Consider the following 144179-nt stretch of genomic DNA (forward strand, 5'->3'; position numbering starts at 1 on the left):
CATCGCAATGAACACATCTCTCCTCTGAAAGCAATTATTTCAAGTAAGATTTGCATAAATTCTACTTTCTTATAATGTTGCAAACTTTGGGTTGCACGGTGTCAACTTTTGCCTTCGGCATGCAGCTGCGCCGCTTGACATTTTACTGTTGAGCGGTAGCGTATCCAAGAAAGTCTCTCTGTCGTAAGCAGTGTACGTAGACAAAAATCCTGGTGGTAAACACTGAATCAGATGCTTTGGGATTCGATGTAATATACGACGTTTATAGAATACTAGCTGATGTACTCGTGCTTCACTACGGAATTCTACATTGTACAAAGAATTCTAGGTTAGGTAGTGTACACGTTGTGAGCACGGTTGTGTTAAATTGCATAGCTCTTAACGTAACCCTAGAAACGCGACGGGAGAGTCGCCAAACGTCTTTTCTCATTTAAAGACTGGGTCAGGGAATTTCCATTGTAATGGTAGGCCCGCTTGTCTGTCATCAGTCACAATCAGGTTGGTGAGTTTTCATTATGTTGGCAGACACTCACTCTCCACCTGCATTTTTACATCCTCAGAAAGACTGTCTTAGTAGTTTTCCCAACTGAAATGGACATAGGTCATTACAATGACGTCAGTAGAAATGGCGCGATTAAAAGCAATGCTTTCATATGAAACACTCGATCAAATAAAAAACCACACATTTTCTCACTTTTAACGAACAGTACTACGCTGCCGATCTAACGGTCCAAAGTTCCAGAGCTGAAATGACCGAGCCGCAGACAGTCGCGATCCGTGAACACTCGTCGTCGTTTTCCGGCGGGGGGAGGAGGTCGAATAGTGGAGAGTCCCAGAGTAAAAACTATGCCCTTTTACTAATCCGTTTACCAGGAGTACGCGATGAGTCAGAAAATCTCAATTCACTACACTATCTGAACTATCTGACTTGGAGGCAAGTTTTTCCTCAAAGCCAGAGGGGAAACACCCTCTTCAGTGCTAATTTGGAATAATATGAAAGTAGATTTTCATAAAAGTGAAGAGGAAGAAGCTTTTCTTAATAAACGAATCTTTTCAGGGTTGAATTTTGAGTTATTTAGTGAATTGTGGTGCTATAATTTGTAATAGGCCTAAATTGTAATTCTAGACCAGATGATACTACTACTACTACTACTACTACTACTGTACTACTAAGTGAGCCTCTGTCTTAAGTGTGCACACTGCTCATTCAAAATAGAGCGTCAGAGTAGGAATCGAATAGCTGGAATAATATGATGAACCAGTGTCTTACGTACCAGCAGTATCAGGAAATGTATGAGCCGGAGGAGTGGCATGCTAAAGAAGAAAGTTTTGTAACTCCCCAGCTATTTCCCGCTAATATTCCGTCAGGCTGTTATACTTGGTACGCAGCAGTAATTCCATCTATCGGAGTTGAGTGGCAGCATAAGAGACAAAGAACATCACAACAAACAATGATCAATGTAATGTAATTGGTGATCACTGTTATGCGCTTTCGATATTGTAGGCCTTCACAATGAGTTTTCTTCCGACTCTGAAATACCACTCTTATCGTAGTTGATACGCTAAACATGATAAAACATAAATGATCAAAAAGTGTATACTCTATAACTTTTGTTATGTAGTTATGTTTTCGATAGGACCAATAACATAGATAGGCCTGTTTAAAAATTAAATTTTCGGTGCCTTCCCCTGAACTATAATTTCATTCAGGGTGAATATAATTGTTTTGTAGCTGAGACCGTAGTTTCTTATTCCTCGAATCTATATACGAATTTTCATTAAATTCTGTTCAAACGTTTCTCGTGGCTCGGGGTTGACATGGATTTAGCAACAAAAATACATATTAATGAATATCCGTGTTATCATACCCGGTTTGGAAAAAATATATATAAGACATTTGGTAAAAATGTATATAAGACATTAATGATCGGCAATTTAGTTCTATACAACTTTAGTTAAGTAGTATTTATCGATGGGACCACTAATAATATACATATTTGAAAATTGAAAACTAAATTTCAGAACTTCCCCTAAACTTCCATTTCACTCAGCGTGAATAAAATGATTTACAGCCTAGATTGTAGTGGCTCATCCACCGAAATTACATATCGATTTTCATTAAATTCTTTTCAGACGTTTTCTCGTAATGCGTGTACAGACAGACAGACAGACAGACAGACAGACAGACAGACAGACAGACAGACAGACAGACAGACAGACAGACAGACAGACAGACAGACAGACATTAAGGAAAAGTAGAAAGTGCATTTCTTTGTTACTGTGGACATGACCGATACAGAAATACCACTCTTTTTGAATTCTGAGCACAATATACAGACAAAACTCTTATTTTATATGTCTAGATCTTACTAGCTTCACTTACTTGTGTAGTGTATTATTTTCATTGCTAGGCGAACAGGTTGCACATTTAGAGGTTTGTTTGTTATCAAGGCGATTGTCTGTAACTGTAGAGTCTTTGTGCTCTATAATGCTTGCACACACTGATGATAATGATGTAAACCTCTCCTTAAAGTTTTGTAACGATATTCGATAGAGGACGGTAAGTGGCATCAGTTACATGGACAATAAGCAGTAGTATTAGCAGGAATATTTTTATATGTTTCAACTTCTAAATGTATATTGACAGGAGATTCTCTAAACACCCCTTAAGTTAAAAATTCAATATCTCTCGACCGTTAGTTGCAGTGAACTGATTTTTAACTTAAAATTTATCAAACATTATCTTATCACATTAAGCTCACAAACAGCTTTCTACAACAACCATTTGAAGAGATAATACATTTTTAATTGACAGTTTTTTTACGCGCAACCTATCGTTTTACTCTAAGCGTCATTTAAAGTATCATCCCACACATTTTTAACGTTGAACGTCCTTTTTCACCCCAAAACTTTTAAAAGAAACAGTTTGGGGTAAGTTGACTTAGAGAGGACAATTGTTGGTAAATTTTAAGCTAAACGTCAATTTTCTACAACTAACGGTTGAAGGGATATTGAATTTTTAAGTGAAGGGTTGTTTTCACCGGCAACCTACTTTTTTTACTCTAAACGTCATTTAAAGTATCTTCCATCACTTTTTATACTTTAAAATTCATTTTACCGTAAAACGTTAGAATTATCTATATCTATCTTACTGGTTAGAGGGTGATTTTGATCACTTTTAAGTTAAAAATCAATTTTCTAGGACCATCAGTTTAGGAGTAATAACATTTTCAAGTAAAATATTTTCACACCCGACCTATTTTTACAGGGAAGGGCAACCGGTTAGATTAACTTATGGTCAGCGTAAGGTTAAGCCTACACTCTAGTTCAGCTCTAAAGCCCTGAAGTCACCCAGACTTGTGCCAAGAAGGGCAGCCTCTTGTAAGGAAGAGCAGACGGTTAGTTTAGCGTGAGGTTAAGCCCACGCTTTTACCTAGCATAAGGTTAAGTCTACACTCTAGCTCAGCTCCTCCAGACTTTTGCCGGGAAGAGCATTCTGGTGGAAGGAATGGAAGTCAGGTGTATGGAAGAGCAGCCGAATATAAGGTAGGGCAGCCAGTTAGGTAAGCGTGATGTTACGCACACACTTTTAGCTCAGCTCTATGGCTACTCGGACTTATGCCCTATCTGGTGCGGGGAAGCGTAGCCTACTGTAAGGAAGGACGACCGGTAAGGTTATCGTTAGGTTAAGCTCACACTATTAGCTGGCGTTAGGTTACGTTTTGTTAGGTTAGGTTTATTTGGCTAACTCTTCGAATCGCCTGACTCTTACGTCATAGCCACGTCCCCTGTGATGTCATAGCAAAGCCCACATTGAGGATCAAGACCGATTTCAGTATGAGGCTCGAGGCTTACGCTGGATTGTCAAATTTAAACAACTGTAAAATCATGTAGACTTTAATAGTTCCAAGCTCCTTAAACACTTTGTCATTTTCTAACACTTCGTAACAGCATTTACTAAACGACTTATATTAGTTCAGTGCCTAATGACACTTTGACGTTCTCCGCATGCACAAAGAACTTTGCATTCTACAATGTTTAAACTTTTTTATGAACAGTGAGCCTGTGTCGAATGGTCTCCAGTGTTACGGAACACATAAAGTAGTGACTTATAAATGTTAGGGCTTTATTTGTGAAATGTGCGTAACTTCGAACTTAGCCGGTGAGCTATTGATTTACTTATTTTCAGTGACAAATGTTATGTCATTTATCACAAAGTACAATGTTTGTTTCTCATTAGCTGACGGTGCTTATTTTAACGAAACGTTCCCGTATCCTTTGAGTGGATAATTTTATTATGACGTAGCAGTATTACGTCGCAGTTTGAAAAGGACTTTGTTTTATTCAAATCTTGTGAAAGCCAGTGACATTATTTACGCTCTTATAATACTGCACACTGTGAGAGATACTTCTCAAAATAAAGTCGGCCTTCCTAGCTGGACTGTGGTTCAATGGGCCCATGGTGAAGTCAGCAAAGCATGTCTTCAAGATTCAACAGGCTGTAGTAAGGTAATATAAACTCAGTGTTAACTTTAATCATCAAGTGATTTGTTTTTGCAAGTCTACAATTAACTTTCTTTAACGTTGAACTTTTAAAATCAGTAAATCCAGTGTAATGCTAAGACTGGGAGACAAACAGCTTTAAATCAGTGTAACTGCTCACTTGTGAGAACAGAATAAAGGAAGAAGAAATTTTGTGTTAGTTACTTTGCTTTAAAGAAAATATTTTTAATTGCTAATAGTCACTTTTTGCGCTATTTTTGCCCCAAGAGGGTCTTTATAATTCAATAAGTTTAATTTTCAAAGTCGTAAAATAAATGCACTTTAAATTATTACGCAAAGAAAAGACAATTCTTCAAGAAATTAATGCATAAGACTCATATTCATGTTTTTACGAAAATTATTATCTTTCCATATCCTCGGCAGAATCGAGAAAAGGGAGTTTTATTGTTTCTTTATGAATAAAACTAGCCTTTAAAGCTGTTCTATAATAAATACTGGAAGGATAATCTCTCCCAGTACCCACTCCAATCAAGTACAGCACACACCCTGTGTCGTTCTCATGCTCGTCTTCATGTGGGTCCTTTACAAGTACGTACAATACGAATAAAGAGCATAATGTAAAACAAAACATTTTAAACTCAAAAACGACTTTCTACAACAACAGGTTGAAGAGTTAATGAATTTTTAATTCAAGGAATATTTTAACCTCAACATATTCTTTACTCTAAACGTCATTTAAAGTATCATCCTATACATCTTTAAAGTTAAACGTCTTTTTTACCCTAGAACTTTGAAAATATACAGTTGGGGCTAGTTGATCTATATTACCAGTTAGAGGATAATTTTATATATATTTTAAACTAAAAATGTTTTCTATCCATCGGTCCAGGAGCTGTTAAATTTTTAAGTTAAGGGTTGTTTCCACCCCAGACTATGTTTTACTCTAAACGTCAATTAAAGTACCCTCCAATGTCTTTTAAACGTCAAAATTAATTTTACCCAAAAACGTTAGAATGAAACAGCTGGGGGTAAGTTGATCTATATCACTGGTTTGTCGTGTCTCTGAGATTCGAACTCAGGACAGCTAGTATCTCCGAGGATCGAACCTATGGCTTTTGGAAAGTAGGAGAATTAGTGTCCATGAATTGGTAGTATTATTTAATACGAGGTAAATGGCATTAAATTATGGTAAGATATTCAGTCATAAATGAATGTGAGAAGGCTGAATTAAGGTACTAGCTTTAGGGAAGCAGACGAAACATATATAGTGGAAGGTGGGGCAAGACGGGGCAGGGGGGGAGAACGGGGTATAGCTCTCATCTCCTCGGTAAGTGGTGCATTCTGTCGTAATCTTTCAGAACATCGACATCACATGGCTATCTGCTACCACACAGCAGTTCACCGATATTCCTTGCGTACGCCTGTGTTATTTTGGCCACTGTATAGTATTCTGCCATTGCTTTGCAACTGGTCAGCATTCTTTCATCTCGAATATGTAGAAATTATATAATTCAGATAGCATGTTATATTATTATTTGGAAGTGTGCCTTATGAACTTCTTATTCCATTATATTACTTAAAATATTTGAATTACTTTTGCTGTCTAGATCTCATAACTAAAAATGTGCTTGTGGGGCAAAACAGGGTTGGACATAATGGGGTAGTACCCCGTTCTGCCCCACTTCGTCTTTGATCACATTTTATTTAGTCTTATGGATTCCTCTTTCGGTTCTATGTTTTGGAATGGTAAGAATATATAAAAGGAAGACGGAAAGGAAACAGTGGTGCAGTATATCCATGGAAGAAGCCATTCAGGCTGTTGTGAATGGATTAGATGCGTGTCATGCAAGAAATGGGCCCATAATTCATTTGCAGGTGGTGATACAGACGACGAGGATGCCACACACATTCGTGCATTATGTGAATAGAACTGTGTATTCATTTTACATTTTCTTGTAAGGTGTATTTGATATTGAACTCATAAAAGATAAACGTTCCCCATTTTGGCCCACATAAGGGGCAGAACGGGGCAAAAGACACTTTTTTGATAATGTATTTATTTTAAGAGTTGAAAGGGCAGTGTACCAAATGCATATATGCAATATAAATAATACTTTTATATTATTTAATGAGAAATAACCAGGTCCAAACATTAAATACCCTGTTTTGCCCCACCTTCCCCTATCTGTATCCTGTGGTGCACAATTGCGAAATATGGCATGGTGCAACCAGACGAGGAAAGGTCATGAGATTTAGAATAACAGAGTTAAGCATAAACAAGTGCAAGGTCCCAAGGTTCCGCTGAAAAATAGGCATGACGCAGAGTCACCAGGATTGTAAGAGGTGGACTAGGCAATACGGAAATAAACGGAAAGGGAGAGTTTCAGGTTTTCTGGGGTGTGGCACACCGAGGATTTGTAATAAGGTTAACGGAGCTAATAAGGGCTCTTGTTGGCTCTTTGCTCTTCTTCAGTAGTTGGTGGTGCGTGTTCGCTCTTAGACGATTGTTCATCGTCGTCGTCGTTGTTGAATCTCCGCCAGGTCATGGGGAGATAGATTATTTACGGCATCAGTAATATGTCGAGTTGAGAACATAGAAGCAGTAACAGAGGCTTGAGTATAGCCTAGGTATACCTACAGATTCCGTCCTAACTGGTTACACCACGGCATTTATTAACCATTGTACACACTGAAAATAGTCAAACTGAATAGCTTATTAATTGGGTACAAGTCTGTTTTCTTCACATGTAGTTGCTTCATCCAGACCTAAGCAACGTTTCGAAACCACTCGGGGAACATATAATCTGTCAAGGCAAATTCTGAGGGCCGTGATACATCCCTCCTGTCTCCTCCTGTGAGTGGGGGTGGTAGCATAACACCCACGCCATCCCCTGCCTATCGTAAAAGGCGACTAAAAGGGGCCTCAGGGGCTCTGAACTTCGGAGCGTGGGTTGGCGACCACGGGACCCTCAGCTGAGTCCTGGCATTGCTTCCAGTTACTTGTTCCAGGTTCCCCACTTCTATCTATCCTGTCCGACCTCACTTGGTCAACTCTTGTTCTTTTCAGACCCCGACGGTATTACGTATGGAGGCCTAGGGAGTCTTTCATTTTCACGGCCTTTGCGGCCCTTGTCTTCCTTTGGCCGATATCTTTATTTTTCGAAGTGTCGGATCCCTTCCATTTTCCCCTCTAATTAGTGTTATGGTTGCCTAGTTGTACTTCCTCTTAAAACAATAATCCCCACCACCTCGCTCCTGTCACGAAAGGTTAGAAAATGTTTGATACAATTTTAGCTAAAGATCAGTTTTCTAGGACAATCAGTCCGGGATGTATTAAATTTTTCTCTTAAGGGGGGAAGGGCAACCGGTTAGGTTGATGCATGGTTAGCGTAAGGTTAAACCTACTGTCTTGCTCAGTTCTAAAGCCCTAAAGTTGTCCGGACTTTTGCCAAATGTAGGTAAGTGAAGCCTTGTGTAAGAAAGGGCAGCCGTTTAGGTGAACTTGAGGTTAAGGTTAGGCTTACACTCTAACTCAGCCCCTAAAGTTACTCAGACTTTTGCCAAGAAGGGCTGTGGGGTGTAAGGAAGGCCAGCTAGTTGTAAGGAAGGGTGGCCGGGCGTAAGAAAGGGCAGCCAGTGAGCTTAAGATTAAACTATTATCTTAAACCTACGCTCTAAGATCACCCTGACGTTTTCCAAAATGTAGAGAAGGGTAGCCTGCTGTAAGGAAGGACACTCTTAGCTAGCGTTAAGTTAGGTTAGCTACTTTTCAAGTCACAGCCACGTCCTCCGCCCACCATGTGACGTCGTACCCACAACCCTGTGGTGTCATGGTCACGTGACAGCCACGCCCACACTGAGGATCAGGCCCGATCCTCAGCGTGAGGATCGAGGATTGCGCCGAACTGTCAAATTAACACTAATGTTTAGGAATACAAACAAAATCATGGTGCACTAGCCCCGAAGGGCCATGGCCTACCAAGGGACCACTTCTCAGCCAGAAGGCCTGCAGATTATGAGGTGTCGTTTGGTCAGCACGACGAATCTTCTCGGCCGTTATTCTTGGCTTTCAAGACCGGGTTTAGGGATACATAGGACGTTAAAAAATGCAGAGAATTTGAACACCCATAGCCAGAATTATATTTGCAACTACAATACCCCTTTCACATTACATTACTTTCGTTGGAGGAAATTTCAGATACCAGTATTCTGCTTTATCCAGTGTCTGAAGTAAGCGACCTTTGTGAATGTAGTGCCGGGAATAAAAATTAGAAAGAAACTTCTGCAGTGCGCCAAACCAATCGAGGTAATTCCAACCACTTCGTCGTTTTTGAACAAAGGACCACCAGAGTCTCCCTGGAAAAAAGAATGAAAGTAAAATCACACAGATATTTTAACTGCATAAGAAACGTTGACACATTCAAATATACTTCGAATTTAATAATAATTAATGGCGTGTGGCTTTAGGAGAGGCCTAGTGCATGTCTTTCTAGTTGACTCCTTGTAGGACACCTGCGGATATGAGAGGATGGTGCCTTACCTATGATGAATTCTAATGCTGAAGACTGACCACACACCTAGTCCGCGAGCAGTCAGAATAATTAACCAATGAAGATTAACATTTTTGACCCGGGCGGGAACTGAATCGAACACAGCACACTGACCATTAAGCCATAGAGGGGGACACTTCGACATTAACACTTGTCACCTCATGGTACGGATGGCACAAAGCTATTGGAGGACAGAAACAATCCAACTGCTTCAGCAACTACATAATTCATCTGTGAATGACAAGAGAATGACAAGATTATTGTACATATATGTTATGGTTGTGCACACTGTTCGAGATTTTTCATTGGTTACGATGGATATTACCCTAAGTGTTCACATTCTACTTCCAAATTATGGTCATAATCAGTAATAACTTTTGCCTAGAAAATATAGATTTCTTACGCGATGAATACTGATACATGGCCGAATATGAAAGAAAACTAACATCTAGGAATCCTAAATTAATGGATTCCTTATTACAACCATCTAGATCTTCCCTCTAGTTCTTCTACCAGGACTTCATTCAGTCACCTGGGATCAGCACTTACATTTGGCTTTAGCCCATGTTTATGGTCGGGTATTTTTCCTGGCGCCAAACCTATGTGGACAGATGTATGCACCATTTCGTGCTTCTATGCTGTATGTAAGGAGTATGCGTATTAGAGGAACACAAAGTTCACCTCCCACCCCAGGGAGCTACAGGAATTAACTAGGCAAAGTTAAAATTCCCGACCCGACCGAGAATGGAACCTAGGGTCCTCCGAACTGAAGGCCAGTACGCTGACCTTCAGCCAACAAGCCGAAATTACCATATTCATGATTAATGTAGATATTTTAACATTAATTTCAACAAATCTTTTGCAACGTTGGAATATTTCCTGTTTCCATTTTGATGTAGAATCTCTCTTATCATTTTGGTCCTTTGGTACAAATCCGTGTGCCTGAGAACATTATGTATACAAAACTTCCTTCAATTATTAAAAATAATATTTAGTAAGTTGATATTACTGTTTTACGTCCCACTAACTATTTCTTGACTGTTTTCCGATACACCGAGGTGCCGGAATTTTGTGCCGCATAAGTTCGTTTACGTGCCAGTAAAGCTACCGACATGAGGATGACGTATTTGAGCACCTTCAAATACCACCGGACTGAGAAAGGATCGAACCTGCCAAGTTGGAGTCAGAAGGCCAGCGCCTCAACTGAGTCACTCAGCCCGACTATTTCTAAACTATAGAATCTAATATTAAAACTGACTTCTAATGAGGAAGGTCAAATGAGTCTGTCCAAAACTTTTAAGGTCAGAAAGCGCAGTACGGAGCGTCGTGCGCATGTTTCATTTTGTAGTGAATGATGATGACGATGATGATGATTGCTGCTTAAAGGGCCTAATATATAGGTCATCGGTCCCTGTATTTTGTACGATATCGATGCTCAGAACGTGCGTTAATGTTAGCAGAACTAGGAACCGCGACGTAATAATAATAATAATAATAATAATAATAATAATAATAATAATAATAATAATAATAATAATAATAATGGCGTGTGGCCTCCAGAGAGGCCTGGTGCGTATAATTAGAGTTGGTGCTTAGAGGCAACTTGCGCATTTGTGAGGATGGGGCTCTACACTGATGAATTCTAATGCTGAAGATGGCACACTCACACACCCTGTCTACAAGCCATCGAAATCAACCAATGAAATGTAAAATCCCCGATCCGGCCGGGAATCGGACACAGGAACCCTTGGACCAAACACCAGCACGCTAAGTATTGAGCCATGGGGGTGGATAGGGACCACGACAAGGTCTCGTTTGTTTCTTCTGCGTGAGTTCTATCGATATCTGTATAAATATTCGTGCGAAAACTTGATTAGGTACGGAAAAATTTATATCTTTTTGAGAATTTTCCAAACGGTTCAATATCGAAATCCGAAGGTGGTACAAGCCTACTGCAAACGGATACAAGGAATCAAACAATCCCAAAATATCTGAGGCTGGGTGTAAGAGCGTAGAAATGGGCGATTTCACGAACTGTGAATTTAATTTTGGAAACATATCTTACAAAACAAATTAGGGATCCCCATGGTACGAATTGTGGCGAAAGTTAAAGGGCTAAAGGGACAGGAAATATTTTATATTGTGAGCTCTAAAAATTGTTTTAAATTGTGAGCTCTAAAATCGAAAATCACTCCGGCCCTAAATACATTTCCGTAAATACAGTCTAAAATCGCTTTGTTTCTTTACTCGTATTCCTTTTTATTCAAATTCTAGCCAAAGTAACTTACATAATTCTTTCTCTAATGTGTTCCTTGATTCAGTACCCTCAGGGCTTTTTTTTATATTTTGCAAAAATGACCACACCGAATGCACGGTAGTTACTAAGGGCTTGAGTGATAGATAGATAGATAAAGAATGGGTGAACCCTGCCTTCGCAGCTCTCCACGTGTAGGTCTGTGAAGACCCTTTTTGTCCCTTAAACGGGTTTGCCTAGTCCAGCCCTAGTACTCCTACAAAGGATACCAGTGTCCGGATGTTGGCATTCCTGATGTCTTCCAGGCTCACGAAATGTGAGCCAAGGTATCGATGTCTAGTGCTTGCAAGAGCCTCGCACTGACGTAACACATGCGAGGAGATATCCTCCTCCCTACTGCATCTTCTACACATCGGATCCTGACTGATTTTCATGATGTGTAGGTGTCTCTATAAGGTATTGTGGCATGTCAACAGTCCAACTACCATTCGCATTCTGGTCCTATTCAAATTTATCAGGACCTTTGTATAACGTAGGCTAGGCCCTTTGATAAGTTCACGTGCCTTCCTTGCTATAGTTAACCTCTTCCAAATGTCTAAGTGAGACTGGTTTGCCCACCGAGATATTACCAGTTTCACGCTTCGGAGTGACACTCCCAGGAAGGGCTCTGGTCCTATGAAAGGACCTTTCGAGCCTTGTTTCGCTAGTTTGTCAGCTTCTTCATTTCCACTGATACCTGTGTGCCCAGGGACCCATAATAGGGTAACTGGGCTGAGTTCACACAGCTGGTCTAACATCCTTTGGCATTCCCATACCATTTTTGATGTTGTTTTAACTACACATAGTGCTTTTAACGCTGCCTGGCTATCACTGTAAATGGTGATGCATCTTCTGTGTCCAGGCATGTTCCATATATATATACAGCACAGGCCAGTATTACGTATACTTCGGCCTGGAAAACAGTAGCGTATTTACCCATAGGTAGGGAGAGCCTTGTTTTAGGCCCCCTGTGCCCATCTCTGTCCGCGAGCCATCTGTGTACCATGTACAGCCCCCAGACCTAAGACGGGCCCCAGCATCCGCGGCCCGCTCCTCCCTTGTGGGTATCGCCACTGTGAACTTATAATTCAAATTAAAACTAGTCTTCATCAGGTCCCCGATCATCATTGTCGTAGTCCAGGTCTGGTGAAGCCTTGTAAGAATAGAGGCATGTCCTCTATTCGGGTTTTTGAAGGACCATCCTCCGAGTGACCAGAGGCGATAGGCACTCATTCCCGCTACTTCCTTAACATATAAATGTAAGGGGGGAAGACCTAGGATGGCCTCCGTTACACATAATGGTGTAGTATCCAGTGCCCCTGTTATTCCTAGACACGCAAGTCTTTGGACACCGTTTAACTTGGTGGTCACAGTTTTACTCTCCGAACCTGGCCACCAGACTAAAGATGCATAGGTGATCGTGGGCCGTACAATAGAAATATAGAGCCACTGGACCACCTTAGGTCCTAGGCTCCAAGTCTTTCCGACGGCCCTGCGACAGGCCCACATAATCTTGCGAGCCTTTTCCACCTTGTGGTCTATGTGTTTCTTCCAACTCAGTCTTGCCTCAAGGATTACCCCTAGGTACTTAACTGAGGTTGTCTTAACTATTTTTTTCACAAATAGGAAAGGCTCTGACAGTCCGTCTAGCCTCCTCTTCCTGGTAAATACCACGAGCTCCGTCTTGTCGGGATTAACCAAGTCCGTGTCGTGGCACCATCTTTCCACCAAGGGCTTGAGTAAAACAATACATTCACTCACATTACCGCTCGTAGTGGTAGATAAAGGCGAACTGCTAACCTAATCGACCAGATGGCGATGATTAAGAAAACGATTGCAATGTTTAGGAATAAAGAATATATTGTCATACTTTATTATATCTTATTTACCTAAAATTCGTAGCTAATATTCCTAGCATGTTTTCAACATTGTGAGTTGCTTGCCTGATATTTAAATATCACGAGTAACGACTGTTACTTCCTACGCTGTCTCCGTGGTCCGTCGTGATTTCAAGGCTTCACTCCAATTAGATTATCACGCGCCCTCATAACACCATATACCGAACTGTGACTGGTGTCGTTATGGTATCCACGCCAAGCGATATGGTGGAGGAAACAACATCATCATATTGCCGTATGAACATTGGTAATTTAATTCTATTTGAGAGAGTTAAATCATTGTAAGTATAAAGAATTTATAAAAATTGAGCACTTTCCTACCGAACACAAAATTCACTTAAACCTCATCGCTAAGTAGTATCAATTTTAGGAAATTGTCATGTTGACCAGTAGTGTGGTATTTTTTAAGCGCGCGTTCAAATAACATCGCGATTCACGGAACCCGCCAGAATACTAACAATTGTGTAAATAGTAATGTTTTATTGGCATATTTAGTAGTGATTTATGTATTTTACTTGCTTTGTTTTAGATTAATTCAGTTTATTTTAGCAAGTAAGTTTTTTACTTTTGGATCATATGATGATTCTAGTATGTACTTTTTGAAGACATTTTTTTTGAAGACATTTATGATTTTGTTTCTAGATGACTAGCATGGTGGTATCCAGGAAAAGGTCCAGTGGTAACCGTAAACTTACCTTTAGGTGGCCGAGAACGGAGTTATCCATCATTATATTTTTCACTTATGCCGGACAAATGTGTTGAATTTCATCTTATAGCGCACATCAAATTAGTGAGTACCTCATAGGGAACAATGAAAGTACCCAGGTTTAATATAAGGAATGATCTTCACTGGGGTAATCAAATTAACGAAGTAGTTAAGAAAGGTTACAGATCACTTCACATGATTATGAGAGTATTTAGGGGTTGTAGTAAGGATGTAGAGGTTAGGACGTTTAAGTCTCTGGTAAGACTCCAGTGTATGGGACCCTCACCAGGACTACTTGATACGAGAACAGGAAAGCAGCACGATTTGTTCTGGGTGATTTCCGACAATGGAGTAATGTTACTAAAATTTTGCAAACTTTGGGCTGGGAAGACTTGGGAGTATGGAGACGAGATGCTCGTCTATGTGGTATGTTTCAAGCTGTCAGTGGTGAGTTAGCGTGGAATGACACAACTAGAAGAATAAACTATTTATACTAGGAAAGATCATAATATGAAGATATATTTAGAACTCAAAAGGACGGATAGGGCAAATATTCATTTATAGGACGATAATTTCCAAGTTCGTTGAAAATATTTAAGGAAAAGCTACGTAAACAGTTGATAGGGAGTCTGCCACCTGGACAACCGTCCTAAATGGTGATCGTTAATTGACTCACTGATTGATTGATTGATTGATTGATTGATTGATTGATTGATTGATTGATTGATTGATTAATTAATTGATTGATTGACCCTTCTCGGAAATCGCACAGAAGAAATCGAGCTGCTTTTCTTTGGATTGTTTCCACTTCTTGAATCAAGCCATCCTGCTGAGGGTCCCATAAAATGGAACCATACTCTAGTTAGGGTCTTACCAGAGAATTATATTCCCCCTCCTTTACAGCCTCACTACAACCCCTAAACACTTGCAATCCCATTTATGTGATTACCCCTTGTATTGACATCTAGGTATTTACAATGATCCCCAAAGGAACATTTGCCCCATAAACGCAGTAATTAAAACTCAGCGGACTTTTCCTATTTGAACTCACAACCTGTCTTTTAACCCCGTTTATCATCATACAATTGCCTACTGTCTATCTCACAACATTATCGAGGTCATTTTGGAATTTCTCACAAACCTATAACATTTTTATTACTCCACTAGCATATGTACCTGTTCCTCACACGGGAATTGGTAATGGATTTCACGATTCCCTCATGAATTTGTGCAAAGTTATATTCAAACATTTAATACGGCATGTTAAACTGATATTCTTCTATGAATGCACGTGATAGCAACGTGAAGTACGATAAAACTGAACAAAGTGGAGACGGAGTTTATTGAACGATACAGTTCCGTGGCTGGGTATACCGCTCCCAAGCGAAGCCCATTAAATAACTAAGACAAGACAAGACAACACAACGATACAGTTTCTGGTACGAAGTTGTGCGTAATTCTCCCTATTTCCCAGTTACATATTGTTCTTCATCTGAAACCGGGAGTGACACTGAGTCTGAAGACTAATGAAACCACTCGTTGACGATAACTTCTCATTATCTGTTCTATCTAAAAGAGTAGAATGGCTCTTTAGTTAAACTATTTAACCCAACTTGAAATGGTATGACAGCCTGTAAAACCTGTGTTCTACAGCTCGCCCCTTTGCTTTCCATCCCTCTGTTGCACCTACTGCAACCTGTACATTGTTCGAGGGAAGCCTACTTTCCCTCCTGTCCTCTGAAAGAATACTAATTTTCTCCCTCAAACGCTCCAACTCCTCCCTCATACTCCTCAATGCCTCGCCACATCTACAGTTCCTACACTCGCACTCCTTAGCTATTCTTTACAGAATAACGAAGAGAAAAGAAGAAAATAAAATAACTTCTCCTGTGCACAAAAGGAATGGAAGGAAAGAAATATTGTCCAGATTAGTACACAATGATCACCCGATAATAAGGTAAGTAACAATACTACACTAAAATACTACTCAGTCGTATTATATTTTTATCATACAACACCCTCATAGGATGAAAACTGCCGTTAATTACTGAATACCGAAAGCAATACACAAGAATTACACAATTCTAAGCTGCAGTTAAGCCGTGAACAGCTTTGGCGCGTTCACTAACCATCATTTTCTCCGATAAAGAAAAATGCGTATGAACATTACGATTGCTTGAATGCTTTATTGAAACTGCAGTAAAGCGTTATTTATTTTTAATGTAATTTTCTTAAGCTACCACCTGCAGCCCCGGTAGCTTTACAGTACGCCCGTGGTGGAGCTCCATTCTGTTGAAACCACATCGTTAAACGATCCCCAAGTGTCACATCCTCCAACAGGAATGGGAGATCATGACGGAACAAGTGCAGGTAGCGTGCACCTGTTATATGGACCTCAAGGAAATGCGGTCCAATAAGGTGATCATGTGGTTGTGATGTTCCTGGTGGTGCTTTAATATAAAGGTACAACTAAGCAATCATCCTCATAAGGCGATCTACCAGGATTACACATCATACACTCACTTCCCAATTGATAGGCTGTTTGTCGCACTCAGTGGGAAATGTTAGTGCTCAAGCAGTGCATGTTGTGGCGGTTGGTAGTACCATTATTGCGGAATTGCGATTTGTCCTAGAACAAGATTTTTCAACAGGAATGCTACATCATTTCTCCCGATTTCCTAACAACTCCCGAAAGAAATTATTTTAAGCTTCGAAATAAAATATAACATTATTATTATTATTATTATTATTATTATTATTATTATTGTCCTGGTTTGGCTGTAGACGGTAGGGGTCATATTCATGGGTATGCAGTACGGAGCATGGCTGACGATCCACAGTTGTGCAATTGCCCGTACACTCGTATGTGATTTGTTCAGAGCTGTGTCCAGAACAGCCTCCTCATTCCCACCAGACATTTTGGTCCTTTTTCGGACAGATGATATCGTTTGAAGCCGGGCTAGGAAGCCAAGAATAACGGGTGGAGAGGATTCGTTGTCCTGACCACACGACACCTCATAATCTGCAGGCCTTCGAGCTGAGCGGCGGTCGCGTATTTGGCTATGGCTCTTTGGGGCTCTTGTGCTTGGTTTTTTTTTTTTGTATCGTCTGAAGTATCCCTGTTGTTCGTAAACATCTTTCAAAACTACGGAAAGTCTTTGAATTTGGATGTCGCAAGTCAGGATGCCTTTCCTGAGACAGACGTAGTTCCTGAAACGAATATCAACGTATTCGTCCGTGGAATACATGGTGAATGACTGAAGAGACTTCATTCCGACCATATAGCAGTGCAGTGTGATCAATCACAAAAGCAATAATAGCGGCGTTATACTGCTTGCTTGTGGCACACACTGCGCTTCAGATGGCTTTCTGAGGTTTCCCATTTTCACACCAAGCAAATGCTGGAGCTGTACTTTGATTAAGGCCACGGCCACTTCCTTTCCGCTCTTAACTCTTGCCTGTCGTATCGTCACCATTAGAGCTGTGTGTGTGTCGGCGACGTAAAGCAAATTCAAAAAAAGAAAATAACGTATTGTGTGTTAAAATTTTGCAATCATGAGATACCGAATTAAAAGTGCGATGATCTTCACAATTTTCAGCTCCTAGGATAAGAACATCGTTTTAAAATCGGTTAGACCTTCTCTTCTAACAGATATTTCTTACACAAATCAGAATAACTTCGACATGCCTGTACCTCCCTAAGCAGTCATTAAATATGATGGTGTACCATCAGTTCTAGGTGTCTTTCTCCCGGTAAGATTCTTAGTTCTTGACCTCAGAATTGTGTCTGCCACTTTATAGTCGTAAACATCCCCTTCCTTTTCAAATGCATTATCATCGAATACATTTTCTTGATACTACAGTTGTTAAATATGTTTCCTCTATCTTCGTGGCCCCTCTTCTCTCCGTACAAGTGTCCTTCCATCTGAGATCTTAATATTAATGCACTTAGTTTTATTTATGCCGAAAGTGTTTTGACTTTCCTATATGCAGATTCTATCTTTCCTACAATCACATAACGTTCAAAATTTTAATGCTTCTTCTTCAGCCATTTTGCTTGACTCCCTTGAGCTTTCTGACTTCGTTCTTTCTCTTCACTGGCCTCACATTTTACTTTCTTATATTTCCACAATCCATCAATCAGGTTTAGTATCTCGTGAGTTATCCACTCATTCTTGCTTGATCTTGCCTTTCCTCCTAACGTTCCTTCCACAGCCCTACTACTTTCATTCTTCATGACTGTCCACTCCTCTGCTGTTGTGATTTCATGCCAGTTTAATGTCGTCCTTGTGTGACATATTGCTTGAAAAATTTCCTCAGTCTCTTTCTTTCTTTCTTTCTTCTACTCCAGAGGGCATTTAGTGACCACCATGTTTTCGTCGAAGTATATGACTATTCCTTTGAAGGTCTTGTAACCCAACACCTGCTTTCTGTATCTCATCCTAACCATGAGAAAGTCTATCTGATATTTCCAGTGACTCCCGACCTCGTCCATAATATTTATTCGAGCATCGATTGTGGTTTTTAAACCACTTATCAGCAAGGTCTAAATTGTGATCAGTTCAGAAGTTTGCCAAGCAAGTTCCTCTTTCACTCCATTGTTCCAGTCCTCATTCTCCTGCTGCATTTCATTCTCATCCTTGGCCAGTCACTGCGTTCTAGTCTCCCGGTACGATTATATATTCATCTCAGTTTTCATCATTGGCTGAACTACCTGACATATAGTGTAACCGTATCGGTAATACACATAATTAATTGGGAATTGATTGAGAGAATGGAGACCTTTATCGAGCTTCTTCGTCCATGTCGAAGGTAGGTTGCATCTGATTGCGCAACACTTCCGACTTGGTGGCGCCGAATCAAGTGTGTCATAGCTTGAAAAATGCCCAGAGGGAGAACACTAGCTGAGAAAAAGACAAGGAGAGAAGACAGTTTGATAACTCCGCCCACTAAAAATGGCAGAAACGGCAATGCCAACGTGCGAGCTTGATTTGATAAGGAGTATTTCTAGATAAGCGCACTAATTATTAAGGGAAACCTCGGCATATCATATGTTCACATAGTAGACCTCTGCCAAAATTATAATTGGTTATAGAATTTCAACGTGTGTAAAATTACGCCACAAGAGGATGAGGTAAGCGTCAGTAGCATACCCACGCATGCTGGGAACTCAGACTCCGAACGGGGAATCCCTGAAGAAGCATCATATTTGATTGTCACTATCACTATCAGCCATATTCAATCGTTTTTACGATGTGGCCTCTTTAAGTCCGAAGCAAGGTAGGTTTTCATGAGGTCTCTCCATCTGGGACGGTCTTGAGCGATGTTCTGCCAATTGATCCCAGTAGTCTTCCGGATGTCTTTATCCCATCTGTCCAGTGGTCTTCCCCTTGGTCTGAGATGATCTTTCGGACACCACTCAAGCACAAGCTTTGTCCACCTACCATCAGTTCTCCGAGCAACATGGCCTGCCCACTGCCATTTTAGGGTAAATACCCTTTCTAAAATGTCACTGATTGTAAATATTACATAAATGGCCAATCGGTTTGTTTTACGAGTATGATCAAATTACAAAGTATTCTGAGCTACACGTTTGACAGCATCGCCGATGTCGGAGGACTCGTAGAACGGGTGATATGCAAAATGTGGTGGGGATTTCCCGCCATCCGTTCTCCGAGTCGGGGTGAAATTATATAAGAGGCCGCCCTGTTGAGGAATGGGAGACTCGTCGTGAAATATTGGAGGCAGACACACGGTCTGGTGGTGTCTCAGCCTTTCCTTTGTGCGGGAGTGCAAGTTTGTATTCTGTCGGTACGCTGTAGTAAAGGCTATTTTCGAGTTTAAAGATAAGGCAAGGTTACTGAAAATATGTGAAAAGTCGACTAACAGACGATCGTATCGCTGTAAAAATGACCGCGGGACTTCATCGCGTTTATAAACTGTGTGGATGAAAAGGTAAATAGATTTCACTACGTCTTATTTATAAAATCTGTCGATGAAATTATAAGTAGAAAACACCATAATTGGAGTTTCATAAACTGTGTGATAGGAAGACGAGATTAAATTGAACGTCATTTACATTAACCCTTTTCCAGTGGATACGATCCCAGGATTATGAAGGTGTCCAGGATGACCGCAAGAGGATTTGAACCAGTGATCCGCGCCAGAGCCATGATAGCCTAAATGTCCACCAGGGGCCTCTCCGAGGCTCAGGTCATTGACATCCCAGCATGACGATAAATACACTGATTTTATATATTATGAAGTCTTGTAAATGAGGGCGTTAATTTCGTGTAAATATGTATATAACGTACGATAGGTCTGTAAGAGTGAAATGCATTGGTTTTAAAACTAGGGAGCAGCTTGACAGTGGTCTTCATGCTTTATTAACTAAAGTAAATCTAGATGGGAATGGAAATTATGGAATATGGGATAAATTTCAAGCATATAGAATTTGGATCGAAAGAAAAGCATGGGCATTAATTAAAGATGGAATATCCGAAGGTTGAGAGTGCTTCATATCAAAAGGGTAAAGTGTAGATTTGTTTTTAAGATGTCAAACGGTATATTTTTCTTTATATTGGAATATTCACTTTATATTAGTAATGCATGACGGTAGTAGGGTAATAGGTACATTCAGGGAAACGGGATGGCCTAGGGAGCGGTGATAAGGGAACAGAGAACTGGAAATCAAGTAGGGATGACATAAAATTGTTAGTGTTGAACTGTAGAAGTATTGTAAAGAAAGGAATAGAATTAAGTAATTTAATAGATATATATTTACCAGATATTGTAATAGGAGTTGAATAATGGCTGAGAAATGATATAACGGATGCAGAAATTTTCTCACGGCACTGGAGTGTGTATCGTAGAGATAGGATAGGAATGGTGGGAGGGGAGTGTTCATTCTGGTGAAAGAAGAATTTGTAAGCTACGAAAAAGTTAAAGATGAGACACATGAAATTCTAGGAGTAAGGCTCATTTCTAAAGATAATAGGCAACTTGATATATTTGGAGTGTACAGATCGGGAAAGGGTAGCACTGACGCGGATTAGGAATTATTTGATAGGATAGTCAGCTATGTGGGAAACGACATGGAAAGAAATGTGATTGTAGCGGGGATCGGAATTTGCCAGATGTCAATTGGGAAGGAAATGCGAACGAGAGGAAGCATGACCAACAAATGGCAAATAAGTTAATATGGGAAGGACAGCTGATTCAGAAAGTGATGGAACCAACCAGAGGGAAAAATATCCTGGATGTGGTGCTGATAAAACCAGATGAGCTCTATAGGGAAACTGAAGTAATAGATGGTTTTAGTGATCATGAAGCTGTTTTTGTGGTAATTAAAAATAATTGTGATAGAAAGGAAGGTCTTAAAAGTAGGACGGTTAGGCAGTACCATATGGCTGATAAAGCAGGCATGAGGCAGTTTCTGATAAGTATCTATGATCGGTGGAAAACGGTAAATAAAAATGTAAACAGACTCTGGGATGGGTTTAAAGAAATTGTTGAGGAATGCGAAAACAGGTTTGTACATTTAAGGGTGGTAGGTAATGGTAAAGACCCACCTTATTATAATAGAGAAATAAAGAGACTAAGAAGGAGGTGCAGCCTGGAAAGAAATAGAGTTAGAAATGGCTGTGGAAGTAAGGAGAAATTGAAGGAACTTACTAGAAAATTGAATCTAGCAAAGAAGGCAGCTAAGGATAACATGATGACAAGCATAATTGGCAGTCATACAAATTTTTGTGAAAAATGGAAGGGTATGTATAGGTATTTTAAGGCAGAAACAGGTTCCAAGAAGGACATTCCAGGAATAATTAATGAACAAGGGGAGTGTGTATGTGAGGATCTTCAAAAGGCAGAAGTATTCAGTCAGCAGTATGTAAAGATTGTTCGTTACAAGGATGATGTCGAGATAGAGGAGGAGACTAAGGCCAAAGAAGTAATAAAATTTACATATGATAACAATGACATTTACAATAAGATACAAAAGTTGAAAACTAGAAAAGCGGCTGGAATTGATCCGATTTCTGGGGATATACTAAAGACAATGGGTTGGGATATAGTACCATATCTGAAGTACTTATCTGATTATTGTTTGGTCGGAGGAGCTATACCAGATGAATGGAGAGTTGCTATAGTAGCCCCTGTGTATAAAGGAAAGGGTGATAGACATAAAGTTGAAAATTACAGGCGAGTAAGTTTGACATGAACTGTATGTAAGCTTTGGGAAGGCATTCTTTGTGATTATATTAGACATGTTTGTGAAATTAATAACTGGTTCGATAGAAGGCAATTCGGTTTTAGGAAAGGTTATTCCACTGAAGCTCAACTTGTAGGATTCCACCAAGATATAGCAGATATCTTGGATTCTGGAGGTCAAATGGACTGTATGGCGATTGACCTGTCTAAAGCATTTGATAGGGTGGATCATGGGAGACTAATGGCAAAAATGAGTGCAGTTGGACTAGGCAAAAGAGTGACTGAATGGGTGGCTATATTTCTAGAAAATAGATCTCAGAGAATTAGAGTAGGTGAAGCTTTATCTGACCCTGTAATAATTAAGAGGGGAATTCCTCAAGGCAGTATTATTGGACCTTTATGTTTTCTTCTATATGTAAATGATATGAGTAAAGGAGTGGAATCGGAGGTAAGGCTTTTTGCGGATGATGTTATTCTCTATAGAGTGATAAATAAGTTACAAGATTGTGAGCAACTGCAACGTGACCTCGAAAATGTTGTGAGATGGACAGCATGCAATGGTATGTTGATAAACGGGGTTAAAAGTCAGGTTGTGAGTTTCACAAATACGAAAAGTCCTCTCAGTTTTAATTACTGCATAGATGGCGTGAAAGTTCCTGTTGGGGATCATGGTAAGTATCTAGGTGTTAATATAAGGAAAGATCTTCATTGAGGTAATCACATAAATGGGATTGTAAATAAAGGGTACAGATCTCTGCACATGGTTATGAGGGTATTTAGGGGTTGTAGTAAGGATGTAAAGGTGAGTGCATATAAGTCTCCGGTAAGACCCCAACTAGAATATGATTCCAGTGTATGGGACCCTCACCAGGATTACCTGATTCAAGAACTGGAAAAAAATCCAAAGAAAAGCAGCTCGATTTGTTCTGGGTGATTTCCGACAAAAGAGTAGCGTTACAAAAATATTGCAATGTTTGGGTTGGGAAGAATTGAGAGAAAGAAGAAAAGCTGCTCGAGTAAGTGGTATGATCCGAGCTGTCAGCGGAGAGCTGGCGTGGAATGACATTAGTAGACCAATGAGTTTGAGTGGCGTTTATAAAAGTAGGAAAGATCACAATATGAAGATAAAGTTGGAATTCAAGAGGACAAACTGGGGCAAATATTCATTTATAGGAAGGGGAGTTAGGGATTGGAATAACTTACCAAGGGAGATGTTCAATAAATTTCCAATTTCTTTGAAATCATTTAGGAAAAGGCTAGGAAAGCAACAGATAGGGAATCTGCCACCTGGGCGTCTGCCCTAAATGCAGATCAGTATTGATTGATTGATTGATTGACTGATTGATTGATTGATTGATTGATTGATTGATTGATTGATTGATTGATTGATTGATTGATTGATTGATTGATTGATTGATTGTAGGGTCATCTAAGATGCCTGTATTGGTACGTGAATCGTGGGAGTAGCAATGCACTCTGATTTTAAAGTAAATTTGCATGAATATAAGACAGAGATTGCTGTATAAATTTGTGTGGTGCATGATATGCCCGAACTCGAACATACAACCTCCAAATTCATATAGGGTTTTCTTTCCAGTCTAGAAGTGTACATTTTTCTTTTATTTAGACTAAAGTTAATGACTAGGGACATATCCATTACAGATTTTTGTTTTCGTACAGATTATAGAAAACTGTAGGTTGATTTCCTGTGCGATCGGCTAGTCATGAACCCGTGTCCTCCATGAGTAAAGGATGTGTTATTAATAAGTTCTATAATGGCTTGACGTGATTTAAAGGGAAGAAAATGTGCAGAGAACGTGTGAGCAAATGAAGCTTTTGAATGTGATATAATAATTGGGGTTGAAATGAGATTTACCACGATGTTTCTCGAGGAGACTGAATACCTCGCTTTGAGAGAGCGGAAGTATTGTATTTCTTCCAATAGTGAAGAAAGAGTTTGATGAAAAACAATCGCATTTACAAAGATATTCTTGTTTTAATTTAAAATCCAAATTATTGTGTTTTTAAAGATATCGGTGCACTTATCGTCGAGTCATGAAAGAAAGGAACGATGAAATCGGTAGTAAATTTTAAATGAACGGAGTGATATCTCTAAGAGTATGTATTCAGTCCATCCGACATTATACAGTTTTGATTCCATTTTATTGCTATTCAGGATTACATTGGATAATATTGAGTGTTTTAACAAGATATATTAAATTTTGTGAAAGTTTTCTGCTTATCATTTGCCGTAGTTAAATATATCCTAGTTTTCCTCCGTTCTGTTATGCCTATAGATTAGTTTTAGTAATTTATTTGATATTATGCCGCGACGTGCCTCGGCCCTGGGAGACCGGATGTCGTATTATCGTAACGGAAGCATGTGCAATTGATCCTCGCACGGTCGGAAGAGCATTTGTTCACCCATCAGTGTGGATTATATTTTTATGGCTTTTCCATATGAGGTGGCATTTGACTCTAGACTGAAAAGGTCCCATACCATCAAGCACCTTGGCGTATGATCCGATGTGACTAAAGTTCAGTCGGTCTGTATTGACAACTGATCACTATCAAAGGGTAGACAATGGTCCACCTATTCACTACCATAAGCTTGCATGTTGTCTTGTAAAACTGGGACTAGTTTCGACCCCATATACATTGGGTCATCTTCAGCCACGCTACAATTTGAAGACATGTGCACACATATAACCAATAATAAATTAATCTCTTTGGTATGCCACAATTTAAATCTTAATTTAAAATATTTATGAAGTCCGGACATCATATCCAAACTTGAAACTAAATTATACATAAAAACTGCTGCTGTTGATGCCGATCTATGTCGTCACTCCTACAGCAGTCAAATGTTCTTGAGTTGATTTGGAAGTTGGCATCCTCTTTATGTAAACGAGCAACTTGATTTATAATTTTTGTTTAATGCAATATGGGTACTGACTTCTATGTAGACTGAAGGGGAACATCCGTAATTTTGAATAGGCATTCCTCTTCGTCAGATTTAGTGATCTATTGTTTAATTTGTTTTGAAGTGAATGTCCCTGTGCTCTTCCTAAGTTTCGTGCATCTGATACAGACACCAGTCTGACTGTTGAGAGGGAGCAGGATAAAGAAGTGTTCATCTATTCAATACCACAACCTTGTATATTGTATTATAAAACTGGGACTAGTTTCGAACCTGTATATATCGGGCCATCTTCAGCCACGCTACAATTGGAAGCCTCAGGCGCCATTTGTTGACAATCTGTTTAACTAATTTGTACGCCAGCTGCCCTTGGAGTTGTTTACAGCGTTTAAAGAATGCAGAATAAGCCGTCTGACCAGCTTCAAGGGTAAATGGTCAGCGCTGAGGCGTTCGGTTCAGAGGGTTCCGGGTTCGATTCCCGGCCGTGTCGGGGATTTTAATCACGTGAGATTAATTCTTCTGGCTGAGAGACTGGGTGTTTGCGTTTTTCCTAACACTCTTCTCTTCATATTCATACCACACATTACACTACCAACCACCACAGAAAAACGTAATAGTGATTACATCCCTCCACACAGGGTTGGCGTCAGAAAGAGCACCCGGTCGTAAAACATGGCTAAATGCACATGTGCGAGTCAGTACGCACCCGCGAACCCACAAGGTGTGGGAAAAGGGCACCATTTATTTAGAGTCTGTTTCCTGTTTTTAAATTATGTACCGTATACTTTTATTGCTCCTAACCTCAGTAACATTGATCTGCCAATTCATTCCATGATGCCAAGTAGCACAACAGGCAGACGGAGAGATATATCTCCAAGCAGAGGGCGTTCCACACAATTGGAACGTGTCACAGATCGCAGAGGAACACATTCCAGAAGTGTAAAAACCGCATTTGCGTAAGTCATATAGAAGGCACCATTTCTTAACAATTTCTTCAACCGGACCTGCAACAAGAGGGCGTTCCACGCCATTGGAACGTATCACAGATTGCAGAAGAAACTGTTGGCAATCTTTTTGACCGGACCTCCAACCACAGGGCGGCGTTTCACACCATTGGACCATGCCATAGATTGCAGAAAAAGAAACTGTTGATAATTTGTTTAACCGAACCTCCAATCAGAGGGCGTTCCACATCACCGGAACGTGTCACCGATCGCAGAAGAAGAAATTCAAGACGTGACGAACAAAAGCAACTTCGCCTTCAGAGAGAAGAGAAGCTCAACGCAATTGCAGACAAGACAGATTCAATGCTCAACGACAACAGTTAGTGCAAGATAACATCTTTCTGTCATGAACTTACCTACTTCACCTCCACCAAGAAACGTCAGTGCATGAAGACAATTACACTACCTGACAAAATAAAGATGCACCCAGAAGAAATGGTCGGATGTCAGTGCAGCTTCGCACACGTCCACACCATCGGCGGGAATGTAAATGATTAGAGTTGCAGTACTGTGAGGGGTAGAACGGCCACCAATGTGCATTAGTGTTGTTCGTGTTTAGTGTTGTTACCAGGCCCGGTAGAGTATTTAAGGGGCGTCAACTGCGTCAGATGTTGAGTGACCACTCTGAAGGACACGGAGATAACGCGTACTCATGTGAGACAGTGTTATCAACACCTGAATAAATTTGAAAGGGGCCTTACTGTGGGTCTCCATTTGACCGGCTGGTCAAATCGTGCAATATCCAGATTTGCGGGGCATTCGGATATAACAGTGGCCCGATGTTAGACTGCATGGAAACACGAGGGTAGGCATAATCGTTGTCAAGGTTCCGGTCGACCACATATGACTACCAGAAGGGAGGATCACCGTATTGTGCACCAAGGACATCGTAAATCCTTCACATGTGCGCCTGCAATCCGAGACAAGTAATGGACTTCCTGCAACATTCTGTGTTATCCTGCACCATTAGTCTGAGACTAGCAGCAGCCGGACTAGGGTATCATCGTCTCATGTGCAGGCTGCCGTTAACATCACAACACAAACGGCTGCGTTTGGAGTGGTAGCGTGACCGAGAAGCATGGACTACTAATGAATGGTGTCGCATTGTGTTCAGCGATGAATCTCGCTTTTGCACTATCCCGGATGACCATCGTCTGGGAGTATTACGGAGAACTTTCAGTGTTTTGAAGAGGCACAGCGGTGTTACTTCTGGCGTCATGATGTGGAGAGCCATCGGATATGATTTCAGGCCATGGCTGGTAGTGATTGAGAGAACTCTGACGGCACAACGGTACGTCACGGACATCCTGTGTCCTCTTGTGTTGCCCCTCATTCTACAGTATCGTGGTGCCATTCTTCAACAGGATAATGCTCGTCCACACAAGGCAATGTCTGCATGGTGTTGAGGTACTCCCGTAGCCGGCAAGATCCCCAGATCTCTACCCGATAGAACATGCGTGGTACCAGCTCGGATGTCAAGTCTGTCCCAGTGCCATTATCCAGGATATCAAAACCAGTTACAACAGTTGTGGGGCAGCTTGCCTTAAGAGGTGATAAAATGGCTTTATGAGACCTTTTCCAACCGAATCAGTGCATACATCCAGGATAGAGGGAGTGCAAAGTCATAGTGATAAGTGGGCTTGTACTGTAATCACCGAAACAAAATCACATACACTCTCAACACGTGAAGTTTCTTTCCGTTTCCTCCTCCCCTTCTGGGTGCATCAATTTTTTTTTTTTTGTCAAGCAGTGTATATACATTTTTAAAGCATATTTTTCTGCCCGTCTTTTACCTAAAGACAATCAAGTGCAAACACACAGTGTTGGTGATAATTATAAAAAGTGCATACATTGCTATGCAAGGTTTCTTGCAGGGGAGTCCCGTGACAATTCAGCTACCATGTGTTGCCACAAGGGGAAGGTTAATTTAAAGCCAATTAACGTTTGTGAAGTGCTTCAAAACCTTATAGAGCAGAATGATGACTATACTAAGAACTACCTAGAAAATATTAGACAACTTAACAATGCTCCGGCACAAATCGCCAAAGTAATTGAGACGGCTTTTCGCTATCAACTGCATATTCTGTTCTCTTACCAATATATCTGAGTTGTAGACAGTATTTCAGGACGCACTTTCAGAACATTTTCAGAGACAGCACTTGCTACCTGAAGCCTACAACCTCACACTGTAAGAACTGGAAATAATTTTTAATATCATGGACAATCTTGCCAACAATTCAAGCTAGCGAGCCCTGTTGCGACCGTCGCAAAAAAATTGATCAGAAGCCCACAGTGTAGAAGAAGAACGTATGAACGGCAAGACAGCTTATAAAAAGCTAAACCTAGAACGTAAGGTAATAGATGAGAAAGTATTACATGCAGTAAGAAATAAAACTACCAATACAAACAATCGTGTGGCTATATCTCTTTTTTTCTGCTATGGGCTTTACGTCGCACCGACACAGATAGGTCTTATGGCGACGATAGGAAAGGTCTAGGAGTTGGAAGGAAGCGGCCGTGGCCTTAATTAAGGTACAGCCCCAGCATTTGCCTGGTGTGAAAATGGGAAACCACGGAAAACCATTTTCAGGGCTGCCGATAGTGGGATTCGAACCTACTATCTCCCGGATGCAAGCTCACAGCCGCACGCCTCTACGCGCACGGCCAACTCGCCCGGTGTGGCTATTTCTAGCCGAGTGCAGTCCTTGTAAGGCAGACCCTCCGATGAGGGTGGGCGGCATCTGCTATTTGTAGGTAACTGCGTGTTATTGTGGTGGAGGATAGTGTTATGTGTGGTGTGTGAGTTGTAGGGATGTTGGAGACAGCACAAACACCCAGCCCCCGGGCCATTGGAATTAACCAATGGAGGTTAAAATCTCCGACGCGGCCGGGAATCGAACCCGGGACCCTCTGAACCGAAGGCCAGTACGCTGACCATTCAGCCAACGAGTCGGACAACTACCAATTGTTACTTCATTGACGGAGCGGGTGGCTCCGGTGAAACATTTCTTTACCAAACATTGCGCCACATTTTAAGAGGTGAAATCAAAATGGTTTTACCAGTTGCATGGACAGGTATTAATACCAATCTCCTACCAGAGGGACGCACATCACAGTTTATTTTCAAACTACCTGTACCCATCTTGAATACATCGGTTTCATCGAATCGCTCTTGTGACTCAGACCTCATCATTTGGGACGAGATTTCAATGGTTCCAAAAGAAGCGCTAAGCGCTGTCGATCGACTTTTAGAGGACGTCATCCCTTATGGAGGCAAAGTAATTCTGTTTGGTGGAGATTTCCGTCAGGTGTTACCCGTTGTTAGACATGTCAGTAGAATAGCCATCGTTGAATATACAGTTAAGCAATCGCCTTTATTGACTCATGTGAGAATTCATAAGTTGACTCGAAATATGAGGGCAAACGATCATCCCGTTTGCAATGAATGGTTACTTAAATTGGGTAACGGTGATTTTGAATTTCAAACAGATTGCTAAAATAAAGCGATCAAAATTCCGGAACATTCTTATTGTAATTCAGTGCGACAGAAATCAATGAACAAAATGTTTCGCATTTTGTTTTGCTAGTGGCTTTACGTCGTACCGACACAGATATGTCTTATGGCGACACAATTCTTTTCAACGGCGATTTTATGTTAATAACGATTATTGGTACAACAATTAAGTAATACAGTATGTCATTTCCATTTTGTTACCTGGAGAAGGAAAGGTTTACCTCAGTTCTGATTCTGCCTAACATGAAGAAATAAACGAAGTTCAACTGTACACGACGGAATTGTTGAACTCCTTAAATCCGTCCAGTTTACCACCTCATAAATTGCTATTAAAGAAAAATGCTATTATTATGTGAATTAGAAATCTTAATGCAAATCAGGGATTAATTAATGGTGCAATATTAGTGGTAATTCATTTAGGCGAGTATATCGTCACTGCTAAATTCATTCACTCCGATAAAACTGTGCTCATACATCTCATTAACCTCACACCTTCTGATCCAAATGATAAGAAAACAATTCCCAAAGAAGTAGTCTTCACTATGACCATTAATAAATCACTAGGTCAGATGCTTAAAAGGGCAGGATTGTAATTACCAGAACGGTTTTTTTTGCACTGACACATACTGCCAAAATATAAATGATGATCACATTACAACTCTTAACATTGTTTTCAAAGAAGTGTTGTAAAGTAAAGAAGTTTGAAAACTAAATTCACATCTGATAAAGACAATATTTTTAATATCTACTTTCTAAATGTTTTACAATTGTGCTATAACGACTTTTTACAATGAGACTGATACTTATTAATATTCTTCAAAATAAAATACCTTTCATTAAGAAGTACTTGCATTTTATTATTCCCACATATTATAATTCGGTGACGGATCACGATACCATGAGAAATATTTGTACGGATCAGCTAGCATCATAGAATTAATCCATTCTACTCATCACTTACAACTCACATAAAATACACTAGTTAGGCATGGAATATTCCACTATGGTAAGCGACGAATATATAAATAGATAGTAAACGAAATTTGGACGGTCATATTTGAATGCTTACCTTGCAAATTCCCTTTTCTCTCCGGGAATCCGCGACGCACAGGTTTCTTTCGTCAACCATTAACAGCGAATTTCTTTCACACTCCTGTCTGCTAACAATTTTCAAGTTAACCTTCTGCAGAACGGTGGTAAAATTGTCACCCTGTAAAAGATAAATTCCAGTATGATGATAACAGCTAAACAGCCTGATAAATGCATATTATCTATTCAGCAATTATTTCCACATATTTGCGGATTGTGATGGTGCTAGAAGCAAGATAAGTAAATGTTAATGCGTCTTTTGCATGTGTTGTTATATATCGATATGGTCATAGACCTTTAGGAAGTAAATATCGAGCACTATAACTTAGAGTTTCACAAAAGAGAATCATTAGATCGAGAACCGTGTAAGGACAGTTTTACATTAATCCGCAGAATTGACATAAATTCTATCGAAGAAATGTTAAAGGAATTAAACCATTAAAATAAAAAGTTGAGATGATGATGCTGGTTGTTTAAAGGGGCCTAACATCTAAGGTCATCGGCCAATAAAAGATTATCAGCTTTAATTTGATCAACATATCTTTAACTAGCATTTGTACCCTCTCTTTCAATGGGAATTTACAGTGGATTATGTGTTTCCTTCATGAGTTTTGCGAAGTTAACATGGCTGTATTCACACGTTGAATACGGAATGTGAAACTGATATTTTTATCCGAAAGCACGTGGCGGTAACGTGAAGTGCGATAAAGCTGAACAATTTTCGAATTTATTGTTTTTTTGGTAGACCTAATGTTGACGAAGATATTTACGAGTGCTCTTCCTATAATCCCTAACTCCATGCGATGACCATAACGTCAAATGCACCTGATGACACAATCATGAATGGGTAAATTCCAAATACGGAGTTTGGTGGAAATATTTCCAGTAGTTTTCCAGTTTTAGAGAGACGAACATATAGATAAAGTGATAGACAGACTGACACCAAAGGGAAAATTGAAATCGTAGGAATAATCTAGTTTCAGTTGAGGTTGAGCTTAGTTTTGTGGCAATTGTAAGCCCTACTCTGTCTGCTTTTAAGCGTTTGTGATCTACATCAATGGTCTCTGATCTGTGTTACTGAGCCAATTATCTTTCATAATTATACTGATCATTCTACATTTCCTTTGACGAGTTATAGCTAATTCGCCGGTTTGCTAACGCCTGCAAATATTCCTCAGCGGTTGGATTTTTTTTGTCTAAATAAAAGGAACTTTCTATCGGTTTTTCTTTAGATCTATCCAACGATATTTCTTTGAAACGGTACTATATAATCCCTTGAGAGTGAGGCTTTGCCTTACGATCCGAATCACACACTGAATATTGAGCATCGTACTCCATAATCCTGTCGGCAAGGGCCTGGCCTTCACGCCCTTTTTGCAGTCTTGCTGTGCAAAGAGCGCTGGCTAGTTGTCACCAAGGTAGTGAGTTTCTCCCCGCTTAAGTTCAGTAGTATATAAAGAGGCATTCATGTGCCAACCTCGTGTCGGTAGATATACCTATACATAAATGAACTATTGTGGCACAAAACTTCCGGCTTCTGCTGTCGGCGCATAAAGTATGTGCGATCGAGTTTAAACGCTAATAAAATTTGAATCAGTCCTCTAATCTAAAATATAATCACACCGTCGTATTATCTTATTGTGCGTTCTTTGGTGGTATTTACATATTTTTATTCTGTTTATTGTCAAAGTTATATTACGCGGAATGCAAAAAGTACCTATTTTCTTGCCCGCTTTCTGTACACAAGAAATTTGTAGTACCATTACATGAAAACGAACAGTCCGATTTTCACGAATTTTAGGTGAATTATGGAATGTGTTATTATAAATATATTTCTGAAATTTAGTTACTTTACACAATTGGACAAAAGTTATTATTGTTTTCGTAAAAGGATGTCCGTTTGATACTAGGTGGTCTTCCGAAATCGAGAATGAGTTCATCACAAAGGTCTGAAGATTCTTGTTTCAAATCATTGTATACCGAAAACGTACAATGATTTCTGTATTTTATACCGATTTTTATTTGAAAGCGAGCAAGCGATATGCACTCAGACGTGTTAAGCAGCTTGAGCAATGGGTTGTCCAATAAACGGGCAAACCCCGTTGGGTGAGCTCCCTTTCACGATAAGATGACAAGCAGGTGAATCATGGTATTTCCAGACTTATTTATGGTGTAGTTATTTGCATTCTTCTGGGCTTTCAGTATCGGGCTGTATTGTTCTGTTAGAGTTGAAAATGCCTCCGAGGTCATGCATTACGGAAGGTGGAATACGTATGATAGTAAATGCAATTTGCTTTTTCACGCTAGAGGGAGAAAGGCTACATGAAAACCAATATCCTGTGTATCAACGAGTGGCAGATTGTCTTGGTATTTCCCTCCAATCAGTGCAGAAACTTAAAGCGGAAGATGCGAAAATTTCGTGTGCCGATTTATCGACCCCGTCTAAGAGGAAGAGGGTATCGAGCGGACGGCCGAGTTTGCAAGTGGATGAGTTCACTATTGGAGTAATTCGCAGATCTATTCGCGAGTTCTTTCTGGAGAAACTGTTTCCAACTATTAAGAAATTGAAGGATAAACTTGAAAAAAAAGTGCCGGACTTCTCAATCATGCCATGTACAAAGCTTAGTCAAGTGATTAAAGGCATGGGTTTCAGGTTTAATTTTTTTAAAGCCTGTCCTAATGGAATCAGTGTCTATAGCTGTTTCACGGAATGCATTTTAAAGAAAAATACGACGACTCAGAGAAATTGGGTATAAAGTGTATTACACAAATGAGACTTGGTGCAGTCAAAATCACAGGGTTAAATATGCCTGGCAAGAAAACGTAATAGAAGGATTGAATTGTTATTCCACAAACTACGACTACTATCGTGGTCATTTACAGGAGGTTTTTCGATGGAGAGGCGGCTTTAGAATCTCATCTGGTGGCGGAAAACCTGTAATTATACTAGAGATAGGAAGGTAGCGAAGACGGCTTTTTGGAAAGGGCGGAACTGCTTCGTTAGAAAGAAAGGAGCTGAAGATTGTCGCAAGGAGATGGATTCTCGGCATTTTGAGGAATAGTTTCACAGGATTTTAATGAAACTCCCTCCGAAGTCGGCTATTGTGATTGAAACGGCACCTTACCATACGAAACAAAAATACAACGATGGCTTGGTTGAAGACTAATATTACTTCCTGGATAGAGGAAAGGAACATTTCTCTGCCTCCCGATGCCTCCAACTTCAATATATTAACAAAAGCCGCCCTGGTTTATCACACTAAGCCTTATTGTGGAATTCCGAAAAAAGAGACTACCAAATTACGAAAACGCCAAGATGTTGAGTTGGTGTGGTTGCCTGTCACTCATTGCGAGTTAAATGCCATAGAACTAATCTGGGCTTACGTGAAAAATAAAATAGCAAGTGTTTATATGGCAAATGCACAAGAAAAAAAACCGTGAAAATATAATCAGAGATCTGTTTAAGGAAACTTTACATTTTGTGACACCTGAAATTTGGAAAAAGTGTGTAATGCATGTACAGAAAACTGGAAAATTAATATTGGGAGAAGGATCATCTCTCAGAAAATACGTTAAGACACAGCGTCTAATTATTGATCTTGAGGACTCGGATTCCGAAAGTGATGATGATAATTTCCATTTCAGTGTTGATATATCAGATGTTGGTGAATAAATGACTTATGCAAATAGATGCTTACATTGTAAACAGTAACCATTATACAGTATTGTATATATATGTATTGTATATTCTTTGGCCAACTCTTGTCCCGTTTCTCTACGGAGTTGGGTATGAGGCAGGCGCGGCTCCATAATACGATCTGCAGAGCTGCAGAACCACCACAATGAAAGATATACAGTACCTAATGTAATATACAGCGATTAGCGATCCCATCCTTCATATTGAGTGTATATATCGAGCCAAAGATCGATACCCACACAGCTGCTGGTGATGTGGCAACCCTGTTTAGATCTGTGAACGAGAGAATATTAGGAGAGCACACTTAACTACAGCTTTCTTCCGGTAGGTGGCTAAGAGTCGCCCATAAGGTTCTGTATGAACTGCACGCCTTGCAGTACGTCTGGCTTATTCCCGTGACCATAGAGTTAGTAAATAGTACACCAGACAGCGCCACCGTCCGTAAGAGAATCGCTGCAGCGAGTGAGCCTGTTGAAATCTCAGCTGTTTGGGAAAAGCTCCCTCCATTGTACTCACAGTGTAAATAGAGAACTTTTGAACTTTTAAAACTGTGTGGATATTGATATGGTTTAAAATTCTTACATGTCAACATTCTCACATACTACAGTAGTGCTGTGATGCTTCTGTTCAGTAGAAAGAAAGCCCAAAAAGTTTAAATACAGGATAAATGCGTGATGAAAGAGGATTAAGTAACATAAAATCAATTTACTGTCCATATTAAGTCTTGAAACAATGTACCTTATGATTGGGGTATGCATATTTTTCTATCTTTTTTGTAAATGACCAGGACTTCAGCAAAATTCTATCGAACGACCGAAAACATTCTCTCTCGTACGAAGAGAATGAGCGAGTTCTTAGGCTATGTTTCTCCGTAATGGTAGTGAATTCTTCCGAGTTAGGTAGTCATGAAAATGAAAACAGAAACGCTAGTACCATCAGATGATGTTCCCTCTGCATTAAGAAAGCCGGCTGCCAAAGATGTATGCAGGTCTCGGAACCTTTGTAAATATGAATGTGTCGATAAGTCAACTTTTCTTTTCGATAAGCGAAGGGGGGCTTTATTTTTTTGTAAATTTTAATTGTTGTTTTTTGTACGTCAGTTATTTATATTCGGTACATTTTCGTGAACTTCGCACTGATAGGACATGGAGAAAAGCGTTTCCGCGGGATTGGAGGACGTATTCACACGAGCTCAGCTGACACTTAAAATTTAGATTTATCTATTACACTTACTGCACTGGACTGGGCGTCACAGAGCAGAACCACCAACATTATTCAGCACGAGCCGCCACTGGTATGAGGTCAGATGAATCGATCGTGGCGGGTTTATATGACCGGATGCCCTTCCTGACGTCAACCTTATGAGAGGAGTTAATGAGATGAAATGAGTGACGTGATATATGATAGTAGGGAGAGGGTGAAACCCGGTGCCGGCACATAGCCTACTCCTGCCGAATAGCACCATGGGGTCTGCTCAATCCCCATCCGACGGACGAATCACCATCAACAGCGTCATATTCTCCCACTCCATATGAGCACTTCGGAGAGGTTTGGAATTTAATCCAGGCTTTTGGCACGTAATCTAGAAATTGTATACCGCCACCTCCCCTACTCTGCCGGCCAACATTCTGATGGTGAAAATCTTTTCGACCAAGGGGACTCGAACCGGCTAACCACGGTGTCAGACCGTTTAGAATTCAGCACCTTAACGATCACGGTCACCAGGCGGGCTTATTATATATGTATATTGTGTGTAATAATCTAAAAAATCTACAAAATACGGAAAAAAACATACAAAAATAAATTAACAACATTTTTAAAGCTGCCGTTGGAGGTCCAAATCCGTCATGTGAAAAGCTGATGGTAAACTGTAAATATGCGACAAGTCGATTAGAAACTTTCGCTAATGTAACACGTGAGCGCCAGAATGTAAGTGAACACGTTCAGGCTTGCGCTAACTGGCCTTATCTGTTAGTTGTACCATCCCTGGCGAAAGAAAGTTGATTTCAGTCCGAAGCACATATCACTCACTTTCAAATAAAAATGGGTATAAAATACAGAAATCATTGTACGTTCCTGGTATACAACGATTTGAAACAAAAAACTTCAGACCTCAGACTTAAAACGCACAGCCTTTTACAAAAACAACAGCTTATTTTGCCAAAGTGTGTAAAATAATTAAATTTCATAAATATATTCGTAATAGTAGAGGAAGAGCGCCAAATATGGAATATGCTCCTAATATGGAATACCCCAATATTCGCTAAGTTAAACGTGGCAGAGCTGCAAGGACCAGGTAGAAAGATGCACAAGGAAGGGCTCTGTGGGGGTGAGTTGAGGAAAGTCACTTGAGCTGTGTTCTTTGTCCGTGACAGTCGACCGAGTGATTTTCAGCCTCCAAGAAGTTTTGGGAAGGTAAGAATTGCAGTCCTTTACAAACCAGATCTTACCTAAATTTTAAAACTCTTGTTAGCTGTGCATAGAGGGTGAATTAACTGTACAAACCACGTAGTGGTCAAATCTATTTGATGAACTGACATACGTAATTTGTAAGATGAAAATTAAATGTGGCTGTGTGCCTAATATGGAATACTGTGGTGTTCCAATTATGGAATAGTATTCCATATTTGGGACCAGATGTTTGCACTATCTATAGGCAGTTTTTCTTTCCTTCAGAACCATGGCCAGTCGGAAGGACAATTCGGAGGTGAAAGTACGGAAGAAGTGGAAGGAAGTAGACATGCAGCAAGCTATCAGTGCAGTAAGGACAGGAAAAATGGGGTACAATACCAAGTTCACTGCCAGTTTTACGGACTACAGTGCCATGAAATTTCATTTAAAATACGGTACCCACGTGTATTGATCGGGACTTAATCCAGGGTCACCGTGGTGGGAAGCCAATGACGACATCACTCATTCGTCACACTTCACCGAAGAAAATATGGATCTTTGAAATGTGGTGCTGGAGGAAAGATTATGTGATCAAATGAGTAGATACCGTAGATGAAAATATACTGAGACGAACTAGGTCCGACTCATTGGCCTCAAAGAAAGCTAGACCTAGAACTGCGGCAAGAACAGCTCAAGAACTCAGTCAACCTTCGTGCAGTGGTTTGAGCAGAGCTAAGCCTACGCGAAAGGGAAGTAAGACAACAAGAGATGACAGTTCCTCTTCGGATGAAGAACCAATCAGTATATGCGATGAATAATCTGATCTTGATATCGAGGAATATGCAAAAGTGGACCCGAGTGATGAACATGCTACATGCTTCTACTGTGACGGCAAATATTCCCGAGATAGAAGCGGTGAAAAATGGATTCAGTTTTTGGAGCGCATGTTATGGTGCCATACCGAGTGTTCAAGTGCAGAAGGTGACATATTCGTGTGTGAATATTACAAATAATGATCTTTTATTTTAAATTCTGTTCATGAGATTCTTATTTCACACATGTAGTCCATAAACATTCATTAAAACAAGGGGCTTACAAGTAGAATTATAGTATTCCATATTAGGAACACTTTTTTTAGAACAAGAAAAGTGCAGTTTCTATTATATTTTGTAATTTACAAATATATAAAGTGTTAAATCAGATTGAAAATAAGTTGCTGTAAAGTAGACATATCGTATCAATGTGACATGCATTTAGAATTTTAAAATGTCAAAAATGAGTTCGTCATTTTTGATAAAATAAAAAGGTATTCCATATATGGCACTCTTCCTCTACATTACAAATTCCACCTACTGTAAATTTCATGAAAACCGGACGGTGCGTTTTCTTATAACGGTACTACAAAGTTGTTGTTTACAAAAAATGGGCAAGAAAATAGGTATGTTTTGCATTACATCTAATATAACATTCACAAAGAAGATAACAAAAATATACAAATACCACCAAAGGACGCAAAATAAAACAAGCTTTACAGTGATGTAATTATATTTTAGATTGATGGACTGGTTGACATTTTATTAGTGCTTAAACTCGACCTCACATACTTTCTGCGCCGACAGTAGGCATCTTCGGAAACCTTTAACTTAGTGGGACGTAAAACAAAATTATTAAATCCAGTCTCTCACGCCCTAAATTTACAATGGCGTTCTGTCTGTAAGTTGACCCTGGCCTTCTGTCAGCATCGCTCTCCAAATGTCTTCCGAAATTCGTTCGCATTCAAACCGATCTGACGTTCAGAAGTGTTCTAAGACCCCTGGACGTGGAATGATGGTTTTAAGGTTTGAACGATGATTTTCCAAGGGTAGGTTAGGTTTGAGTGGCCATATTAAAATCTACTAACTCACAAAATTGTCAAAACCTATCCACTGACTTTAAATGTTCCAGTTAACGGTAATTGGAACTTGATCAATGAAAATTGTGAAGGAAAAAATGCAGGAAAGAAATAGTGCATAACATCAATCAAAGAAAGGAGAGTCCAGGTTTCGGAATTAGCGCTCCCGTACATCGAGAAATTAAGACAGATAACTGGAAAGCCGAACATGATTGATGATGGGTTAGTATTTGTGGACAGATGGATTGGAAAATATGTCAATGTTATGGAAATGTATTGGAAGAATTAAATATCCCACACAAAAATTTTGTCTATGAGTTACGGTTTTTAAAATCGGAAAGAAAGGAGAAATTTAGTCGCAGGGATTTTTAAGTATTCAGATAAGACGTCTGATTGTGTTATTACTTAAGTCTGAAAAGCCAAGGTAGAGGCAAGATAATAAAGCTGAAAACGGAAGTAGAAGAGAAATAGAGTAACAAATTTAGCAAATACTAAAAATGGTTTTCACGGCCGCAGATCTTATGATCACACGAATAAAACCTGCTTTTGGGTGGCTAGGCCGTGTGCGTTTGCAGAGTTTCGCCCAGACGTGCCATTTGGGCTCATCAATGGATTGGCACGCCCCTCCAAGGCTCTGCTTAGCAGTGGCAGACCAGCCGCGTGGTCCCGCCATTTTTAGCATTGTATATTGTATCTCCATGCGGAGAACAGATTTTTGAAAACGGAGAACACACTTCTCCTTTAGCAGGTTAGCAATCCCTATTTAAGATCTTCTCCTTTATTTCCCTACATAATTATTTTTAGTAGAACACAATACACAGGTAAAGAGCGAAATCTCACCTCAATGCGTCCCCATCCAACAGCGGTCACAGTGGTACCTTCGGTGGTGTCTTCATCCTGAAGCGGCAGTCTGGCAGCGTTTATTGTGAGGTTGTTCAAAGGGAAGGGTTTCTCAACCTGTGTATTTCAAAAAAAGCAAACTCAGAAAACAACACGACATTACGAAGTGTTACAAGCGGTGAAATATAATTTATGCGTCCTTTACTAAGGGTGACTCACGCTATTATGATCATAGATAGAGAGATAGACTTATCAAAATGTTATTTGCCCAATTATAGATGGTTGAATAAAACAATAAGTTATATACAACAAGTACACCTAAAATAAATGACACTAAACTCCTAAAATAATAACACAATTTAAACTAAACCTAGAGACGTTTATATACATATATTTTCAACATCTTAAATAAATAAATAAATAAATGAATGAATAAATAAATAAATAAATAAATAAATAAATAAATAAATAAATAAATTAATTAATTAAATAAATAAAATAAATAAAAATGAATCTCCTTCAATAAATGTCATGATTAAATTCATTTATTCTCTTATTTCGTGTATAATAAACTGCAGTATACAGAATCTTTCTATCGTTGTGCTTCACATGAATTTTCAGGTTGTCCTTCTGGTTCACAGCTACGAGGAAACTACTGAAATAAAGTTTTTTTTGCTATTTGTTTTACGTCGCACCGACACAGATATGTCTTATGGCGACGATGGGATAGAAAAGGCCTAGGAAGTGGAAGGAAGCGGCCGCGGCCTTAATTAAGGTACAGCCCCGGCATTTTTGCCTGGTGTGAAAATAGGAAACCACGGAAAACCATCTTCAGGGCTGCCGACAGTGGGGCTCGAACCCACTATCTCCCGATTACTGGATACTGGCCGCACTTAAGCGACTGCAGCTACCGAGCTCGGTGAAATAAATGGAAATAGCCGGCTTTTCAACTGAGGTATATAACCGTGGCTGTTAATATAACGATAAAGTGGACTGGGCACGAGTGTGTAAGGAATTCATCGACACTACATGCAATAACACTAAGTTTCTGACCAGTACGACGATACGTATCGCAGTACTCTTCAAGGCTCTCGACGTGATACCGTCAGGGGAGGACATAACGAGCGAGAAGCTATAGAGACAAACATGATACTTTGAGTGTCTATGATGAGGCTGCACGACGGGAAATGGCCATAACCTATCCATGGTGAGATCCGTTAGTTTGCCCCGCAACAAAAGACTAGGATCTTATTTTTTTCTTACATTGTCTTAATTTTTTGTTTTCTTTTCTTTTATTTATTTTTCAGGTTTCCTCGATTTAACTGAGGCTTCCTGGGCTTTCGTAACCTTTACAACAATTTCCTATTCTTCACTTAGGGAGGCACGAAAAACTATTTATTTTATACATCTGTGGTAAAGTACGCCACCATATGCCGTTGGAACGCCTGCACACGTGTGACCTAACCATGGGGCGAGGTGGGACGATGCCTTGGCCGTTTTCAACTACCGATACCCAAGTCTACCGCCAGGAATCCGAACAATTCGTCTCCTGCTCTTATTAATATTGTACGATAAACGTCGTCTGTAAACTAAACTTGAACCATGGTTACCTCTATCCACTGATTAACTGGAAGAAGGAATGTAGAATACTCGGATCTATGTGCCCGCATTCCGTTCAACTCGAACATCAGTGTGAAGATTAATGCACAGTCGAGGTGTGGCAATTTTTTCCCACGATTGCTTATGTGGCTGCTTTATTTTTGACGAAGTGTATTGTCTGTGTACATGATTGGTGCGCAAGGAAATGTTCATTAAATAATACACTAATCTTCCTCCCCAGTAACTCTGCTTCCTGAGTGCACTGCCAATCATGGCATGGCATTTCTGTCCAAAGACCTACGTGTTCAAAATATGTCCAGGGTTGAGTGGGTCTTCGGCAGTGTTGCAATTATGCAATCTGGATATCCACTACTTGTAAGACTGCTTCGAATACTTATAAGCGTCGCAAACTAGCAGTGTGTTTACTGCTATTTGCACGAGAGATTAAATATGGCAGTATACCCTTATCTTGGGTGTACATAATGAAATGGCGTATGGCTTTTAGAGCCGGGAGTGTTCGAGGACAAGTCCGGGTCGCCAGATGCAGGTCTTTTGATTTGTCTCCCTAGGCGACCTGCGCGTCGTGATGAGGATGAAATGATGATGAAGGCGACGCATACACCTAGCCGCCGTGTCAGCGAAATTAACCAATTAAGGTTAAATTTCCCGACCCTGTCGGGAATCGAACCCGAGACCCCTGTGACCAAAGACCAGCACGCTAACCATTTACCCATGGAGTCGGACTGATGTGCATAGAAATGCATCCATCCTGAGGTAATTCTGTATACATTGCGTTTTATTTCCAGTGAGGTATTTATTTTTGTTTGTCCTAAGAAAATCAATTTGCTGTGACTCCTCCCCAAAATCAGAAACTATTTTACTGAGATGGATGCATGCTTTAGTTGCTTTTACTTTTGGCATTCTCGACATAAAAGACATGAATAAAAAACGCTCTCTCTCCAACCTTTCATCGCGAAGACTTACCCTTTGCGTTTAACTTTCCCACTCACCAAGATTAACACCAACGTCTTATTGCTTTAGAAATATATTTTTGAAGAAAGCATTAAGGGGTGTGCTAAGATACTTTCTGGGCTTCCCGACTAAATATTGAACATTTAAACGTCTCTCAATCCAAAATTGAGATGAATCGTCCGGCTCCTTGGCTGAATAGTCAGCGTAGTGCTCTTCGATTCAGAGAGCCCCGGTCGGTTCGGAGATTTTAACCATAAAATGGTTAATTTCATTGGCCCGGGGACGGGTTGTCTGTACTGTCCCCAATATCCCTGCAACTCACACACCAGATACAACACTATCATCCACTACAATAACTACCCTCCACCCTCATCGAAGGGTCTGCCTTACAAAGTCTGCACCAGGTTAGAATTCTTTCTTTTGATAACTGGCTTTACGTCTCACCGACACAGATCGGTCTGATAGCGACGATGAGATAGCAAAGGCCTACGAGTGGGAAGGGAGCGGTCGTGGCGTTAATTACGGTACAGCCCCAGCATTTGAACCAGACTAGAAATAGTCACACGAGATTACTATTGAAGTGAATTTATCGAAAAATTACTGCATGAAACGCTAAATAAAGGAAACGTTGACCCAGAATTAACCTACCAACGATGAAATACCTGAAAAAGACTCAGAAGAGTAAATAACGGTATATAAAATAATGTGAACAACAACTTTATAATTAGGCGTATCTGTAACCTTCGTATCATGGTAAATGTTTCTGAAGAAGTTAGCAATACCAGGGTTAATGATAATACGACATGTCATCAAAACCCGGGTCTTGGTTATCAGGAAGCTGGAACGAAAGAGCGGTGTTCAGCCTACGCAGAAACACCATTGGACAGGTGTCCTTTTTCAAGTACGTGGGATGTAGGCTTATAGCAAGAACGGGAATCTGCCACCGGGGTGACTGCCCTAAATGTAGATCAGTAGTGATTGATTGATTGATTGATTGGTTTAATGATTAATTGATTGATTGATTGATTGGTTGATTGATTGATTGATTGATTGATTGATTGATTGATTGATTGATTGATTGATTGATTGATTGATTGATTGATTGATTGATTGATTGATTGATTGATTGATTGATTGGGATCCGGATGTAGGAAAACAGCATTGTAGGAGGTGTGTTTCTGAAGTGCGGTACAGCCGAGAACATTTCTCAGAATTCTACTCCTAAGAGGGTAACTTACACACATAAATCAACTTGTTGTTTGACAAAACGATCCGTAAACGTAAATGAATTTCTATTTGGCAATGTGGCTTCGTGGCATATTATGAGCCGTGCACATGTCGTCAGCTGCTCTAGAATTCTAATTACATCCGGAACCAAATTGTTATTTAAATATAAAAGGAGTCTAATTTAATGTGCTGTTTTGGTTTTTCGGGCAGCAAACCAGTGGGAATACCTACTCGTCCACACGGCTGATGTGTTATGAAATGCTAAACTGAAGCAGTTTTGAATTAAGCCACCACTCTACTCTCTGATACACTCACGCAGGAATAGAATCTCGGCATCTCCGAATTCCGTAAAAATAGTTAGTGGCACGTAACACCAGAACAATTAATTTTGCAATAGATTATGGGTGGGGATTGTGACTGATATATTTTATATTCACTAATACACTTCCTGTCATACTTCCATATGACATGAAATCAAACACAAACTGTAAAACTACATACTAAATTGTAAAATATCAACCAACATCCCAAAAAATAATTCTATAGAAATTCACTTCATACATAACTGACTGGTAATACAAATCTTTAAGGTAAACATAACAAAATACCCAGGCAACGCCGGGTACTACAGCTAGTATTTAATAAAATGGGCTAAAATTTCTCGATATATGGAGTAAAATATGGATTAAAAATACTCATGGAGTAAAATATGAGCTAAAATTCTCAAGATATGGAGTAAAATATGAACTACGTACATACCACACAACTATTTAAAGGGAAGTCACGAAACAAAAGTTGAACTTTCTTACATTTCTAATTGGGATTTTATTTTGAGCTGTAGTTACACTTTTTCTGGAGGGAGTGAATCTTAATCTTTCAATGACAATTGCCTATTTGCGAATTAGTTGGTTACGAAGCACTGTTTTTAATTATCAAATGTGGTACTACATCTATTATCTGCTAAAATTGATTTGTACTCACTGAAAGTCCGCTCAACTTCACAAGAAGTTATGAGGACCGCTCTCAACCTTGTAATATATTCAGGAAATAAATCTAGATCCAGTTCTACACTGTATTCACCACTGACTTGACTTTGCACATATTACTATATCCTGCATTCTTGGCTAGCATTATCTTTAACTTCAATTTTGCGACTTCTTCAACCTTTTAGCTCAGCAGTTGAGATGTTCAATTAATTTCTTCAAAATGGCAAAGCTTGGGCAGAGTGGTGTCTTGTTCCTGGAGAGCATTTAATGCTGTTGTAATACATGAGAAATTTACTTGAATGTAAGCTATAACATTTTTCACTGTTTTGTCACTAACAACTGATTTTGAGGATTTAACTGAAGCAGCGCTCTCAAAGTCCTAACCACTTTCCTCATTCTCGATGTCTTCAGTGCTAACCATATAGTATGCCACTGCCACTAACCATGTTTTCCATCGAGTCATGATTGGTTTGAGTGGCAGTGGCATATCAGGCGCACATGCCTTTCGGAATCTGAATTTTGCTAGGATCCTTCAAAAACACTTTCTTCATTGAAGATATTAAGAGGTCCTTTATGGGGAAGCTAGCACGAATACGCTCTGCACACCGATGAAGTGAAATGAATCATCTAGGGACATATTACTTTCAATGCTTCACAAGCTTTGACTATATACGGAGCTGCGTCACTCAGGAACATGAGCACATTTTCACACCTAATAAAATTTGGCCATAAAATTATCATGATATTGAAAAGTTTTGTTACATGTTGCGTGTATCCAAGAACTTGGATGTTAATATAACAGATTTACAAGTCACTCCATTCATTAAACCGATGACAGCGTTCCCAATCATTCTCCCTGCGCTGTCTGGTGTCTCATCACCTGATCCCCATATTGGAGCCTCTTGCATTGATTTCCTTATTCATCCCAGCATTTCTTGATAGATGAGTGGTGCATAGATCTTCCTGACTGGTGTGGTCTACTCCGCACTCTGCGCCGATAAGGACTCGACGTAGGTGCATAATAAATTCACTCTTCACATTCAGTTGTATGTTTGATGGAAATATATATTCTCCTTGATTATTAATATTTTTGCCAAAATGTGTTCTTAGACTAGAAATTGCTGAGAAATTGACACTTTAATGGCAGGAATTACGTAAATTTACTTTGATATCTGTTTATAGTCCTTCGTTTAGAAAACCACTGACATACAATCGTAATTTTATAGATGATGACTTAAGATCCGATGGCATTATAACTATTTAACGCACTGAATGAACCACATTGAAGGTGCATTCAAAGCTCACACATGACTGTTGATGGTTCTCGAAATACCTTAATAGAACAGATTAACTTAATTGGCGCTAATGCTCTGCTAATTGCCTGGGCCAGACCTGCTGTGGTCAGGAGTAGTATAATAGGGGGATTCGGCCGCCTCCTCCTCCGCCCGCGGCGCGGAAAATTTGAATTTTGGCGGGAAATTTGAATTTTGGCGGGAAATTTGAATTTTGGCGGGAGATTTGAATTTTGGCGCGAGATTTGAATTTGTAAACAAAGCCACGTGCTTTTTGACAGCTGTCATCGACAACAACGCATCGCTAACCTCACTGCTGCCATCTTGACGGGCCTAAACCTCACTAGTGCCAACTTAACCTAACTAGCATGAGGTAAACAAAGCCACGTGTTTCTTGACAGCCACGTGCTTTTTGACAGACAACAACGCATCGCTAACCTCAGTACTGCCATCTTGACGGGCCTAAACCTCAGTAGTGCCAACTTAACCTCACTAGCGTGAGGTAAACAAAGCCACGTGTTTTTTGACAGCCACGTGCTTTTTGACAGATTTGTAAACAAAGCCACGTGCTTTTTGACGGACAACAACGCATCGCTAACCTCAGTACTGCCATCTTGACGGGAATAAACCTCGGTGGTACCAACTTAACCTAACTAGCGTGTGGTAAACAAAGCCACGTGCAGCTGTCATCCGCCATCTTTGAGCACTGTGCTGCCCTCTTGCGTCACCTGTCATCGGCAGTGCTGCCATCTTGACGGGTCTAAACCTTAGTGCTACCAACTTAAGCTCACTAGCGCGAGGTAAACAAAGCCACGTGCAGCTGTCATCCGCCATCTTTGAGCACTGTGCTGCCCTCTTTAGATGCGCCATCTTTGAGCACCGTGCTGCCATTTTTAGCTACTTACCTTTGACAGTTGTCATCCGCCATCTTGCATCCGAAACCTCAGTGCTGCACTCTATGTAGTGACGGCAAATTCCACGTGCTCTTGTTTGGAAACAAAGCCACGTGCAGCTGTCATCCGCCATCTTTGAGCACCGTGCTGCCCTCTTTAGCTACTTACCTTTGAAATGTGGTACGTCATCCGCCATCTTGCATCGCAAACCTCAGTGCTGCACTCTATGTAGTGACGGCAAATTCCACGTGCTCTTGTTTGGAAACAAAGCCACGTGCAGCTGTCATCCGCCATCTTTGAGCAGAGTGCTGCCCTCTTTAGCTACTTACCTTTGAAATGTGGTACGTCATCCGCCATCTTGCATCGCAAACCTCAGTGCTGCCCGGTAGCGGCAAATTTCACGTGCTCTTGTTTGGAAACAAAGCCACGTGCAGCTGTCATCCGCCATCTTGCATCACAAACCTCAGTGCTACACTCTATGTGGTGGCGGCAAATTCTAAATGCTTTACAAACCTATGCCCTTTTTTGACAGCTGTCATCTGCCATCTTTAATCACCGTGCTGCCCGGTGGCGGCAAATTCCACGTGCTCTACAAATCAACATGCTTTTTTCTGACAGCTGTCATCCGCCATCTTTAATCACCGTGCTGCCCGGTGGCGGCAAATTCCACGTGCTCTTGTTTGGAAACAAAGCTATGTGCAGCTGTCATCCGCCATCTTTAATCACCGTGCTGCCCGGCGGCGGTAAATTCCACGTGCTTTACAAACTCACGCGCTTTTTGTCAGCTGTCATCAGCCCAGCAATTCTCTTTCTATATAATAATTTCGTGTGGCTATTTCTGGCCAAGTGCAGTCTAGAAAAAATAAATCCTAGTCTTGTTACATCAGGAAGGGTAACTAGCTAAATCCTGGTCTTTCAGCGTCAGGAAGGGCAACCGGTCGAAAACAATAGTGTATGACGTGAGAGGCTAGATACTACCAGTTTTGCGTCAGGAAGGGCAACTCAACAAATTCATGCGATTTAAAAATCTTAGTCAGGAAGGGCATCCAGCTGTAAAACAATAGTTCGCGATACAGCGATTTAAAATCTAAGAAGTATATCTAGCTGTAAATCTCCCGATTCTCGAGTTGTAAAACAGATTCTTAATCCGAGTTCTTTGACGTCAGGAAGGGCAACCGGTCGAAAACCATAGTGTATGATGTGAGAGGCTAGATACTACTAGTTTTGCATCAGGAAGGGCGACTAGTCTTAAAACAAATTCTTGCGATTTAAAATCTTAGTTTTGCGTCAGGAAGGGCATCCGGCTGTAAAACAATAGTTCATGATTTAAAATCTAAGAAGTGCATCTAGCTGTAAATCCCCGATTCCCGTGTTAGAAGTTGTAAAACAGATTCTTAATCCGAGTTGTCAGGAAGGGCAACCGGTTGAAAACTATAGTGTAAGAGGTTAGATACTGCTAGTTTTGCGTCAGGAAGGGTAACTCAACAAATTCATGCGATTTAAAATCTGTAAAACACATTTTTATTCCCAAGAGAATGGAACCCGAGACTACTGGGTGAGAGGCATGCACGCTAAACTAAACTGTAGGCTATGGGTTTGTTCTACAGTCCTTGAAGTATCGGCACAGTCATTCTGAGCGAGTTGTGGAATGCATGTGTTAGCTGAAATTGTACACGTATCTTCCGGCTTGTGTAACCTTGAACGAAGACACGGTGTGCTGATAAGCGACTTGTAACTCACGAACGTCTTCTTAGCTGAGGAGCATTCAGCCATGTAAGCTCTTAAAACACAGTACTAATTAAGGTTGTAAAATATTCTGAAATAGTCCTCCTCTGTAGTGTAGTAGTTAGTGTGATTAGCTGCTACCCCCGGAGGTCCGAGTTCGATTCCCGGCTCTGCCACGGAATGTGTAGCATTTAGCCTATGTAAGTTCCTAACGTAAACCATCATGATTGTACGGAGAGGTTAAAACACACACAGTGTCAGCATATAGCACACCCCTATCGAAAGAGCCTGCGCGGTGCCGGCATGTAGGCTTCTCCTGATGAAGGAGCCTGCACAAGGTTTAACGTCCCCATCAACAGCCCTTACTTAATGCTGGCTTTTTTGCACACCCCGCCTCTTAGATCATGCACCATAGTTTTACGACCGGTTACCCTTCCTGACTAGGATTTTAAATCGATAACTAGATATCCCGACATAGCCTACTCCCACCGAAGAAGCCTGCACAAGGCTGATTACCTCCATCCGACAGATGAATCACCATCAACGTCTTGTACTCAAAATCATTTTCGAAAGAGTCTGCATAAGGTTTAACGCCCCCATCAACAGCCCTTACTTAATGCTGGCTTTTTTGCACACCCCGCCTCTTAGATCATACACCATAGTTTTACACGACCGGTTGCCCTTCCTGACTAGGATTTCAAATCGATAACTAGATATCCCGACATAGCCTACTCCTACCGAAGAAGCCTGCACAAGGCTTATTGCCTCCATCCGACAGATGAATCACCATCAACGTCTTGTACTCAAAATCATTTTCGAAGGAGTCTGCACAAGGTTTAACGTCCCCATCAACAGCCCTTACTTAATGCAGGCTTTTTTGCACACCCCGCCTCTTAGTAGTTTTACACGACCGGTTGCCCTTCCTGACTAGGATTTTAAATCGATAACTAGATATCCCGACATAGCCTACTCCTACCGAAGAAGCCTGCACATAGCTTAACGCCTCCATCCGACAGATGAATCACCATCAACGTCTTGTACTCAAAAATCATATTCGAAGGAGTCTGCACAAGGTTTAACACCCCCTATCAACAGCCCTTACTTAATGCTGGCTTTTTTTGCACACCCCGCCTCTTAGATCATACACCATAGTTTTACACGACCGGTTGCCCTTCCTGACTAGGATTTACAATCGATAGCTAGATGTCCCGACATAGCCTACTCCTACCGAAGAAGCCTGCACACAGCTTAACACCTCCATCCAACAAATGAATCACACTCAAACACTCTTCAATCATTCTCGCTACTTCGGATGATAGCGGGTTCGAACTGGAAGCTGTAAAAAATAGCAAATGCTAGGCGAGGGACCTGCGCGATCGTCATAACATGATCTAGCTAGATGCCCTTCCCGACGGCATAAGTTGCCAGGATTTGAATCGCGTACCCTGACTAGAAGAAGCCTGCACATAGCTTAACGCCTCCATCCGACGAATGAATCACCCTCAACACTCTTCAATCATTCTCGCTACTTCGGAAGATAGCGGGTTCGAACTAGAAGCCGTGAAAAAATAGCAAATGCTAGGCGAGGGGGCCTGTGCGATCGTCATTACATGATCTAGCTAAATGTAGATTTAGCTCATTACCTACAGGTAAGGAATACCGCGGATGTAGCTTAGTACCCTCGAGAAGTCGAGGATTGCGCGCTAACTTTCCAAGGCTCGAACTCTTAAATTCTGACACCTCGGCATCAACAGGAGGTTCGATTCCGGCTTAAATACATCAGCCTGCGGGACTACAGGAAAGCTCTTGTTGCATAAACACTTCGTTCCGACTGTACTGCAGTTGTCAGCGATTTTTTCACATCCGCTTGGTAACAAGCAGCATATTTACTCGCTGCAGTCTACGCGAAGTGCTCACAGTTCTCTGTATGCGTTTATTACGTACACACATCTCCCGTCTGCTGTGAATATTATTCTTCAGCCTTTATCTTAAGGTAAGGTAGAACTGTTAGTTACTTTTTTTTTTTTTTTTGCAAAGCAACTTCTACACTAGACATCTACATTCATATATGTTTGTTCTTTTTAGGTACCGTTCGAAAGTACGCATTTTATTCATCCCAGTAACAGTCTGCAGCACGTGCATTTTTAAGGTATGTTTTCGAACTTTGAGTTGTAAATATAACTAGGTTAGATGATGTACCCTACACTACATTCATATATGTTTCTTCTTTTTAGGTACGACCAGAATATTATCATTCGAGTTTTAGGCTCGAACGCACGTATTTTATTCATCCGAGTAACAGTTTGCAGCGCGAAGATTTTAAGGTATGTCCGACCTCTATTCGTTGAAACTTGGTTTCTTCTAAAACATCGTGACATTAGTCTATTGATAAATAGTTGTTCTCTTTAATCCTCACGCTATAGACGAGGTGCGCACATAGCTATGTCTGTTCTCAACAGGCTGAAAATTGGTTTCTTCTAAAACATCGTAACTTAAAGCTATTGATAAATAGTTGTTCTCTTTAATCCTCACGCTATAGACGAGGTGCGCACATAGCTATGTCTGCCCTCAACAGGCTGAAACTTGGTTTCTTCTAAAACATCGTAACTTTAGTCTATTGATAAATAGTTGTTCTCTTTAATCCTCACGCTATAGAAGAGGTATAATTTCAAACACGCGCACATAGCTATGTCTGCCCTCAACAGGCTGAAACTTGGTTTCTTCCGAACATCGTAACTTTAAGCTATTGATAAATAGTTGTTCTCTTCAACCCGCATACTATAGACGAGGTATAATTTCAAACACGCGCACATGGCTATGTCTACCCTCAACAGGCTTAAAATTGGTTTCTTCTAAAACATCGTAACTTTAGTCTATTGATAAATAGTTGTTCTCTTTAATCCTCACGCTATAGACGAGGTATAATTTCAAACACACACACACATAGCTATGTCTGTCCTCAACGGGCTGAAACTCGGTTTCTTCTAAAACATCGTAACTTTAAGCTAATCATAAATAGTTGTTCTCTTTAATCCTCGCGCTATAGACGAGGTATAATTTCAAACACGCGCACGTAGCTATGTCTGTCCTCAACGGGCTGAAACTTGGTTTCTTCTAAAACATCGTAACTTTAGTCTATTGACAAATAGTTATTTTCTTTAATCTGCATGTCATAGAAGAAGTTAATCTTATAATTTCAAACTCACAGCTATGTCTACCCTCAACAGGCTGAAACGTGGTTTCTTCTAAAACATCGTAACTTTAAGCTAATCATAAATAGTTGTTCTCTTCAACCCGCATACTATAGACGTGGTATAATTTCAAACACGCGCACATAGCTATGTCTGCCCTCAACAGGCTGAAACTTGGTTTCTTCTAAAACATCGTAACTTTAGTCTATTGATAAATAGTTGTTCTCTTTAATCCTCATACTATAGACGAGGTATAATTTCAAACACGCACACATAGCTATGTCTATCCTCAACAGGCTGAAACTTGGTTTCTTCTAAAACATCGCAACTTTAAGCTAATCATAAATAGTTGTTCTCTTTAATCCTCGCGCTATAGACGAGGTATAATTTCAAACACGCGCACATAGCTATGTCTGTCCTCAACGGGCTGAAACTTGGTTTCTTCTAAAACATCGTAACTTTAAGCTAATCATAAATAGTTGTTCTCTTCAACCCGCATACTATAGACGTGGTATAATTTCAAACACGCGCACATAGCTATGTCTGCCCTCAACAGGCTGAAACTTGGTTTCTTCTAAAACATCGTAACTTTAGTCTATTGATAAATAGTTGTTCTCTTTAATCCTCACGCTATAGACGAGGTATAATTTCAAACACACACACATAGCTATGTCTATCCTCAACGGGCTGAAACTTGGTTTCTTCTAAAACATCGTAACTTTAAGCTATTGATAAATAGTTGCTCTCTTCAACCCGCATACTATAGACGTGGTATAATTTCAAACTCACAGCTATGTCTATCCTCAACGGGCTGAAACTTGGTTTCTTCCGAACATCGTAACTTTAGTCTATTGATAAATAGTTGTTCTCTTCAACCCGCATACTATAGACGTGGTATAATTTCAAACATGCACACATAGCTATGTCTGTCCTCAACGGGCTGAAACTTGGTTTCTTCCGAACATCGTAACTTTAGTCTATTGATAAATAGTCGTTCTCTTCAATCATCATGCTATAGGCCTAACTCACAGCCATGTCCAAACTCTATACGTTGAAACTTGGTTTCTTCCGTAACTTTCACCTAATCTCTATCGGTCGTTCTCTTTTCAGATGTTCCCCTGCTGCGAGGAATGTAATGTAACGTTTGCAAGGCGTGATAACTTCATGCGCCATATGAAATCAAAACACCCTAGCATAACATCTGCTTTATGTAAAGTTTGTAGTGTGTATTTCGCTAACGTAGTGCGATACGAGGCTCACTTAGCAGAGGTACATCAAATATCTACTTGCCCTCAGGTAGTAGTAGGGAAAAAGCGTGCAGCTACTGATGTAGCTGTAGGAAGTACTAGTAGTAAAAAACCTAGGAAAAATGAACTTCAAACTATTCACTGTGAGCACTGTAACACTGATGTACCATCTTCGCATTTTCAGGGGCACTTACGGAGTAATGCGCATGAAAATAATGCGTGTAGAAGTGGTAGTAACGCAAACATCGAGGAAATTAATACAGCATTTAAAAGTAGGATTGCTAGTTACAGAATTCGCACCAGTCAAAAGTTTCAGAGCACTTCAAACTTTTTAAATTGCATTCAACCGGATGTACAACAGCTTATTGCTAAATCTTTGTCCAATCATAATTTATTTAAAGTTAATTTTGAACTTTTCGCCTTGTACATTAAAAGCACGGATGAATCCGAAATAACGGACATTAAATCATTTAATACGAAGAATTTTGTCATAAGTCAGTCGACTAATTTTGGTGATGTACTTAGGGATGTCTCTAACATTATTTCAACTAAGAGCGAGGAATTTCAGGAAAAGGAATCAGGGTGGGCTTTAGTTGAGATAATGTATCTAGAAGTTAACATCAATAAGTACAATCCCATGCGAGGTTCATCGTACATCGAGCTGCCGACATGGATTCAGGGAAAAGGAGCTGTTGTAAACATCCAAAACAATGACGAAGCATGTTTTGCATGGGCGGTGATGTCAGCTTTAAATCCTGCTAAATCGAATGTAGCGAATAGAACATCATCGTATCCACACTATTCAACGCAGCTAAATTTCGATAGTATAGAATTTCCTGTGCTGATAAAGGATATTAAGCGCTTTGAGGAACTAAATAACATTAGTATTAATGTGTATGGTGTAGAGAAAAAGTCTGTAGTAGGTCCTCTGTATTATACATGTCATAAGAGGAGTACTCATGTTAATTTACTCTATATTGAAAACAGTGAAAATAGCCACTTTTGCTGGATTAAAAATCTGAGTAGACTTGTTGGCAGTCAGTTGTCAAAACATAAGTGTAAAAAGTGGCTATGTGATGGATGCTTGCAGTATTTTAAAACTGAAGATCAGTTAACGAAGCACTCCAAGAATGACTGCAATCATGTACGTACAGAGATACCTACTACAGGCAATAATGTTTTAAAATTTACAAATTTTCACAAGCAGATGTGGGTACCGTTCGTGATTTATGCAGACTTTGAAGCCATCCTCACGCCATGCAACACATGCTCACCTAATCCTGACAACTCTTTCACTAATACTACGCACATGCATGTCCCGTATAGCTTCGCGTATTACATCAAGTGTAGTTACGATAGTACGCTTAACAAGTTAGAGCTGTATCGAGGACATGATGCTGCTAAAGTATTTTTAGAAAGACTTGAAAGTGATGCAGTTCGTCTTGGTCGTATTCTAAATAGTAATATTCCTATGAAGCCACTCACCGAAATTCAGTTAAATGATCATGAACGTGCTACAAAGTGTAGCATTTGTGATGGGGAATTTTCCGAAAATGACCCTAAAGTTTTTGATCATGATCATTTAACTGGTTTCTACAGATGTGCCGCTCATTATAGCTGTAATCTTAAGTATAGAGTTCCTAAATTTATCCCTGTAATTTTTCATAACTTATCTGGTTACGACTCTCATTTCATCATTTCACAATTTGGAGCTTCAGATGAAAAAGTAGATATAATCCCTCAGAATAAAGAGCGGTACATTGCGTTTGCAAAGTCTGTAAAAGTAGATGCTGAGCATTCTATAAAACTGAGATTCCTTGACTCGTTTCGCTTTATGGCGAGTAGCCTCGATAAACTTTCTAGTCATTTACAGCCTGAACAATTTACGGAAATTCGACGCGTTTTTCCCGAAGAAGCGCAGTTTAATTTACTTCGGCGTAAGGGTGTTTTTTGTTATGAATATCTCGACTGCTTAGACCGCCTCGAAGAACGTGCCTTACCATAGAAACAATCCTTTTACAGCTCGCTGAATTCAGCAGATATTAGTGATGATGACTATTTACATGCACAACATATCTGGGAGCAGTTTCACATTCAAACGCTGGGTGAATACTCCGATTTATATTTAAAGACAGATGTACTTTTGTTAGCTGATGTTTTTGAAAATTTTCGCTGTGTTTGCATGAACACCTACAGCCTTGACCCATGTCAGTATTTTACTGCACCTGGGTTAAGTTGGGATGCTATGCTAAAACACACACAGGTGAATTTGGAACTGCTGACTGATATTGATATGGTGCACTTTATAAAATCATCTATTCGAGGTGGTCTAAGTCAGTGCAGCGGGCGGTATTCGAAGGCGAATAATAAGTACATGCCGAGTTTCGAATCTAGTCAGGAATCTCGGTATATCGTTTACCTCGATGCTAATAATCAGTATGGGTGGGCGATGTGTCAGCATCTACCGGTGAGTGGTTTCCGCTGGCTGACGCAGTGCGAAATTGATGCTTTACAGCTACACACCCTAGGTGATGAAGCTGATAAAGGCTATTTCCTCGAAGTTGACTTACAGTATCCTAAAGAGTTACACACTTCTCATAATGACCTACCGTTCTGCCCTGAAAATATGAAGCCCCCGTACATTGCATCAACGACGAAAATGCTCATTGCTAATTTGTGTGATAAATCTAAGTATATCATTCATTACCGAAATTTAAAACAGTGTTTGCAGCATGGTTTGAAGTTATCCAAAATTCATCGCGTACTAGAATTTAATCAGTCACCGTGGCTAAAGCCATATATCGATCTGAACAATAATTTAAGAACGAATGCGGTTAACGAGTTTGAAAAAGATTTCTACAAGCTCATGAATAACAGTGTGTTTGGTAAGACTATGGAAAATGTTGACAAACGCGTTGATGTAAAATTGATTACAAACTGGGATAATATTATGAAAAGGTATGGTGCTAACTATTTAATAAGTAAACCAAATTTCCATAGCTGCACCATCATACATGAGAATTTAGTTATTATACAGATGAATCGTGTTAAGGTTAAGTATGACAAACCTACCTACGTCGGCTTTGCAGTACTTGAATTGGCTAAAACACTCATGTATGAATTCCATTACGATTATATGATGAAGAAGTACGCGCATAATGCGCAATTGCTCTACACAGATACCGATTCGTTTATTTATCAAATCAAAACTGATGACTATTACAATGATATAAAGCCGGACTTGGGTAGGTTTGATACAAGTAACTATCCTGCAAATAATCAATATCATCTACCGCTAGTGAACAAAAAGGTTCTAGGTAAAATGAAAGATGAATGTGCTGGGAATATTATCGATTCATTTGTAGGTACTAAATCCAAGTCATATTGCATAAAACTCTTAAATGAATTACAAATAAAGAGATTGAAGGGGGTTAAAAAGAATGTCGTTCAGAATCACCTAAGTTTTGAAAACTATAACAATTGCATTAAAAGTAATCCGCCTGTTTTGCATAAGCAAATGTCTGTCATTAGAAGCAAGAAGCACCAGTTGTACACTCATTTAATTAGTAAGGTAGCCCTTAATAGCGATGATTGTAAACGGTTTGTCATTCCAAATTCTACCAACACGCTAGCCTGGGGGCATAGTAGTATTGATAGGTACTACTTTACATAAACATTATGCTAGAGGTGTGTACTTACGTTACGCTGTCTTACATCACAATTCACTGTAGGGGAGAGGTACGCTGAGAGCGTAGTACAGCAAGTTTAAACTTGTACATTCAAGAATTGCATCGAGAAGTACGCAAACATCACTAGGGTAAAACGATTCGAGATAAAACTTGTACATACAAGATGTAAATAAATAATGTAGAATTGGCATATTCTTTTATTTTAGGTTAGGTATTACCTTCCTCCCGCTCCTTATTTGCAAGATAGAGTTTTTGTTTATTACTCATAGAAGAAAGGTGATGAGCAGATTCGTAAGTATAGTATCGTCTAGTTCGGTGAGTATCTCGAGGGCAGAATTTTTTTACCTCAAAAGTGTTTGATTCTAGTCTTGCAATGCAGTGTTCTACAATATCGAACTATGAACAGCAGTATGTGTTCAAGTATAAACATGTAGGTACGCGATATGTGCAAGATTGCGATGTATGTTCGATAAAGCTATGCCTTAAACACGAGAATCGGGGATTTACAGCTAGATGCTCAAAGCAGTATCTAGCCTCAAAGATGGCGGATGACAGCTGCACGTGGCCTTGTTTCCAAACAAGAGCACGTGGAATTTGCCGTCACTACATAGAGTGCAGCACTGAGGTTTGCGATGCAAGATGGCGGATGACGTACCACATTTCAAAGGTAAGTAGCTAAAGAGGGCAGCACGGTGCTCAAAGATGGCGGATGACAGCTGCACGTGGCTTTGTTTCCAAACAAGAGCACGTGGAATTTGCCGTCACTACATAGAGTGCAGCACTGAGGTTTCGGATGCAAGATGGCGGATGACAACTGTCAAAGGTAAGTAGCTAAAAAGGGCAGCACGGTGCTCAAAGATGGCGCATCTAAAGAGGGCAGCACAGTGCTCAAAGATGGCGGATGACAGCTGCACGTGGCTTTGTTTACCTCGCGCTAGTGAGCTTAAGTTGGTAGCACTAAGGTTTAGACCCGTCAAGATGGCAGCACTGCCGATGACAGGTGACGCAAGAGGGCAGCACAGTGCTCAAAGATGGCGGATGACAGCTGCACGTGGCTTTGTTTACCACACGCTAGTTAGGTTAAGTTGGTACCACCGAGGTTTATTCCCGTCAAGATGGCAGTACTGAGGTTAGCGATGCGTTGTTGTCCGTCAAAAAGCACGTGGCTTTGTTTACAAATCTGTCAAAAAGCACGTGGCTGTCAAAAAACAAGTGGCTTTGTTTACCTCACGCTAGTGAGGTTAAGTTGGCACTAGTGAGGTTTAGGCCCGTCAAGATGGCAGTACTGAGGTTAGCGATGCGTTGTTGTCTGTCAAAAAGCACGTGGCTGTCAAAAAACACGTGGCTTTGTTTACCTCATGCTAGTTAGGTTAAGTTGGCACTAGTGAGGTTTAGGCCCGTCAAGATGGCAGCAGTGAGGTTAGCGATGCGTTGTTGTCGATGACAGCTGTCAAAAAGCACGTGGCTTTGTTTACAAATTCAAATCTCGCGCCAAAATTCAAATCTCCCGCCAAAATTCAAATTTCCCGCGCCGCGGGCGGAGGAGGAGGCGGCCGAATCCCCCTATTATACTACTGTCAGGTATAAGGAGTTCTATTTTCACGAGGGTTAACTGACAATGCCAAAGTCGAGGTTCAGCAACAAGCAAATGAATGTGCATACCAAGCAACGTATTTTCAACATTCCCCCAAAATTCAGGAATTCACCTTTGAAGTAAAGATACAAGTAAAATAAATTTTAAACGATTATCGGAGAAGAAAAAGATTGAAACCATAAAATATAACATATTTAAAATAAAAGGTGCACTTTTGTAAATACTCGCGAGTTGTTCTAAAGTGTGTACTATGCTCTGAAATATGGACAAAGAGGAAAAATGAAATGTGCCTTAAACCACCCTAAATATCCTAATTCGTAAACACATAAAGGAATTTTAAATTTAATTTATGTAAAATCATACATGTAATGTATTTACATAGAAATCATAGCCCTGGAGATATATAATAGCCTTCCGTGAGCGGTGAGGATAGAACCGGGAAAATACTTCAATTTTCATTTCTCTAGTACCTTTCCTTTGTGGTGCTTAGACTATCTATGCCAGCTAATGGAGGAGTTGCCCATGGGCTGAGTTCTCGACATGGCATAATCGATTTGATTCGTTGTAGTCATAATTCTCCTTATAATGAAACCAGAAGAAACAGTAGGAATAATATAAAATCTAAAGTTAAATGTTAAAATTATGAAATGAATTATGTAGGTGTAATTTTGATATGCATACCTCCACTAGCGCAATGTCGTTCTCTGAATCGTAAAGAATGCCATTAATTTCTTTAAGGAGATATTCTTCGTGTGTTACAATCTTTGACGCTTGATGACTTGATCCTCCAAACCAGCCCATTGTATATTTACTGCCAACTGTCACCGTTATATCAACGGGGAGGGCTCTGAAAATACAACATAGAATAAACATCCGGAAGTTCAAAACAACAAGACATTAACAGTTCATTGTTAATTATACCGGTAATCATTGTAAAATATCAAAGCCATCTTATTAACAGTGCTTATGGTGGTACTTATTATTATGTTATTATCATTATTCGTAATATACCATGGAAAGCGCGCCAAGTTCGTCAGCTGATCAATTGAGTCAAGCTAAGCTAATGTTACAAAGTGTACTTGTGAATGTAATTCTTAAGAATTGGGAGAATTCTTTGGATAACTGGGACTGTTGAAAGACAGAACGTTATATAAATATAGCATGTTTGTTCTTTAAATTTATTACAAGAGGATTTACGTAAACAGCTCTTATTAAGATAATGAGATCTCATAGTTTAGGTTAGGTATGGTATCTTCACTTGGCGAGTAATAGAAATTCAAGGGACATAACACTTCTCGTGGAATGTATTCATTAATTGTTATCGTAAAACACGTTTTTCGAGGAAATATAATGTGCTGCGAATTTGAATGTAGTGTGTGGAAATTCGTAGTTGCCACAATGCTAAGAACTTGTGCGTACCGCGGCGAAAATATAACTATGCAAGTAAATATACACTAATATTTTCATTTTCTTCGTATGAGGACAGGTTACATTTATGAAAAATAAAAATTCCAACCGAAATTATAGGCTACATGCTCCGAAGAATAAAAGAGTATGTTTCACTCATTTGCCCAAGCTGATGGTGAGTTCTGCTTTTGACTTTCTTGTTGCACAGATTTACAGCAGGGCGTTTTATTGTTGATACAGAACAAGTATAAAAGTGGACAGTAATCAATTGAACCTACATACGGTAATTTCTTGGGTTAGTAATGTTGAGTACATTCTGCGTATTCTCTCCAAAGTTAACGTGATGGAAAACAAAACCCACTCTAAAAATGCAAAACTAAATGTAGTTTATCAAACCTAACCTTCTGCTAGATAATTTTGGCATTTATGTGCATACGTTTTAAAATTAAACTATTGCTGGTAGATAACATTTAGATATTGGAAACAATGCTCCTTAATAATTAAGTAATTAATACTTAAGTAATAATTAACGAATTATTCCTAGGCAATTTTCGTGAATGTGGGAAGAAACAAACTGATCTTGCTGGTAAGTGTATTAATATTTGGGAAAACTTGGGCTATTCCTAAACAAAAAGTGATACAAATGTTTGTGTGAAAGAAAGGGTCTCAAGAAAGTCTTTGAAGGATAGTGCCAAAATTGTCAACAAAAAGAAAGGAAGAAAGCCTCCGTATTTATTGTCATCTAGAGTTATGGAGATAAAGTCTATTATTATTATTATTATTATTATTATTATTATTATTATTATTATTATTATTATTATTATTGTACGTTTGTTGTTTCCATATTTATATTAATGTATACAATAATTATTATTTGTTGGGTACATTGACGAGTAAAACACTCAAGCTTTGAGCGGCTGGATCGCAGTATTAGACAAACGTTCAGCTTTAATATGGGCTACGCTGGAAGCACACGATAATACGTCACCTCAAGGTTCTTCACCTTCTTCTTTTCCTACCGCTTTTCTCACACCTGTGGGGTCGCGAGTGCGAACTGCGTCCCTCATGTGGATTTGGCCCTGTTTTACGGCCGATTGCCCTTCCTGACGGGCAACCCCATGTGGAAAGATGTAATCACTATTGCGTATTTCTGTGGTGGTTGGCAGTGCGGTATGTTGTCTGAATATGAGACTGTTGGGACGGACACAAACACCCAGTCCCCGGGCCAGAAGAATTAATCAGAAGCGAATAAAATTCCCGACCCGGCCGGGAATCGTAACCGGGACCCTCTGAACCGAAGGCCGGGACGCTGACCATTCAGCCAACGAGTCGGACACATCACCTCAAGGTTGTGAAAAATATATTGCTTGTAACAGTTTCATAAATTTTTTTAAAAATCAGATTCCGTTATCTGCGCCAGGAATATTTGAATGTTTTCGCGGGTATTAGTTTAAATCCATAATTACCTTTAACAATTAATTTCATGTCTTTTGGACCCTTAAAAGTTATGTTTATTGTGTAAATCTGTTCCACAAAAGCTGATTTAAGGCTCGACCAGTCTTTCCTATGTAAAACAATTTGCAGTCGCTACAAGTGAGCCTATGTATTTCCGAATTTGAGTAGACATCTTTTTGTTGATACTATGTGCATTATACACTGACTGACAGAGCAAATGCAACACAAAGAAGGAGTGGTCAGAACTTTATGCCAATTGCAGGGTAGACTGACGTCACTGAGGTATGCTCATGATGTGAAATGCGCCGCTGTGCTGCGCACGTAGCGAACGATAAATGGGACACGGCGTTGGCGAATGGCCCACTTCGTACCGTGATTTCTCAGCCGACAGTCATTGTAGAACGTGTTGTCGTGTGCCACAGGACACGTGTATAGCTAATAATGCCAGGCCGCCGTCAACGGAGGCATTTCCAGCAGACAGACGACTTTACGAGGGGTATGGTGATCGGGCTGAGAAGGGCAGGTTGGTCGCTTCGTCAAATCGCAGCCGATACCCATAGGGATGTGTCCACGGTGCAGCGCCTGTGGCGAAGATGGTTGGCGCAGGGACATGTGGCACGTGCGAGGGGTCCAGGCGCAGCCCGAGTGACGTCAGCACGCGAGGATCGGCGCATCCGCCCCCAAGCGGTGGCAGCCCCGCACGCCACGGCAACCGCCATTCTTCAGCATGTGCAAGACACCCTGGCTGTTCCAATATCGACCAGAACAATTTCCCGTCGATTGGTTGAAGGAGGCCTGCACTCCCGGCGTCCGCTCAGAAGACTACCATTGACTCCACAGCATAGACGTGCACGCCTGGCACGGTGCCGGGCTAGAGCGACTTGGATGAGGGAATGGCGGAACGTCGTGTTCTCCGATGAGTCACGCTTCTGTTCTGTCAGTGATAGTCACCGCAGACGAGTGTGCCGTCGGCGTGGAGAAAGGTCAAATCCGGCAGTAACTGTGGAGCGCCCTACCGCTAGACAACGCGGCATCATGCTTTGGGGCGCTATTGCGTATGATTCCACGTCACCTCTAGTGCGTATTCAAGGCACGTTAAATGCCCACCGCTACGTGCAGCATGTGCTGCGGCCGGTGGCACTCCCGTACCTTCAGGGGCTGCCTAATGCTCTGTTTCAGCAGGATAATGCCCGCCCACACACTGCTCGCATCTCCCAACAGGCTCTACGAGGTGTACAGATGCTTCCGTGGCCAGCGTACTCTCCGGATCTCTCACCAATCGAATACGTGTGGGATCTCATTGGACGCCGTTTGCAAACTCTGCCCCAGCCTCGTGCAGACGACCAACTGTGGCAAATGGTTGACAGAGAATGGAGAACCATTCCTCAGGACACTATCCGCACTCTTATTGACTCTGTACCTCGACGTGTTTCTGCGTGCATCGCCGCTCGCGGTGGTCCTACATCCTACTGAGTCGATGCCGTGCGCATTGTGTAACCTGCATATCGGTTTGAAATAAACATCAATTATTCATCCGTGCCGTCTCTGTTTTTTCCCCAACTTTCATCCCTTTCGAACCACTCCTTCTTGGTGTTGCATTTGCTCTGTCAGTCAGTGTATAATATGTTATTATATTTTGTTTCTGGTGCTAGATACTGTTTTGAGTTGAAATTTCTTAAATATATTAGCGATTTTTAAAACTTGTTTTCCAAAATGCATAAATGTTTTAAACTGACTACGTTCAGAGATTTCCTTTCTTCTCTCACGGTTTTCTTTTTTCTCCATTCTTTTTTACGTATAATTTTATGTATCATTTCTGGGTTGTAGCCATTTGCTTTAGCAGTTCCTTTTAGTATTCTAATTTCTTTCAGTTTGCTTTTATTACTCATGGAAATTTTTAATAATATTTATCTACATATATATAAAATAAGAGTTTTGTCTGTACATTGCTCAGAATTTAAAAGGGAAGGTGTTTCCTTATCAGTCGTGCCCACAGTAACAAGGAAATGCACTTTTTAATTTTCAGTAATTTCTGTCTGTTTTCCGGGTGAAGAGAATTTAATAAAAATCGGTATGCAAAGTCGGGGAACATGACGCTACAATCTGGGGCAAAAATAATTTTGTTCACGCTGAGTGAAACGGTACTTTAGGGGAAGGCCAAAAATTTAATTCTCAAGTATGTATGTTATTAACGGTCGTATTTTAATGAAAATCGGTATGCGAATTTGTGGTGATAAATATATATAATCTAGGCATAAATTATTGTATTTTTGGTTAGTGAAATGGTAGTTTAGGGGAATGCCTACAATTTAATTCTCAAATATTTATGTTATTAGAGGTCCTATCTTAATGAAAATCGGTAGGATTCCAGCAAGATACAGCAGATATCCTGGATTCAGGAGGTCAATTGGACTGTATCGCGATCGATCTGTCTAAGGAATTTGATAGGGTATATCACGGGAGACTACTGGCAAAAATGAGTGCAATTGGACTTGACAAAAGAGTGACTGAATGGGTGGCTCTGTTTCTACAAAACAGAACTCAGAGAATTAGAGTAGGTGAAGCTTTATGTGTCCCTGTAAAAATTAAGAGGGGAATTCCTCATGGCAGTATTATTGGACCTTTATGTTTTCTTATATATATCAATGATATGTGTAAAGAAGTGGAATCAGAGATAAGGCTTTTAGCAGATTATGTTATTCTGTACAGAGTAATAAATAAGTTACAAGATAGTGAGCAACTGCAAAATGACCTCGATAATGTTGTGAGATGGACGTTAGGCAATGGTATGATGATAAACGGGGATAAATGTCAGGCTGTGAGTTTCACAAATAGGAAAAGTCCTCTCAGTTTTAATTACTGCGTTGGTGGGGTGAAGGTTCCCTTTGGGGATCATTGTAAATACCTAGGTATTAATATAAGGAAAGATCTTCATTGGGGTAATCACATAAATGTGATTGCAAATAAAGGGTACAGATCTCTGCACATGGTTATGAGAGTATTTAGGGGTTGTAGTAAGGATGTAAAGGAGAGAGCTTATTTGTCTCTGGTGAGATCCCAACTAGAGTATGGTTCCAGTGTATGTGATCCTTACCAGGATTACTTGATTCAAGAACTGGAAAAAATCCAAAGAAAAGCAGGTCGATTTGTTCTGGGCGATTTCCGACAAAAGAGTAGCGTTAAAAAAATGTTGCAAAGTTTGGGCTGGGAAGACGTGGGAGAAAGGAGACGAGCTGCTCGACTAAGTGGTATGTTCCGAGCTGTCAGTGGAGAGATGGCGTGGGAGGACATCAGTAGACGAATAAGTTTGGATGGTGTCTTTGAAAGTAGGAAAGATCACAATATGAAGGTAAAGTTGGAATTCAAGAGGACAAATTGGGGCAAATATTCGTTTATAGGAAGGGGAGTTAGGGATTAGAATAACTTTTCAAGGGAGATGTTCAATAAATTTCCAATTTCTTTGAAATCATTTAAGAAAAGGCTAGGAAAACAACAGTAGGAAATCTGCCACCTGGGCGACTGCCCTAAATGCAGATCAGTAGTGATTGATTGATTGATTGATTGATTGATTGATTGATTGATTGAAATCCATTCGTATAGGAAGTGATTATCCAGTGATAACTAATTTTCTTTTTTGCGTTCGTAATGTTGCCCTTGGTGAAGGAAAGGAGGTTAGTTCATGTAAATGCGATATTAAGTCATATTGTGTTTGACATTAGGTCTATGATAATGCATGTACAATCAAGCTGAGGTAAGATATGATCATGGAAAGGTTGTTACAACAACGTTGCAAGACATAACGAGATAATTTATGGAATTCGAAGAAAATTTTAGAATAAAATAGGACATATGTTAATTAATAACGGCGAAGATGTAATGTGCGTCAAGTTAAGGTGAACGTGATGTTGTTACAGTATTAAGATGAGACATGAGGCGCGTAATATGAAATAAATGAATTGTATAGGAAGAATAGTAATGTGCGTAATGATGATGATGATTATTATTATTACATCGCAAATGAAGAGAGAGATAGTTTCTAGAAATGAAATGAGGTCAATTCATGCTATTCGAGATAAATAATAATATAATTGGTTCTCAAACATATGTTAAACTTTCGGGAAGCTTTACACCATGTCAATTACAATACAAATATCGTATCTAACTTAGCAACTACTTATATGATAATCGAAAATGGTTCCACACATAGATGATATTAGGAATGCAACTTATGTCTGTAGAACTTCTTAACCATAGGTATTTTTACTCTAGTAAACTATGCTCAGAAGTTTATTTACATCATATGATATCACTGGTAACATTCATAATTAAAGGTTGATGATAACAGTTAGAGTCTTCTCACAAACCCGATTGCCTAATATTTAACTGAATTAGTTTAGATGCTTGTTAGATGTGAGTGATAGTTTGAATATTAGGACACATATAACCTCTGAACTGGCACTTAAAGATATATATTCTTTTGAAATTAGTATTTCTTTAACGAGCAACTGAATTAATAATTATAATAATATATTGATTATTTATGTTAAATAGAAGAATGACTTAGAGTTATCTCTTCCTCGATGCCTACGAGATACTGTATCGAAAACTCAGGAAAGTTAGACAGGTGAAATGCTTGGGACACTTGGAAAGAATGTTTTCCCTGATAATTGATATCCCTGATAACTGAATGTGATAATTACTAGCAATATCAGTTTATCATATCGCGAATTAAGTTGGGAAAATTAATTAAACCGAGTGAAAGTTTGTAGGAACAGATTATGTAATATTGGAAGAATGTTGTGAACGTGATCCTGATTTTTAAAAATGTAAATATCTTGCGTCAGACATTTTCAAACTACTCCCAATCAAAGGTGTAATGTTTGATTTTCCTTTCTTGTTAATTACTTGGAAGCCTCCAAATTTAAAGTACTTTGAAAGCATTTGATGAGGTGCGACATTGATGAATTAGTGTTCATTACTTTAATGGTATTACAACACACTTACAGTTCTTTTTCAAATTTCATTCATTCTTTTTTTTAATAAATGGTATTGTTTAAAACTGCTAATTCTTTTAATGACTTACTAGATTATGCACTTAGTTTGTAAGTAGACCTAGATTAAGAATTTTGCTACTTTATTTGGATTCGAACCGGTTTCGCGATTTGGAGACGTCCGTTTGCGTAGGTTTGTTCATCCGATGTTTTACCACGACGGTGTTTTCTCTAGTTTCGGGACTCATAGCCCAGAATTTTTCGTTATATTTTGGAAATTGACATTGTCTCCAAACTAGCCTGGATCTCACGCGACCCTGCCTGGACGCGGGACGGCGCAATAATAATAATCATACGGCCTCAGCTACCGTGTGCAGACATTTTAATTTGGCGCCATCTGACTTTCTGCTATTCAATTTCAACGTTCCGCTTTACTTCAGGCTTAGGAGATGGCAGCCATAGTAAACCGAAATCTCTATGGCGTCTGTGGCTGAGATTTAATAAACGTGTCACCAGGGATCTTTCACATGCCGACATCGTACGATATGTTGAGCCCATGAGCTTTGTATCATAAGGAACCAGAGTCATAAAGTCATTACATGAGTAAGGTAAGGGTTGTTCTGCCCGAAGGCAGGTCCGAACCTCCGCAGAGGTGTTCCTGAGCCGGTGTTTACGTGCTGTAGGGTGGCCAGTTCCTTTCCGCTCCTCCAATCCCTTACCCCCACCAACAGCGCGTGGCAACCCATCCAACTCCTGACCAAGCCCAATGTTGCTTAACTTCGGAGATCTCACGGGATCCGGTGTTTCAACACGACTACGGCCGTAGGCTCATTACATGAGGTTTCATATAAATTACAAGTCAGGAGCTCTAGCTATATATTTTATCTCTGACCAGGGAATGCACGTGGAGGAACAGGTATTTGTTCTCATTCTTACACTAAGGGAATTACGCCACCCGCACGTGTAGAAGGAGCATGGATATGTTGAACTATTTGTTCTAATAGAAAGTACATTTTAAGAAGAATTGGCGACGAAACTGCCGTAGAAAATGTTAGGAAATTTTAAGTGAAACAATTTTGTGATTAGTGATACAGATTTTAAACCGCTAAATAGCTCCAGAAGGAAGTTTATAAAATAGACGCGCCTGTTCGTTCAAACTCTGTTCTTCGACCAAATTCAGTGTCTATCTTACGAGGTAATTTAACAATTTAGTGGCTAAAGAGAAATTCTTAAATGATTATCAGTAAAACTGCTACTAAACTGAACAAATATGTGTTACATTGAGACCTGCCTTCAATACATTTAATGGGGTAGGAAAGTGTCTGTAAAATTTTTGGCGATAAATGAAAATGGCATGAAAGTGGGAGTAAATGGTATAAAAGAGCGATGCGCCATTTGCAGTCTCGCATTGTATCAATTGAATTTGAGGTGAGTCCACGTATTTCAGAGTAAATTTATAAACCAGCGTTTGAAAGACTAAGTCGCAAGTGAAGACAGGTATTGGCCGAAGGTGGCTATAACATCATCTCCAAGTGGAGATAGATTTTTAAAGTACGGAATCGTAAACATTCTACAAACTACGATTTAAACTGTTGTGTTATAAGGTTGAGGTCGGCAATTGCCAAAGTTTGCATAACATAAAATCAGCCAGTCAAAAGTTTCTTCCGATAAAAGTAATCGACAGTATTCCAAGTGAGGAATCATCACGTCATTCTTCAGGGACAGGTAACAGACGGTCTTTCTAATGCCGCAATCCGGCAATTCCTGCAATTGGAGTTGTAAATATAATTGTATCTGTACCGGGCGTACACCTCTACGCCGCACATTTGAATTTTCCGCCTTAAGGTACTCATCTACAGGAGAAACAGTGAACTTCAAACTGGACCTACTTAAACCTTTCCTCTGAAGATGTCACTGTGTGAATTTCGACGTGTTTCTGTTTACTATTTATCAAGAAGTTTGGACATTCTCTCATAGATGCCATGCCTAAAAACTATGATCTGCCACCCTGGTGCGAAGTGAAGGAACTTTCTTGAAGAAATTTTGTACTCGTAAGTTTTTCTTTACTAAATTCCGTTCTTTCATTTGTGGGTTGGCAATATTAATCCTTTCTTTCCTCCAGTTTTGAAGTTAGCCAATAAATTATTTCTGTAATTCATTTTCAGCCAATCCCGTATGTCTTCTTCGATTTTGTGTGTAACTGTGTACTGTAGCCAATAAAAGCCTGTGGGTGTGTCTTAATTATTCATGAAAGGTCTCGAACCTTCCCCGAAGGTATAAAAACTGCTGAGTTTATCTTTCGGCCACTTGATCAACATCTAACCTAGTGTATGGACGTGTAGCAGAAGGCAGGAGGTGCCTCGTTAATCAGGCAGCTGCTCTTCAGTAAGGTAATGGCCGTTTAACATCTTTATTTTCTTGCCAGCTCAGTAGTTTAACCTACGGGAAAGGTCCGAAACTTTTACCATGTAACCTACTTTTCTGTAATGTAATTTTCGCCGGCTTATGTAAATATCTTTAACTGCAATTCGGGGATGGAGAGTGATTTATCCTCTCGAGCTCCCCTTCATATTGGTTTGAGGTGACTATGTTTTGTAATTGGTTTACTTCCTTTCTGTAATGCCTTAAATTTTTCTTATACGAGTCACCTCCATAGTTTGGAAATAGCCCCTGTTTCATCGGCCCAGTGCCTTTTAGGTTTTAAGAATGCATATTTAGGAGTGCTAGTACACACCTCCATCCCCTTTGTATTTCGGGCCATTTATTCAACCTGTTCTTTTTCTGCTAAGGCCCAGTAGTTGGGTACGAGATACCCCCGTTTCATTTGTGTAAATGGTGCCTTGATGGCAATTAAGTGTAAAGTCCGGTATTGCCTTTAATAGGGTTGAAAGAGCGGGTCAGCTCTTTTAAGTGTTGGAAATGTGCCTCTAGGAGGCTTGATATTATTAGGGAGCAAGTGCTCCAGGTATTAGGGGATTTCTGCCCTTTGTAAATTTATGCTCCTCAAAAAATTTTGATCTGGAAGCTCAAAAGTTGCAAAGACAGGGACTTGTTGCCAAAGTGTGTTAAAAGTTGAAACCTTGGAGTTTTCTAAGCTGGGTACCATTGTTATCTCAACTAGTTAGAAGTTGTTAAGTTTTATTGTTACTTGTTGTTTCTTTTAAAAAGAGAGAATATAAACTTTGTTACAGTTTTAAATTAACTTTGATTTTTGTAGTTAGACCCATTCACCCCGGCACCTTCTTTCACCTCTGCTAATCCACCAAACCACGGTAACGAATGGTAGCAGAGCGTGGTTGAATGGGTCTCAATTAAGCCCCTTTTGACTGCTAAACATTGCATTTAATTTGAACTCTAACAATTTTCTCAGTTGCTGGAATTTTCTTTTCCAATTTTCTAAATTTATAAACTTTCTCTCATCATGTCCGGCCCTCGCGAATTCCTCCATCTCGGCTATTTGCGCAAGGAGGAATTAATTTATGAATTAACCATTAGAAATGTTCAATCTTGATTCACTGTTGCGGCCGATACCACCAAGCTTAAAGAATCCCTTGCATTGCCAATTAGTATCCCAATTTTGGGAGAGAAAGGTATCGATGAGGCTCTGTCCACTATCATTGACAATACTACTGAGCTAGCATCTGTAGTTAGTTTTTCTGAAGTGAGTGATCCATCTCCAAATAAACTTAAACGTGTGCAAGCTAGACTGTTCCATTTTTACCATAGAGTTAGGGATCTATTGTCTCTTAAATTATGTAACGTTCAGGGTAAGGAGGCTAGTGCTCTTGTCGAACACCTTACCAATATGTCCAGTAAGGTTAGTCAATTGTGAACTGGGACGGTTCCTCCCAAAACCGACCATCCCACTGTGGTAAACATAACTAGCGAGGAGGATTCTTCCAAGGGTGAAGAAGGTAGAAAATCTGTGGCTACTCAACAAACTTCTGCCCCATTAGGAAATGAAAGTGAGCGTCGTACCCCAATCCCACCATTCGTTTTGAATAATGCAGTCTTTGAAACAGCTTCTCCGACCCCTAGGCCTTTACCTACTATGTAATCTGGGTTCAGTAGCTTGCCTCATCCTTTAGCTATGTTGCTTAGGGGAATTTCTAAATTTTCGATCAATTCTACTAGTGATGTCATTTCATTTTTAAGATTTTTAGTCGAGTTCCAGGATCACGCTCTTGTGTTTTTTCTTTCTCCTTGTCAACTTCTTCAAATTATTTACCCCTACTCCATAGGTGTCACTCGGACAAGATTTTTAGAGCAATTGCTGAACAATCATCTATTGGAGATTTTCATGCACACCTTCTGGCAAATTTCATTCCCGCTCGAGCAATGTCTTCGTTAATACAGAAGTACTATTACCGAATACAGCGATTGGATGAAAACCTGGCAGACTTCATCCAAGATATTAAGTTCTACACCAGGGTATTTGCTCTTCATTTCCCTGAAGATCAAATTGTACAGGCAATTGTGGAAGGGATTTCACCACCCTACAGGTCATATCTGTGTTTTGCGTCTTGTCCTCAAACCTTCGCGGAGTTAGAAGCTATGGCTGTCTCAGCCGAAGGAGTTAGGTATGCCGACACCTTGCGTGGCGCGAAGGAGCTTCCTCCGTCCTCGAGTAATTTTCGGCCTCCACCTCGCCGAACTTTCACAACCCGCAAGTGTTATGCTTGTGGGTCGGCAGATCATCTCCGGAACAAGTGTCCTTTGGTTAATTCCAGCAGGACAAAGAATGGAGCAGGGTCATGGCAAGGCTGTTTCAAATGCGGCTCGTTTTCCCATATAGCTAAGAATTGTCCTAATACTAATAGCACCTCCTCCTGCTCAACTTCTGGTGCAACTCCCAACAGCGCAAATAACGAAAAGTGGCTAGTGGCATCGGCTGAGTCGGCGTGCTCACCTTTTTCAGGCTTAGCCCCTGTTAAACCCGACGAAAGCTCAGGGAAACGTCAGGGCTCTTCTAATCTATTATTCGTAGGTCCCAAAGAATGTCTAAGGATTGCGGCGGATACCCCCGCACTTGTACCATTTCTCAAAATTGAGTTGAATAATGAACCAATTACTGCTCTATTATACTCTGGGACCGTGTGTTCTATCATTTCGGCGGACTGATATTCTAAGTTAAAATCTGTCTGCAAACTTTCTGATTATTGTTCGCCTTCGGTTCAATGCATTTCGGCTAACTCCTCTCCATTTGAAATTTTTGGTTTCCTGTATGCCAAAATTCGTGTTTCTAAATATACTTGGAAAATTAAACTGTTTGTGGCTAAGCATTTGTCTTGCCCCATTATATTGGGAGCGGATTTCATATCTTTCACTGGTCTTGTGCTCAACATCCAGAGCAAGTCGTGCACCTTCATGTTTGCCAATAATTGTAAAATCCCCTTGTTAAAATGTAATTCTGTGCCATGTTCATCTGTTTCGCCTACCCAGGATGAAATGTTGTTAGAACTTAGACATCTACATGTGGAGCACGCTGAGACTATTCGTAAGTTGTGTCAGTTATTTCCTGATGATTTTTCTGATACTCTTGGTGTTACTGACCTTATCGAATGCAAGATCGAGGTTACTGATCCGATTCCAGTCCGATTTCCACCTTATAGGTTATCTCCACCTAAAATGAAGGCTTTGAAGGAGATCAAATTCTAAAAGATGGTATAATTCGACCCTCTAAGTCGGCGTATTCATCGCCTATTTTCCTAGTTCCGAAACCCCAAGGCGGCTTCAGGCCTGTGATTGATTATAGGGCTTTAAATCGGAAGGTGGTGATACAATCTGTGCCTCTTCCCGACCTTCACTCTTGTTTTTTCATGGTTTCGGAAAGCTAAGTTCTTTACCATCTTTGACCTTAATCAGGCGTATAATCAGATCCCTCTAGCTGAGGAATCCAAACATCGCACAGCTTTTGCCACGGATTGGAACTTGTATGAGTACAACCGTGTGCCTTTCGGGCTCCGCACGGGAGCAGCCGTGCTTACGAGACTGCTAGATAGGGTCTTCTCCGACATCAAATTCAAGTACTTATACCATTATCTTGATGATGTCGTCGTATTTTCTGAGACCTTTGAAGAACACTTAGATCATTTGAAAGAGGTCCTCAATCGCCTTCGTAAGGCAGGGTTGACTGGGAAGTTATCTAAGGTTGCTTTCGCTAAGCCTTCCATGTCATTCCTAGGGCATATTGTGTCGCCCGATGGTGTCGCAGTGGATCATTCTAGAACACAGGCCATCCGTGATTTCAAAGCTCCTAAGGACATCAAAGGTATTGCCAGGTTCATCGGCATGGTGAAATTCTTCAGGGAATTTATTCCCAACTTCGCTAACAGAGCGGCGCCCTTGAACTTACTCCGTAGGAAAAGCGTCAAATTCGAGTGGGGGCCTTCTCAAAAGCCGCTTTCGAAGACCTGAAACTAGCTCTTTGTAATGCCCCTGTTTTGCTATGCCTGATCTCTCGAAGAAATTAATCGTCCAAACCGACGCGACGTCGTCAGCTGTGGCTGCAGTCCTTCTTAAAGAGACTGAACTAGGGAGGCGACCTATCGCCTATGCATCTAGGATTCTATCGGCTCAAGAAGCCAAGTATTGCATCGATGAACTAGAAGGTTTGGCAGTCTTATTTGCGTTAGAGAAGATCCGCCTCTATCTGAAACACGTCAAGTTCGACTTTGAAACAGATAACCAGGCCTTAAGTTGGGTCTTAGCTAGGCCGCGTCGTATTGGCCGTATAGCCCGCTGGGCCATCAGAATTTCTGCCTTCCAGTTTGATGTTAGGTCTTATAAGAGGATGTGAAAATGTTGTGGCGGACGGACTTAGCCGCATGTTTGCTCACGATGTGGAGACCTCCGAGTTGGAAGACAGTTATTCACTTCCCGAGTCAATACCTCGTGGGGGTAAATGCCATTCTAAATGATGCTCCCATGTTGTTCAGGGATATTGAAAAATATCGACGTGAAGATCCAGTGCTGGCACCTATTATGGAAACCCTTTCTTCGGGGAAACATGTCGTCCCTTATGTGTTGATGAATGGGGTTTTATGTTGCTGTCGGGGCATGATAAGAAGATGAAAGTTGTGGTTCCAGCTGTTCTTGTACCTATGATCTTCAAGTACTACCATTAGACCCAATTAGGGGGGGGGGCATTTAGGCATCTTCAAAACTCGAGAAAAGATCCGGGAAATTTTCATTTGGAAAGGTATGGACGGTGACATTCGTGAATTGGTAAAAGCTTGTAAATCTTGTTTGCTTAGTAAACCCACATTGTTCACCAAGCTAGGACTACTAGCTTCCCATCAAGCGTCGCGCCCCATGGAACGCGTCTACATCGACTACGTAGGACCCTTCTCCCAATCAAAGAGGAACGCCAACAAATTCATTCTTGTGTGTCTAGATGGCTTCACTAGATTTTCCTGGTTATTTCCAACTAAGCTGGCTACTGTTCAGTCCACAATTGCTTGTTTAAATACCATTTTTGCTTCTTTTGGTCCGTGTCCATATATTGTTTCTGATAATGATAAAGCATTTACCTCCAATCTCTTCCATAAATTCTGTTTTGACCTGTCTATTTCACACGTAACTACTTCAGCGTATTATCCTCAGTCATCTCTAGCTGAGCTGGTCAATCGTAATCTGAGATCGGCGCTCACTGCATTTCATCATGATGATCATTCCAGGTGGGATACATCCCTGCATTGGTTACCCTTCGCTTTGAATTCGGCGGTTCATGAATCTCATAAGTTCACTCCAGCTTCGTTAATGTTTAAGTTCGTACCCAACACGCCGCTCTCTAACCATTGCTCTATTAGTGATATTCTACCTGAGACAATAGATCCCGATAATATTCGAGATCTATGGAAGAAGGCTAGGGCCGTTTAACATCTTTATTTTCTTGCCAGCTCAGCAGTTTAACCCGCGGGAAAGGTCCGAAACTTTTACCATGTAACCTACTTTTCTGTAATGTAATTTTTGCCGGTTTATGTAAATATCTTTAACTGTAATTCGGGGATGGAGAGTGATTTACCCTCTCGAGCTCCCCTTCATATTGGTTTGAGGTGACTATGTTTTGTAACTGGTTTACTTCCTTTCTGTAATGTCTTAAATTTTTCTTATATGAGTCACCTCCATAGTTTGGAAATAGCCCTTGTTTCATCGGCCTAGTGCCTTTTAGGTTTTAAGAATGCATATTTAGGAGTGCAAATACACGCCTCCATCCCCTCTGTATTTCGGGCCATTTATTCAACCTGTTCCTTTTCTGCTAAGGCCCAGTAGTTGGGTACGAGGTACTCCCATTTCATTTGTGTAAGTGGTGCCTTGATGGCAATTAAGTGTAAAGTCTGGTATTGCCTTTAATAGGCCTGAAAACTGAGAGCGGGTCAGCTCTTTTAAGTGTTGGAAATGTGCCTCTAGGAGGCTTGAAATTATTAGGGAGCAGGTGCTCCAGGTATTAGGGGATTTCTGCCCTTTGTAATTTTATGCTCCTCAAAAAATTTTGATCTGGAAGCTCAAAAGTTGCAAAGATAGGGACTTGTTGCCAAAGTGTGTTAAAAGATGAAACCTTGGAGTTTTGTAAGCCGGGTACCATTGTTATCTCAACTAGTTAGAAGTTCTTAAGTTTTATTGTTACTTGTTGTTTTTTAAAAAGAAAGAATATAAGCTTTGTTACAGTTTTAAATTAATTTTGATTTTTGTAGTTAGACCCATTCACCCCGGCACATTCTTTCACCTCTGCTAAGCCACCAAACCACGGTAACAGTATCATTCTATAGTATTGCATGTGCGGGTCAGTGCTCGACAGACGTGTTCGGTTCGCGCATGGAAGAGAACGCCAGCAGGGCATTTTTCGTTTATCATTATTTTCAGGTGAATAAAAATGAAACGATAAATATGTTTTATAAAGCCACCATCTGTCGAGATGACTGAATAAAAGATTGAGAGGCTGGTGAATCTGTAATGAAATGAAATAGAATGGCGTATGGCTTTTAGTGCCGAGGGTGTACGAAGACAAGTTCGGTTCGACAGATGGAGGTGTTCTGATTTGAGGACTGTAGGTGACCTGAGCGTCGTAATGAGGATGAAATGATGATATAGACGACACATACACCCAGCCACAGTGCCAGCGAAATTAACCGATTCAGGTATCAATTTCCGACCCTTCCGGGAGTCGAACCGGGGACCCCTATGACCAAAGGCCTGCACGATAACCATTTAGTCATGGAGCCGGACAATCTGTAATGCTGGAAGAAGACGTACGAATATAGGCATGTACAGTATACATGTGAATTACCATCTTTATTAAATGCTTTTATTTATTTCATGATGTCACTGTTTTTTTCTTTTGTGTGTGTATCTGTGACGCATTTCGGTCACCCTTTTATTTTGTTAAAATGTCAGAGGAATATGACAAAAGGTCATTTGTCTTATGTTTCTTGTATAATCGGGAAAGTCGCGAACTAGCTTATGAAGTGTTTTAGAGTACCGTAGTAGATATTGATGACTGAGAAACGAATATAATGTCTAAAGTCAAGTATTATTTTCGTTTGTTTTCTATATTTGTGGTTTGTCAATGTTAAGATATTAATTTATCGTAAAATTGTGTTCGATGTAAAGGTGAACTATTCATGTAAGCGTAATCCGTGGCTATTCAATTAAAGCTAGCGTGAAGACACACCGTTGTGTTAAGCGATGTATATTTCATCAAGGGAAGTTACGAGGCGAAATGGATAGAATTTGTTACAAGGATTGCTATTCCAAATTCTTTTGAAATCTACTAGAATTGATGAGAGGATATTTTCTTATATGAGTCACCTCCATAGTTTGGAAATAGCCCCTGTTTCATCGGATTAGTGCCTTTTAGGTTTTAGGAATGCATATTTAGGAGTGCAAATACACGCCTCCATCCCCTCTGTATTTCGGGCCATTTATTCAACCTGTTCCTTTTCTGCTAAGGCCCAGTAGTTGGGTATGAGGTACTCCCATTTCATTTGTGTAAGTGGTGCCTTGATGGCAATTAAGTGTAAAGTCTGGTATTGTCTTTAATAGGCCTGAAAACTGAGAGCGGGTCAGCTCTTTTAAGTGTTGGAAATGTGCCTCTAGGAGGCTTGAAATTATTAGGGAGCAAGTGCTCCAGGTATTAGGGGATTTCTGCCCTTTGTAATTTTATGCTTCTCAAAAAATTTGATCTGGAAGCTCAAAAGTTGCAAAGATAGGGACTTGTTGCCAAAGTGTGTTAAAAGATGAAACCTTGGAGTTTTGTAGGCCGGGTACCATTGTTATCCCAACTAGTTAGAAGTTGTTAAGTTTTATTGTTACTTGTTGTTTCTTTTAAAAAGAAGGAATATAACCTTTGTTACAGTTTTAAATTAACTTTGATTTTTGTAGTTAGACCCATTCACCCCGGCACATTCTTTCACCTCTGCTAAGCCACCAAACCACGGTAACAGTATCATTCTATAGTATTGCATGTGCGGGTCAGTGCTCGACAGACGTGTTCGGTTCGCGCATGGAAGAGAACACCAGCAGGGCATTTTTCGTTCATCATTATTTTCAGGTGAATAAAAATAAAAGGACAAATATGTTTTATAAAGCCACCATCTGTCGAGATGACTGAATAAAAGATTGAGAGGCTGGTGAATCTGTAATGAAATGAAATAAAATGGCGTATGGCTTTTAGTGCCGGGAGTGTACGAAGACAAGTTCGGTTCGACAGATGGAGGTGTTCTGATTTGAGGACTGTAGGTGACCTGAGCTTCGTAATGAGGATGAAATGATGATATAGACGACACATACACCCAGCCACAGTGCCAGCGAAATTAACCGATTCAGGTAACAATTTCCGACCCTTCCGGGAATCGAACCGGGGACCCCTATGACCAAAGGCCTGCACGATAACCATTTAGCCATGGAGCCGGACAATCTGTAATGCTGGAAGAAGACGTACGAATATAGGCATGTACAGTATACATGTGAATTACCACCTTTATTAAATGCTTTTATTTATTTCATGATGTCACTGTTTTTTCTTTTGTGTGTGTATCTGTGACGCATTTCGGTCACCCTTTTATTTTGTTAAAATGTCAGAGGAATATGACAAAAGGTCATTTGTCTTATGTTTCTTGTATAATCGGGAAAGTCGCGAACTAGCTTATGAAGTGTTTTAGAGTACCGTATTAGATATTGATGACTGAGAAACGAATATAATGTCTAATGTCAAGTATTATTTTCGTTTGTTTTCTATATTTGTGGTTTGTCAATGTTAAGATATTAAAATATCGTAAAATTGTGTTCGATGTAAAGGTGAACTATTCATGTAAGCGTAATCCGTGGCTATTCAATTAAAGCTAGCGTGAAGACACACCGTTGTGTTAAGCGATGTAAATTTCATCAAGGGAAGTTACGAGGCGAAATCGATAGAATTTGTTACAAGGATTGCTATTCCAAATTCTTTTGAAATCTGCTAGAATTGATGAGAGGAATTAACAGTAAAATGTTTGTAAGTCAAGTTGTGAGTTATGGTTTTGAAAATATTAGCTCAGATGTGCGGAGAGAGGTGGTTAGTTGTCACAAAGTGTTTGTGTAACGGCATTGTGGGTCACCCAAGAGAGATATTCCATATTATTGTCGTATCGAGAATGTGTTAAGCGAGTATTCGAAGTCTTGCGAAATGAGGAATAAAGGATTGTGGATCATGTTGTTGAAATACTCCTTCCCCCATAAAGAATAAAAAAACAATAGTGATTGCACATATGCGCACAGGTACGTGGGTGGATCAAAAGGTTAGTTGCACTAACGCGCCGCAGCAGCGCGCTGTGTATCGCAAACGTGGGCAGAGCTAAGAACGGGACAGGCACTGCCCACACGTCTGTTAGGCAGGTCGCTGTTGTTTCTCGTCTAGTATTGTGTGAATAGCGGCCAAATGCAATGGCGCGTCAACTGTACGTTCACTCCAAATATGAGGTGCGTGCGACAATCCGATTCCTATGGGCCAAAAGGAAGAATTGCACGGACATTCATAGTGAAATTAGTGCTGTGTATGGGGAGCGGGCCATTTCCCGGCAAGGTATCATAAAGTGGTGTCAGCAATACGAAGCCGGACCCACGGATATCCCGGACAACCATCGCGAAGGTAGGCCCGCAACGTCCAGGACCCGTGCAAAGGTCAGCAGGGTGAATGCGATCATTAGAGAGAACCGGCGCATTACACTGAGAGAAATCGGTACACAATTCAGCACGTCGTATGGCAGTGTGTTCGCCATTGTTCACGAGAACCTTGGATATCGTAAGCTGTGTCAAAGATGGGCCCCACGTATTCCCGCCGATGAGCACAAGGGACAACGTTTCCAATCCTCCCTGGCATTTTTGCAACGCTATGCCGCAGACGGCAAAGTGTTTCTGCGGCGATTCGTCACAGGCGACGAAACGTGAGTCCACCACTTCACCCCCGAAACGAAGCGAATATCAATGGAATGTGTGCACCCCTCATCACCACAACGAAAGAAGGCCAAGGTTCAACCTTCAGCCGGTAAGGTTATGGCGACAGTGTTCTTTGACATGGAGGGTTTCCTGCACGTGGAATTCGTGCCGAAAGGAACGACGATCAACACGGCGTCGTATTGTCAAACGTTGCACCGGTTGCGTAAAGCGATTAAAGAGAAGCGCCGCGGAAATTGAGCGCCGGTGTGATTTTGTTGCACGATAACGCAGCACCTAACAAGACCCGCCAAACGAGATAACTGCTGCAGCGTTTCAAGTGGGAGGTCTGGCAACATCCATTCTACAGTCCCGACCTAGCGCCATGTGACTTTCATCTGTTCGGTAAGCTCAAGACGGAGGTCGGTGGTCGACGTTTCCAGACCGATGAGGAGGCGAAGGCCGCTGTCTCCGAGTGGTTGCAGAACGCTGGCGGATATTTCTATGCATCTGGCATCGACAAGTTGGTTGTGCGAACGCAGAAATATTTGGAGTCTCTCGGAAACTATGTGGAAAAGTGACGTTACAGTGTATGTCGTTATAGTCGTGTTGCTGTTGTATAGGTGGTGTAATAGATGGCCATAACTTGGAAGTGCAACTTATTTTCTGATTTGCCCTCGTACATTTTATCTAAATCACATTTCATTAAAATTGGTCCAGTGGGGAGTTGTTGGAGGGTTGAAAAAAAACGCATTGTGTTTTAAATATATCGATTATTATTATTATTATTATTATTATTATTATGGGTACCGAGAAAATTAGATATGTGGTTCGCGTTATATAGCTGTGAGCTCATATTCGGGATAAGCTGGATTCGAACCCCACTGTCCCCAACACTGGCGAAGGTTTTCCGTTGCATCCCATCTTCACACCAGGTAAATTCTGGGACTGTAATGACCAATACCACGGTCGCTTTCTTCCCAGTTCTAGCCCTGTCATATAGCATCGTCACCTGAGACCTGTCTGAGTCCCTGCGACCTTCAACCCATAGGAAAGAAACCATTTAAATAATTGCAGACCAAATGCTGTCACTACACACCAGTGGTATGTTATGAAGTTTTGTAAGCTACTGAATGCTTGGTTCCTACTTCCTACTCTTGAGGTAAGGGGGAACTTCTTACAAAAAATTCTGGGCCCACCTAAACATTCCTGAGGTCAATGCAGAGTTTTACTCAAAATTGAAAAAGCTCGCACTTGCTATGAGGAAGCGCCGTGTTATGTTTTACGGTTATCTGTTTCGAATACTGACAAAAGAATATCTGGGATATTTATTGATCTAATCATGTCTTGGAAATGTATCACTCCAGGGGCAACTACAAAGGAGGATCTGGCCAGCGTCTCTGAAATACTGCTTCAAGAAAGAAGTAAGCTCAGGACTAGGTACACGAGATAAAGAATCTTCGGTAAAGAATGGGTAAACGACCTGGTGCAAAGTGGTCTGCATTCTCCATCAAAATGAAAAAGCACGGGAAGGACTGATAAGCGTTCACCGTGGCTTAGCCGTCTTAACAGTCGCTAGAGAGGAGAACGTTTGGTTCAGACAGTGCTTTTTAATGTTCTAGAAGACTGCTGACACTCGATGCCCCCACTTAAAGTACACTGACGTATTGAGAAACTATTTTTAGAGCGAAGTTGCTGCAGTCTGGCATCTCCTGTTGTGCTATTATCAACCTACATTTGGACCAGGTTACCTCTAACATAATGATAATACCTCTATATATAAAATTAGACTTTTGTCCGTAGATTGATCAGAATTTAAAACCAATCAATCAATCAATCAATCAATCAATCAATCAATCAATCAATCAATCAATCAATCAATCAATCAATCAATCAATCAATCAATCAATCAATCAATCAATCAATCAATCAATCAATCAATCAATCAATCAATCAATCAATCAATCAATCAATCAATCACTCAATCAATCAATCAATCAATCAATCAATCAATCAATCAATCAATCAATCAATCAATCAATCAATCAATCAATCAATCAATCAATCAATCAATCAATCAATCAATCAATCTCTGCATTTAGGACAGTCACTCAAGTGGCAGATTCCCTATCTGTTGTTTTCCTAGCCTTTTCTTAAATGACTGCAAAGAAACTGGAAATTTATTGAACATCTCCCTTGGTAAGTTAGTCCATTCCCTAACTCCCCTTCCCATAAACGAATATTTGCCCCAATTTGTCCTCTTGAATTCCAGCTATATCTGGAAGCAAGTCGTCTCCTTTTCCCCAAGTCTTCCCAGCCCAAACTTTGCAACATTTTTGTAACGCTACTCTTTTGTAGGAAATCACCTAGAACAAATCGAGCTGCTTTTTTTTATTTTGTCCAGTTTCCGAATCAAATAATCCCGGCGAGGGTCCCATACACTAGAACCATACACTATTTGGACTCTTACCAGAGACTTATATGCCCTCTCCTTTACATCCTTACTACAACCCCTTAACACCCTCATAAACGTGTACAGAGACTTTTACCCTTTACTCACGATCCCATTTTTGTGATTACCTCAATGAAGGTCTTTTCGTATATTAACACCTAGCAACTGATTTAAACCCATCCCAGAGTATGTTTACATATTACATTTACATTTTTATTTACCCTTTTCCACCGATCATAGTTACTTTTTAAAACTCCCCCATGCCTGTTTCTTCAGCCATATAGTACTTCTTATTAGTCCTATTTTTAAGACCTTCCTTGCTATCACATTTATTTTTAACTACCACAAATACAGCTTCGTGATCGCTAATACCATCTATTACTTCGGTTCCTCTATACAGCTCATCGGGTTTTACCAGCACTACGTCCAGGATATTCTTCCCTCTAGTGGGTTCCATCACTTTCCGAGTCAGCTGTGCTTCCCACCCTGCGCACTTAACGGAATGATGGCAAAGAAGTATTCATGGTTGTCTGCGGCTTGGCCATACCAGCTCTGGAACTTTGGACTGCTCGTTAAAATGTGTGGTTTTTCATTTGATGGTTTATTTCAAATGATAGCTTTGTTTTGAATCACGACGTTTCCACTGACGTCATTATAATGACCTATGTTGATTTCAGTTGGGGAAACCGCTAATACAGTCTTTCTGAGGATAAAAAAGGCAGGTGGAGAGTAATTGCCTGCCATTATCATGAAAACTCCCCAACTTGATTGGGACTGATGGTAGCCATTACAATGAAACTTCCCTAACCCATTCTTTACATGAGAAAATACGTATGGTGACTTCCCTGTAGCGTTTCTGGAGTAACGTTTAGAGCTTTTCAATTTAGTACAATCTAACTCACAACGTGTACACTACCTAATCTAGAATTCTGTAGCGAAGCACTGGTACATCAGCTAGTTAATAACAAAGTGATTACTTCCTCATTGATCTTTTTCTTCTTGACATCAGTATTTTCTCTTGCTTACACTCACAGTTACCGGGCGAGTTGGCCGTGCGATTAGGGGCGCGCAGCTGTGAGCTCGTATCCGATAGATAGTGGCTTCGAATCCCACTGTCGGCAGCCCTGAAGTTGGTTTTCCGTGGTTTCCCATTTTCACACCAGACAAATGTTGGGGCTGTACCTTAATTAAGGACACGGCCGCTTCCTTCCCACTCCTAGGCCTATTCTGTCCCATAAGACCTATCTGTGTCGGTACGACGTAAAGCAAATAGCAATAAAAACCCACTCACAGTTACCACTAAGTACTCTAACATTATTTAAAGGAGTTATTACCAACACATGTTCCTTCCTGTAACACCGAACACTTTGTAATATAAAACAAAACCACGCAGGGATTCTTGATTTATGTAAGACCAAAACCACTGAGTGGAATTAGTTGTATTCTCCTTCTCAGGTAATGGAACTTGCAGACATCATATGGACGTCTCACATCTGAAAACTTCCTAATTTGCTGCTGTACGGACTTAGGAACAGCGATTCAGTACTAAAAACTGAAGGCTCTATTCCATTCTTATATCTGTCGGCTTTCTTAAAAACGAGTGTAGTTTTTATTTTACACTGACTGACAGTGCAAATGCAACACCAAGAAGGAGTGGTTCGAAAGGGATGAAATTTGGGGAAAAAACAGAGACGGCACGGTCGAATAATTGATGTTTATTTCAAACCGATATGCAGGTTACACAATGCGCACGGCATCGACTCAGTAGGATGTAGGACCACCGCGAGCGGCGATGCACGCAGAAACACGTCGAGGAACAGAGTCAATAAGAGTGCGGATGGTGTCCTGAGGGATGGTTCTCCATTCTCTGTCAACCATTTGCCACAGTTGGTCGTCCGTAAGAGGCTGGGGCAGAGTTTGCAAACGGCGTCCAATCAGATCCCACACGTGTTCGATTGGTGAGAGATCCGGAGAGTACGCTGGCTACGGAAGCATCTGTACACCTCATAGAGCCTGTTGGGAGATGCGAGCACTGTGTGGGCGGACATTATCCTGCTGAAACAGGGCATTGGGCAGCCCCTGAAGGTACGGGAGTGCCACCGGCCGCAGCACATGCTGCACGTAGCGGTGGGCATTTAACGTACCTTGAATACGCACTAGAGGTGACGTGGAATCATACGCAATAGCGCCCGAAACCATGATGCCGCGTTGTCTAGCGGTAGGGAGCTCCACAGTTACTGCCGGATTTGACCTTTCTCCACGCCGACGCCACACTCGTCTGCGGTGACTATCACTGACAGAACAGAAGCGTGACTCATCGGAGAACACGACGTTCCGCCATTCCCTCATCCAAGTCGCTCTAGACCGGCACCATGCCAGGCGTGCACGTCTATGCTGTGGAGTCAATGGTAGTCTTCTGAGCGGACGCCGGGAGTGCAGGCCTCCTTCAACCAATCGACGGGAAATTGTTCTGGTCGATACTGGAACAGCCAGGGTGTCTTGCACATGCTGAAGAATGGCAGTTGACGTGGCGTGCGGGGCTGCCACCGCTTGGCGGGGGATGCGCCGATCCTCGCGTGCTGACGTCACTCGGGCTGCGCCTGGACCCCTCGCACGTGCCACATGTCCCTGCGCCAACCATCTTCGCCACAGGCGCTGCACCGTGGACACATCCCTATGGGTATCGGCTGCGATTTGACGAAGCGACCAACCTGCCCTTCTCAGCCCGATCACCATACCCCTCGTAAAGTCGTCTGTCTGCTGGAAATGCCTCCGTTGACGGCGGCCTGGCATTATTAGCTATACACGTGTCCTGTGGCACACGGCAACACGTTCTACAATGACTGTCGGCTGAGAAATCACGTTACGAAGTGGGCCATTCGCCAACGCCGTGTCCCATTTATTGTTCGCTACGTGCGCAGCACAGCGGCGCATTTCACATCATGAGCATACCTCAGTGACGTCAGTCTACCCTGCAATTGGCATAACGTTCTGACCACTCCTTCTTGGTGTTGCATTTGCTCTGTCAGTCAGTGTATCTACTTTTGCATCCGTGTGCGTTAATATCTATATAAAGTACAGCTCGCTGTGTTACTCGCATTATGTGATCTGTAAGTGGAATGATGTTGACTCTGTTGGTGAAAATTTAACAACTGAAATCAAATATAACATTGAGTTTTAAAAACTAATTGAGATTTTTGGATTCTTTTGCACTCAAATCTTTTTATTATTAGGTAAACTTAAATTCTCCCTTGATGTGTTAATCTCAAATATCAAATGACTTACCCGTCTACACAATGGGCGGCTGTGAGTATCCATCTGTCACTTATAATCGTAGCTCCACAGTAAGAATTGGGGCTTATACGCTGGAGACGAGCCTGAAAATGAATGTAACCTTTTAATAATTTTTTGGACGATGATGTGTGTGGTCTACAGCATTATTATCGGTGTGTATTACGTGCCTGACTCACTACGATGCAGTGTAGCAATATTATTTATTGTACTTCTGGGGCAAGGTTGAACATTAAAATTGTGTCTATTACAACATGAGTTTCATCTCCGCACGTTGTTTCATATATATATAGTATATACACTTTTTTTTTTGCTGTTTGCTTTACGCCGCTCCGACACAGATAGGTCTTATGGCGACGATGGGGCGGGAAAGGCCTAGGAATGTGAAGGAAGCGGCTGTGGCCTTAATTAAGGTACAGCCCCAGCATTTGCCTGGTGTGAAAATGGTAAACAACGGAAAACCATCTTCAGGGCTGCCGACAGTGGGGTTCGAACCCATTATCTCCCGGATGCGAGCTTACAGCTGCGCGCCCCTAACCAGACGGTCAACTGGCCCGGTCATATATACACACACAAGATACACCGGTAATAATGTTTCTATACGTTTATACACACACACACATAAATAGATAGATAGTAAAAATCAAATAATGGAAAAACATTGCAAATATAGGATGGCTAAATAGTGAAAACCGAAATCCAAAATTAAAAGAAAGAAGGCTACTCAACCAGTAGTTACGCATCACCTCACTGCGACCCGAAGCATTTAACATTCAGTTTTACGCAGAATATCTATTTTCCATGAACAATGCTTTCCTGTGTATTGGTGCATGTCCTATCCAAGATAAACTGAAATAGCCAATAAATAGTTATTGCTATCATTCGGAATGCAGAAATAAATTCTCAATAAAATATTTCTGTACATCTATCTCCCAATACTTCTATGTGTCAAAAAACGTTTTTAGGATCCGTAGTAGGGTGTTAGTGATGCAATTACAAAAATCGTAATTACCTACACTAGACTGGCCATGGAGTACAGCCAGTTGCCTAAGAAGTTTCTATGCACTTATATCCTATTTTCCTTTCTTTCTCTTCCTTCTGAACCACCGCAATTTACATTTCTCTTTATGTCTTCCTGGCCTCTCTGCCTCCAATGGTGTATTTCTTTTTTCTGAGCGTACAAAGATTCGTATCTTCCAGGCTTGCTTTCCCCCCAGCCCATCCCTGACTACATCCCAAGCTCCGTGTCACAGTGAGGTGTTGCATGACTTCAGGGTGAGTAGTCGTTAGAAGCCAACCTCCAGATAGCGGGTGTCCTCTGGAGTATCTATTCTTACTCCGGCATGCGAGGCTTGGATGAAAGTCGAACACTTAATTCCCTATCTACTCGTTGGACCAAGAAACGAACATATCTTCTACTTCTTCTTCTTTTTCATCTTAAGGAGTCTTATGAGAATCTGTTTTTAAATAATAAACGCGTTTTTGTTGTTTCAGTTCTGTGCAGAAACTTAATCATTATTCTTGTGAAGATAGCCTGCTACGATTCCTTGTTGCCTCCAGGGTTGATGGACAGAGTTTTCTTCCCGAAAGCTCTTTCTTGATTATCAAATAAATTGAAGTCATTATTGGTGACAAACTTGATAAGATGCAGAAATCGCCTGAAGGTCCTGTAATCACCGGAAATAATGTGGTTGAACCGAGCAAGAAACTTTTGGAAACCGCGGTGTTTGCACCAGTTGCTGTCAAGATTGAGGATCATTTGTCTCTGAACTACTGTCAGGGAATTATCTTCCTCGGGGTCTTATTTGAAGCCTATGATGGAAGATCTTATGTAGAGCTTTGTAGGTCTGGAAGTTTTCGACGTTAAATGGTTCAAGAGGATTGTCGGTGCCAAATTTTATTTTCACCTTTGGTTTCCGTGTCTCCTTCTGCAGAGGAGGTCGTGGAGGTGCACACTTCATATTCGCAGATGGTGGCAACGACGGAGAAAGATGGTAGAGAATTAGATGAAACAAGGATGCCAAATAAATTGTCCTAGTATCGTTCCTCCTTTATCCACTCAACAACAAGAATATCTCCAGTGATCTGGGCAGTTCAGGACTAGGAGATGTTATAGTCCGAATTCCGAAACCGACCACTTGTGACTGACAGGGGGCTATGGGCGTCTGTAACCTACTCAGCTCAAACGTGTACAGTGAGGAACTACCGCTACGTATTCAGCTGGAGGCAGCTGCAGTTCGCACCCCGTTGCCAGTATTGACACGGTGCGCAAGTTGTACTCTCCACTGGATTACGATTTCAACTTACAAGAGCTAGACGATCGGGTTGCTCAGTTGCTTGCTCCTTCCCTCTTACTTGCGGATGTAAACGATCGTAACACACACTCCTGTTCTCAGTATTCCTGCACTAAATGGAGGATTTTTGAGCGATTGATCAGCCAATTCCATTTCCGGGTGAGCAACTCATGGAATATTCTATCACCTGAATGTCACGTTTTGGAATAAAGAACAGCCCAATCTCCGAAACGCTGGGCTGCTTCGTCGGTCGAATATACCGTACTTCTCCATATCCACAGTAATTGCCATTGAGGAGCTGGGGTCTGTTGACGATTACGTTTGTTCCATTTCAAGTGAAATTCTGGCTGCTGCAGAGGAAACAATACCTTCATGTTCGGTGTATCCTTGTAGACAACAGGTACAATGGATCAAAAACATTTCAGTAGCAATATTAGATCATCTATGGGCTTTTAATCATTATTAATGCCATCCTACGATGGCTAACCGTGTTACCTTCAACCGCCTACGTATTTATTCGAAAGACTAAGCTAGTTACTTTGTAAAAGTATGTATTTTACATGACAGAACATACATCACAAGTGTGGACAAAACTCTGCGTATCGTCGAAGTCCCTAACACACTGATAGTTCCTGGAGTATCTATAAATGAATACATATTTACGATTCCTTCCGACATTGTGGATCACATCGCGTCAAATTTTACAAATACGTCGTAATCTGGGAGATATGACACTGATTTAACTGCCAGGTAAAAGTTCGGAGATCTTGAAATAATACAAGTCACTCTTCCTAACAAATTTTCTTTGAATATTGCTCAAATTATAAGTGAACCAACGCCTTTTGTGATGCTTGGTGAAGAGAGGTCTCCTCATTAAATATCCACGTGGCTTTCACTCTCATCGGTCTGCCACTGATCACCTGGTCAGATTGGAGAATTCAATTGAAGTGGTGTTTCTTAGCAACAAGCATTTAGTCGCCATGATCGTTAATCTTACGAGTCTACCTTGCGGCACAGGATTATTTCCATCCTGTACGTTGGCGATTCCAGGGGAATTTGAACATTTTATTCAGAAATCCATGTCCCTTGGCTTATTTGGAATACGAGTAGTGGGGGTGGAGGCATGTTCTTAATTTTATATTCAAGAAAATGTACTATCTCAGGAATCTCTGTTGATTGTTAGAACGTCAACGCCGTAGTTTACGCTGGTGGCCCCATATCCGTGATCCGAAGGCTTCTTGAAATGTACTTAACATGGGTTCCTCAGCAAAATATCGTAGAGGTGCTGACCGTGTGGTGTTGCTACGAATTTACACGGCTTTGATCCTTTCCCGTCTAGACTCTAGTAGTTTGGCGTATGATTATGCAACAAAACCTATGCTGAACTCTTCAACAGGATACACTTTAGGGGAGTAATGCTGATAACCGGAGATTTCTAGACTAGGAATTTTCCCAGCCTACCCGCTGAATCGTGACTTCCACCTTTCGTAGCAAGGCGGCAGCAAATGCACCTCACGTACGCTGCCAGAAATTTTAAATGTTACAACATCCAAGCTATCAATGCCTCTTTGATGTCCATTACAACGAACGGTTTTAATATAGGAGAGAATGGAGGTTGCTCTTTCGTGTCCGATGATATAGGCAACAAAATATCGCTATCTAGTGTCTGTAGTGTATATAATGAAGATAAGTAATTGTCTGGGATATTTTATTCGCACAGCGAGCTCATTTCTCGTTTCTGTTGTCTTCAGTAAATATGAAATATTAAGAAGCCCGTTACTGAAGGAATTTTCAGAACAGAATTCTAAAAGGATATCAGATTTACGCTGGAAAACAAGGAACAGGGAAGCAAAACTAAATTAAGGTATTCAGTTCGCACATATATTTCTTGGACTTTGGATAAAAGCGTTGATTAGAAATGCTAAGCTACATTAGCGTACAGTAGTATTTCCAGTCACCTCTCAGAAGACACACTTCTGCCTAATTCAGGTTTTGCTGTACAAAATAGAACAACTTGATAATCTCCCAAAACAGTGGATTATACTCACCGTACACAGTAAAGAAAATATCATCATCATCATCATCATCTGTTTACCCTCCAGGTTCGGTTTTTCCCTCGGACTGAGCGAGGGATCCCACCTCTACCGCCTCAAGGGCAGTGTCCTGGAGCTTCAGACTCTTGGTCGGGGGATACAACTGGGGAGTATGACCAGTACCTCGCCCAGGCGGCCTCACCTGCTATGCTGAACAGGGGCCTTGTGGAGGGATGGGAAGATTGGAAGGGATAGGCAAGGAAGAGGGAAGGAAGCGGCCGTGGCCTTAAGTTAGGTACCATCCCGGCATTCGCCTGGAGGAGAAGTGGGAAACCACGGAAAACCACTTCCAGGATGGCTGAGGTGGGAATCGAACCCACCTCTACTCAGTTGACCTCCCGAGGCTGAGTGGACCCCGTTCCAGCCCTCGTACCACTTTTCAAATTTCGTGGCAGAGCCGGGAATCGAACCCGGACCTCCGGGGGTGGCAGCTAATCACGCTAACCACTACACCACAGAGGCGGCACAAAGAAAATATTTTAAGTTTATTTTAAGTTTTGATTCAATATGTTTGTGTATTATACCTCATGTATTCGATAGTTACGATCACCGTGTTATTACTTATAATAGTTTGAAAATGTTCGTATAAATGTAGATTTTAAATTTCTATTTCTTTTCTCAGCGCTGTACTAAGTTAATATTATTTTCATTTTGATGTCCTCCGCTTCATATATGTATGACAAATGCTGTCAAGCATATTCATTTTTTGCTTATAATCCTGATACAGAATGGAGAAGACAATACTGCTGCCTACTCAGTATATAAAGTTGGGCGGGGGTGAATAACTTGTCTCACCTGGGTGCCAAAGGATTCTGGATAGATGAGCCCATCAGGTAGGACGCATACGTAACCCATCTGGTTGGGGGCAGCAACGCAATCGGCAAAAGCTTCGGGTGAAAGAGGAGAAATATATTCTCAAGGAACGGAATCATTCCCAACGGACGGAGACTGGACAGCTCTAAGCAGAACTTGCTGCGACGCAGAAAGCAATGGAAGACCATTGCGTAAGAGCATCCCTAGAAACACTGAGCCAGTGGCCACAGGGCTCAGTCCAGGACAGACCTTTAAAGGTGAGAAGATGGTAAGTATCATCCGACAAGCTTTGAACATAGTATGCTCCTGGTAAGTCAGGTACTGGAATGTTTTATAACATGGTTCGAGAAGTTGGTAATTTTTAATACCAGCGTGATGTGGTAGAGGGAAATGTGAGGTGAATGACTGGAAGGTTTACTACGCCGGAAATACTAATAGAAATCATGGCAACGGCGTGGGATTTATTTTCCACAAAGGAATGCACCCATCCGTTTCCTGCTGCATGACACACTCACACAGTCATTATGATAAGATGTGCACAAAACACTTCATTCAAAAACATTTAACCTTTTTAGGCTTTTACAATCGTGACAAGCGTTTTGCACCAGTATAGCAGTAGGCTCATCAGTTGACTGCAACGCACTACCCAGACACTTGTGGCTAGTGCGCCGTTGAACCACCACTGTATGCCTGCTATGCAGGACAATGTAGCGACTGTGCAATAGGAGAAATATGTATAAATGTCTGCCTTTGGCTTTTAAATCACAAATATTAAGTTCCAGTACGCCCCCCCCCCCCCCGCCCCGGTGTGTACTTACGGCGGTCATCTAACCGTGGTACACATCCTTATGGATTGCGTAGACCTGACCGATCTGCATCGTAGTCTAAAACTCCCGAGTACCATTTCCCTCATCACCGGGCGAGTTGGCCGTGCGCGTAGAGGCGCGCGGCTGTGAGCTTGCATCCGGGAGATAGTAGGTTCGAATCCCACTATCGGCAGCCCTGAAGATGGTTTTTCGTAGTCTCCCCATTTTCACACCAGGCGAATGCTGGGGCTGTACCTTAATTAAGGCCACGGCCGCTTCCTTCCAACTTCTAGGCCTTTCCTATCCCATCGTCGCCATAAGACCTATCTGTGTCGGTGCGACGTAAAGCCCCTAGCAAAAATAAAATTAAAAAAAAATCCCTCATCCTGCCAGATGACGAGCAGTCAGCAGACATCATCATCCGTTTTATGAGGGATAGTACTCTTTCTTATCGTGTACAAAAGTGTATTAAGTATTAGTGTATTTTTGTTAACTACGCTTTAATCCCATTGACTCTATTTTAGTTCGTGTTTGTGTATTTTAATGTGTTAATAATAATAATAATAATAATAATAATAATGTTATTTGTTTTACGTCCCACTAACTACTCTTTAAGGTCTTCGGAGACGCCGAGGTGCCGGAATTTAGTCCCGCAGGAGTTCTTTTACGTGCCAGTAAATCTACCGACACGGGGCTGTCGTATTTGAGCACCTTCAAATACCACCGGACTGAGCCAGGATCGAACCTGCCAAGTTGGGGTTAGAAGGCCAGCGCCTAAACCGTCTGATCCACTCAGCCCCAAATTTTAATGTGTTATTTTAATTTCTAACTTGAATGATATATATATAATATATGTGTGTGTATTTTAAGGCAATACTTAATTCCATTGTATTCTATATTTTCTATAATTTCATCAGAAAATAAGGCACTGCGAATTAGATCCACTGATTAATTTATAATAATTTTTCATCATAATTTGTTTTAAATTCTAGTCAGTTGTGGATATATTATAAAAGGTTAATTGTCACGTACTTTCATTCTGTCTCGTACCCTTAGGGGCCGATGAACTAGCTAATAAGTCCCTTTAAACAACAATCATCATCATCATCATCATCATCATTAAGGTGCAGAAGGGAGTCATAGTATAATTTCTTCGATTGCAAATATTAAAAGTATTTAAACTCTTTAGGCTTTCTCAATCTTGAAATTTCCAATCAACACACTGGTGAAAAACGCTGGTAATTTCACGATTGAGAAGGGATAAAGAGCTTGAATGTTCTCAACATTTCCAACCAATTAAATTATATCATATTTGTCATCTGGGAACTTAACCTTTGGAAATTTCACTCAAGTTTATGCACCCACTAGCGGCAAAAGTGATGAACTGGAGGACCCAACCAGTCAAAGAAGATTTAAGGAACACACATACAGTGATATCATGCTCATAATGAGTGGGCTCGATGCTGAAATGCTCCAGGATAAAGAATGCAACATACTATAGGTAATGCAGGTCTTGGTTTCAGAAGCCCAGTAGGTGATCGTGTGGTACAATTTTCCAGAGAGGTAAACCTATCCATCACACGTATTTAAGCACTTTGATGGCTGTATACCTGGAAACATCCAGTCAACTGTGCTGATAATGTGACTAGATTGATTTTTAATTTTTATTGACAGCTTGCTTTATGTCGCACCAAAAAAATAAGTTTTACGCCGACGATGGGATAGGAGCGGGAAGGCAGCGGCTGTGGCCTTAATTAAGGTATAGCCTGAGCATTTGTCTGATGTGAAAATGGAAAACTAGAGAAAACAGCGTGTTTCGAACCCACTATTTTTCGAATACAAGCTTATAGTTGTGCGACCCTAACCGCACGTCCAACTCGCTCGGTTGATTTTATAATTATCAATGAACGCTTCCTAATATATAACAATGATAATTAAGTATCTGTGATGGATTTATCTTACGGAATGTATAATTAGCCGCAATATATCCCGGTGATGTCGTACCAATACACAGAGGTACAATTTTCATAATTAAAGAAAGTAGTACAACAATCTCTTCACAAAACACTCTTGTTATACTGTACAAGAAACAGTAATGCTTTTTGTCATACCATACTCGGGAATTCGGTGATCTCAGCATCCTCTCCTCCAAGAATGCGGTTATTCGTGTCATCAGTGGGTATAACTGTAAAATGATTGAAAAATACAATTAAGAATTTTGTCATGTGAACATTGAAACAAAATATTTCAGAGCAGAGTTTCATTCATGCTGCGAGTACTTTACAATTAAAACTGACGATTAAGATTGACGGTAACAAGCTATATTTACCGTATCATACTCATCATAAGATATTTTGCTTAGTTTGATTTCTGAGTCACTGACTTATTTAAGTAAGGAAACGAGGATGAAAGAACATAGTTTCCAACGCTAAAAAGTATTTATTTTAAAGGACATTTAAAGCGATAATGAAAGCAAAACCCTTGCTGAGGAATGCGGAGATCAGCGTAATTTCTTTTTATGTCCAGAAAACTCCACCCTCATCTATGTCCACGTCTGTTTCTACTTGAATGTGAGTATCGAGTTACAGCATGTGCTATTACTTCTAGACATGATATCCTCAAAATACAGTACTTCAAGCCGTAGTCACCTTGCATATTATACACTTCTACGGTGGTTGTCTGACGGTTCTCCAGGTTGAAGATCGGAGTTCTGATTACACGGATGGTCCATCAAGCTATTTTCAACAGACCTGGCAGGCCTACTTGCCACATTTCTGCGCCCTGGAGGACGGCCTTTACCAGAACGACGTCATCTTGATAGACGAATCTAACACCACACCAATGAAAGAAATGTATTTTTGATTTGAAGAGCGCAATATGTTTCTCTGTTATAACAAGCTATGCCTAAGGCCTTACTAACAAGCGCAGATTGTCAACTGACGGGATAACTGAGAGACTACAGGTAGATATAATCCCGTGCTGAGCAAATTCTCAAACACTCCTGGATTAGAAACTCCAATGTGGTAGTCATCGTTGTTGATTAAATGAGGCTTACGACTTTTAGAGAAACTCTCGAGGAACTAGGAATAGGCAACAAAACACGAACCCTTGTTCTTCAAATTCTGACTGATGGTACTCCAGTGTTGATGTGCGAGGGGATATCTCCAAAATCTTCGAAATCAAAACTGGGGTCAGACAAAATGGCGGAATTTCATTACTTGCGTCCTTGAAAATACCTGAGAATATCGCAAGTAGCTGTTCACTTGATTGTACAGTGTGGAGTCTACTTCGGCCGCGGAAGGGAAGCTCTGTCAGTAGATTGTCTGGCCTTTGCAGGCGACATGGCATCGATCATTGAGACTCAGGAAATTGTGACGATCCAGGTCAATAATCTCAGAAGACAGGTCAAAGCTGTGCTCAAAATGACACTGCAGACAACCAAGTACGTACTTTGCCAACATCAAAGAGATTAACAGAGATATGTCACTGGAATAAGATAGGCCTACCACGAAATTTGTGGGGAAGTTTAAGTACCACAGTGACTGGACTGAACCCAACTTATCAGAAAAAGCATCCTCTCTACACCTACAACAACCGAGCCCCGAGAAGCAGTCTGAAGCTAAAACACTACGCAACAGTCATTAAGCCCCCTAAGCCTGTATGCCAAGGGCAGTCTTTCGCTAAATAGAAAAGGCTTGATTGTGTAAAACAGAAAATTCTCCGAAAGGTTCCAAGTCTGGTACTGGAAGATACGGAATACCGCGTAAGTCATAATTCAGAACTCTACTTCTAGACAGAGAGGTTCGCAGGATGTCTCAGGAACAGGTGGGCATGTGGCAAATGTGTCTGCGAACAGACTGACAAACCGCCTGCTTACATTCTAGCGAAAACATGTTCGCTCCACTTGGCTGGTAGAGACTGAGTATGACATAAAGGAACTGGGGCTGACAGAATTAGAAATCAGACAGTATATGAGATAAATTCTGAAGATAATCCTTGGTCTTCAGCAACACCCTGTTAAGAATAAAGGTATCCTTTGGTTGGTGTAAAGAAAGAATCTACATTGGGAGAAGGTGCACAATAATGGAATGGAAAAAGCCGTAGTGTTAAACAAACTTGGTCTAAAGCAGGACCATTTAAAAGACAAAATAGGAAGAAGAAGTAGAAGTAGAAGAAGAAGAATAAGAAGAAGAAGAGACTAATGATTTTCTACGGTTGCACAATTTTAGCTCTATGTCTGATATGTAAAATTTAATGGTTTGTAATGATACAATATCCTGCGAGCTTGTTTATTTTCTACTTACATTAATAAATGCCTCTAAAAGCTTCCGCGGTGAATGTTGGTGCAAAGTATTTTGCATCGCCTGACGAGCTATAATATAAACGCGGAATACCTGCGAGTTCAGGGGTATGATCGGGTGGCTGTTATGAAGACTGATCTCATGAATAAAGTGGGGTAAAGCAGATTAAGTGAGCTTGCAAATCTCTATTTCAACTTGGATATTCAAGGGAATTTCAACAGATTGTGGCATATTCTATAATGATCTGTAAAATAGAGTCAATAAATCAAACAAGATAGGCTACTATTACTTGAAGACTTCATTGCCTTAGTTCGCAATTAGAAAATTGGGAATAACATCAAATTCGTGGAGAAACAACACGTAATATTAATAAAACTTAGAGAATTCTACGGTTTACAGTCAGTTAAGGATTAAGAAAACATTGTTCCTATATCATTTGTAACGGGAAATTCGGAAAATCAGTTTGATACAAGATTCTCCTCAGATGCCAACTGGAGAAAAACCATTATGTATTAGTTGTACTTATTCGTCTAAAGCCAGGATAGCTCAAAAGAATGAAACAAAGAATAGAAGGAATTGGAACCTGTTACAGGTTTAACCTATGGAAAGATCAAATATAAACTGGCTATAACAGAACAGACTCAATAATCTTACCTAGATGACACAAGTTAGTGAGAACGTGGAAGAAATTTGGTTTAATTTATGTTCAGTATTTACACAGTCTGCTTTTCAAAGTTTGGGATTTAAAAAGAAAAGGCAGAGAAAAATGGGTTTAAAATCTGATGTGAAGAAACGCAAAGAGCTCGTACAATGGAAATGCAAATCAATTGTCAATTGGTAAATTAGAAGATAAAATAGATTATCGCAATAAAGGAGCAATAGAAAGAAAGTAAGTGCGCATAAACCGCAGAGAAGGTATAGAAAAACTTTGTTTGACACCTGAAAACAGATATAACAAAACCACAACCACAGACATTAAAAATACTGAGGAACAGGATAATAATGTTAAAGAAGGAATATAAATTGAGACAATACCTCTAAAGGAATGGCTCATTTATTTCTAGAACCGTTGGACAGGTTCAAACATTGAGGCATTCATTCCACCAACATCTCTCAATAAGTCTTAGAAAACCATTATACTCGAAGAACTGGAGCTAATGCGCAGAAAGCATATACAGTAAATGTAAAAGCATCTGGGAAAGGCTCAATGTAGAACTATTCAAATACTCAAGTGATATCTTCAGACTTAAGTTTCTCAGATTTATAAAATTAAGTTTGGATTAGAAACAGACCACCAGAGAATTGGCAAATAGCAATAGATTTTCCTCTTCTTATGAAGGAAAATGTAAAAAGGTGTAAAATTTATACAGGGATAAGTATACTCAACTCATGATGTAAAATGTATACTAAAAATGTGTAAGAAAACTACTCAAGAATTATGAAAATATAATTGTAAAATAACAACTATAAAATAAGAACAAGGATTTTGAAAGTGACGCTTACGTGCTGGTGCCTACTGTACTTTATCATGAAAATTGTAAAAGAAAACCGCTGAGAATTTGAATTCTAAACTAACATAGCTTTTGTTGTTTAAAGAAAGCCTTTGACCTAGTTGGCAGAAACAGAATTCCCAATATCCTAGCAAATTGTAATGTCCCACACAACTAATACTACTACATTCACAGAGAGAACCTTATTTCAGTCAAACTAGAGTCCGACTTGTTGGCTGAATGGTCAGCGTACTGGCCTTTGGTTCAGAGGGTCCCGGGTTCAATTTCCGCCCGGGTCGGGGACTTTAACATTCATTGGTTACTTCCAAAGCCTCGGGGGCTGGTTGTTTGTGCTGTCCACAACATCCTTGCAACTCACACATCACACATAACACTATCCTCCACCACAATAACACCCAGGTACCTACACATGTTAGATGCCGCCCACCCACATTGGAGGGTCTGCCTTATAAGGGCTGCACTCGGCTAGAAATAGCCATACGAAATTATTAGTCAAACTAGAAAAGCATAAAACCGAATGGGAGCAGGTCAGCATAGGTGTGAGACAAGGTTATGGACTCTTTTCTTTGTTCTTTATAATCTATATGAACACCATAATACAGAAATAAAGACATGAAAGACATGGATAAATATCAGTAAACAGATATCTTACACATCCAGACGCACACTGTTCGCTAATGTTGCTGCACTGGTGACATCAGACGATGGAATTTAGTTATCAGTATTTAATGTTCTGAAAATGTCTTCAAAAATCAACGTCATTTTTCCTGAAAAGACCAAAACAATGGCCTTTATTTGGAAAGACCATATCCCCAGTAAGATCTGTTTAGATAATATAATTTTAGAAAGAGGCAGTGAATTCAATTATCTGGGATAGAGTTTACCTTACCAAGAGAAATGGATATATCTGAAAAAATAACCAACTGTACCAGACCTACAAGAATTATAATTCATAAAGTGATGCCATCTCTTGTCCAAAAGCATACTCACTCTCACCTCTGAAACACTTTAGCCAGACTAACTCTTTGCTATGGCAGTGAGGCATGGGCGATAAGAACTCAGGACATCTCTAGAATTACAGAATATGAAATGACGTTCATGAGCCGAATAACAGGCTATACAAAATGGGCTAATAAAAAAAGATTGAATTGAAAACGAATTGAATGTGAAACCAATAATATGTGATTACCAGTGGAAACGTCATTTCAAAGCATGTAATTTGGACGACTACCAAAGGAGACCCTACGCCACCAACCATGGGAAACAGATCTATAGGACGTCGGATGAAGCGATGGTGAAGAAATATAAGACCTTAACGGATCACGAACGGGAGATGATGGTGAAATTTGAAATCTGTTCCGAAAGATGGACAGTTGATGTCAGAAATGAATAACGTCTTGATCTTCATAGAATACTGAACTTACCAGTGTTTTCCACCATGCCCAGAAGGGCCACAAACAAGAATGAAGACACGGGAGTCATACTGGTGACAGTTCTGACCTTATGATGTACAGTTCACAGTTCCTCATCGTTTATAAAGTGTAGGCTCTGTATTATTGCTTCAACACGTGGGTCACGAGTTATCCATTCCAGGTTTTGTAGCAGAGGTAAATAATTAACTTCAGTTCTTCATGTCATCCTTTATTGCACACTTTAAAAATAATGGGGCATAACATAAGTAATATACAAATGTTTATGGCTACTAACTCCATGCGTGATCCCTTTGAAATGTTAACTTATGTGGTTTGAAATATTAGAATCGTGGCACTGTGGGTTTTTGTTTCCCTTTCCTCAAATAAATTATATTACTCCATAACAATTATATTTTCTTTCATATTCACCACAATAGTGCAGAATATGACAGATTTAGACAACGCTGAATGTATCGATTCCTCCAGCAGTTTGACACCATGTCCCTAGTGGCATCTGCTCTTGATAATGGTGATTCTTCTGAAGGTGGTGAGAGGAACATAGGAAGCTAATTCTCTACTAACTCATCGTAGAAATACCTTGTCATGTAAAGTAACACTGGTTATCGACAGCCTCATAATTTCTTTTAAACCTTGAAATATTAGGTTTTTCCAATATTCATAACTGGCGAAATTTAACTGTGGTTTCCTCCGGGAAATTTAATTTTTTATATTAAAACCCTTGGTTACGAAGAGCAAGCAACGATTAGTAACTCATACAAACTCACACATCAAAGCTTAATGAATAGATTTTATAGAATATGGCTGTAGAATAGGAACGTGTTAAGGCGAGTGAGTTGGCCGTGCGGTTAGGGTCGCGTAGCCGTGATCTTGTATATTGTGAGTTAAAATCACACCGTCGGCAGCCCTGAAAATGGTTTTTCGTGGTTTATTGTGTTCACACCAGCCAAATGCTTAGGCTGTAACATAATTAACACCGCTACCTTCTCAATCCTAGCTTCTTACCTTTCTTGGGCCGCCTAAATCCTCCTATGTGTTAGTGCGGCGTTAAACCACGAACAACAAAAAGATTGTCGGGACGTTTCGTGTGGCAACAGGCCTTTAATTGACGTCGATAGTAGAGTAAATCTAATATATCAATAAATATAAAAAAATAGAAAATGACAAGGCGTTAAACCGGGTTTAAATTTTGACTACTGCCGTGAAATTGTGACATCATTTTTTCAAATTCTTATATACTCCGCCAAGATCGAGATTATGGGGAATCTGTATGGTATTCTAAACACAGTCAACATCTCCATCTTTCAACATCCTTGGATCACATTATGTAAATTCTTTAGACATTAGATAACTTCCTAATTGTAAATATGATTTCTGGCTGTAAGCTTAAGTCCTGTAAGCTACTGGGTGAGAGATAGTACTTAATGTATTAGAAACAAGTTGAAGGAATTCTAACCAGTAATTCTTTTGTATGATTGCCTTTCTCCTTCCAAGATATCATGCGGAGTCAATTAGTAATTATGAAAAAGTGGAGATTGAAGGGATAAAATTGTAACGAATTATTTGGTCGTAAAAAATAGTTGCTGTGTCATCTGCCGTGTACTAGATTCTGGAAGGATGATCCTCGGCAGAATTACAGTGGCCATCAGTGATTTCTCATTCAAGAGCAAAGTGGCTTTTGAACACGTAAATCGCTCCTCAAAGATCGTATTTATTAATTTTATTTATTTATTTATTTATTTATTTATTTATTTATTTATTATTTAGCGTATGGCTAGAGATACAGCGTCTATTGTAGTAAGATCTACACTGTATACATATGTCTAATTTTTTTTTATAGTCTATAGCCTCTGGAGTCGGAAAAGCAAAGTCACTATCACTGCCATTGTATTTTCTAGTCCTGCATTCTTTAATGATGTGCTTTACTGTCTGTTGTGTAGCGCCACAGTCACATTCAGGCATTGGGAATTCTGTTCCTCTTGTAGTGGAAGGCTGCACACTTCCCGTCATTTGTTCGGATCCTGTTCAGTGCGGACCATAGTCTACGAGGGAGTTTGAAACCAGGTAGCGGCGTCTTCTTCACAGAAGGCATTCACGGGCAGATTAGTCGTTGAGTCTCTTCTGCCATTCAGCGGAAATTTGGTAGTCGCTGTTCTACAAGTTCATGACATCTCTAGTTGGTGGTTTTCTCGAACGCAGACGATTATTATTCGCATTACCGATGTCATTATGTGTCGAGACTTCTGGGTTATTCACTATTTTATTGAATTATCTTAGGAGAGCATCTTTACGTCTGAGATCTGGAGGACGGATATGACTTAACACTGGTAGCCTCTGGGTGGGAGTAGATTTGATTGTGCCAGTGATGAGAAGCATTGTAGTGTACAGCTGGGTATCTATTATGTTTGTGTGGGCACTATTTAGTCAAACAACAGCGCAGTATTCAGCAGTCGAGTACACGAACCCTAAAGCTGAACATCTCAGAGTTGCAGCTGTAGATCCGCAAGCTATTCCACACAGCTTATGGATTATATTGTTGCGAGTTCTTACTTTGGCAGAGACATTCAGATGATGCTGTTTATAAGACACGGTTCTATCCAGTGTGATTCCTAGATGTTTAGGGTACTTATTATGTCTCAATTTCTGGTTGTCCATGTGTTATATGACAAGGTTCTATCCAGTGTGACTCCTAGATGTTTAGGGTACTTATTATGTCTCAATTTCTGGTTGTCCATGTACACATTTAACTCCCCGTTAGCCATTTTATTGTTTAGGTGGAAGCATATTTTAAAGTAGTATGCCAGTGTCTTGAGGTATTTAGTCATGATCTCTTCCGTTTTCTCAACTGTTTTGTCCCTGATAGCAAGTGCACAGTCATCTGCGTATCCGAATTTCCTTGAAAGTGTCTTCGGCATGTCTAAACATCAAAGGAGCGAGGATTGACCCCTGTGGCAGACCGTTGTTCAGCGATCTTTGGCTGCTTACAGCTGTCCCATTGTACCCAAGAAATTGTCTTTGACTCAAAATGTTGTTCAGGAGTCGTGCAGTTATTCTATATGGGACCACTTTCAGGAACTTGTAGAGTAATCCAGGTTTCCAGACTGTATCATAGGCTGCTGTCAAGTCTATGAATGCCACTGAAATCTTGAGTTTTGTCAAAGGCCATAACTCTGCCGCAATATATTAAAGATGTTAATGAGAACCAGAAAATCACAAGGGTTTCTTTCAGCAAGTTAACTGCGACATACGATATCGCTACCTATCGTACAGGATACGTATACAACTCTAAAACATGACAAACAAGAAGATGACTCAAATTCCTAGCATTATACTGCAAATTCGTAGGTTATTTGTAAAATTCGAAGGTCAGTGTAGTCGTTAGAGGAAGGAAAATAATGATGTACTTCAAAGTAGATTCCAGTTCCAATTCAATAATTTTAAGAAACGATATGCCTTCACAAATGGTATCAGAAGCTGCACAATGGAAAATTTTATGGCTACGATATCTAATACTAGTGATTTTCCTATATTTCGGACAGATAACAATTGATGTTCTACGTTTAATCAGTTTATGTTAGTCGTTAAATGAAAGTAATGTAATGCAAAGTAATGTTTCTTTAAATCGTTTTCAAATCGATATTGTACAGTGTTGTTTCTTACGCAAAAGATTACACAGCAGCTATGCTGTTGGGTGCTATCGATATAGTGGTTATCTAAGAAATTGTCTCGTAGAGATAATGATGAGAGCTATGATGTGCTATTTTGCTGTTATTTTTATGCCGTTTCCTATGAATGGAATTCTTTGACACAATTGTACCTTGATCCTGGGTGAAATTGTTTCAGTAAAGAAGTAACAAGTACTTCTAATGTAAGGGAATTGAACACAAGATTTATCCAAAGCATAATTGAATGGATCTGCTATAAAGCACAGTACTTTCTTTTACCTGAATATTCCTTCAACAACCAAAAAACTCTAAACTCCTGGTTTACCGTATTTGCTCCTACTTACCTTGGTCAACAATTGTTTATTTTCCTACCCCGACGCTATTAGGTTCGTAAGGTCTAGGAAGCCTTTCACTTTCTCGCCCTTCATGTCCCTAGCCTTTCTTTGGCCGATACCTTCATTTTCGAAGCTTCTGACACTTTCCAGTATTTACCTCTCATTAGTGTTAGAGGATGGTTGCCTAGTTGTTGTTCCTCTTAAAATAATAATCATCACCACCAAAAACAATTCATTTCAGTTTTGTGCACTTACCGGAATATGGCGGTTCTTTTGTACATATGACAAATAAAGACAAACTCCCACAAATTTCAAAATAATAGTTGACATTTCATTTCTCGTAACGAATTCCTATTGTGTCTTATCTAGCTTGTTAATGAACACATTGAAAGGTGACTGCTTATCAACGTTGACTTTTCGAACAACGACGGAAGAAGTCCTGGGAGCAGAGTTCATTGTCTACAAATTCTTGAAATCCTCCTGTTCTATTAATAACATGTTATTTGTTGGAACATTGTCGCAACGACATTTTTCAAATCCATGTCTTTTTGTGGGTGTACTCAAGTTTATTTCCTATGGTTGCATGTACCGCATCGGCTTTCAAGTATGTATGATCTTTTGGCACGAATTTTATTTATTTCACTTGAGCGATTCGTTGAGGTTAAAACACACTTAATAAGACAGTGTTATTTTGCCATACCAATTTTCCGAAATACAGTAATAATATCAACATTTGCTCCTGGTTAAGTGGTCTCTACCCATTTTTAAAATTTCCGATGCTGTTCTTTGCCCCTTCTCTTTGCCTTTGACTCATTCCACATTAAAGAATAGTCCGGATTTTCAGATGAATTAAACTGCAATAAAATCTTTCAGTTTGGATTGTTCTGTAGTATTGCCACATCTTTATAACGGCAAGTTTCAAAATGATTCTTAAAAATTCAAATGCGAGGCCGTATTTTGTCGTAATGTTCACCTAAATCGTGACACAGTGGCTGTATGTTGTGATTTTCATTTGTCCTGGCACATTTCAATGTTTTTGCACATATCCTCGCAGAAATTAATTTTTCGCTTCCGAGAATCACTTTCCTTTTTTCCTCGACTTGTCACACATTGTGATTACACATTCACTACCCACAGATGAACAGATGAGTGTTAACAGTAGTTCACCGTATTCAAACTTTATTCCAATCAACATTGTTTTAAAATTAATTTGCATACTGTCGGCTTCTTCATTCATGCCACCTCATTCATTGCCGCAGGTAATTTAAAACATTTACTGGTAGGCTACGAAGAACAAAGGATGATGAAAAAGGACTCTATTTATTGTACCCAGAAAAAGAAACTACTCTTCTATTCGGGTGGCCAGATGTGCAAAAGTTTGTCTTGATAGTCATGTGACTGTTTCGGGGATGTATGTAGTATTCGGAATGGTTATGACCGAATATTTTAAGTTTGTGATTCTTATAGAATCTATCCTATCAACCTTCACGTGAATAAATGTCGAACTCCAGACTGCAAAACCCAGCTGTTCAACCTCAGAAATAAACTATCGGATATGAGATGTTATTCGTACATCGCTCGACCATATGTCAAATACGAAAACACACCCGCACTGATCGTCTTTGTGTAGTCTTGTATCATCGTCCTTCAGTAGAGTGTATTTTCCAGACACAATAGAGATCCAAAATCTCTCTTTTAATATGTGTGTTCCAAATTCGACGGATCCGTCCAAATGCAATCTTTTGCAACGTAAAAGAAAAAAGAAGGCAAATATATCTCCGTACAGGCCATGAAGGCCCTTGGAGGGGTGGAAGGTAAAGGTTTCCACTATCCGTGACCTCGGCACTTGGTGAAGTAGTGTGGTTAGCTCTATGCCCGGCCGCCTTTGCCCCCAGGAATTAACCTGGTACTCATTTTTGGTATAGGCTGAGTGAACCTCAGGGCCATGTGCACCTCCGGGAGTGGAAATCTCATTTCTTAAATTTTACGACTTCCTGACGGGGATTCGAACCCACGTCCTTCCGGGCGAACCTAGCACTTCTTTACAGCCTCGGTCAGGCTACGTAAAAAGCGTTTAATCTCTCTGAAACGTTATCAGGCATTAGACATGTTATCTTTAAAATCCGTCTGTGTTTTATGGTCAGTACTTGAAGACAGTTCCCATGAAAATGCAGACTCATTCTGAACACAGTGGAACCAACACATTCGAGCGCAATATTACAGTATTACAGAATGTCCGTGACCTCATTTGAACTGCTTTTCTGTATGTTATAAAATGGTATCAGTCCTGCTGTCAAAGTAGTCTGGAATGATGACAGTAAAAGAAAGGTTCCATCAGTAGAATTTTCAAGCCGTCTGGCTCCGATGGTCCGCTATTGATCTGTTGGTTGGTGACTGGTACTCCAGTACGTGCTCTTCCTTTATACTTCATGTGAATGAATATTCCCGACAGTCACATTTGTAATTAAGGACGCTATTCTTTGGCAGTTGCTCTAAAGGAAACTGCATGTTCTTGCCGACATACATCGTAAATGGTCATCAGATACAGTGGAAGCATCTCATAATCGGGAATCATTTCAATTGAGGAATTCGTTTGAATTATTTCCTTGCGTTCTCGTACTGATGGGAGAGAGCCAAATGTCATCAACCAGTGATTTAAAATTGATTTTCGTATGTTTTCTTTCTGTTTGGATGAGAAGTACGTTCTTCGTGAAATGCGTTGAGCATCACCAACCATACTGTTTCACGTTTCTATATTTCTTCTGGAACATATCACCAGTTTTTATGCAGAGTCAGTTTTCATCGACACAGTTGTTCACATGCTTATTTTAAGCACCATTTCACTGCTGGAGCAGCAGAGCATCCTTTATTCGTTCGTATCCTATCAACACGAGCCAATGGACGACGAGGGAAAGATAGCATTCCATTGTGGAGATGCCTTGAAGGACAATTTCTCATACAAATTTGCTTCATATTAGAAGTATTTGCGGACTAAACAAAACTTGCAGATCATGGCGATGTGGGAGAGGGATGAGAGAGAAAGAATATTAAACTAATTTGAGGGTGTAATCTCCAGCAGATCATCGTGGAGGTGTAACTGACAGTTAGAAATTATTTTAGATATGGTTGAAATATAGTATTCTCCCCGCAATATTTATAACATAATATTTACGTTTAATTGCTGCTTTTATTATCTGTAAATCATTGTAGAGGTGAAATGTATTCATTACGCTTGCCAGGGACCAATCCACCCACCCCTAGAAGTATATTTAAGCCTACTTGTATAATCTAATGTAATGGTGCATGCCCTATTATCCGTACCTCCTGCGCCTACTACCAGTGCCATTGTCTGAAATATAATAGATAATGACGCCAGAGATTTCGTTACTAACCACCGCAGAAGAAAAGTGCTGAAGAGGCCCGCAAAGTTTGAAACTGTCATGGCGTCGGACGGTAACCTTACCCTTTCCCTCCCCTAACGTGGAGTGCTTACATCCCCAGACAGCCCTTGCTTACAGCCGTAATCACCCACTAAACTTGCAGCCGTAATAGCTTTAGGGGAGGGCGATTCCCCTTTGATTTACAGGACTAATAATGGAGAATACAAAAAATACACGTTGATTAGAATAGTAGTGATGCTCAAACTACGTAATTACATTCACTATACTTACAACTCTATAAATAATTTACATTCCAGGTAATGACGTTAAAGATGTTTAATATACAGTACTGTGTCTTAACGAAGTGTAACGATAATCTGCGCTGCTTTCACAGAAATGAAGAGTAACCTGGGAATCATAATTGTAACCCATACACAGATTTTAGGGTTAGATGCCTCTCATATCGAGAAAGTTTATATGAACGTGTGTTCGGAAATGAATACTTTCCGAGATATCAGATCCTCTTGTGGACTACAAACCTCAGGTGTTGTGGCCTAGGAGGCATAATATACTGATGTACTTCAGTCATTAGCCTGCAGTAGGTGTTCAAACTGCCCACCTCCTGCAGTACTGTAGGCCTGTGCTCATCGTCGCACAAACACGTTCCAATATGCCTGGTGTTGTACGTATAGTTTGAAATTACCTTACATTTCTGTCGTACGGTGTTTCTTCATCCTCCACAGCAGTTGCATAGACTGTTGACTTTTCGTAACCCCACACAGAGAAGTCCAACGGGTTTAGATCAGATGATCGTGGAGGCCACGAAAGTTTCTTTCTGGTCCTAAGTTTATATAGACAGTTTTCCTTCTCTATATGTGAGGAATCCAACCCTGTAATAATGATGTGTCTTTGAAACAGCCGGTGTACATATAAGACAAATGTTCGGTACGATAACTCCCTCTGTTTTAGGGAAGTTCACTCATTTTTAGACCGTTTTTCCTTCCTCTAGTGTGAGATGTAACGAAAAAATGTTTAGCCAGGCTCAGACGGTTGAAGCGCTGGCCTTCTGACCCCAACTTGTCAGGTTTGATCCTGGCTCTGTCCAATGGTATTTGAAGGTGCTCAAATACGTGAGCCTCGCGTCGGTAGACTTACTGACACCTGAAAGAACTACTGCAGGACTAAATTCCGGCACCTCGGCGTCTTCAGAAATCGCAAAAGTAGTTGGTGGGACGTAAATATTATAACATTAAATTTTTTAAAGTATGTCTTTTGTTGATATCTGTTGTTTGCCAGGATTATATTTGAACCAGAAGCAGAAATCGCGTTGATTATAACTGCTGCAGATGTGGTGTAATCTCGGTAAAAATAAATTAGAAGCAAGTTCTCTCGCTTTTTAAATTAATAATTGGGTGCGTGTTTTTCACTTCAAAGAGATCGACGTTAAATTTGCCAGCGAAATTAAAAATAAGATTATTACATAAGAAGTGTGGTAAAGGTTGAACAGAGCTACCTTCAAATAAACCTGACCTTATTTCCACTCAGTCTCCTCCAATACGGATAATTATTTCGCGGTGTGATACGGTTAAGTTATATTTTTCCGCCTGAATACTTTGCAGTATTAAACACCCTTCAACTCTAGCCAAAGTGGACGCTAAGCAATTTTTTTTTTTTGCTAGGGGCTTTAGATCGCACCAGCACAGATAGGTTTATGGCGACGATGGGATAGGAAAGGACTAGGAGTTGGAAGGAAGCGACCCTGGCCTTAATTAAGGTACAGCCCCAACATTTGCCTGGCGTGAAAATGGGAAACCACGGAAAACCATTTTCAGGGCTGCCGATAGTGGGATTCGAACCTACTATCTCCCGGATGCAAGCTCACAGCTCGCGCCTCTACACGCACGGCCAACTCGCCCGGTGCTAAGCAATTTAAACAAATTTTAACTGCAACGCATGAACTACAACTAGCTCTTATTGCATAGTTAACACCTCATTTAATCATAGACCAAACTGTATGGACTTGGAGTGTTTCCTCTCACGTAGCTCCGTTGGAGAACTTCGACTCTCGACGAGAGACACTCTCGTGCTATCCAGAACGCTTTGAAATTTACTGAAGAATACGTGTGATCCAGATGAAAGAGCACATACTTTATGCATATCTATCGGTTCAACACAGTAAGAAATGTTTTGTCCACAGTAACCTATTAAGAACTTGCCTCTCGACAAACCAATCAAATGATTCAGACAAACGCTAATACCAAAGGAGTATTTAGTTGTTTCTTTTTAGTACTTTTTGAACGTAGGCTATATCATGGAGAAGGCCAGTCAGTCGTAGAATTTTTTGCAGCACATCAGCGTGATCTCACTGAGTGTGCACTTTTATTAAAATGTGTTTGTATAAAATTAATCTACAGCGGACGTGATCCTTATAGCCCAGTTTATTTGCGACCGGGCGAGTTGGCCGTGCGGTTAGGGGCGCGCAGCTGTGAGCTTGCATCCGGGGGATAGTGGGTTCGTACCCCACTGTCGGCAGCCCTGAAAATGATTTTCCGTGGTTTCCCAATTTCACACCAGGAAGGCTGTGCCTTAATTAACGCCACGGCCGCTTCCTTCCCACTCTCAGCTCTTTCTTATCCCAGTGTCGCCATAAGGCCTATCTGTGTCGATTCGACGTAAAGCAAATTCTACACAACAGTTTATTCGCGGTCTGCGTGACTACTGGCTAAGACAATAGTGTCAAACATTTCATGACTTTTGATTAAAGTTATTGCTGTTGAAACATCACGAATAGAATATAATGAGCTAGGCCAACGATGGCAGGATTGTTTTTACAAGTTGCTTCACGTCGCGCCTATACAGATAAGTTTTATGGCGACGACGGGACAGGAAAGGGCTAGGAGTGGAAATGAATCGACCGTGGTCTTAATTATGGTGTGGAAATGGGAAACGACGAAAAACCGTCTTCAGGGCTGCCAACAGTGGGTTCGAATCCACTATCTCCCGAATACTGGACACTGGCCGCATTTAAGCGACTGCAGCTACCGAGCTCGGTTTGTCTGTTAAATAATTCATCTTCCAGTGCAATAACATTTCCTGCCCCTCAAACCATTTCTACAGGAATCGTTTCAGTTCTCAAGAACGTAATCAGTTAATCAGACCGTGCAGGCAGATTTCCAAGTTGTACACTTGTTGTCATTGTTGCTGTTATTGGATAATTATGTTTTAACTTCAGTTTATTATCACTTGTTGTGTTAAGCTAATACAAAGCTTAACCTATAGTATTGAAATTCGTAGTGTTAAGAGCTGGAAATACTGAAGTTGTGAGTGAATTAGTATATGATGGTGCTGGATTTAAAATGTTAAACTAGTAGTATTTCTTTCAACATTTCCTTTCCAAGGATTTGTTTGTTGTACTATTGTTGTTGTTGTCGGTTACTAAAACAGATTTGGCAAATCCGTCCGTTCGTTCTACTGAACCGATTTTCTTCATTTTGTTTTTATTCTCTCCGGAATTACCTGCCGGTGAATCATGAGACCTGATAGTTCTCTAAGTTTAGACAAGTTTGAGTAATAATAAAATAAAGTCATTAAATGATCACTTCAATAATTGCAGACGGAGGCTTACCCTTAAACCGCAATACATTCTATACTTATCAAGTTGTTAAGCGACTAACACGTTCATTAATATTGTGATATACGTGATTTTCATCCTTAGTTATGTCAATGCATGCAGCCATGTTTGATTACTACCTGTGAAGCCAGAGAGTATACACTTCCTCTGATGATAAAAGAATACCATTTTCTGTTAGATAGTCTTTGATTCTATGACTTTCCCAGCTTCTAAATGTACTCAAAAGATGGCGGAACGTTCCTAAAAACTTACATGCTGCTAAGAGAAGACAATCCACGTACATACGTACGTACGTACGTATATATCGTTCTGTATGACCATTAACAAAGCGCAGGGATGTAAAATTAAACTTCATATAAAAAGCCTGGCTTTCGCAGATGATCTTGAAATCCTAGCACCATCCGTTGAAGCAGCTGAGCAACACATCGAGGAACTTTATCATCAGGCAGGCAAAATAGGTCTCAAAGTCTCAACTGAAAAATACAAAATATATGGCCAATATTAAGGACAGTCTATTTAAGATAAAAACAACACAGGGCGATTTTCAAACGGTTGAAGCTTTCAAATACGATGGATAGAACTTAAATAGTGGCAACACTGCTGCGGAGACACTACTCAACCGAATCTAATATTGTCGCTGATAGCACACGTTGGTTACATACCTACCTTACCTCAGAGCATATGGACTCGCCCTTTCCACATCACCTGCGTGCGCACAAGCGAGAGAAGCACAGTCACTTGTGAGCTAGCGGTCTAGCGTAACGTTGTCACTATGTTTCCCAAACAGGAACAACGAACTTGGATCAAGATTGAATGTGCCAGTGGTCGTGCAGCACGACAGTGTCATCAAGGTCTTCAAGAGGCTTGCGGGGAATCTGCATTGCCTTACAGAACAGTGGCACGTTGGGTAAAAGCCTTCAACGATTGTCGGCAAACTGTGGCGGACATTCATCGGGCAGGTCGTCCTACGAGCGTCAGTGAAGAAGCAAAGTATGCTCTTTCCGCTTTACTGGACAGGATTCCGAAGATGAAGGAACCACTTCGTGGCATTCACTTCAGAACTGTTGCAGAGATTCGACAGGCAGGTAGACCGCTCCATCAACAGAACAGGCTCTGCTAAAGGTATACTACGACTTCCATATCGCTGGCAGCGGGTTATACACAACGCTGGTGACTACATTGAAGGACAGTAAAGGTTGCTAACATGTAACTCTTTTGTATCTGTTGTAAATAAATAGTTACCACTATTTAAGTTCCAGCTTTCGTATTCAGGAGAGTGACTGGATATGAAGATCTATGAAAAACAGGGCGTGGAGGCAAAATTAATGAAAATGAAGGCAGCGTTCATTAAGACTCTTGAGATATACAATAAGAGAGCATTATCTTGGGGAGCAAAGATCCGACAGTACCAGACAGTTGTATGACCAGAAGTTTTATATGAATCAGAATACTGAGCTTGAGAAACAAAACCTCTAAACGAGAACTGGAGAAACTAGAACGAAGGACAGAGAGAACATCTTAGGACCCATTAAAACGAAAGGAACATGAAATCTCAGAAGAAATGAAGAAGTGCATAACAAGGTGGGTGAAGTAACGCACGTCGTCAGGAAAAAAAGGCTGATTTTATTCGGTCATGTGTTCCGTATGTCTGACAGCAGACTGACGAAACAGTTTGGAATCTCAAAGGTAAAGCTAGATGGCACCAAGGAGTGGCTGATGATTTGATGCGGAGTGGGATAAAGGAACAAGATGTCCTAGATTGACGTATCTTTAAACAAGAAAAGCCAGGATTGGAGGGAACCTGAATCTGAGGTTAAACTTTTTTTTTTTTTTGCTAGTTGCTTTACGTCGCACCGACACACATAGGTCTTATGGCGACGACGGGACAGGGAAGGACTAGGAGTGGGAAGGAAGCGGCCGTGGCCTTAATTAAGGTACAGCCCCAGCATTTGCCTGGTGTGAAAATGGGAAACCACGGAAAACCACTTTCAGGGCTGCCGACAGTGGGGTTCGAACCTACTCTCTCCCGAATACTGAGGTCAAACTAGCGAAACGACTTCCCTGGCAGAGGACAGAAGTAACGCTAAGATTAAGAGAATGAAGGACATGTGAGCAAGGATACGTAAACACGGTTGGAAACCTAAAAAAACGTGGTCCAATGAGGCCGTAACGATGTTTAAAACAAGCGCAGAGCAAACTTTTGTAAAGGAGGCAGTTTACTTACGCGAACCAGTATTCAGTCACTGCCAATTGTATGCTGCACTATCCCGGGCAAGAGCGTTTGAAAATGTTAATATCCAGATACGATCGAATGGTGGAAGCATAGAGAATACTGTATGGAAAGCATTGTTATAAACTACATTACCGGTGTTGAATGTTCACAGAACTATTGAAAATGGCCCGCAGAGTAATATGACTGCGACAGGTATATCCAGACCAGCTATCTGACCTATTTAAAAGGAGCAGCACGGGTCCACTTATGTCCGACTCGTTGGCTGAATAGTCAGCGTACTGGCCTTCGGTTCTGAGGGCCTCGGGTTCGATTCCAGACCGGGTCGGGGATTTTAACCTTCATTAGATAATTCCAGTGACTCGAGGGCTGGGTGTTTGTGCTGTCCCCAACATCCCTGCAACTAACACACCACACATAACACTATCCTCCTTCACCACAATAACACGCAGTCACCTACACATGGCAGTTGCCGCCCACACTAATTGGAGGCTCTGCCTTACCAGGGCTGCACTCGGCTAGAAATAGCCACCGGGATATTTCCGAACTGTGATGTATTTGTTAATAATAATAATAAAGTTCACCCACCATCAACCAGATTACAAAGACAACGGGTGGTACCGACAAGTTTGTGGCATAGAATTTGTCTTCATAACAGAAATAAAGTAAATCTATTAGATGTAACAGCAATATTGCTACCGCTTGCCAGAAGTGCTAGAATGAAGAGACAGCTTCCTCTTGTGAGTGCTGCAGTAGCTAAGTACAACGAACCTAGCTACATCTTCGTTCTTGGAGGGTCTCAAATCCTTCCTGTGCCACAGCGTTTTGTTTTCAATTCGCTTTATGTCGCACCGATACAGATTCTTCTTATGACAACAGTGGGCAGGAATCGACCGTAGCCTTCAATAAAGGTACAGTCTCAGAATTTGCCTCAGGTGAAAATGGGAAACCACGGAAAACCGCCTTTATGGCTGCCGAGAGTGAGTTTCGAACACACTAACTCCCGAATTCAAACTGAGAGCTTTGTGTACCAAACCGCGCTGCCATGCGCTCGATGTGTACCACAGCTTACTGCACACATTATTATTATTATTATTATTATTATTATTATTATTATTATTATTATTATTATTATTACTATTGCGAAATGGCCGACTAAGGACTACGACGTTCAACATTTTTGTTTGAGCAGGCCTTGAAATTTGCCCAGTAATCTCGCATTCTCGGCTATGTTGTTTCTTTCTCCCCTTCGTCCAGAGGGCACCTGACTTCTTTCGGGGTGGTTTGTCCTGGAATTCCTTTTGTCTTAACATTCTTCTGCGATTTATGAGCCAGGATCGAGCCTGCAAAGTTGGGGTCAGATAGCCAGTGCCTCAACCGTCTGAGCGACCCAACCCGGCGATACTGATGAACATTCTCGTCTTGAGGGAAATTGCATCCTGTTAGGTTCCCCATAGAGTTAGTAAATAATACACTAGAGGTAACACGGGCGCTGCAGTCGCGTGCGAAGTTGAACGAACGCGCTATTTGGCAAACGCTGGGTTGTTTGGCACTGTCACTACTGGAGTTTCTCGATAAATTGAGTTTTATACTTCTATTAAGGAAAATATCAGTCCCCTGGGCAGCTTATGGCTGTGTATACATCGTGTTGGCAGATCATACATGCATGATCCCAGTGTTAGAAGTAGGTTCCGTAATCAATAGGTTGATACACTGTTGCTCTTCAATATAATCAGAAAGTAATGTTGATTTCTCAACATATTTCTTACAGCGGTGATTATATTGACGGGTATAATTGGCTCCTCATGGTCATGATTACTCAGTGTTTAGAGGTTAACCGGATGTACTTCTTTTCCTTTCATGTAATGCCACTGCTGTGCATGATACCGAGCGAGTCCTTGCGGGTTTTGTTTCGCGCAGCTGTGAACTTGCATTCGGGAGATAGTGGGTTCGAACACCACTGTCGGTAACCCTGAAAATGCTTTTCCGCGTTTTCCAATTTTTACACCTGTAGGGCCTACCTTAATTAAGGCCACGGCCGCTTCCTTCCCCCTCCTAGCCTTTTTATATCACATCGTCTCCATAAGACCTACCTGTGTCGGTGCAACGTAAAGCAAATTATAAACAAACAAAATGTTATTGTAAAAATGTTTTCAGTTCTCTTCTCACTTCCCATTAAAGGAAGTCATTTTATAACTTAAAATATTAAAGCAAATCAAACATTTCACGAGACTCGAAATAAAAAACTCCATAATAGATTGAAACCAAAACCGAGTGTCACATTTCCATTTGTAATCACGTTTAGGAAACAGTGATGATGATGATGGTGATAGTAATAACAATAGTAATAATAATGTTATTGGCTTTACGTCCCACTAATTACTTTTACGGTTTTCGGAGTTGCCTTGGTGCCAAATTTTGTCCCACGGGAGTTCCTTTACGTACCGGCAAATTTCCGACAGGAGGCTGAAATATTTGACTGGACTGAGCTAGGATCGAACCTGTCAACTTGGGCTCAGAAATACAGCGTCTTAACTGGCAATGGCAATATTTTGACTACTTTGCTCCAAAATCGCGCTAACGCTTTTAGGCCAAAACAACTCACTTATTCGCTTCGTACGAGGGAGAATGTTTCCGGTCGTTGAGCAGAATTATGCCGAAGTCCTGTTTATTCATTACATTTTGACTAAAGATACCGAAATATACGTACCCGCATTCTAAAAGTATGTTGTTAGAAGACTTGGACAATAAATTGATTTCGTTTACTTAACTGCAATTGAAGACCGTCCTCTCTTATAAAGCATTTGCCTTGTATTTCTTCTCTTTGGGCTTTCTTTCTACTGGAGAGAAAAGTCGCAAGTATACTGTGGTCTCTGGGAATGTTTAAGAGTAAGAATTTTAAACCATATCCACACAGTTTTAAAAGTCCCCTGTTTATATTGATGAGCAAGGCGGAGAGAGCGTTTTGCCAAACAGCTGAGATTTCAACATGCTGCGCTGGCTACAATGATTTTCTTGCAGACGGTGGCGCCGCGCTACCTCTTGTGTATTGTTTACTAACTCTATGGGGTTCCCCACCACCTAACTGATATACATTCATCCAGAAAGAAGGAGCGGATAGTATTCTACGAGTTTTTTGAAGGTATACTTTTCTCTGAAACAACTGAACAGATATGTAAAGTTAGCTCCGTCTGTGGATGAGTGGTAGAGAGTCCGCCCAGATCCTAAGGGGTTCAAACACGGCAGAGATAGTCGGACTTTTGAAGGGCAGAAAAATTCCATTCGACACTCCATGTCGTACGATGTCGGCATGTAAAAGATCTCTGCTAACACATTTGATATTTTCGCGACAGAATTAAAAAGGGAAAAAGAAAATGAGAAACGTCAGCAATAGACCCTCAAGAGAGATTTCGTTTACTCTACCGTCTAGTAGGCATAGAGTAAAACGGAACGGCGAAAAGGACGAGCAAGCAGCCGGATGGCGTCAAATTAAAATGTCTGCGCACGGTAGCTGCGGTCATACGGTTATTATTACAATATAATGTTTGTTATGTGCATCTACAGGGTTTTTATCTATATTGGAGGTGAATTAGGTTTTGAAAATAAGAAATATTAAGTGTGTGATGAAATATTAAATGCGAGGAACATGCAGTATCATACGCTGAATCTTTCTTGAGTGACTATAAAAAATGTAAGCCTCCGTGGCTCAGGCGGCAGCTCGTCGGCCTCTCACCGTTGGGTTCCATGGTTCAAATCCCGGTCACTCCATGCGAGATTTGTGCTGGACAAACCGGAGGCGGAGTAGGTTTATCTCCGGCTACTCCGGTTTTCCCTGTAATGTTTCATTCCAGCAACACTCTAAAACATCATTTCATTTCATCTGTCAGTCATTAACCATTGTCCCAGAGAAGTGCGACAGGCTTCAGCAGCCGACACAATTCCTATCCTCGCCGCAAGATGGGGCTTCATTTATTCCATCCCTGATCCGGTCACTGACTGAAAAACAGGTTGTAGATTTTCATTATACAAAAATGTCGCTGGTAGTCTGTAGTTGGACAGATTCCGCAATGCAGGGGGCGCATTTTTATGTCGTATTGTGGCCATTGGCGAAATACTGGCACAGGCGTATGAGCCGCTGTTAAAGTAGCACTCAAATGAATGACGTCACCCAAGATCGCCAAATCCAAAGAAAATTCGGCAGAAACCCAGTAGGATGAGGATGTTATTGATAATGGCATACAGCGCCGAATATATCGTTAGTCATGCTCTACCCAAAGGTGGAACTCAGTGAAGAGTACTATCGCCGTTTCCTCGGTTTGCGCGGTTGTGCGTTTGAAACATTAATGTTTGTTGCTCGGTAATCCACCTTTCGTCCTGTATAAAAATGCGTGTTGCCATATGGGGAAAGCGGTGAGTACCGTGTTGCGCAGATGACATTGACGAGTCCTTTTGTCTTTAATATGTTCCCCTGGCTGAAGGAACATCTCGGATATTCCATCAGTGCTCCGAGTAGTAGGGCGATTCATCGCTGTGATCAACCACAACAACCTCGCCTTTACTTTGAGTATGGCACTTTTAGTGCCGGGAGTGTTCGAGGATACGTTCGGCTCGCCAACTCTGAACATGCATTTCTCAGTTCACCTTTTGTGGGAAAGTTACATGTACCGCTTTGTGAGGGTATTGTTTTGGATGTAGGTGTAATTATTTTGGCTAGGAATGGCCAAGAAGCGTCCGTGGCCTTGAAAAAGTTACCATCCCAACATTTGTCTGGAGTTGAAATGGGAAACCATGGAAAACCAGTTCAAGGATGGCCGACGGGGTATTTGAACACACCAGTTTGCTGAGTACACAGCTAACAATCTTAACTGGCAGTACCCCAACGCACTGAACTAATTTGTTCGGTGCCACCTCGCTGATGACATCCTGCGGTTGCCACATATTTCGCAGAAGATTAAGAACTTTGCCAGTGTTTCAATGTAAGGGATATACTGGTATTTTGTTTTCGACCCCAGTAAACTCTTGCTAATACTGTATTTGTGTTGCCAATATTTTATTTACAACCTTCGTACAAACGTTGGTCGTTTTAAAAGTCAAGGTTACGGCATTACACCGTCCGAACATGTGGAAGCACAGAAAGGCCGGTTTACGTTGGAAACGCTGCAGCACTCGCGATCGACGGGCACCAATAGATCACCTCTGCGGGCGCAGTTAATGTACTTACGACTGTACTGCAAGGTGGATTGAAGTAATGTGGAGCATTGGTCATACGTAAAAATTGCAGTTCCTCATGGCAAAAATACCTATCAGAGTCACGTGGAGCAACGAGAAGCTGTGGGTGATAGTAGGTAGGACGTTGGGTGGTAGCCTTCCAATTCGAACAGGTTGCAACAGAGAATCGGGTTTGGCAGTCGACGTCCCGTGTCTGATCATAGAGGCGTGTCTGTGGCCGTAATCGAACAGTGCTTAACAGAAGACTGACGTCAGACTGTTCAGGAATTATCCACACTCATACGGGTATGTCTGGGAGGGCAGTGTTCCGTAATTTATGACAGGACTTGGAGGACCACAAGGATTGTTCGAAGTGGGAAGCTCGTCACTTAAAGAGATCTGACGTATCCACGAAACGATTTCAATGCAAAGGGAATGACATGCCCAGTAGCACAAATGAAATTGACGAAACCTGGATGCCAGCGTACAAACCAGAACTGAAGGTAAATGGAATCATTTGGCGACATAGCTTGTAACATAATCTTTCATCCGGGAAGGTTATGATCACTTCGGCGTATTAAAACTGTTTTATTGAGTGTCATCCTGTTTATGAGGGCCCTACTGTCCCTGTCCTGTACTACCACTCTTTTTTGCAGGTCATCTGCTTTGCAAACGTCTCTGGAACGTCCAGCATAACTAGACGATATCATTTTCCATGATAATGCTACAGCTACAAACTGGGGGGTGGGGGGAGTCTTAAGGTAAGTCAACATTTGTATCAAATCACCGTATCTCTATCACAATCGGTCTGTGAAAATTGAATGTTTTATAAGGCACACGTATAAAAATTATATAATGATCGGTCCAAGATTAGAAACCGCAATGCAGTAGTCACTTTTCTTGATTTTAAAAGGAGCTACGACTCCGTGGAGAAACAAACATTCACTAGGACTAGACAACAAAACCCAGAACTAATTCTACGAACCCTGTCTGTCATGTACTCAAAGGCTGAATTCAGAAGCGATATCTCGAACACCTTCGAAATCAAAACAGGAGTCAGACAAGGTGATAGGTTTTACTCATTCTTTCCAACTTCGTCCTCCGTCTTGCTCGTTTAAGGATTAAAAGTAGTTTGCTACTGATCTAGGCATACAGCATTAATAAGGTTAGATTGTGAAGTGAAATGCAAACCCTTTTATTTTTACTTGGGAATACATTTCTAATTTACGGGAAACCTTTAATTATAATTTGATTAATGGATGTAGTCATTGATTTGGAAATATCTCCTAGGATTTACGTATGAGGAGCGTATGGAGAGCGTGTGTTTCATATTAGTGTTATCACTTGATAAGCATTGATCGGCGTCATCACATCATCTGTATGTGTCAGTTACTTCTGAAGAGTGTACACCAGTGTTTCCATCTTCTTGTTTTGTTTCGGAGGACCCCCAGAAATATTTGACTGAACCCTGGGAACACTGACTGTCTGTCACGTATTGTAACTCATTCTGTTACGTTTTTATTATGTACATATTAGAAACTGTATTGTTTTCCGGATTCTTGTGGTCACCCGTAATTTGTGGCTGAATGTGTCTATTTTTGAGAATATAGAAAATAAAAATAGTGCTGTACCGTAGGCGAGCCAAATTTTAGTTCGTATTTTTTAATAAAATTTAAGGCCGGTATTAATTTAATATTGTCTATAATTACGTTTTGAAAGAAATTGAAGTTGAAATGTTTTAAAATGGACTTCGCTGAAACAAGCTAAAGAATCATGGATGGGATATGCATACATATGGCGGTCTCTGAACTTGGATATCATGTATTGATGGTTGATGATGCTTATATAGTTAATTTTTTGGGCGATGACACAATTTTCTCAGAGTTTTCTTTAATATAACGATTGGTAAAAAATGTTAAATACACAAGCAGTTTTTCATATCTATACGAACACATTTCACAGAAGAGATTAACCGGAAACTCTCACTTCTATCGTTTTATAAAAATTCAGTCTTAGCTAAAATGAAAACAGTTCTTCCAATGCACAATTTTATTGGCACTGACAGTTTAATGTGATATTTGGGTTGTCTCTTTATCACAATATTTCCACACACGCCAAAAGAACATTTTGCATCACCTCTGACCAAAGATTCCCTGCTTCTTTACAAAGAAACGAAAGAGAGACATATAGAGGTACCATATCAGCGTTATCTGTTGTTCAACAAAACAACAAACGAGAGACTCTGCAACAGTGCAGTTTTGTTTCTCAATTTGAGTTAGTGAATACAGCACAAACCAGTACCTTTTAATATCGGTTAACATGCAGCGATGTGATGAATCGAATACTTTGTCAATTCGAGTCACTCGTATTCGGAAACACTACCAACTCGAGTTTCGACTCGAGTTGACGACTCGACCGGGTAGGCAAGGAGAGCGAGACAATCGCAGTATCTCGTAAAAGAAGCGAGTAAGGACACTCGAGTTGACGAGTCGGGCAGGGAGAGTGAGACGAGACGCCGTGGCCATCGTTATGTCTCATAAAAGAGGCAAGTGAAGGAATCCGAGTGTTTTCTGTGTGTGCAGAGTTTATTCAAATCTATGTTAAGACTGCGCGGGTTGCACATTTGGGGCATTAAAAAGAAGACAATTGTATTCTTAGTAGCACAGTAATGTATTTTCTACCAGATATTACATATTCCTTAAATTAACACTAGTTGTTTGATGAAGAAAACATCACAACGACATGACCTGGAAATTTCGAATATGCTACACGATTTCTGATGCGTTTATATAGTAATATTCTCTGTACATAATAATTATCTAAGTGGACCCTCAGGAACTAGTACAAAGTAAGAGTGAAGTCATCAAAAGAGATTTGTCAAATTTGTAAATTTTATGGGATTGCACCTAGAAAAAGATTTAGGGATAGGCCTATTGAAGTTCTTTCTGCTGTCAGTTAATTTTATCAAATAAAACTTGCACGGTTGATAAAATTAACCAGGAAAGATTTATAACCAATATTTTGAGGAATTTACAAGTTATTTCATTGACCATAAATTAGGCTGTGCTTCGAATTCCGGACAATACAAGTGGGATTCTTCAAGACAATACTTTCGTTCCTGTGATTCGGAATTCACGTAGAATTGGAAATCCTTTTTCTAAGGTCAGGAAATTAACAGTAACGTAAAACGATAAGCTTGCATACCAAAACAGAAAGCAGAAAATATTAGTTTATGATGGCTAATCGAGGCAAGTAGCAAGAAATATTTGAATATAATTTTTCAACACCTTTTCGTAAACTACAGCGGTTAATTGCGTCTCTCTTAAAAACGTTAAGATTTCACAAAATTTATATTGTTCTCCGGAGAGTAGAAAAACATGAATGTTCAACAATAATATGATTTTATTGGCTTTACGTGCCACTAACTACTTTTATGATTTTGGGGAAGCCGAGGTGCTGGAATGTCGTAACGCAAGAGTTCTTTTAGGTGCTGATAAATCTTCCGATACGAAACTGAGCTGAGCTAGGATCGAATTCGCCAACGTAGGCCTAGAAAGCCTGCGCGCTACCAACTGAATCAGTCAGTCTTGCCAATGATCAGTCTGCGAGTCTACTCGTCCGTGTATCCCGTACTAAGTATATTTAGTTAGGGGTTACCAAGTTTAGTGTTTATTGGCTGGTAAAACATTACGATTGTTTAAATGAAAATTAATTTATTTTATTTGAATTACATTATGCTTGATGTCGGTCATGTTTATCCGATTTTATTAATTTAGTTGTAGATAATTGTAGCTCTAATTAAGTAATTTATGTTTATTTGTCGTTAATGCCATCGTATTACAATTAATATATAAATGAACCCACAGGATTACATAATTCTTGTCCGACTCTATGACTAAATGGTTTGCGCGCTGGCCCTGGCCCAGAGTTTCCCGGGTTTCATTCGCGGCTGGGTCGACGGGGGTTAATATTAATTGGTTAATTCGTCTGGCTCGGTGTCTGGGTGTTCGTTATATCTTCAGCATTAGAAATCATCTTAGGTAAGGTCCCATTCTCACAGACATGCAGGTCACGTAATACGCCTCTACTAGAACAGAATCTACCTCCCCGGAAGCCATACGCCATTAATATTTAATTCTTAAACAAATGCACTGATACTCTGTAAATAGTTACGTATTTTATATTCATTTTATGTGATTTACTTTAATATCCCACTTAACTCCACCACTAGGAGACACCACGGAAATCCTAGTGACAGTCCAAAGCTTGGAAGAGGGAGAAGGGTTGGTGTCAGATTTCTACGTGTTATTAATCATGCACACCGTTAACATAGTAACAAAGAATCAGCTAGAGCGTCCCCCGAAAGTGACCTATTTCAGTATCACTCGGCCTGGCTTCGATCGCACGATGAGCATCTATGTCACCATTGGAATAATAACTATATGCGTATTGTGTCACGTTGTACACCTCAGTCAGCTTGTTCGGACGAAAAACATATCGCCTTTGGACAGATTTAGGGGCTCAAATCCAATCCATCAATGACGGCGATCGTGGCGATCTCAACTGCAACGTTGATGAATGAAATGATGGTTTCGTCAGAGTACAAGAAGGTGCATTAATATAAAAACGAAATATTGTTTTCACACACATATTAAGAACGCACTGAAGCTAGGGAGTGGGCTTTGGATGCTAAGACGGCCTCTGGTATTCAAGCGGATGCACCATGTAAGGAAACGTCGTGGTACAGTTGATGAATTGTCTTCACTTTGGTTCACCATGGTCTCACAGAGCCTGCATTAAGAAACGTAAAATGAGCAGGAATTACTGTTATTCTTATTAAGTTACGTTTAAAATATCATTTATTTTAGGAATGGGAAATAATATCATTTAACACTGTCTGGAAGAATACACAAAACCAAAAATGATAGTGTTTGAAGAAGACCAATTCTTATAATCATATTAGATAGTATTAATATAAAAACGAAATATTGTTTTCACACACATATTAAGAAGCCGAAAGAATAAAATCTGGCAATGTTATCTTATAGCACCTTTACAAACTATCCGGATACAAAGTCAGCAGAATTACAGTACAATTTTAGTTATAGATACTGCTGTCAGAAAGAGGATTTTGGGTTGCCGAGTCTGCAACAGGATGCATTTATGTTGTATCGTAGAGATAAATTATCAAAAAAGACAAAAGAGGTATGTCTCTGAAAAAAAGGGCCCTTCATAGGAACTAGCTGACATTGATGGTATAGCCAACATGCAGCGATCGCAAAACTCGCCTCTAGCGAGCGAATTCATAGCAACATGTCGCCATCTCTGTCATCCTGCGCTGCTAATACGTCAACGCAGGAGATGCCATTGGACTCTCGCAGCTTGGTGCTTCCGTTTTTAGCAACTTGTTGATGAGATGCTCCTTAGCGACACTCCATTGGTCTAGAGAGACCTTCCTTGCAGAGACGCTACCACCATTAATAGTGGACAGATGTAAGCTCGAACGTGAACACGCATTTTCACTCAACGCAAACAGAAGTTACGAATGAACTATCCCCCAGCACACCCTTTTAGACGCCCCTTACCTCAGTTTTTAAATGAGTAAAACACTGAATATTTGATTGAAATATTTCGAGCTTATTGTGTTGAACACTAGGGACTTTTCTGTGCCTACTGTAATGTCCACATTGCATGCATATTATCGAGAAAACCTTATCTTTTGCCATGCGATAATAGCATACGCTTATATTGATATAATTAGTTCGACTTAATGGTTAAATGGGTTAGAATGCTGGCATTTAGTCATATAAATCCCGGGTTCGATTCCCGTCAGTGTCTGGAATTTTAACAAAGACACACAGCATAAAAATTGCTACGATCACAGAACACATTTTAATCGTATATTATATTGAAGAAAATACACATACACTTCCCTTTGAATAAAACAATAATCACTACCACCATTAATAGTGGATAGATCTAAGCTCAAACTTGAACACGCATCACAGTATTTTCTTTAAAACGTAATTGAATCTTATTTTGTAAGAATAAAGGAACGGAGAAATACAGTTGTACTTCTTCTTGAAACAATAATCACTACAACTATTAACGATAACAGAAGATCAGTCTTGCCTAAGCCACGGACGAAGGAGGTCGCAGTGAGTTGTGGGTCCCGGGAGGGGAGTGGAGTTCGAGAGTGTGGAGTGTTGGAAGGTCGCCGAGAAGTGGGCCGACAATGATTGGTATAGGAACAGTACAGAGTGACGATAGGAAGATGGCGGAGGAAAATGAAGAAAGAAGAAAAGAAGCCAGGTGGGTGTAAAATGGATATGGAGAGGAAAGGAGAACTATTGTTATCGGCAGCAGTGATTATAATTTTACTATGTATTGGGGGGTCGAGTTGAACCCAGGCCCGTCATCTAGTAGAAATGAGGAAAGGGAAAATATGGACGCTATCAAAAGAGCTGTAAGAGAGGTGTTGACAGAAGTTTGCCCTTTCGGGCAAATAAAAGAGATGATTGAAGAACAAACCAGTAAGATTGAAAAAATGGAAGTATGGATAAGAGAAAAAACGGACGACATGGATGCACAGGCGAGAAATAACACCGAGGAAGTGGTAGCATTAAGGGAAAAAGTAGGACGACTTGAAGAGGAGAATTGCAGGCTGAAAGCAGAAGTGGAAGCAAATACTTTATACAGAAGGAAGAAGTGCTTGTTTATTTATGGAGTGCCTGAGGAGTCGAGAGAAAGCAAAGTACTTACAACCTATAAAGTAGTGGATCTAATACAGGGAAAAATGAAAATAAACTTTAGTGAAGTAGATATTGATGATGGGCAGAGAGTGGGGAGAACTAGAGGCAACAGGCCTATAAAGCTACAATTGTTTTCAACGTTGATGGCGGATGTTGTGTTAACAAATGCGGGAAACGTACAGAGGGAGAAAATATGGATAAAGAGAGACGTGGGAAGTGACGCGATCAAAAACGAGAGGATACTCAGAAAACACAGGGTACTGGCTGTAAAACAGGGGCTGAAGGCAACTATTAGAGGTCAAAATCTAGTGGTGTCAGACAGAAGCTGGAAGAGGATCTGGTCTGTGGATAGATTGATGGATTTAGAATTGAAGTTAAAACAAGATGAGGAAAAGGAGAGTAGTGCAATAAACTGTAGGCAAATGAGGAGAAATACAAATAACAGTGTGCTGAGGATGGACGTAGGGATGAAGTCAAAGCAGGCCGAAGAAAAAGAGAGTACTGCAGCGATTAGTGGAGATGATAGGCAAAATACCAGAAGTATCAGTGTACCGTGTGAAGAGAGGCAGGGAGAAGTGCCAAGTGCTAAAGTGACCAATAACAGTGTTCGGAGTGAAGAAGTGCTGGTAGAGAGGCGAAGTGGAATATGGCTATTTGCAGTGAAGAGGGAAGTAAAGGAAGTGTATGCAGTGAAGTAAGGGAAGCGCAAGGTAAAAAGGTAACGGCAAGGTTAAACTTGGGGAGCTTCGACCAGAGTAGGGCCAGATACAGGAACAGAGATCTGACAGAAATGTGGGGTACAAGTGGATATGAGAGGGGGGTAGTTACTAGAAGTAAAAAACAGTAGTAGGTGGTTTGGTTACTGAAAGTAGAGATGAGAAGCGAGAATGGTTGGTAAGGTTTGGGCATTGGTATATAGAGTACTTGTGTAGGGTAAGATGTCTTTTAATTATAGTGTATTTCAGAGAAGTAGTGCATAGGGACCTATATGTATATGTGAGAGTGGAATAGGTATTATGGGGTGCTCCGGGATCGCATATGGGATATTTTAAGTTTATTATTTACTGTAAGTAAGGCAAACGGTTCATAGAGGGAATCTACCGTTGGCCAGTTGATTATTAATATTATTATTATTACTATTATTATTATGAGTATTACCATTATTTTATTATTATTATTATTATTATTATTATTATTATTATTATTATTATTATTATTATTGATATCACTATTATTATTTTATATGTGGGTAGGGGGTATTGTATATTTAGTTATTTATTTATTTATTCATCTAATTATTTACTTGACGTGATAGTGTGAGAGAGGTGAGTTTATTATCATTTTGTAAATTTTGGTTTGTTTGTATGGAGAGGAGAAAGAAATATGAGGTTGGAGAGGTGTTGGTATATGCGTGATTGGTATTTGTGTTGTTTGCAGTATTGATTAGGTGTAGGTCAGTAACAATAAAGTGACGAAAGCGCAGAACGAAATAAGGACAATTGATGAGCATGCTTGAATATTGAGTAAGAGACAGCTACAGCAAATGACTGTTACGAATAATACTCTTATACATAGATTATTATTATTACTATTATTATTACTTTCATTATTATTATTATTACTATGTTTCTCTTTTTTAGTTTTACTCTACGATAATTTTCGCTTCTTTTTCTTTTTTTGGTGAACTGAGTGGTTTATTATTATTATTATTATTATTATTATTATTATTATTATTATTATTATTATTATTATTATTATTATTATTATTATTATTATGGTATTTATGTGTGGAGGCTGGTGTCTGGTATGAGTATTTAATTTTTGGAGCTGGAGAGAGGTGAGTTTACTAACATTTTGTAAATTTTGGTTTGTGTGTATGGAGAGGAGGAAGAAATATGAGGTTGGAGAGGTGTTGGTATATGCGTGATTGGTATTTGTTATTCATTGCCGAAACTGTTGGGAGATGGAGAGGTAAATTTTATTATGGAGTGTTATAGCGGAATGAAATGAAAGGAAGCAATGTTAACGTGGATTGGTAAAAGCTGTGGTATGATGGATTGGAATGCAATGACGGAATATGGTTGGTTTGGAATGCAATCTGGTAATGTTGCTGTTGTAGCTTAGTCTGGAGTAGGTCAGGGAACAATAGAGGTGGTGAAAATGCTGAAGCAAGAAGGTTACGTAAGTGTGAGTGATAAGGTTTGCATGATGAGTGGGTACGTGTGAATGATAACAAGCAGAGAGTTGCAACAACAGCAAAAGAATGTAAATATAGGCCCGGCTGAGGAGGTCTGGTCTATAACTGTAGTGTTAGGTCTTTTTGTTTTATTGTTCATTTTATTTTGTATATGATGGAGAGGGGTGGCTTAGGTTGGACTACGTTTATTAATTTTATTAGTTATTGATGTTTTAAGTGTGAATTTAGAATTAGACAGGAGAGTAGCTGGACGTGGCATGAAGAGACGGAGGATGACTACCGTGGTGACCTAACTTTTGAGGTCACGTTTCCGGAGTATCTGACAGGCTTCATGGCACGGCCAAGGTGCACAGTAGCAGTATTTAGTATTTATTTATTTATTATTATTGTGAACATGTACTCGGGGATGAACGCCTGTTTTGTTCATTAATAAACACACACACGATAACAGAAGATGGATGTATATTTGTACTTCCGTCCGTGGTTTTACATTGTCATTCTACTCAAATAGAAGTTACGAATGAACTATCCCCCAGCATACGCAATGACTTTCTACGAACATCAGGCAGAGGATACCATTTTAAAATAAATAATCACTACAACTAATATGTTAATAAGAGGGTGGATGTACAGTTGTACTTCCTCTTAGAACAATAGTCACTACTACTATCAATGATAATAGAAGATGGATGTATAGTTGTACTTCCGGTAACTTGGCAAGGGATCGAACCCGGCCTCACGAACTAGCCCATAGTAAATACCAGGCAAACGCTAGGACTGTATGTTACAGCACCCGATAATATCGTTCTGTCTTAATAATAATAATAATAATAATAATAATAATAATAATAATAATAATAATAATAATAATAATAATAATAATAATAATAATAATTGTTACCGTGTTTTAGCGGTAGGTAGAGGTGAAAGAAGGTGCGGGTGTGAATGGATCTCAAGCTACGAAATTATAGTGCATGTAAACTAAATTTAAAATTTAATAAGGTTATATTTTCTTTTCAAAATAAATAAGTAACAAGCATGGCAGTTACAGAGTAGCAAGTCAAATAAGGTAGTTACAATATTTACAGAAGTTGGGCTTCGCGCCCCGAATTCACAATGCTTGGGCAATCAGCTCAGTTTTACCCCAAACACAATTTTAACGGAGGGGCAGAAAACCCCATTCATACCTAGGAGCCCTCGCTCCAAATCACACTGAAAAGCCTCCTCGAGGCATACAACACTCTATTTTAAAAAGAGCCACTCGCTCTCAAATTTAAGCCTCTCCCAGGCCATACCAAACTCCACCTTCAAACTGTCCTCGACGGACATAAACACAGGGGTAAAATACCCAATCTACTGAGGTCTATTAAACGAAAGGAATGTTAATTAAATGACCTCTAAAATAACAATTTGAGAGGAGGCGAACTTGCACTCCTAATACACTTGTTTTTTAAGACCTACTTTGGCTCTTAGGCCGCTGAAGCAAGGGCTAATCCCATCCTACAGAGGTGACTTAAGAAAAGAACAATTTACATTACATTACGGAAGAATTGGTTGAGAAAATAAGTTCACCTCAAGACAATGTGAGTGGGAGCTCGAGAGGGTTAGCACTCTCTATCCCAGTATGTAGCTTAACAGGAGAATAGATGAAAAGAGTAGTTACATTTTAGGAAAAGGTTACATAGTGGAACGCTTAGAACCCGCCCCGAAAGTTAAACTGCTGAGCTAGCAAAGAAAGAATTTATTAATCGGCCATTACCTTATTGCTGACCGCTGCCGAAGAAAGAGGCGCTTCCCGCCTCCTGCTATGTACTTTATACACTGAAAGATGGAACAGAAGTGGCCCGGAGACCCAAAAATCAGCAGTTTATATCCTCTCGCGGAAGGTTCTAGGCGTTAGGGGAAAGAAAACACCCTCCCACAAAGATTTTATTGGGTAGGACCCCGCAACAGATTCAAGTTGGGGAAAGATACACCAGATTGGTCAGAAATTAATTGAAGAAATTCGGGATTGGATAAATCTAAAACAAGGGGAAAGAGAGGGGTATACAGCCAACTTAAACAATAACAGAAAGAAATTTAGCAAAGAACAAACATTTGAAATAAAAATTTCTCCAACAAAATAGTTCTTTGACTCCGCACTAGGTTGCACTATTGTAGATCTTCAGTAGTGTCCTCTAGAAGAGAAAGTTCACATTTCTTAATACAAGCAAAACAAAAGTACGTCGAAAATTACACAGTTCACAAACTCAAAAATTTCCAGGTAGTGACATCTTCTGAGAAATTTGGAAATTAAGACCGTAGATAAAGTTCAGACTTCCTCCAGCAGAGGAGTTTCAACAGGCGCAACTTTTAAATAAACGGTGTGGAGGTGTACCGCCCGGTACAGACCTCCCCCCCCAAAAGTTCCTCCAAGGGGTAACACAGAAGAACATAAACTTTTGTTTGAAAATAAGTTCCAAGTTTTGATGTTGATATTAAGATAACGTGCAGAAGTATTTGAGAAATTTCTTAATTCGGTTCCAAAATTTTGTTGTTGCAGGTGAAGTAAAGTCTTTATGTTTGTAGAAGTTGAATTTCTGAAGATAAACTTTTAATACTTAAAAGTGAAGGAAAAATTTGCAATGTCCATCAGATATTGCTGTTGAATTCCCAAGTGTAGTTATCTCTTATAGTAACTGTCCATGTAGTTGATGTTGATGAAGTTGGATGGCCAGACCGGCCGTTGCAGCTTGCGTCCAAAAGGAGGCCGCTCGGACCCCTTAAGTACCCTGAGATACCGCTCGCCCGCACTATGAGGGGAGCAGAGGTGTTGAAACACGCCGCGCCCGCGGTGAACATATACAGGCTGCGGGCCAGTAGCAGGTCGTGCGCCGCACATCAGCCTTGGCCGGGAGGAGAGCTCCGGCTCGCCGTGCACATGTCGGCCTCGCTGGAGGGGAGGGGGCCCATCCCCCTCCCCAGTTGCTGCACGGCGCTGCGCGGCTGCGGGGGCACTGAAACATTAAAGCTAGGCGGCAGAATTGTGTTGGACCATCGTCTTCATTGAGGGTGCAGGCTTGTGGAGAGGTTGAGGGGCCAGCGGCGTGCAAATATCCATGGCATTTAATATTATGAAGCCACAGTGTAAGGTGGAGCAGGAGACGGGAGCGTGGTAATGGCCGTGGCAAGGACAGGATGGCAGTTTAACGGATCGGGGCAGGTTTTACAAAAGGCTTACATCTAAAACCAAAATATTATAGAAGGGGCAGAATGCCTTAAAAGTGAAACTCAAAAAAAAATATAACCTTCATATCCTTTCAAAATAATATGAAGCAAGTTAACACAGAAATTACACCGGTTTCACCTGGGACAGGTGAACTCTAAATATCCTCTCGGTGGCTGGATTACTTAACAATAAGGTAACCGGCGTAAGAAAATCGAGAATGATACAAGGCCCATGAAATCTGGGGGCAAGCTTGCCCGCGGGAACAAAATTTTTGACCATAACCTGGTCACCTACCTTCAAAGGGGTGGGTCTCCGTCCACGATCATACCTTTCCCTAACCTTTTCATGAGACACATTAAGATTGGCTTTAGCCTTTTTCCAAAGATCTTTAATGTTGTCCGGATCTATTGTCTCGGGTAGAATGTCATTCAGAGACCAGAGGTTAGAGAGCGGCGAGTTGGGAACAAACTTGAACATCAAGGAAGCTGGAGTAAACTTGTGAGATTCATGAACCGCCGAATTCAAAGCAAAAGCTATCCAATGCAGGGACGTGTCCCACCTGGAAGGATCTTCATGATGATAGGCAATGAGTGCGGACCTGAGATTATGGTTAACCCGTTCAGCCAGAGATGGTTGAGGGTAATAAGCAGAAGTAGTTACATGAGATATGGACAAGTCAAAACAGAATTTACGAAACAGATTTGATGTGAACGCCTTAGCGTTATCAGACACAATATATTGGCACGGACCAAAAGAGGCGAAAATAGAATTTAGGCAAGTAATGGTGGACTGAGCGGTAGCCAGCTTAGTCGGAAATAACCAGGAAAATCTAGTAAAGCCATCTACGCACACAAAGATGAACTTGTTAGCATTACCCTTTGACTGGGGGAAGGGTCCTACATAATCAATATACAGGCGCTCCATGGGGCGCGACGCTTGATGAGAAGACAAAAGACCTACCTTAGTGGACATGGTGGGTTTACTGAGCAAACAAGATTTACAAGCTTTTACAAGTTCACGAATTTCACCGTCCATACCTTTCCAGATGAACATTTCACGAATCTTTTCACGGGTTTTAAAGATTCCAAGATGCCCCCCCAATGGGGTCTCATGATAATACTTGAAGATCATAGGTACAAGAACCGCTGGAACAACAACTTTCATCATCTTATCATGCCTCGAAGGGCAACATAGAACACCATTCCTCAGAACATAAGGGACAACATGTTCCCCAGAAGGAAGGGTTTCCATTATCGGAGCCAGCGTCGGATCTTCACGTTGGTATTTCTCGATATCCCTAAAGAGCATGGGAGCATCGGTTAGGATGGCATTAACCTCGGATAGTATGGACTCGGAAGGTGATGAACTGTCGACCGGTTCATGGGTCTCGACGTCGTTAGAAAACATACGGCTGAGTCCATCAGCAACAACATTTTCGGTACCTCTGATATGTCTAACATCAAACTGGAAGGCAGAAATACGGATGGCCCAACGTGCTATACGACCAGTACGACGCGGCCTACCTAAGACCCAGCTTAAGGCTTGGTTATCTGTCTCCAGGTCGAATTTGACATGTTCCAGATAGAGACGGAACTTTTCTAAGGCAAATAAGACTGCCAACCCTTCGAGCTCATAGATGGAATACTTGGCTTCTTGAGCCGATAGAGTCCTAGATGCATAGGCGATGGGTCGCCTCCCTAGTTCAGTCTCTTGAAGAAGGACTGCAGCTACAGCTGACGACGACGCGTCCGTTTGGACGATGAATTTCTTCGAGAAATCAGGCATAGCAAGTACAGGGGCATTACAGAGAGCTAATTTAAGATCTTCGAAAGCGGCTTGTTGAGAAGGTCCCCACTCGAATTTGATGCCTTTCCTACGAAGAAGGTTTAAGGGCGCCGCTCTATTAGCAAAGTTAGGAATGAACTTTCTGAAGAAATTCACCATACCAATAAACCTGGCGATGCCTTTAATGTCCTTGGGAGGTTTAAAATCACGGATGGCCTGTGTTCTAGAATGATCGACCGCTACACCATCGGGTGACACAATATGCCCTAGGAATGACATAGAGGGCTTAGCAAAGGCAACCTTGGACAACTTAACAGTTAACCCAGCCTTACGAAGGCGATCGAGAACTTCTCGCAGATGATCTAGATGTTCTTCAAAAGTCTCTGAAAATACGACGACATCATCCAAGTAGTGATATAAGTACTCAAATTTGATGTCGGAGAAGACCCTATCTAGTAGCCTAGTGAGCACAGCTGCCCCCGTGGGGAGCCCGAAAGGCACGCGGTTGTATTCGTATAAATTCCAGTCCGTGGCAAACGCTGTAAGGTGTTTAGACTCTTCGGCAAGTGGAATTTGATTATAGGCCTGATTCAAGTCCAAGATAGTGAAGAACTTGGCCTTACGAAACCATGAAAAACAAGAATGAAGGTCAGGAAGGGGCACAGATTGCAACACCACCTTCCGATTGAGAGCCCTGTAATCAATGACAGGCCTGAAGCCTCCTTGGGGTTTCGGGACTAGAAAAATAGGCGATGAATACGCCGACTTAGAGGGCCTAATAATACCATCCTTCAACATCTGATCGATAATTTCTTTCAGAGCCTTCATTTTAGGTGGAGATAGCCTATAAGGTGGAAAACGGACAGGAATCGAATCCGTGACCTCAATTTTGTATTCAATAAGGTCAGTAACACCAAGAGTATCAGAGAACACCTCTGGAAATGACTGACATAATTTACGAATACTATCAGCCTGCTCCTCAGGTAGATGTCTAAGGTCTAACAACATCTCATCCTGGGTAGGCGAAATAGATGAACATGACACAGAATTACACTTTAATAGTGGGATTTTGTAACTAGAAGCAAATTTGAATGTGCACGACCTAGACTGGAGATCGAGCACAAGACCAGTGTGAGAAATAAAGTCCGCTCCCAGTATGATGGGGCAAGACAAGTGCTTAGCCACAAACAGTTTAATTTTCCATGTAAATTTAAAAATACGAATTTTGACCATTACGGAACCTAGAATTTCTAATGGAGATAAATTAGCCGAAACATATTGAATAGGAGATGAGACATAGTCAGGTAGTTTACAAACAGATTTCAATTTAGAATACCAATCAGCCGAAATAATCGAACAAACACTGCCTGAATCTAAGAGAGCTGTTATAGGCTCGTTATTTAACTCAATCTTAAGAAAAGGAACAGGTGCGGGGGTATCCGCCGCAATCCTAAGACATTCTTTAGGGCATTCAAAAGATGAATTTGAAGGCTGATCGTTCTCCGCATTTACAACCTGTTTACTAGGGGCTGAGTCTCGGGAAGATAGATTAGTCGACTCAGCCGAAGCCACTAGTCACTTTTTATTATTGGCATAGGTGGAATTTGCACCAGAAGTTGAGCAGGAGGGGGTGCTATTTGAGTTTGGGCAATTCTTGGCGATATGTGAGAAGGCCCCGCACTTAAAACAGCCTTGTGCTGACCCGGCTCCATTCCTTGTCCCACTTGACTTGATCAGTGGACACTTGTCGCGCAGATGGTCAGGCGACCCGCAAGCATAACATTTACGGGGATTGACTAGTCGGCGAGGTGGAGGCCGAGTGTTACTAAAGGAAGGCGGGGGTTCTTTCGCGACACGCAAAGAATCGGCGTATCTAACTCCTTCCGCTGAGACAGCCAATGCTTCAAGTTCAGAGAAAGTTTGCGGGCACGCCGCGAAACACAAATATGACCTATAGGGAGGTGAAATTCCCTCTACAATAGCCTGTACAATCTGATCCTCAGGGAAGTGAAGAGCAAACACCCTAGTATAAAACTTAATGTCCTGTATGAAATCAGCCAAGTTTTCATCCAAGCGCTGTACACGATAATAGTACTTCTGAATAAGGGAGGACCTGGCCCTAGCAGGGATGAAGTTAGGTAGCAAGTGGGCATGGAAATCCTCAATAGATGATTGCTCGGCAATGGCTCTTACGATTTTATCAGAGAGAATACCAATAGCATACGGATAGATAATTTGCGAGATTTGACATGGGGAAAGAGAAAAAACAAGGGCATGATCCTGAAATTCCACCAGAAATCTTAAAAATGAAATTACATCACTGGTGGTATTAACGGAAAACTTAGAGATACCTCTGAGCAACATTGCCAATGGATGAGGCAAGCTGCTAAACCCGGGTGACATAGTAGGTAACGGTTTCAATGGTAAGGAAGTTAATTCAGAACGGATGTTACTCAATGATGCACGACGTTCAGATTCGTTGTCCAATGGGGCAGGGATAGTTTGAGCAGCAACGGTTATTCTATTAACTTCTCCCTTGGGAGGCGCTTCCTCACTACCTGCATTCACTATGGTGGGTTGATCAGATTTGGGAGGAACTTCCCCTGTTAACAATTGAGTGACCTTACTAGATAATTCGGAAATATTTTCCAGGGGCGTACTAGCTTCCTTCCTCTGAACGTCATTCAGTTTTAGAGACAACAGATCGTTAACCCTATTCGAAAAATGATATAGTCTGCCTTGCACACGCTTAATTTAATTAGGAGAAGGATCATTTTCATCAAAAAAACTAACTACAGAAGCTAGCCCAGTAATATTCTCCGTGATCGTGGAAAGAGAGTCGTCAATTTCTTTCTCTCCCAAATTGGGGATGGAAATGGGCAAATCAAGGGACTCTCTAAGCTTGTTAGTGTCTATTGCAACCGTGCCTCCAGATTGCACATTTCTGATAGTTAATTCATAGATCAACTCCTCCTTGCGCAAATAGTTAAGAAGGAGAACATCGCGAGGGCCGGGCATGATGACAGACCAATTTTGAAAAACTCAAAAATGCCTGCAACTGATAAAATTGTTTGAGTTTGGATTAAAGCAAAGTTTAACCGTCAAAAAGGGGCAAAATTGAGACCCATTCAACCACGCTCTACTACCACTTGTTACCGTGTTTTAGCGGTAGGTAGAGGTGAAAGAAGGTGCGGGTGTGAATGGATCTCAAGCTACGAAATTATAGTGCATGTAAACTAAATTTAAAATTTAATAAGGTTATATTTTCTTTTCAAAATAAATAAGTAACAAGCATGGCAGTTACAGAGTAGCAAGTCAAATAAGGTAGTTACAATATTTACAGAAGTTGGGCTTCGCGCCCCGAATTCACAATGCTTGGGCAATCAGCTCAGTTTTACCCCAAACACAATTTTAACGGAGGGGCAGAAAACCCCATTCATACCTAGGAGCCCTCGCTCCAAATCACACTGAAAAGCCTCCTCGAGGCATACAACACTCTATTTTAAAAAGAGCCACTCGCTCTCAAATTTAAGCCTCTCCCAGGCCATACCAAACTCCACCTTCAAACTGTCCTCGACGGACATAAACACAGGGGTAAAATACCCAATCTACTGAGGTCTATTAAACGAAAGGAATGTTAATTAAATGACCTCTAAAATAACAATTTGAGAGGAGGCGAACTTGCACTCCTAATACACTTGTTTTTTAAGACCTACTTTGGCTCTTAGGCCGCTGAAGCAAGGGCTAATCCCATCCTACAGAGGTGACTTAAGAAAAGAACAATTTACATTACATTACGGAAGAATTGGTTGAGAAAATAAGTTCACCTCAAGACAATGTGAGTGGGAGCTCGAGAGGGTTAGCACTCTCTATCCCAGTATGTAGCTTAACAGGAGAATAGATGAAAAGAGTAGTTACATTTTAGGAAAAGGTTACATAGTGGAACGCTTAGAACCCGCCCCGAAAGTTAAACTGCTGAGCTAGCAAAGAAAGAATTTATTAATCGGCCATTACCTTATTGCTGACCGCTGCCGAAGAAAGAGGCGCTTCCCGCCTCCTGCTATGTACTTTATACACTGAAAGATGGAACAGAAGTGGCCCGGAGACCCAAAAATCAGCAGTTTATATCCTCTCGCGGAAGGTTCTAGGCGTTAGGGGAAAGAAAACACCCTCCCACAAAGATTTTATTGGGTAGGACCCCGCAACAGATTCAAGTTGGGGAAAGATACACCAGATTGGTCAGAAATTAATTGAAGAAATTCGGGATTGGATAAATCTAAAACAAGGGGAAAGAGAGGGGTATACAGCCAACTTAAACAATAACAGAAAGAAATTTAGCAAAGAACAAACATTTGAAATAAAAATTTCTCCAACAAAATAGTTCTTTGACTCCGTACTAGGTTGCACTATTGTAGATCTTCAGTAGTGTCCTCTAGAAGAGAAAGTTCACATTTCTTAATACAAGCAAAACAAAAGTACGTCGAAAATGACACAGTTCACAAACTCAAAAATTTCCAGGTAGTGACATCTTCTGAGAAATTTGGAAATTAAGACCGTAGATAAAGTTCAGACTTCCTCCAGCAGAGGAGTTTCAACAGGCGCAACTTTTAAATAAACGGTGTGGAGGTGTACCGCCCGGTACAATAATAATAATGATCATAATAACAATGTTATTGGCTTTCCATCCCTGTAACTTCTTTTACGGATTTCGGCAGATGCCGACGTGCCGGAATTTATTCGTGTGGTAATCAATCTACCGACACTAGGCTGTTATATTTAATCACCTTCAAATACCACCGGACTGAGCCAGGATCTACTTCTTGTAACCTGGCTAGGAATCGAAACCGGACTCATGAACTAGCCGATAGTAAATACCAAGCTAATGCTATGATAGTATGTTACAGCACCCGACAATATTGCACTGTCTTAATAATAATAATAATAATAATAATAATAATAATAATAATAATAATAATAATAATAATAATTGTACCGGGAGGTACACCTCTACTCCGCTCACTCAAAATCAGCGCCTTAATAAACTCCTCTATCGATCAAAAAGTGAAACTGATAACACAACAAGTTGGAACTTTAATCAGAAGATGTCACCACTGAAATATTAAGTAACCAGAAATTGTACCCGTGCTTCACGACGGTATTCCAAATTGTATACGGATATCGAAGTAAATTACTGTTCATGAAGTGAATTTTAATTTTTTAATTGCTTGTAAATTGGCGTTATCCGAGAAAAAGCATACTTATGCGAGAGCTTCAAACATAGAATTTGGCTCACATATGGCTACTGGGTGGGCCAATATTCGTGTAGAATATCATGATCCAATCTTTCCTATAAGTGAATCAAGCTATCAATTATACGTGTACAAAGTGCAAAATTTAGGTAAATCCAGAAATAGAGAAAAATTTAATGTATAAGGGATAGAGATACAACAAAAGTTCATAGGACCAAAGTTGGAGATCACTCGAAATTGAACTAAGATTGTGCCATCCGTTTTGTGATACGACTTACCGTTTAGCCACGAAATACATCGAAAGGAAGGACTGCACCGTCATTAAAATTGCCTCCATATTTCTATATTTTTAGGGGGTAAAAAATAAAATTTATAAACATATCGTAAATTTTTCGTCGGTTACATGCTAAAAGCTATATTTCTGCAAAATTTTAATTTTCTAACTCGTCTGGGAGACTGTGCTGCCATTTTGATATGGGAGAGTGGGTTAAAAATAAGGACTTCCCGGAAACTTTTAAGCCCATAAAACCTGTAGGTTCTGGATAATTATCATCGACTGTGTTCTTATGCAGACTTGAAACTCCCAGCGTGTACCCCTCAGAGAATTATGAGAATTTGACATTTTGTCTGGCACCAAGTTTCTAAGATGCCTAGAACCGTCTCACTAATTCACGTCTGTTTTCACTTTTATGCCTTAATTTATATATATATGTAGCACAGTATATATATATATAGATCGCGCCAAACAGACTTCCATTTATTAATATGGATTATATTTCACCCGCTTCCCTAGTGGTTCTAGGGGCGTCTTACTCCCACACTATGTTTTCCAGGTCGTAAGTCATATTTGAAAGTCATACTGGAACATACACACGTCCATTATCTCGGTCATTTCTGACAATTTATTTTTTCACCCTATATCACCCCCTATGCCAATGGGAGCTGACGTTAGACTTTAAAAATCCGGTATCCAGCGACCCGGAAAACTATTGATCGGCAGTATATTCGATTATTAGGTATATCTCACTCCCCATCCCCCACCCTAAAGGGGGCTAAACTTTGAGTTTTAAAAAGTCGGGAGTGTTACTATTCATCTCAACGACCCAGAAAAGTGTGGATTCGACACTACTTTCGATTATTTGTATACCTCAGTCCCCTCGCCCCCCTAAGGGTTCCTGGGGTGTTTTACCACCATGTGGTTTTTTCTTCTGATATAAAAAATCCGGAGTGTCACTATTCATCTCAGTGACCCCAAAAACTATGTATTCGACACTATTTTATATTATTTCTATATATCACTCTACCATCGACCCCCACCACGACATTAAAAAATTCCGGAGTGTTTCTATTCATTTCAGTGAGCCCGAGAAGTATGGATTCGACACTACCTTTGATGATATTTATATATCACCCCCTCGCCCCCCGCCCCTAAGCGTTCCTGGGGTGCCCTAACCCCACGTGGTTTGTCTCCTGATACTAAAAATCCGATGTGTACAATTCACCTCTGCTACCCCGAAAACTATGTATTCGACACTATTTCCGTTTAATTTTATATATTACTCTCTCCTCGCCCTCCACCCCAAAGGGGGATGAACTTGAATTCATAAAATATCCGGAGTCTCACTATTCATCTCAGCGACCCCGGCAGCTATGGATTCGACACTATTTTTGATAATTTTTATATTTCACTCACCCATTGCCCCCCACCACGAAGGGGGCTGAACCTGGACTTTAAAAAATTCCAGCGTGTCACTATTCATCTCAGCGACCCCGAAAAGTATGGATTCGACACTATTTTCGATGATTTTTATATCTCAGCCCCCACGCCCCCCTGCCCCTAAGGGTTCCTGGGCTGCCTTAGTCCCACGTGGTTTGTCTCCTGATACTAAAAATCCGGAGTGTACAATTCACCTCGGCGACCCCGAAAACTATGTATTCGACACTATTTTAGTTTAATTTTATATATCACACCCCCTCTCTCCAAAGGGGGATGAACTTGGACTTAAAAATAATCCGGAGTGTCACTATTCATCTCAGCGACTCCAAAAAGTATAGATTCGGCACTATTATCGTTAATCTGTATATCTGACCCCCTCGCACCCCCCCGCCCCTAAGGGTTCCTGGGCTGTCTTACCCCCACTTGGTTTGTCTCCTGATACTAAAAATCCAGAGCATAGAATTCCCCTCGGTGACCCCCGAAAACTATGTATTCGACATTATTTTCCTTTAATTTTATATATCACTCCCCCCTTGCCCCCCATGCAAAAAGGAGCTAACTTTGACTTTTGAAAAATCGGGAGTGTCACTGTTCATCTCAGCGACCCCGAAAACTGTGGATTCGACACTTTTCGATTACTTTTATACCTTGCACTCCCTACCCTCCCCCCAGTGGAGCTACGGATGGCTTACCCCCACGGTGCTCGTCTCCAGATAGTAAGTCATAAGTGTACCAAGTTTGGTTGAAATTGCTCCAGTGGTTTAGAAGGAGATGTGTCATTTACACCCCCACATACATGCATACATCCATATTTATGTATAGTAAGAAGAAGAAGATTATGCTCGCTTTATTATTACATAGAGAAATTTTATTTTGAACACTGCAGACATCTAAACTTATACTGTATATCCGAAGAAATTATTCGAATCCGAGGAATGAATATTACTTCGCTCGCGGCATGCCCAATCATGCGAATGTCTTCAATAATGTTAGTCAACAGTTTCAGAGTCGCGTTCATTGCAGAGGGCAGGATTCTTATTCTTTAGAAGGATAATTCGTGCCACAATCGTCCGCTCTAAGATATTCGAGGGTACTCCAGGTGACTCCAAGTCTTTCAAAGCTGTGCCGTGTAGTCGATAGACTTGTAACTGTGTAGAATATCGAGTAATTCTTGTAAAAGTTGCTTGTTGAAAGAAATGAATGACATGATATATGATGGTAGGAATGAAGAGGATGAAACCCGTCGCCGGCACATAGACCACTCCTCTCGAATAGCTCAAGACTTTACGTCCCCATCTGACGGACGAATCACCATCAACAGCGTCATATGCCCTCACACCATATAAGACCTAAAACGGCTTCCTACATCATGGACTTAAAATGGCTCCTTGGATATTGTATTCTCTACCTATCTTATGTACGTTGCCTAGCGACAGCGACTCTATGCATTTAATCTTGGTGACAGCACGCTGGATTGTCATATCCCAATGCACGTTTTCCGATGGTTTTTCGTTCATAACTCGCCAACGAACGCGAAAATGAAAATTCCGCCTTCGAGGTGCATTCGGATCCCCTTCCATCTATCTATGTTCAAAATTTCAGATCTCTGCGTGCTGTAGATTTTGCTGGGCATCACGCACAGACACACAGACACACAGACACAAAGACACACAGACAAACACTTCCTTTTACAATTATAGATTGCGTTATTGTGAAGTTTCCTAAACTGATTGAATTTCTCCTTGTATTGTTTTGCTATACATCAGGAAGTTTGGACATATTTCCACAGATAACACTACCAAAAAACTCTGATCATGCACTCTGGTGCAAGATGAAAGAACTTGTAACTTAAAGAAGTTTCGTATTTCTAGGTTGTCCATAACTGACTCTATGTTCATTTACTTTTGGGTTGGCAACATTTCCTTTTCTTTCCGTCAGTTTTGAATCCAGCCAATCAAGAATTTTTGTAATTGATGTTCAACCAATCACGCATTTCTTGTTCACCTTGTGTTAACCAATAAAAATTGAGAGGGTGTGGCCGGTTTAGTCTTGAATTCTCTCTAACCTTCCCTGAGAGTATATAAGTTGCGGCTTTTCGGGTTTCCTTGTCAATTGATCACCACTTCCTAAGTGTATGTGTTAAGGCAGGAGGCCTCTTTCTTCGACCGGCAGACCTTCTACAAGGGAATGGCCACATAAATTCTATCTTTCTTGCTGTTTCCGCAACTTTATCTCAGGGGAATGTCCAAATCTTAATTATGTAACTAACTTTTTTAAAATGTAAATATTTTTTCGACTAATGTAAAAAATTTCATAATATCTTTGACTGTAAATCGGGGGTAGAGAGTGTGTTACCCTCTCGAGCTCCCCTTCGTCTTGGTTTGAGGTGACTCCGTTTTCGCAACCTTTCTTTCCTGTAATGAATTAAAGTTATTTTCATCCGAGCCACCTCAGTAGTTTGGACTAGCCACAGTTTCATCGGTGAAGAGCCCTGCAGGATTTTATATTTCATTATCTGGAGCGCAGTGTTCGCCTCCATTCAATTTGTGTTCGGGGCGTTTATTTATCCTGTTCTTTTTTTCGCAAAGCCCTGTAGGTTGGGTACGAGATAACTATGTGTAATAATACTTCAATTTGTAAATAGTGCCTTGAGAGGAAAGAGATTGTGAGATTTTCATGCAATGTTGCCTTGAGTAGGCTTGAAAAACTGAGAGCCTGTTAGCTCCTTTTCAAAGTTTTGTAACGAAAAGTGCCTCTGGAAGGCTAGATATTGTAATTTAGGGAGCAAGCGCTTTTGAATTAGGGGATTTATGCCCTTCACTAAATTGTTCCTCATTTGTGGATTGGAATTTTGTTAAGTTGAGCTCGTAGCCCAGAAACTGTGAAACTAGGGGCTTGAAGCCCAAAATTGTTGAAGTTCTGAATCTTGGAGTTTTCCAAGTCTAGTTTCAAGACTGCTGATTTTACCTGTTATGTTGTTACTTGTTAAATTTTGTAATTCTATAGAAATATAACCTTTGTTAAAGTTTTAATTCAATTCTTGATGTTGTAGTTAGACCCATTCAAGCCCGCACCTTCTTTCACCTCTTTCTGCTCCACGGATAATCTCCGTAATAATAATAATAATAATAATAATAATAATAAAATTGTTATTGGCTTTTCACCCCACTAACTACTTTTACGGATTTCGGCGGATGCCGAGGTACCGGAATTTAATCCTGTGGTAGTAAATCTACCGACACTAGGCTGTTATATTTGATCATCTTCAAATACTACCGGACTGAGCCAGGATGAACTTCCGGTAACCTGGCTAATCGAACCCGGCCTTACGAACTATCCCATAGTAAATTCCAAGCAAATGCTACAACTGTATTGGGGTAAAGTGTCATACAGTCTTCTCCATAAAATGATTAGCGATGTTACTCTGCAAATGCTGGGGAGGTTTGTCTGTAAAAGGTAAAGGACCTATCTCTTTCGACTACACAATCACGTAGCCACTGAGTTTGAATAGAAAATCCCAATCACAGAATCTTAAACTCTCTTTGAGGTAAATAACGGGACACCACCTTTCTGATTTTTCTTTGTACGTCTCTTCTTTGTTGCCTCAACCACAGTCGTATGCAAAAAAATAATTCTACATCGTATTGTGTTAAGGAGATTGATTTGCTCCCATTTACGGTACGAATAATAATAATAATAATAATAATAATAATAACATTATTATAATTATAATTATTATTATAATAATAATTATTATTATTATTATTATTATTATTATTATTATTATTATTATTATTATTATTATTATTATTATTATTATTATTATTATTATTATTATTATTATTATTGTACCGGGCGGTACACCTCCACGCCGCTTGTTCAAACATTGCGCCAATTGAAACTCCTCTACAGGAGAAAGCCTGAACCTTGAAAAACTGTATTAACTCAACAGTTTCTCCGAAGATGCCTCTGTGTGAATTTTGATGTGTTTTTGTTTGTCATTGATCAAGAAGTGTGGACGTTCTCTACCAGAGGTCACAACAAAAAAAAAACTATGATCATGCACTCTGGTGCAAAGAAATGAACCTTCTTGAAGAAATTTTGTATTCAAAAGTTGTTGTCTTTACTAAATTTTGTTCTTTTATTTTTGGTTTGGCAATATTAATCCTTCCTTCCGCCAGGTTTGAACTTAGCCAATCCCGAATTTCTTTAATTAATTCTCAGCCAATCATGTATATCTTCTTCGATATGAATATGTAGCTCTAAGCTATCCAATAAAGTTGAGGGGGTGTGTCTACTCATTCTTGAAAGGTCTCGAATTTTCCACGAGCGTATAAAAAGTGCTGATTTTCTTGTCTCCGGGCCACTAGTATAACATCTAACTCAGTGTGTGGATATGTAGCAGGGGGCGGGAAGCGCCTCTTTCTTCAAGCAGCAGTTCTTCTACAAGGTAATGGTCTTTTAACATCTTTATTTCTTGCTAGCTCAGCAGTCTAACTCTCGGGGAGGGTTCGAATCTTTAATATGTAACCCATCTTGTTAAAAAGGAAATTCCTTTTCTGTCTATGTAAAATCTACAATTCTCTTTTACTGGAAAGCGGGGATAGAGAGTGCTTTACCCTCTCGAGCTCCCCTTCATTTTGAAATTGAGGTGACTACGTTTTCATAACCGTTTCTTTTCTTCCTTAATGTATTAAAGTTTTCGCATACGCGTCACCTCCCTAGCTTGGGATTAGTCCCTGTATTATTGGCCTAGCGCCACATATTTTTTTTTTAAACTTTAGTGTAGGAGTGCAAGTAATCGCCCCCATTCAATTGTGTATTTTGGGCCATTTATTTAACTCGTTTTGTTTTCCTTCCTGAGAAGGCCCAGTAGATTGGGTACGAGGTACCCCTGTACCATTATATGTGTGTCTTGAGGGCAGTTAGTGTGAAGTCTGCTTATGGCGTCCTGATAGGCTTGAACTTTGAGAGCGGGTCTGCTCTTTCCTAAATTTGATCTCTGTGTGCCTCTAGGAGGCTTAACATTGTAATTAGGAGCAAGTGCTCCTTGGCATGATGGGGTTTTCTGCCCCTTTGTTCAATTTTGTACCTTGGTAAAGTTGGGCTAATAGCTCAAGGACTGTGATTGTGGGGCTCGAAGCCCAGACCTTGTAACAATCCCCTAACACTTGTAATTTCTTTGTATCTGATTTTGACTTGTTGTTGACTTGTTAAGTTTTCAAATTCTATGTCACCATTGTTAAGTTTTGAAAATATAACCTTTGTTGAAAATTTAATTCATCTTTCGAACTTGTAGGTAGACCCATTCCAGCCCGCACTTTCTTTCAACTCTGCCTTCCACGGATAACTCCGTAACAATAATAATAATAATAATAATAATAATAATAATAATAATAATAATAATAATAATAATAATAATAATAATAATAATAATAGAAATGTCCGACTCGTTAGCTGAACGGTCAGCGTACTGGCCTTCGGTTCAGAGGATCCCGGGTTCGATTCCGGCCGGGTCGGAGATTTTAACCTTAATTGGTTAATTCCAGTGACACGGGGGCTGAGTGTATGTGTTGTCTTCATCATCATTTCATCCTCATCACGAAACGCAGGTCGTCTACGGGATCAAATAGAAAGACTTTCACCTGGCGAGTCGAACCCGTCGTGGGATATCCCGGCACTAAAAGCCATACGACATTTTATTTCATTTAATAATAATAATAATAATAATAATAATAATAATAATAATAATAATAATAATAATAATAATAATAATAATAATAATTGTTCCGAGGTATCTGTGGAACAGCAGATGTGAAAGAAGGTGCGGACTGGAATGGGTCTAACTACAAGGCCGAAAGATTACGTAAAATTTAAATAAAGGTTATATTTTCAATAGACAACAAGATTTAACTAATTTTCACTAGGTAAAATAACAAAGAAAAATCATTTACAATAGTAACTTCACAACCAAGTTCAGAGGTCTTTACAAATTCCGGGCTTCGAGCCCCAATTTCACAATCCTTGAGCAACTAGCCCAACTTTACCTAGTCACACATTTGTTCCAAGGGCAGAAAACCCCTTCATAGAAGGAGCATAAGCTCCAAAACCCATATCAGGCCTCCTAGAGGCACTTTATTACATCAGAAAGAGCTGACCCGCTCTCAAATTTCTCACGCCTATCAAAGGCCACAATCAACTTTCCCGATAACTGCCTCTCAAGGCACACTTACAAAGAAACAGGGGTAACTAGTACCCAACCTACTGGGCCTTCGTGGAAAAGGAACAGATTAATTAAATGGCCCAAAATATCAAAATGAATGGAGGCATGTACTTACACTCCTACATGAACACTTGTTAAAACCTAAGTGGCGGTAAGCCGATACACAGGGGCTATTCCCAAACTATGGAGGTGACTCGTATAAGAAAAAATTTAACACATTAGGGAAGAGTAGAAAATCAGTTATGAAAACATAGTCACCTCAACTCAAAATGAAGGGGAGCTCGAGGGGGTAAGCACTCTCTATCCCCGATTTACATTTAAAGATATATGAGGTTTTACAAAGATGGAAAAAGATTTACATGTTTTAAGTTATAGGTTACATATTAAAGGTTTCGGACCTTCCCCGAGAGCTAAACTGCTGAGCTAGCAAGAAATAAAGATGTTAAAAGGCCATTACCTTGTAGAAGAGCTGCTGGCGGATGAAAGAGGCGCTTCCAGCCTCCTGCAATACTTCCATACACTAAGCTAGATGTACGAGTGGCCAGGAGACAAGAAAATCAGCAGTTTTATACCCTCTGGGAAGATTCGAGACCTTTCATGAATGAAAGAGCCACACCCACTACCGTTTATTGTTGGATGGAAAGGTTACATACAAAATCGAAGAAGAAACACCGGATTGGCAGAAAATTAATTACAAAAAATTGGGATTGGCTGAATTCTAAACTGGCGGAAAGAAAGATTTAGTATTGCCAACCCAAAAAATGAAAGAACAAAATTTAGTAAAGACAAAACTTCTGAATACAAAACTTTTCATGAAAGTTCGTTCAGTTCGCACCAGGGTGCATGATTATAGTTTTTTAGGCAGTGACATCTATAAGAGAATGTCCACACTTCTTGATCATTGAAAAACAAAAACAAATCGAAATACACACTATGACATCTTCTGAGAAACTGTGGAATTAATTCAGTCTTTAAAGTTCTGAATTTCTCCAGTAGAGAATTACTTTAAGGCGGAATTTTCAAATGCGCTGCGTATAGGTGTACGAACCGGTACAGGCCTTCCCCCCACCAAAAAAAAAGTCCTTCCAAGGGGTGGCACAGAAGAATATTGAAGAAAATTATTTTCCAAAACAAAGTCCAAGTTTTGTTTAACCACATTAATCATCACTTGAAAACATTTTTTTTGCAATTAGATTTGTTGAAGTACATGGAAGAAACATCAATAGATAAAAAAGTCTCTTTACATTGAATAGAAGAAGCATTTTGAAGAAAGAAGAAAAACCTTTTTTTGGTCTTTTTTGTGGATGAATACCTCTCTCCCGCACTATGAGAGGGGTAGTCGTGGTGAAGCACGCCGCAGATGCGAAGTTTGTTTACAGTCCCCGGATAAGCTGGCGGTTGGTGCTCCGCACATCAGCCTTTGCC

General features: G+C 40.5%; 1 protein-coding gene across 1 annotated transcript; it reads right to left on the reverse strand.

The window, feature by feature from the left end:
* Window positions 1–8619: 8619 nt before the first annotated feature.
* On the reverse strand, window positions 8620–97302 carry LOC137498899 (mite allergen Der p 3-like). Its single transcript, XM_068226646.1, has 7 exons — window positions 97169–97302; window positions 92044–92117; window positions 83921–84012; window positions 58601–58766; window positions 39505–39621; window positions 30666–30806; window positions 8620–8859 (listed from the first exon to the last, which is right to left on the reverse strand). Exons 1-7 carry the CDS (start codon window positions 97224–97226, stop codon window positions 8698–8700), a joined length of 810 nt encoding a protein of 269 aa, XP_068082747.1. The 5' UTR covers window positions 97227–97302; the 3' UTR covers window positions 8620–8697.
* Window positions 97303–144179: the final 46877 nt, after the last annotated feature.

The sequence above is a fragment of the Anabrus simplex genome, chromosome 3 (assembly GCF_040414725.1).
Source record: "Anabrus simplex isolate iqAnaSimp1 chromosome 3, ASM4041472v1, whole genome shotgun sequence".
NCBI classification, from domain to species: domain Eukaryota; kingdom Metazoa; phylum Arthropoda; class Insecta; order Orthoptera; family Tettigoniidae; genus Anabrus; species Anabrus simplex.

Coding starts and splice junctions, on each gene's coding strand:
- LOC137498899 (XM_068226646.1), bottom strand. CDS start 97,226: ATGACTCCCGTGTCTTCATTCTTGTTTGTGGCCCTTCTGGGCATGGTG. Junction 84,013..92,043: donor TCACCGAATTCCCGAGTATG/GTATGACAAAAA, acceptor ATTCATTTTCAG/GCTCGTCTCCAGCGTATAAG. Junction 39,622..58,600: donor ACGACATTGCGCTAGTGGAG/GTATGCATATCA, acceptor TGAAATACACAG/GTTGAGAAACCCTTCCCTTT.